The following is a 144,179-nucleotide window of genomic DNA, read 5'->3' on the forward strand; positions in this document are numbered from 1 at the left end:
TAGCAAGAGGATATGACCCTAATCTCCTAGCAAGGACACTAAAAGAAGTTGAGACCAGGCCTTTTAATAGCATTAAGAGTACAGTTGGTAAAAGTAAAGGGAGTTTTACTGAAGAATCTGTCATTTTTTCCACAGAATATTCATCCCAATATGAAAAAAAAAAATTTGTACGATCATTAAGAGGAATTTAATTTATCTTAAGAATGATGATATATTAGCAAATTATGTTGAACATGTGAAATTTGTATCCAAAAAGGCTCCAACCTTGGGCAATAAACTTGCCCCGAGTATGATAAACACAGCAGACAAAAAGAATTCCAGAACTTTGTTACATAAAAAGGGTACCTTTCGATGCCTGTCATTTAACTGTGGCACTTGTGAAATGATTTCCATGGGTGATACTTTTAGCAGTACACATTCAGGGAAAACATATAAAATTGATCACTATGCTAATTTTTCAACCACTTTTGTGGTATACTTGCTGGAATGCAATTTGTGTAAAATTCAATATGTAGGTCAAACTACACGACCGTTAAGAACAAGAGTTGGCGAGCATAAGAGGGATGTTAAAAATTATTCTAAGGATTCCCCAATAGCTAGACATTTTAACTGCTATCATCTTACCCATTTATCTAATTTTAATGTTAAGGTAATAGATATAGCAACTAGACCTATTCGGTGGGGCAACAAGAATAAAATTCTGAGTAAGAAAGAGTTATTTTGGATACTGACCCTTAGTACTAGGGAGCCCAGTGGCCTAAACAAGGAATGGGATATTAGTCTCTTTGTTGAATAAAGTATAAATGTGAGCTATACACTAATACGTTCCTAAATTAAAGAGATTTTTTAGTGCTTTTTGCAAAATTTGACTTTAATTGAACTAGTAAGGCCTGTATAATGACATTTATTGACAAAAACCACTTGGATTGTATACACTTTCTTTGATGTATAGTGCATATTAATAGCCAGTGATGTAATATAATACACCTATTATTATACCAAGAATGGTGTTTTTATATCTAAAATCTAATATTTTGATCTTATGTGACAACCTTAATTGGACCATTCCTTGTACATGTGCAAATACATGTGTGTAATACATCAGGCATATTGCACACTCATAGTCTTTGGTGTATTCATTAATATTAAATATTGAAGGAATCGGTTTAATATTGGTTCCTTCATGTTTAAATCTATTCTCCAGGATGACAATTTGAATCAAACAATTTTGTGCATGTATATATACATTGTGCGTGTGTGTCATTATTTTCACATATGTATATATATATGTACTTTTATCTCTTCACTGAATAAGTGTGCATCATTGGAATTAGGCATAGTGTTGATTGTAGACAATCACATTGTTTGCTCCTTTAGATGTTAACTATGCGAACCCTTGGATTTAGTAACATAAAGAATTTTCTGTTTTTTTTGCTTCTTTTCTTCTCTAATTTCCCGCTTAGAGAAATTTGTGTATTTGGCTGATATATATGTTTAAGTAAAAATTAAATCACCATATAAGTGATAACTTTCCCTTTTTTATGTTGACATAATATTTTTATGCATATTTATGTAATATAAGTATTTGCCGAATTTTTATTTTTTTCAATAATCTGTTCTGTATCCCCCTTTTTTTTTTTTCCTCTCACCTGTTTTCCTTAATTATTCTTTTTACTCTCATTGGTGGGCTGGGGTATAAACGTACCTGTTCTCTACTTACCTGTATCCTATGACTAAGTGCCGCATGGCACGAAACACGTAAGGACACGCCCCCTCTTCTCTGTTGCATGTTTGGTGTCCAAGTGTGTAGCGACTGTGAATCTGGAATAAACTTACCTTGTTTTCACAAGCCTGGAGTGCCGCCTCTTCCTTTCTTCTGCATCGTTGAGTGACTTCCATCTTTTGGTGTGCACCTCTTTAGTCCAAGCAGTTTTGGAGTTCTATTGTTTATCTGGGGTTATCTGTCGGCCCCTGGATGACGCCTATCTGAGCCGCGCTGACCACTTCCTGCTATTTCAAAGATGGGTGAAATATAGCCAGAAACACAATAAAGATAGTTCATTTATAGATATTATATGGATATTTATAGTAAGCCAACTGATAGAAACAATATGTTACATTATTTCAGTTTTCATAACCCTAAACTCATCAAATCATTACCACAGAGTCAACTTTTTACTGTAAGTGGGATTGTAAGCGATGACACTATTATATTAGACAGACTAAATATAATGGGGAAGAAATTTGTAGAAAGTGGGTATCCAAAAACTCTTATTGAAAGTGAAGTAAGCAGAATATACAGGGAAAGAAATCTTAAACCAGTTAATATGAGCCAATGATTGGACACTAAGAATAAGAAAGATAATTCTAACAAAATGGTATCTGTATCTCAATTTAACCCATATAGCAGAAAGATTGAGTTTATTATGAGAAAATATTGGCATATCTTACAACAGTGTAATTCACACATATCTGAGTTTCAAACTTTTCCAATAATGGCCTATAAAAGAGTGCTTAAACTCAGGGACAAATGAGTCAAAAACAGATATAGGGAGCACTAAAAAGGGACATACAAGGTTACATTGCATCAAAATATTATGGCTGTTACCCATGCCAGGATATACATATCAAATAAATAAGTAATTCCACTCATGTGGTTTATTTAATTAAATGTCTGTGTTCGAAAATATATATTGGAGAGACGACAAGGAAAATAAGTTACAAAATTAATGAACACAGATCAAATATTAGGTGTGTTAACAAAGATGCCCCTGTCTCATCACATTTTTTAGAAAAAGGCCTATTATGTTGGCAGGTTATAGATAGTGTCAAAAAACCTAGAAGAGGAGGTAACTTGGAAATTATGTTGAAACAAAGGGAATTGTTTTGAATTTGTAAACTTGATGCAATGATTTCCAATGGGTTAAATAGAGAAAAAGATTTTTCAGTTTTCTTATGAAGTGCCTTTTTTTTTGCTGATAAATAATTCTTACATTTCTTAGGTGTATTCCTAGAGAGTAGTGGTTTATCCATTTAAATTAGTATATACACATTTATAAAGTAAGAGCAGGATTTGATTGTAGCTAAAGCTTCTGTATAAATGTTGCTATGTATGTATATATTGCAACATTGTGTGTATATATTGTTACATTGGTTTTATATATATGCAGCCACTAGGTGCCATTGTGTAGAATAGAATAGGGTTTTCTATGTAGTATATGGTTTAGCACACATGGTTGTTGTTGGTAAATTGATGAGTATTTAAAAACAGGGATTGTGAACCATTGTTATAGCATGACTAAGGGTGAATAGACCCGAAACGTTGCTGTTTGTGATGAGTTAGATCCTGATGTTCCAATAAAGAAAGAGTTTGTTACCTTCCATATTGATGTGGGATCTTTTGGACTTGTGCTTACTGTGTGAGGGTGAATACAGCAACCCTATCCCTATCGTGCACATGTGAGGAAGAGTTGGTAAGGTGCTGTATATATCTATTGTAGGTGCTGTAACACCTCTATCATAACTGAAGAATCCCTCAAAGTCAGAGGTGTGATCACGTGACCAGAAACAACTTCATCCTGGAGCCGTAGAGCAGGAGATGATCAAAGGAAAGGAAAAGATAAGTGAATGCAGAAAATAAGGATAACTGGCTGTTTATGTTGTTATTTTACATAGGACTACTGGCTTTTTACTGCCCTCTGCATCCTGTATTACTGCCCACTTTATATATTTACTCACATGACTAGTTATGTAATGTCCTATGAATGTTGGATTACTTGTAATGTAAATTTACTATCTTTATTGTGTTTCTGGCTATATATCACCTATCTTTGAAATTACTGACTATGGGCTAGATTACCAGTGGAGCACTAATTTATTGCGTGCGCCCGCAAAAGGGAAAATTTGCCCGTTTACAGGTGCGCGATAAATAACCAGCCATTACAAGTGACTGGTTATTGCAACCATAAGCTCACGGTAGCAATTAGTGCTCAAAACATTAACCAGAGGGTTCATATACATAAATATTTCAATCTGCTGCCCATTGCTGCACAACTTACCTAGGTTCTAATGCCATGTCTGACGGCATGAGAGCAAGGCTCCCATTGGTGCCTATGGAAGCGTGCTCTCGTGAGCGCAAAGCTTCTGTGCAATGTGAAAGTGAGGTTGCATTTGCATTGCACCTAACTTGTAATACCAGTGCACATTTGCGTGTGCTGGTATTACTGAGTGGAGAAGAAATATCGCTTTTGTGAAAGCATAATTTTGCGCTCCACTTGTAATCTAGCCCTTTATATATAAACCTTTAAACACTGCATATTGCTAGACAAATATTTGCACAAAACAATGGTATAAATCCTGCTTAATGTATTCTCATCTGAGGTTTGTATGTATATATATATATATATATATATATATATATATATATATATATATATATATATATATATATATATATATATATATATATACACACATATACACAGGGAGTGCAGAATTATTAGGCAAATTTGTATTTTGACCACATCATCCTCTTTATGCATGTTGTCTTACTCCAAGCTTTATAGGCTCGAAAGCCTACTACCAATTAAGCATATTAGGTGATGTGCATCTCTGTAATGAGAAGGGGTGTGGTCTAATGACATCAACACCCTATATCAGGTGTGCATAATTATTAGGCAACTTCCTTTCCTTTGGCAAAATGGGTCAAAAGAAGGACTTGACAGGCTCAGAAAAGTAAAAAATAGTGAGATATCTTACAGAGGGATGCAGCACTCTTAAAATTGCAAAGCTTCTGAAGCGTGATCATCGAACAATCAAGCGTTTCATTCAAAATAGTCAACAGGGTCGCAAGAAGCGTGTGAAAAACCAAGGCGCAAAATAACTGCCCATGAACTGAGAAAAGTCAAGCGTGCAGCTGCCAAGATGCCACCAGTTTGGCCATATTTCAGAGCTGCAACATCACTGGAGTGCCCAAAAGCACAAGGTGTGCAATACTCAGAGACATGGCCAAGGTAAGAAAGGCTGAAAGACGACCACCACTGAACAAGACACACTAGCTGAAACGTCAAGACTGGGCCAAGAAATATCTCAAGACTGATTTTTCTAAGGTTTTATGGACTGATGAAATGAGAGTGAGTCTTGATGGGCCAGATGGATTGGCCCGTGGCTGGATTGGTAAAGGGCAGAGAGCTCCAGTCCGACTCAGACGCCAGCAAGGTGGAGGCGGAGTACTGGTTTGGGCTGGTATCATCAAAGATGAGCTTGTGGGGCCTTTTCGGGTTGAGGATGGAGTCAAGCTCAACTCCCAGTCCTACTGCCAAGTTTCTGGAAGACACCTTCTTCAAGCAGTGGTACAGGAAGAAGTCTGCATCCTTCAAGAAAAACATGATTTTCATGCAGGACAATGCTCCATCACACGCGCCCAAGTACTCCACAGCGTGGCTGGCAAGAAAGGGTATAAAAGAAGAAAATCGAATGACATGGCCTCCTTGTTCATCTGATCTGAACCCCATTGAGAACCTGTGGTCCATCATCAAATGTGAGATTTACAAGGAGGGAAAACAGTACACCTCTCTGAACAGTGTCTGGGAGGCTGTGGTTGCTGCTGCACGCAATGTTGATGGTGAACAGATCAAAACACTGACAGAATCCATGGATGGCAGGCTTTTGAGTGTCCTTGCAATGAAAGGTGGCTATATTGGTCACTGATTTGTTTTTGAATGTCAGAAATGTATATTTGTGAATGTTGAGATGTTATATTGGTTTCACTGGTAAAAAAATAATTGAAATGGGTATATATTTGTTTTTTGTTAAGTTGCCTAATAATTATGCACAGTAATAGTCACCTGCACACACACAGATATACCCCTAAAATAGCTATAACTAAAAACAAACTAAAAACTACTTCCAAAACTATTCAGCTTTGATATTAATGAGTTTTTTGGGTTCATTGAGAACATGGTTGTTGTTCAATAATAAAATTAATCCTCAAAAATACAACTTGCCTAATAATTCTGCACTCCCTGTATATATATATATATATATATATATATATATATATATATATATATATATATATATATATATATATATATACACACATATACACACACACAGCCATGGCCAAAAATATTGACACCCCTACATTTCTGTCAGATAATGCACCACTTTGTCCAGTCCATTTTTGGAGTTTTGCGTGGAATGTGTCAGATTTGGCTTTTTTTCTACACTTTTTGTGTTATACCAATACAAACAAAAGAAATAAACACGAGAAGGCCTAAACATTTGTAATTGCATCAAATTTCTGGGTAAAGTGGTGCATTATCTGACAAATGCAAGGGTGCCAATATTTTTGGCCATTACTGTGTATATGTATATATATATATATATATATATATATATATATATATATAATTTTATTGGGACTATTTTAGTTGTTCTTCCTATTTCTACCATTAATTGTTTACAATAATAATAATAATAATAATATTAGTAACATCTACAGATCCAGAATCCTGTTACATCCAAATTTATATTTATCACTTGAACATATATTATTGGTCATGTGGCAAAGCGCTATAAAATCACAAAAATATTTACATTGTTATAGAACTTTGCCCTTCATGACCTGAATATGTTTAAAAATAATTGCTTTTAACATGATTTTTTCTGTGGAAATTATACAGGTGCATTATTCTGTTAAAGGGCTATTAAAGTCATGATATGCATGATATTTATTAGCAATGAAGTACTGCACACAAAATGTATGTTTTAGAATTTTATACTAGGGGTGTGAGGTGCACTTGGTTTCTTATCTTTTTAACTTGGCTGTTAATTTAAATGTTTTAGAATATTTAAACTGTTAGTTTGTTAGCAAAATGTGCATTGTTTTGCAACTGTGTTACATACCCTTTGAACAGTCTTCTGTGTGTTATCTCCTATTCTGTTGCTGTTAGGAACAGATACACATTATTTTCTGCACTGAACAAGCAATAGAATGTGGAAGCAAACACCGTGTGAGATAAACTACAGGAAAAGCAAGCTAAATAAATCATAAAAATATGAATAAAGAAGTTTTTATTATGTATATTTAAACCTCTTGGACCAGATTACAAGTGGCGCTCTAACTAATTTTTTCACTCACTTGCTAACTGTGCTCAAAGTAAACTTTAGTTGCAGGCGGGTTAGTGCGCCTATTACAAGTTCAAAGTATAAAGTTAACATGAGAAAGAAACCTGACGTGCACTAACTTCAGGACTTCAGATATAAAAAATGCTTTAACTTCTCCCATAGACTTCAATAGAGTGCGCTGTTAAAACAATTATCGCTTGCGCTGTAAGCCAACACTGGGTTAGACCTACAGCACTAAACACGAAGGTAGTTATGAATATTTGAAAAAAGAAAAAACAGAGGCGCCGACATGGCCTAGTAATGCAAAGATAAGTGGCTCCAATAAACACAAATCCAGATGTATACTCACAAGAGCAGCGCACCCTGTGGTGCTATTGATGCAGGCCGGAGCCTCGCAGTGGTCCAGCTCACTGTGGGATTGAAGTGGATACCCAGAAGATGTCCCTGAGGGGATTGATAGTAGATATCCTATGTGGACACAAAGTATATGCACATAGCCCAGTGTTGTTAAGACAGAGAGACAAGTAAGTAAAGAATAAACTTACAAGATCCAATGCACCTCCAGGTGCATTAACAGCAGGCTGGGACCTAACAGTCGCCCAGCAGACTGGAAAACTCCCAGCAGGTCCTAGTCTTCCTCAAGTGGCTAATAGCAGCACAGCCCAATTATGTACTCACAAAAAATACACCAAAGGGCAAGCAAGTGTATTAAAATGTATAAAACTTTAATAAAAAGCGACGCTTTCTCAGCTGACTAAGAGCTGTTTCCTCAGGCTAAAAAATATATTTCATAATGAAAATACACTTTCTATTTAACAGGATATGCATAATGAGAACACAAGCTGATAGGTGCAACAATTAAGACAATTCATTAGTCACAACTGTGTATAATTAGTTGGTATGGTAACCTTTGTAAACAATCCATTCACTGCAGTCTTGAAAAACATATAAGCAGACAAAAGTTTTCCCATTTAAATGCACACAATTATTCAGAGATGACATAAATAAATAACATTTGGTAGTTGCGCAGAGCCCCACTACCAGTGCTATTCTGAGAGCAAATCAAACAAATATTTTTGTACATAATAAAGGTAAATATATACATAGGAGTGAATATATAAAAATAAATACAAGTATAAATACACAAGACCAAAGTGTGATGTAACATACCATCACTAGAAGCGCATAGTGTGCTTGATGTTAAAACAATGAATAAATACAATATATTTGAGGTGTGGTTTTTGCTGGGTTATACCACACTCTCAACATCAATAGTTATGAATATTTTACATTCCTATGTTCTTTTATTTTAAAATATCAATTTCTATATATATAAGATGATATTTTGTAAAATATATATCTATATATGTAATGAATAGCACAGTTGTAATATTGCAAATAGCGCTGTTTCCAAAAAATAATATTAATGTTCTGTCAGTAAACTGGCTACACATGAAAAGATATGGGAGGTAGTGTCTCTAACCGTTTTTAACCTGGTGCTTTTACATTTTTATGATGCATTACAACCAACCATCAAATATTTATCACTTTCAAAAGATGTCTTTGAATATATTTAAAAGTTGATATCGATACTTATAAAGCTGGTGCGTTCAAACTTCATCTACATCTTTATCACTTTTTTTTTGTTAGAAAGATGTTGAGCAAATTTTAGAAATATTACTAATGTAAACAAAAGATTGTATTGTACTTTAACTTAATCGCTGGTCTTTAGAATGTTAATATTTAATATTTGCCATTGTTTATAAGTGCCCATATATGCTGGTGGTACAGAGACCTACTTGTGCTATTGTACAGATCCAGACACACAAACAGAATCTCCCTCATCTTCTACTGGGTATTATCACCCTGTGCACACATCTGGTGCTGGAAGATAAATATTGCTATTGCAAGATCAAAGTACTGAAACATTCCTCCCTGGTTCAAACATACACAGTATTCCGTTTGTAGACGTGGCCAGATGAAGCGCTTTGGAGTGTCAGATTGTGACTGAAGACCTTGGGATGGACAAGCCTACTATATAACATTTAATGGCACCTTCCACTTTTGCCTTTTGATAAGAGGTTCTTTAGATCTAGTTGGTAGTATACCTGCCATAGAGTCTCAGCTTTTACTTAAAGGGACTCAAAACCCAAAATTAAAAAAAAAAAAGTTTGCAATTGACTTGTTTTAAAAATGTATAAATATTCCCTGTTAAAGAGAATACTTGGGTATGTAATGTGCATGTGCTCTGGAGATTTATGTAGCAGCAGTTTTGCAAGAATGTTTTTGAACACTAGATGGAAGCAGTGTTTTCACAATGTATAACGTTGTTAAAAGCATTCTTGCAAATCTGCTGCTCTAGACAAAAGCATGCACTTGAGCCTCCCCGACCTGCTTTTCAATAAAGGATACCAACAGTACAAAATGAATTGCAAATGTTGTTTGTTTTGTTACCTGTGTACTCTATTTGAATCATGAAAGAAAAATGTCTTTAAATATCCCTTTAATCAATGTCTGTTTTTAAATCTAACCTAACTTAAAGGGACAGTCTACACCAGAATTGTTATTGTTTTAAAAGATAGATAATCCCTTTATTACCCATTCCCCAGTTTTGCATAACCAACACATTTATAATAATATACTTTTAACCTCTGTGATTATCTTGTATCTAAGCCTCTGCAAACTGCCCCTTTTTCAGTTCGTTTGACAGACTTGCAGTGTAGCCAATCCGTGCCTGCTCCCAGATAACTTCTCGTGCACAAGCACAGTGTTATCTATATGAAATACGTGAACTAACACCCTCTAGTGGTGAAAAACTGTTTAAATGCAATCTGAAAGAGGTGGGCTTCAAGGTCTAAGAAATTAGCATATGAACCTCCTAGGTTAAGCTTTCAACTAAGAATACCAAGGGAACAAAGCAAAATTGGTGATAAAAGTAAATTGGAAAATTGTTTAAAATTGCATGCTCTATGGCCTAGACTGTCCCTTTAAAGTAGAGGTATTTTTAAAACCCTTATTTGTTTCACTTCTATCAGCTTTATGTGAACAATGTTTAAAGGGGCAGTCTAGTCAAAATTAAACTTTCATGATTCATATAGGGCATGCAATTTTAAAACAACTTTCCATCTTACTTTTATCATCAAATTTGCTTTGTTCTTTTGGTATTCTTTGTTGAAAGTTAAACCTAGGTTGGCTCATATGCTAATTTTTAAGCCTTTGAAGGCTGCCTCTTATCCCAGTGTATTTTGACAGTTTTCACAGCTAGACAGTGCTAGTTCATGTGTGCCATATAGATAACATTGTGCTCATTCTCGTGGAGTCAGCACTAATTGGCTAAAATGCTGTCAAAAGAACTGAAATAAGGGGGCAGTCTGCAGTGGCTTAGATACAAGATAATAACAGAGGTAAAAAGTATATTAATATAACTGTGTTTGTTATGCAAAACTGGGTAATAAAGGGATTATCTATCTTTTTAAACAATAACAATTCTGGAACAGGCTGTCCCTTTAAAGGACCATAATAGTTGAAAAGTTAATATTAATATTATCATTTTTTATTATTATTATAATTTTTTTGCATAGAGCTGCAAAATTATGTAGTGCTGTTTAACTAGTGCTGCTGATTGTATTAGAGGTGGTTTCCACTTTGAACCAAGAGAGTTCCTGCAGATCTTGAGCAGCACTTCTACTGTGTGTTTAATCCCTTTGCTAGGGTGCATAGTCTCAAAATTACAATTACATTCTCTAACAAAAAATTTTTTTTTATTATTATGGCCCTTTAAATCAGCAAACTATCTGATTACCAAGAGTAAAATATAAAAAAACTGTAAGTAAATCTGTCTGAATCAATGTAATTATGCCCTATAACATCATGTAAAATGTTATAGACACTGAAATATTGCCAATGGAAACATTGAGATGCATCTAACCTCAACATTATTCCTAGCTCCTAATCATATTGCTAACTCTGACTCCACTGCCTAACCTTATCTCTAACTCAAGCCTTATACCTGTTCCTAATTCCTAGGCATTATTGCTACCTGTATAATATTGGAGTCTCTAATATGACTTGGTTAACATAGTAATGTCCCTTTAAGGCAGAACTCTATGCATATTGCATACAGGGCATTTGCTTGGTAGGCTGGGGCCAGTTGTGGGACTGGGTCTGTTGTCTTTGACCACGCCCAGTCACCAGCAATATTACAGCCCTGCCATACACTGCTGTATCTGTGAGCCAGATTAGGGCTGGTCCCACTCTGATCAGGTGCCTGTTATTTTGAATAATTGTGACAGCACAAGTTGAGGAGTAATTCTTGATTTACATTTAAATGGGGCTTGGTTAGGAGTCTGAAAATAAGCACAATGTTATTAAAAAAAATAAGCAAAACTATACATTGTTACACAAAGATTCTCTGATGGGCTATATAAATGGATCATCTACAAAACATTTACGCAAAGAAAAATCTAGTGTATAATGTCCCTTTAAGTTTCACTTTTTACTATAATTACAACTAATTTAGAAAATGAAGTGACGAAGGATGCTGCAAACTTTAAATGTTGTTTTAAATCAAACTAGTATATCAAACGTGTCGGTTTTTAACAAAAGTTTGTACAAATTAACTGCGTGTCCTTAAAATTCCCAGGTCTATTTTTGGTCCCAGTCCCACCCTGTCTAGGCCTATTTAAAGGGACAGTCTACACCAGAATTTTTATTGTTTTAAAAGATAGATAATCTCTTTATTACCCATTCCCCAGTTTTGCATAACCAACAGTTATATTTATATACTTTTTACCTCTGTGATTATCTTGTATCTAAGCCTCTGCAAACTGCCCCTTTATTTTAGTTATTTTGACAGACTTGCCGTTTAGCCAATCAGTGCTGGCTCCCAGGTAACTTCACGTGCATTAGCATAGTGTTATCTATATGAAACACATGAACTAACACCACTAATGGTGAAAAACTGTTAAAATGCATTCTGAAAAGAGGTGGCCTTCAAGGTCTAATAAATTAGCATATGAACCTCCTAGGTTAAGCTTTCAACTAAGAATACCAAGAGAACAAAGCAAAATTGGTGATAAAAGGGAATTGGAAAATTGTTTAAAATTGTATGCCTTATCTGAATCATTAAAGTTTATTTTGGACTAGACTGTCCCTTTAAATATATATGGCAATAATACACAAACACACACATTAGTAACAGTACTAATTAGGATATAGTTAGTCAGCCTTTACAACAACAATTAATACATAACAATATGAGGACGCTTGCATTTGTAAAGCAGTATTTTAAAATGTATTCTAGTTTATGAGAAACAGATGTTCCTAAATTTGGAGGAAAACAATTATTTCATGTGCTGTCCACTAATAGAGATTAAGGAGTTGCCGTTATCAGCCAATGATAAGTCTACCCCTGAGTGTGGTGTTGTCCACAAACTAATTTCCTATTATTTTCAGTATCATTTTACCTTCACCTTTTTAATGTAAATATATATATATATATATATATATATATGTGTGTGTGTAGTTCCTGCACATTCTCATGCAAGACTGAGTTTTGTGTTTACTGTGCCTTTAAGGATCAGATTTAGCTTGATATATGACGGATATGTTTGCTTAAATATAGGTTACACATGCAGCTGAGGATTTCAGTTTCTTTCCTTGAAATACTTTAAATGAGAAGCATCTCTAATATGTTTGCACAATCCACTTGGTGTTAATAAAGAAAATGCCTTTGATGCTGGTCAGATATCTTTGATCTAGGGATTAGGGGGTTATTAGGAATCTGCAACATGCTGGCCGGGCTGCCAGGGTCATTTCCATAGCAACAACATCATTTTGCCTCATTTACTCCCTTTGCCTCCCAGGAAATATTTAGTTTATGAATAAAAAGTTCCACTTGGCATCCCTACTTGTGCTTCGCTTTATTGCATAAGTAGTCAGTCGAGTCTCTGCTCTTTCCAAATATTAATCCAAGTATAAAAAAGCAGTGTGCTCTTTCCAAGAACCAAGAGGATCAGCCTTGTTCATTTACATTAGTGCAGTTTGTATTTATGCATTAAACGTTGCTGAAGTGCTGCCGTACAACAACCACTTCAAGTAGGAAGGAGAAGACAGACACACTCTGCTTGTTTTACGTAAACAGGGATGGAATTATCCCTTTGGTGTCACTAGTCACATTTTTCAGCAGTGCTCTCTAATCTCTTCTTTTAGCGAAATGCACGCGAGTAAATCAGAAACAGAATGTTTTTCAAATCAAACCAAAACATAATTATTCATTGACAGATATAGAAATAGAGAAACATAGGTTTTGACAGCACATAGGAACCATAGGCCTATCAAGTTTGCCCATGTTTCCTGTAAAGTGTAAACTGAATTAGTTTGTAGGATAATCTTATGTGTATGCTCTAGAACTCACCAATAGTTTTTAACTTTACCACCTCTAATAGAAGTTTATTCCGTGAATCAACCACCTTTCATCAGGAGATCATGACCTATTCTTCTGGTGTTGCTCTTTTTGTGGAAAACCTTTAAGCTTCAGTTTTATTAAAGGGATATTAAACAGTAAATACATTCTAGAAATTATGATGTTGTCACAGCAAAATATTAGCCTAATATGTAGATCTATTTTTTATAATTATAATAGTTGTTTAGATATTAAAGATATATTTGTAATGGTTTAGTGTCTATTAAAGGGACATGACAACCACAATTTTTTTGTTACAGATAAAGCATAACATTTTGAACAACTTTCCAGTTTACATTTATTATCAAATTTGCTTCATTCACTTGGTATCCTTTGTTGAAGGAGCAGCAATGCACTGCTGGGAGATATCTGAACACAGGTGAACCAATGACAAGAGGCATATATGTGCAGCCACCAATCAGCAGCTAACTTCCAGTAGTGCATTGCTGTTCCTGAACGTGCCTAGATATACTTTTCAACAAAGGATATCAAGAGTATGAAGCAATTTAAATTATTAAAGTTAATGGGATCACTCTAGTCGAAATTAAACTTTCATGATTTAGATAGAGCAGCAATTTTAAACAACTTTCCAATTTACTTACATTAACAAAATGTGCTGTCTTTTTATATTTACACGTTTTGAGTCAACAGCTCATACTGAGCATGTGCAAGAATTCACAGAACAGGCGTATATTCATTTGTGATTGGCTGATGGCTGTCACATGATACAGGGGGAGTGGAAATAGACATAACTTTGAAATTTGTCAGAAAAAAATCTACTACTCATTTGAAGTTCAGACTAAGTGCTATTGCATTGTCTTGTTATCATGCATTTGTTGATTATGCAAATCTATTGTATTTAATGGTCCTTTAAGTACTTCAGTTTCCATAAATTAATGTATGTCACCATGTTTAAACTTACTTTCCCCCATTATCTATCTCTCTTGCTGAGTACAGTAAAGGACAGACACAAAACAGGCAATAAAGAGACTGTAAAAAAAGGCTTCCTCTAAGCTATATACAGGTGACCCTCGTTTTACAACGGTTCAATTTACACCGTTTCAGAATAACAACCTTTTTTTCCAGTCATGTGACTGCTATTGAAAAGCATTGAGAAGCAGTGCATTTATTAAAATAGCCAGTAGGTGGAGCTGTCCGCTTGTGTTGCAGCAAAGCCAAGCAAGCTGAAATTAATCAGTTTAACCAGACCTGAGCTATAGAGCAGATTTCAAAGGAACAAGATCTTCCTGTCTATAAATCAGTCCAGATTGGAATGCATAGAAAGAACTGTTTGCAGAAAAATGCAAGTGAAGTCTGTGTTGTGTGATTATTTTATTAGGTTTATAATGATGTTTAGCAAATGTTTTTGTTCATTTAACTTAATTTAATTATATATTCTGTGTTGTGTGGTTATTTTATTAGGTTTATAATGCTGTTTAGCATTTAAAGTCTTCATTTCAAAGCTTTAAAAATAATGTATTAGGTGTTACTTATGACAATTTTGAGAGGGGCCTGGAACCTATCTCCCTGACTTCCCATTGACTTACATTATAAACTGGGTTTCAATTTACGACGGTTTCGATTTACAACCATTCCTTCTGGAACCTAACCCCGGCGTAAACTGAGGGCTACCTGTATATATATTTAGGTTATTAAGTCTTTATGTAAGTTTTATTTTTTTAGAACATGTACCATTTTAGTAGCCCTCTTTTTAAACAGATACCAATTTATTTATTTTCTTTTTAGCAATAGGGAGTCCAAAATAGAATGCAATATTGAAGATGAGGCCTAACTAGTGTTCTGTAAAGTGACATAAGAACCTTACTTTTTATGCTGAAACTTCATTTTTCTATAGAACTAATCTGCTGCACTTCTACATATAATTTCAAAGTCCCCTTCTTTTGTAACAGTCACTAAATTTTCATTGAGTGTGTAATTGACCTTTGGATTATTTTGCACTTTGTGGTGTTGAACTTCACATCCCAGTCACTTATCTTCAATTTTTTATCTCACTTCTCATTTAATCCACCCTGAATAAAAATTATAAACTGACTGGTGTTGCCTGCAAACAGATTTAGGTTTCCCTGTAGCTGCCGATATCACTGATAACTGATAGCCTTACCTAGCAGCAATCAAAAATCTATCTGCTGATGATGAGTTCTAATAAGAATGAAACAGCTATTCAGTAGTGATTTTTATATTTGCTGCACTGACCCCATTAGAGGACTGCTGATACTATTGAGATGATTGCATGATACTATTGGGATGATGGGGTGCCATTGCACAAGCATTTCACTAGAAATGCTTGTGCAATGATAAATACCAACATTGTAGGATGTCGACATTTAGTGAGGTCAAGCGGACATGATTTGCTACATCGAATCATGTCTGCTCGACCAATGTTAAATCTACCCCAGTATCTGAAGCAAAAAGCCTGAGATATTGCATATCTAATTTGCATACATTACCCAGAATCCTCTGGTGCCTTGGTAACAATGTATATGGAGTTTTTTGGGTGAAGGCAAGCAGGGATATACTTGCCTAGATGTGCTAATTGTCTATGCAATAATTTCTATTGATTTACTTTTGCGATATGGAGGATTTTAATCTCATCTTTTATCTCCACCATAATTTTAATGAATTATATATGTATATATATATATATAGTATTTCGGCCAGGGACGTGCACTCATAAGAGGCAGGGGAGGCAATGCCTACCCTGCCATATGTGGCCAAAGCTTAATTACATTTAATTAAAAAAAAAAAAAAGTAAAAAAAAAAATATTTTCCCCCCATGTAATGCTATGGAGAGGCAGGTACAAGAATGCTTCTCTCCATTGCAGTACATGGGTCAAAGGAAAAGCTGTGCTGCAGCGCCACCTGTGTTCTGTCAATATATTAGCAGTAAAAATTGGGACCAATAGGAGGCACCCTCTTGATGCCTCCTAGCAATTGAAAGATATATAGATTAATCAGAAGGAGGATGCAGTGAGCAAGGTCATGTGACACAACTGGAAGCTGAGGTAACCTAAGAACAAATGACACCAAGCAGAAGAGTAAAGTAGTATTCTACATCTCTTGTGATTCACAAATTGTGTTCAGATACAGCTCATTAACAGGGGGGGACAGTAAGTGAGCATTACCCAATACTGACAGGAAGTCAAAGGGTCAATTCAAATTTAAATCCATAATTTAAAACCCAGATTTTGAAGTTAAGTGTGCAGTGTCCACATTATTTAAATTAAAGTTTTTGACATTGAATATTGCTAAGCCTCCCTTTTTCATGGTTATTTGATTTAATTAGGTACAAACTCCATATATCTTATGTCTGTTCAGTCAGAGGATGCAGAATCTATTTTTATTTTTCTCTGTGTCTCCATTTATTTAAAGACTGCTGTTAATTTGTAATTCACAAATCAATTGAAAGCTGTTGCATTGTGTTTTTAATATGTGCTGCTTTTATACAAGTTTATATTAATAAAAGGAGATAATGAGTCATTTAAAAAATATATGTAATTATTGCAGTTAAATGTTTTTAGAAATAATGCCACTGTAAAGTAACTGGTTAAACACATAGTCAAAGGGAGACATTTAAAATTAAACTTTCATGATTGAGGTAGAGCATGCTATTTTAATAGACTTTTCTAGTTATTTATTTTTTGAGAATTAGCATCAACTGTTACTGGCCCCATGTCAGCAAATCAAATTAGTTTTTGAAAGGAACATGAAAGTCATAATTACATTTCCATCATTCAGATAGAAATTGCACAAAAAAATAAATAAATAAACTTTATATTTTACTTTTATTATTATGTACTTCATTATTTTGGTATCCTTTGGTGTCCTTTGTTGAAGAGCATACCTAAGTGTGATGTGCATGTGCGTTTCTTGAACACCATATTGCAGCAGCAGCTGTGTTGGCAGTATTGATAACCTGTCCTTTGTGTAAAATTTGTATGGTAAATTATTACTATTTTTACAATAAAGTAGTGAGTAGAGAAGCGATTGTGAATCATTCTAATTGCTTAGTAACTGGCACTGTGCCACAGAATTGTGTGAGTGTGTATGTGAGTAGAGTGTGTGTGGGTGTCAGTGAGCAAAGTATGTGTGCTTTATTCTCCAGGTAATCAATACATTTCCGATGAGCTGGTGCTTTAGTGCAGTGTTTCTCAACAATGGTCCTCAAGTACCCCCAACAGACCAGGTTTTCATTATAGCTGAATCAGTGCACAGGTGAAGTAATCAGCTGATCAGTAACTCAGTGGTTAGTAACTTGCTCTCACCCATCACCTTATTATGTCACGTGTGCACTGGTTCAGCTATCATTTAAACCTGCCCTGTTGGGGGTACTTGCGGCCCTCTGTACATGTGTTTCTCGGTCGTATCATATCTAGTGCCTCACCAGCCTCTGACCTCACTGCACGTCACTGATTTCGGCGCTGGACCGTAAAAGGCGGGATCAGACTGATATACTACAGGAAACTTCTACTCTGTGAAAAGCATTACTGGGCTAAAAAGAAGCTGTACCCAGGTGGTACATTGCCATAGAACAGGCTAACAATGGTATTGAACTGGTTGTTTGTTCCTGTGAGTGCGCTTCTCTCTGTGTGTGCTACTCTCTGTGTGTATTTAGTCTCCCTAAGGGGCAACCAGAAGTGGACTCCCTGCTCAGTGTGCATAGAGGAATATGGCTACACCTCATTGACGAGGCCCAATGAAGTCCGAAACGATCGTCTGGAGTTGCTGTGTTCCTTGTGCATAGAGGAATTGGTATAAATATAGTAACAAGGGAGAGCACTCTCACTTAGTATATCAACTGACAGGGTGCTAGTGTAATTAAATATAGCTGAACACAAAACTGGCACTCTCTGGTCTTTCCAAAAAAATCTTTTACTGTGAAAGTAGTGACATTTTGAGGACAAAGTATCCCCTTCCTCAGACACTGTATACAAAGTGCAAACAATATATAACAAACATTGCACAAACCCCACCCCCCAATTAGGACCAAAAAAAACGGCAAAAGGTAGTCATGGTAACCACCCAATCACATAGTAAACAAATATAGTGTGTAGTTAATTACAGCAAAGCTAATGCACAAATCTGTCTGAGCTTAATAATAAGTGCATGTGAATGAGATATATGTGACATGTATCATGTAACTAGAACAATATGGTCTGCATGAGAGAACAGGAACAGCGTAGAGGAACAGGCAAACAATGAAATGCATGTTAGCATGTGTATCTTACTTTGACCGCAACTTAATCACTATACAACAAATTTCATATACTATACAGACAATGAGAGAAAACCTGTTATACATAAATGGGGCTCTGTAAAGCCGTTGTTACTTACGGAACCGTTACAGCCTGATCAGAAAACATAATCCAAGTACTTCCTGAAAGGACGCATGCCTACTAGGCTCAATCAGCAGCCAGCATCAGCGTTGCGATGGCATGCTCATAATAGTAAAGTGAAGAGTTGAAGACCCAATCGATACCACAGATCTAATGGGTGGTGCGTGGTCACAGCAAACCAAGGCCACTGCGCTGCAAAAAACATGTTAATGGCATTAATCTAATGAGCACATAATGAAATGGCTAAAACATTGGCTAACCCTAAGGATATATATCCCCATGTGTAGTATACATTAAAAAAACATATTACTAGATCCAATACAAAGTAATGTGTGTATAAAAATATAATCTGTGTATAGTACGGCTAAGAGCCTATGACAAGAGGAAACAATTAACAATTGTTAAGGGAGTTATCCTAAAACCAAAATATACTGCAAGTTCGATCACTTGAATGCCCTTGACAACCCAGTGAAGTTCAAACTGAGTTATGATGAAAGAGCAATTGAATTTCTAGATTTGAAGATTTTCAAAAAAGAACAAAACTTATTGGGTACTTCTCTTTACTGTAAACCCATGGATAGAAATTCACTGTTACATGCGACAAGTAATCATCCAACATCCCTACTGAACGCAATTCCTAAAGCTCAGATGATTAGGATAGCCAGAAATAACAGTAAACCATCGCTGAGACAGTCTCAACTGTCTGACATGGCTTGTAAATTTACCCAGCGAGGCTATAATCCAAGGCTCATTGACCAAAGTAAAAAAATGGTTGAAGGATCCGAACTCACAGCTACTGATCAAGTTAGGGATAATATACCACTCCTAACATTCACTACTACATATAGTTCTGCCACCAGTAATTTGGGCAAGAGTCTTAACCAGCATTGGAATATTGGTGATCCATCTCTACCATTTAATCAATGGCAACACCCTAGAGTGGGTTACAAAAGGAATAAAAATGTAAAGGACAATCTAATGATTACTGACCCTTCCCATTGCTATAGGAAAACTAATTGGCTCCAACGAAAAAAAAACAGGGCAGTTTCAGGTGTGCAGGGTGTGCGACCTGCAATGCTATGGTACATGGCTCTACTTTTGGACATCCACATACAAATAAGAGATTTTCTATCCGGCATTTCATTACCTGCACCACCACTTATGCGGTATATTTGTTGAATTGTAGTTGCGGGAGATTTTACATTGGTAAGACCTCAGATGATGCCAGGACACGGTTTGCCAACCACAGATCAGCCATCAGGACTGCCATAAAGAATAAGAAGAGTGAGCAGCCAGTGGCGAGGCATTACTTGGAGGCCGGCCATACGGTGAATGATCTTCGCTTTGTTTTGATAGATCATATCCCCCCTCTGTAACGTGGGGGTGACAGAAATAGAATACTCCTGCAAACAGAAGCGAGGTGGATCTATCACCTGAACACTGTGCAACCTAATGGACTCAATACTGTCATAGACTGGCACTGTTTTTTATGACTTTGGGACTATCTTGTCATCAATAATGAGGGTCCATGTCTGTTTTAAATCTAATGAGAGTCCTAGACCATTGGTATAAACTTTTGAGTTTAGGGTCCACTATATCCTCTTGTCATAGGCTCCATTTTATATTATACATAATAGGTCAGTATTAATCATGTACGAGATTTGGTACATTATCTATTTCCAATAGATGATTATCCCCTTGCAGTATATTTTGGTTTTAGGATAACTCCCTTAACAATTGTTAATTGTTTTCTCTTGTCATAGTCTCTTAGCCGTACTATACACAGATTATGTTTTTATACACACATTACTTTGTATTGGATCTAGTAATATGTTCTTAATGCATACTACACATGGGGATATATATCCTTAGGGTTAGCCAATGTTTTAGCCATTTCATTATGTGCTCATTAGATTAATGCCATTAACATGTTTTTTTGCAGCGCAGTGGCCTTGGTTTGCTGTGACCACGCACCGCCCATTAGATCTGTGGTATTGATTGAGTCTTCATTTTACTATTATGAGCACTTTGGCAGTGAACTGTGCATAATGGCAACGCTGATGCTGGCTGCTGATTGAGCCTAGTAGGCATGTGCCCTTTCAGGAAGTACTTGGATTATGTTTTCTGATCAGGCTGTAACGGTTCCGTAAGTAACAACGGTTTTACAGAGCCCCATTTATGTATAACAGGTTTTCTCTCATTGTCTGTATAGTATATGAAATTTGCTGTATAGTGATTAATTTGCGGTCAAAGTAAGATACACATGCTAACATGCTAATGTACATTTCATTGTTTGCCTGTTCCTCTATGTTGTGCCTGTTCTCTCATGCAGACCATATTGTTCCAGTTACATGATACATGTCACAGACATCTTATTCACATGCACTTATTATTAAGCTCAGACAGATTTGTGCATTAGCTTTGCTGATTGGTGTTTAAATGTAGCCAGCAATCATCAAGCGCTACCCAGGTTCTGAACCAAAAATAGGCCAGCTCCTAAGCTTCCATTTTTCCATTTTTCAAATAATTCTGGGCTAACGCCGGTTCATAAAGCTCTTAACTACTGTGCTCTAAAGTACACTAACACCCATAAACTACCTATGTACCCCTAAACCGAGGTCCCCCCACATCGCCGCCACTCTATTAATTTTTTTAACCCCTAATCTGCCGACCGCACACCGCCGCAACCTACATTATCCCTATGTACCCCTAATCTGCTGCCCCTAACAACGCCGCTACCTACCTACAATTATTAACCCCTAATCTGCTGACCGGACCTCACCGCTACTATAATAAATGTATTAAACCCTAATCCGCCTCACTCCCGCCTCAAAAACCCTATAATAAATTTTATTAAACCCTAATCTGCCCTCCCTAACATCGCCAACACCTAACTTCAAGTATTAACCCCTAATCTGCCGATCGGACCTCGACGCTACTCTAATAAATGTATTAACCCCTAAAGCTAAGTCTAACCCTAACACCCCCCTAAGTTAAATATAATTTAAATCTAACGAAACAAAATAAATCTTATTAAATAAATTAATCCTATTTAAATCTAAATACTTACCTGTAAAATAAACCCTAATATAGCTACAATATAAATAATAATTATATTGTAGCTATTTTAGGATTAATATTTATTTTACAGGCAACTTCGTATTTATTTTAACCAGGTACAATAGCTATTAAATAGTTAATAACTAGTTAATAGTTACCTAGTTAAAATAATTACAAAATTACCTGTAAAATAAATCCTAACCTAAGTTACAATTAAACCTAACACTACACTATCAATAAATTAATTAAATAAACTACCTACAATTATCTACAATTAAATCAACTAAACTAAATTACAAAAAACAAACAAACACTAAATTACAAAAAATAAAAAAAGATTACAAGAATTTTAAATTAATTACACCTACTCTAAGCCCCCTAAAAAAATAACAAAGCCCCCAAAATAAAAAAATGCCCTACCCTATTCTAAAATAAATATTTTACAGCTCTTTTACCTTGCCAGCCCTTAAAAGGGCCTTTTGCGGGGCATGCCCCAAAGAAAACAGCTCTTTTGCATTTAAATAAACATACAATACCCCCCCAACATTACAACCCACCACCCACATACCCCTAATCTAACTCAAACCCCCCTTAAAAAACCTAACACTAAGCCCCTGAAGATCTTCCTACCTTGTCTTCACCACGCCGGGTATCACCGATCCGTCCAGAAGAGGCTCCGAAGTCTTCATCCTATCCGGAAAGAAGAGGTCCAGAAGAGGGTTCCGAAGTCTTCATCCTATCCGGCAAGAAGAGGAGATCCGGACCAGCAAACATCTTCATCCAAGCGGCATCTTCTATCTTCTTCCATCCGGCGCGGAGCGGGACCATCTTGAAGCAGCCGACGCGGATCCATCCGAATGAAGGTTCCTTTAAATGACATCATCCAAGATGGCGTCCCTCGAATTCCGATTGGCTGATAGGATTCTATCAGCCAATCGGAATTAAGGTAGGAAAAATCTGATCGGCTGATTGAATCAGCCAATCAGATTCAAGTTCAATCCGATTGGCTGATCCAATCAGCCAATCAGATTGAGCTCGCATTTTATTGGCTGTTCCGAGTTGCATTGGCGGTAAATATGCCTGTACGCTCCCTTTTTGGAGCCTAACGCAGCCCTTCAGACAACTCTAAATACCAGCGTTGTTTAAAAGGTGCGGGGGGAAAAAAACACGCGTAGCTAGCGCACCCCTTTGGCCGCAAAACTCTAAATCTAGGCGTTAGGGTTTATTTTATAGGTAAGTATTTAGTTTTAAATAGGAATAATTTAGTTAATAATAGTAATTTTATCTAGATTTATTTAAATAATAATTAAGTTAGGGGGTGTTAGGGTTAGACTTAGGTTTAGGGGGTAATATATTTTATATAGGTGGCGGCGGTGTAGGGGGGTCAGCTTAGGGGTTAATATATTTAATATAGGTGGCGGCGGTGTAGGGGGGTCAGCTTAGGGGTTAATATATTTAATATAGGTGGCGGCGGTGTAGGGTGGTCAGCTTAGGGGTTAATATATTTAATATAGGTGGCGGCGGTGTAGGGGGGTCAGCTTAGGGGGTAATATATTTAATATAGGTGGCGGCGGTGTAGGGGGGTCAGATTAGGGGGTAATACATATAATATAGGTGGCGGCGGGGTCCGGGAGCGGCGGTTTAGGGGTTAATACATTTATTTTTAGGAGTGAGAGGGGGGATTGCGGATAGAGGGGTATACGTGTCGGGCTATTTTTGGGAGGCGTGTTAGACAGTTACGGGATATTTTATACGTTAGTTAGTTTTTTAGGCGCAGGCAGTTTCTAAAGTGCCGTAAGTCACTGGTGACTCCAGAAATTTGTACTTACGCTTATTTCTGGACATCGCTAGTTTGTCTGACTTACGGCACTTTAGCAACTGCCGGCGGGGTATATTGGATACCCCGATGTGCAAGGTGAAACTACAGGCGGCGCGGGTTCCCTCGCTTGCGCCGAAAAGTATGCCGTATATCGGATCGCGCCCCTGGTAATCTTTGTTGAAAGCTAAACCTAGGTAGGCTCATACTCTAATTTCTAAGCCCTTGAAGGCTGCCTCCTATATCAGTGCATTTTGACAGTTTTTAACTGCTAGACAGTGCTAGTTCATGTGTGCCATATAGATAACATTGTGCTCACTCTCGTGGAGTTATTGGCACTGATTGGCTAAAATGCAAGTCTGTTGAAAGAACTGAGATAAGGCTTAGATACAAGGTAATAACAGAGGTAAAAAAGTATATTCAATTAACTGTGTGTTAGTTATGCAAAACTGGGGAATGGGTAATAAATGGATTATGTATGGTTTCAAACAATAACAATTCTGGAGTAGACTGTCGTTGCTACATTGTGCTTCTAGTGCTGCTACTGACAGACTAAAACAATATTATAGTATCATTTACAAACATGCATTACAAATTCTTGACTTTGATGATACATGGATCAACATTTTTATAACAATCTATTATTTCCTAGCAATTAAGTAAAAAAAATCTATCTGCAATATGGGGGTGAATTCCAGTTGGTTCATATTTCCTATCTAATTATTTCCATATTATAGGTGCAGAGAAACTGATTGGTGGGTTTTCTTGACCAATTATAGATGGAGAGCTAGGTGAATCTTTGGGTTGTGACTTGAAAGGAATTTTTGCCCATTAGCTGTTGAGATAACCTTCTTTCTATTATGACACTGCTCAGGTAAAGGAGTTTTTGTTTATTTCTTTGCTATGTAACTTCCCTACTCAGTTGTACATCTTAGATACAGTAAAGTAAAAATTAAACTCTGATGGATCACAGAGAACAAGCAGTTTTAAACAACTTTCAAATTTACTTCTATTATCTAAATAGTTTCATTCTTTTGGTAACCTTTTTTGAAAAGCATATATGTAGATTCAGCAGAAGAAATGCACTACTAGGAGTTAGCTGCTAATTGGTGACTGCAGATGTATGCTCCTTGTCATTGGCTCACATGATGTGTTCAGCTAGCACCCAGTAGTGTATTGCTGCTTCTTCAACAAAGGATACCAAGAGAATGAAGCAAATGTAATAATAGAAGAAAATTGGAAGGTTGTTTAAAAGTGTTTGCTCTATCTGATTTATGAAAAAAATGTTTGGGCTTCATGTCCCTTACACACATGCACACACACATACGCATGCATGCACACACACATACACACGCATGCACACACACATACACACGCATGCACACACACATACGCACGCATGCACACACACATACACATGCATGCACACACACATACGCACGCATGCACACACACATACACACGCATGCACACACACACATACGCACGCATGCACACACACATACGCACGCATGCACACACACATACACACGCATGCACACACACATACACACGCATGCACACACACACATACGCACGCATGCACACACACATACGCACGCATGCACACACACACATACGCACGCATGCACACACACATACGCACGCATGCACACACACATACGCACGCATGCACACACACATGCGCACACATGCACACACACATACGCACGCATGCACACACACATGCGCACGCATGCACACACACATGCGCACGCATGCACACACAATTGCGCACGCATGCACACACACATGCGCACGCATGCACACACACATGCGCACGCATGCACACACACATACGCACGCATGCACACACACATACGCACGCATGCACACACACATACGCACGCATGCACACACACATACGCACGCATGCACACACACATACGCACGCATGCACACACACATACGCACGCATGCACACACACAACCAATTAACTTCCTATCCCTATACTCCTTTCTAAATACCACTACTTTTTTAACCCTTTGTTCTGCTTTTATTAAGCCTTAAGCCAACCCTATTTGCTTTATTTCTATCACATTTTCAGGTTCATTCAGGTGTGGTAGAAAGCACAATTTCAATTGTTTTCAAAAGTGTTAAAAAGACAGTGGTACTTCAGCCAGCATGCCCATGCTACACTTAACTGACGACTGTGGGTTAGATTATAAGTGGAGCGCAAAATATCGCTTTCACAAAAGCGATATTTGCGCTTCACTAGTAATACCAGTGCACGCAATTGTGTGCTGGTATTAGAGGTTTAGCGCAATGCGAACGCAAGCTCGTGTTCGCATTGCTAAAAATGGTAACAATGGGTTCCAATGGGAGCCTCGTTCTCATGCCGTGAACTAGCGCAGCAAAGGGGGTAAGTCGTGCAGCAATGGCAGAAAATGTTAAATATATATGTATATGAATATATACATGTATATGTATGTGTTAATATGTGTATATGCACATATTAACACATAAATATATATGTATATAAGCATATACATATATATTTACAGGGAACACACAGTTCCCATAGACTGCAATGTAAAGGCACTTTTCAGTGTCGTTTTTTTTTTTTTACCCTCCAGACTTGCCAATTTTAACCCCTAATAATATATATATAAATATATATATATATATATATAAAGATTATTCCTTATTTTGGGGCCAATTGGGGGATATTTTTGAAAATTAACCAGAGGTCTGACTTCTTGTTAAATTTCTGAGCACTAATGGCTGGTAATAGCTGGTTATTTATTGCGCGCCCGCAAATGGGCAAATTTGCCAGTTTGCGGGAGTGCGATAAATTAGCGCTCCACTTGTAATCTAGGGCTGAATGTTTTCTATGGAACATATAAGGCATGATGCAAATGTAGCAGGCAAGTAAAATGCTTTGGTAAAACTAGTTAACTAGCAACTTGTAATAGCGAAAAACACTTCTGATTGAGATAGGCCAAACTCAAAGTAACCCGCAACATGTAATCAGTAGCACTCACATTGTAATCTTAGCTATTATCAGTAATGCACAAATGACATGATCTAAGAATTTTTGCATTGGAATTGTTTTTTAATAGGTCCCCCCCCACACTCGCCTAATTTAAACCCCCCTCCCCAAAGTCAGCCTAGGAGCAACAAAGAGCTAAACACAAATAGTTATTAGTGATTAATAGACCCCCCCCCCCCAAGTGATTGGTCTGTGTTCATTTCAAGGCTGGTGCTGCATTACCTCTCCAAAGCTAACTTTAACTATGTGTTTAACTTTGCAGGATTAAAATGCATAGTTAGATCATTTTATTGTCACACAATTTCTTGCATATAACATGCTATAGCATTTTGTTATTTCACTTTTATATAATAGCAGGACCATTGCCATATTTCTCTGTAAAGGATGACTTTTGCTCCCATGGGGTGGAAGATATAGATAAAAACTGCACATGAAGGCAGCTTCAGTATAAAACAAAATCATTTTCAGATGTCTCCTTTTCATTCTATTGTCCTCATCAATTCTGATTTCTGCCACTCTCAATGTTTTTTTTATTATTCCCTTTTACCCCTATTACATAGAGAATAAATGAGTGTTTAAATGCATTTAGATTGTAATTGATTGTTTAACAGCAATATTTCACAGACCTATTCACTCATGTCTGGATTATGAGGCATTTACAAGTCATAATTTAGCTTCTTTTTTTTTACTATTTTTTTTTTGTGGTCTTTTTACACTGACTGAGCTGTCAAACACAGATTTATCCCTCCTGTTGCTGAAGCAGTCAGCTGGAAGGAGACTGTGCTGTTTTACTAGATCCCCCACACTCGCCTCAACTCATTCCCAGTCCCAAGTTTCAGTCTGTGAAAGATGAGAACATTTGGCTCCAATTAAGAGTATACTTGGCACCCGTAGTCTGAGTCTGGATTTTTTAAAGTAAAGTGAGAGAAAGAGAGGAGAGTCAGTGGGAGTAGGAGAGAGGAATGATGAAGAGGGAAAGACACAGAGAAAAGTAATGCTAAGCACTGTTTAGTCAGAGTGATGTGGGACTGCTCTATAAAACAGGTACTATTTTATTAGAGAAAAGGAGGTTCTATACAGAGGTAAAAGCTAATCAATTCCAATTTAGAATCAGGTAAAATATATTAAATAGAGCTGGGCATTTGCCACTAAGGAGAAAACTGCAACAGGAAGAAATTAGCAAAGTTATTATGCAGGTCTTTGTCTCAGAGATCAGCTTAGCAGGCTGCTGATTTATAGATAATTGTCTAAGTGCCTAGTATTTCCCCAGAGTTTTTATTCTTCTTGTGCTAAGAAATTCTTTCTAAGAAAATCAATATGGACATGCACACAGATAACCGTGACAGCTGGAAAGGCAGCAGTCGTTACTCATTGCTTCTTCTACCATTGATTCTTGGGGTGGCCCTGGTAGCTGGACTGCTATGTTCTTCAGCTTTAGTCCCTGGGAAGTCACAGCTAATAAGACAGGTAAGAATCAAGGCTAAGTTATGTTACCTGCTCAGTATTGTTTTACAGCATTTCTCACACACATTTTTTTCTTTTGGTTTTCTGTCCTGGTTGTCTATTCTTTAATTTACAAAATCATAGTGCATTGCTAAAAGTCCAGTCATGGTCCACTAAAGATCCTGCTAGTACTGTTGTATGATTTCACTACCAATGGGAATTCGTTGTGCCTTTGGTATATACTATTAAATTGATAATGCATTTTTTATGGTTAGAAAATAATATTCTTTATACATCTGTACTTTATTTTCTTGTTCAGTTTATGTTAGAAGAGATTTAACTGCTCTGTGTAGTATTTTTCTCAGACTGCAGTTATTTAGACACAGTGACTATTTTACAAATATTTGGATTCCTGGTGAATTCCAGATTAGATGTCAAGTCATAATATAGTATGTGTAATCATACAGATGTTACCAAATATGTTCACTTCATTCTAGACAAATTTAAAGTAAAAGAATGAGACCACCTCTTTTATATTTGTATGTTTGCTGCTTGACAGATCTATGGGACCTCTTGGTAATGAAAGAGTCAGATCATACAGACCCTAATAACACCAATTGCCTGTGTCTACTTCCTGCAAAAGCATTATGTAATATCCCTGTGAGGGAAGTTCAAGTCAGAAATGGACAAAGCCAGAGCAATTTAGAAGATGTTTATTCTATCAGTGCAATTTGTTCCAGGTTTCTGTTCAGTTCTTTTTTTTTTTCGTTTTTAAATAATAATACAAGTCGCTATATGACTTGTCCACTATGATCTTATGAGTTTGTATTATCTTGATAATAGGTTGTCATGTAGGACACATGAAACTAGGACAGGGATCAAATTCTCATCAAAGATAAGCAACTTCCTACAGGCATTTTAACTCAAAAAGACACAAATACATAGCTGATCTAGAAATGTAATTTTTCAATTAAAGGGACATTGCAGCCAAAATTGGAATCTACATGGATACATTTCATTTTTAAATAGAAGCATTTGTGTAATATACATGTATTATCAAAAATGCTTCTAATAAAAGCCTATAGCTGCTTAAAATTTGTATTCATGTATGCAACGTGCACCAGCATTTTAAACACAGCACTTGCTGAGAGTGCCTACGGTGCTTGTATCATCCGGCACTGACTCAATTTGTTAATTGCTGACATGATGCAACCCCCACTGACTATCTGTGCAACTGCAGTATTTAAAATGCTGGTGTACTGGGAGTATATGGCTATGCTTCACATGCACGTGCAGAAAAAAATGTTAACACTTAAACATTAATAACTTTTAGTAGAAGCATTTTTGACAATACATGTATATCGCAAATATGTTTCTATTCAAAGATGTAATTCATCTATGTGCATTTAAATTTTGACTGTAATGTCCCTTTAAGTTCTACAAACTGTTCAGTTCAGTTTGGACCTGCACTTAGGGCATAATGCCCTAACCTTATTCAGAGAGAATGTTTGCAGGGTAATATTAGGGTTGCCAGTTCAGTTGTCCTCAACAACAAAAAAGGGACAATCATGTGGCTTTCCAGGAAGAGTGTAGATAAGGTCACCGTCACACCAGAATAAACGCCATGGTTCTGATGTACCTGAAAGACCTACATTTCCTGTTGTCAAGTATTTATCTGCCTGTAAAATATCTGTTACAATGTACATTTAACTACTTCGATCTTATAAGAGCATATGACTGAATGCTGGTTTAACCCGATGGTCCATTGTGATCATACCACTGACAGGGATTTAAAGGAACACTAAAGCCAAACATTTTCTTCTGCAATCTAATTTGCTTCAACCTTTAGATATCATTTTTTTTAAGAAATAGCAATGCACACGAGGGAGCCAATTACACAGGGCATCTATAGGCAACCACCAATCAGCAGCTACTGAGCCTATCTAGATATGCTTTTCAGCAAAGGATATCAAGATAATGAAGCAAATTAGATAATAGAAGTAAATTAGAAAGTTGTTTAAAATCGCATGCTCTTTCTAAATCATGAAAAAAAAAAATTGGGTTTCATGTCCCTTTAAGACCTTGGGTCTGATCTGAGGTCCAACATGTACATGTAACTAACAAGAGCTTCCCAGTTTTTAGTCTTACCTGAGGAGTGATTTGGGTATATAACTATGATGGGCCCCAGGGACTTGGATCTGATTTGAGAACTGACTGACAGGGTCCTCGGAACTATGAGTCTGATCCAAGCTCTGATCATAACTCCACATACTACCTTCTTCTGATCCCCCACTGGTTGCCCAGTATTTTTTGTGGAGGACAGCCAGCAACCCTAATCAGACCTCATTCCCTGCATTATCTGTCAGTTATATGCTTAAATCAGACCTCAGACAAGTATATGGACTTAAAGTCTGTAACCACCATGTACCCACTTCAGACCTTGGATAAGATCCAATTGGTTGCATCCAAGTATTTTTACACATATTTTACAGTACAGGCAGTTAAAATACAGTACTGTTGGTTAAATACCATAACACCTAGCAGTCCTATCTAGTCATAGCATCAAATAATGCAAACAACATGGAATCACCAATGTAGCCTGTACTTAGGTTTATCAGAGATATGTATCTGGTCCTGATATTGATGGCTCCTTCTACAGCCCCATAGTGTTCTCTAAAGTAGAATCAGATGTCCAGTAGTTAGATCTTTAAAAACAGCATTTACCTCTAATCAAAAAAACAGCTACTTTCAACCTGTTTCTCATTGTTAACTTGACCTAATTCTCTTCTGCTTAAACATATTATACAGACAATTTTATTGTGTTTAACTGTATTTTACAAGCAATCTGATGTCTGTTATCATTTTAAAAGCTGATTAAATAAGCTTAAAATACATTCAAGGCTTTTCCAAGTTTAAAAAATTGATCAGTGATTTCGGATTAATCAAATGCTAGTATGATGTGATTTAAATGGCTTCAAGCCAAAAGGAAATTAATTATGGTAAATATATGACTACATCACTGTTATTCAATGTTTCAATTGTTTTAATCAAATTAAAGTCAGAAAACCAAAAAGGTCATCCCTACAATATTACAAAACAAAATGCTCTTTGTGATCAGTTCAGTTTCCTCTATTTTCAACATGCAATTTTTTTTTTTAAAGGGACAGTCTACTCCAGATTTGTTATTGTTTAAAAAGAAAGATAATCCCTTTATTACCCATTCCCCAGTTTTACATAACCAACACGGTTATATTAATATATGTTTTACCTCTGTGATTACCCTGTATCTAAGCCTCTGCAGACTGCCCCCTTATTTCAGTTCTTTTGACAGACTTGTATTTTAGTGCCCTCTCATAAGTAACTCCACGTGCGTGGGCATAATGTTATCTATACGGCACACATGACGTAACACCCTCTAGCTGTGAAAAACTGCCAAATGCATTAAGATAAGAGGTGGCCTTCAAGGATTTAGAAACTAGCATTTAAGTATACTTATGTTTAGTTTTCATCAAAATACCAAGAGAACAAAGCAAATCTAATGATATAAGTAAATTGGAAAGATGTTTAAAATTGCATGCCCTATCTGAATCCTAAATGCTCCAAGATAAATTCCAAGATAGTTTATCGCTTGGTTTAAGTACTTGTCCAGTTGGTAATATATTATTTTCATTTTATCACTGTATTTAACAGAATGAGTCAATGAATTTACTCTTATATCAGTCTTTAAATAATTACATTAAAGGGACAGTCTAGTCCAAAATAAACTTTCATGATCAGAGGCGTAACTAGAAACCACAGGGCCCAGGTGCAAGAATCTTAGAAGGGGCCCCCCACCGCCCCTCCCCCCTCCAAAAAAGGTGAATTTAATACATATATATATATTTTTTTTTTTTACATTTAACACAGAAAAAAAATGTGAATCAGATTACATGTCTGCAAAAGGAGGTACCCTGTGCCCACAGTCTGTGAGATTGTCTGGCCCCCTATTACTGTATATATATATATATATATAGTGACACTATTTAACCCCCCAGGACTGTATATAGTAAGTTAGTGACACAGTCTGTAATCTCCTGGTGAGATGGCTGTCCTGACCCTACCCGCCCAGTACTTTATAAAGTGACCACAGTAGTCAGGGGCATGGTCCACCCCCCCATACTGTATATAGTGATACTGTTTACCCCCTGCCCCCCCATGCTGTAGTAACAAGGTCTATAATTTGCTGGTTCCACAAACACACACAAACACACATACATGCATAAATACACACACAGTCACATACATACATACACACACACACATACATGCATAAATACACACACAGTCACATACATACATACATACACACACACACATAAACACCAATGGGTAAAACAGAAACACTAACCCCTGTAGTCATGTCACACTCACATGATATCAGTGCAGGCAGTGGTAGGTTAACGTTTTTTATTAAAAAAAAATTTTTTAGCTGGGCCCCCACCTCAGGGGCCCAGTCGCACCTGCGACCTCTGCACCCCCTGTAGTTTCGTCCCTGTTCATGATTCAGATAGAGAATGTAATTTTAAACAATTTTTCAATTTGCTTTTATCACCAATTTTGCTTAGTTCTCTTGGTATTCATAGTTGAAAGCTAAACCTAGGAGGTTCATATGTTATTTTTTAAGCCCTTGAAGGCTGCATCTTCTCTCAGGGCATTTTGACAGTTTTTCAATACTAGAGGGTGTTAGTTCATGTGTGTCATATGGATAACACTGTGCTGAGTTCAGGTGAGCCAGCTCTGCTTGGCTAAAATGGATGTCTGTCAAAAGAACTGAAATAAGGGGTCAGTTTGCAGAGGCTTAGATACAAGGTAATCACAGAGGTAAAAAGTGTATTTATATAACTGTGTTGGTTGTGCAAAACTAGGGAATGGGTAATAAAGGGATTATCTATCTTTTTAAACAATAACATTTCTGGTGTAGACTGTCCCTTTAATAGTAACTGTGTTTCTCCTATTTTGGCATGCCACCACTGACAGAATAATTATTTTCAGTAGTATACTCATGTAAATGCAAAAGACGCAGCAGGTACCTCTGCACAGTGGGCCAATTTGTGCATGTAGGGGCCGAGCAGCTAATACTACATGGACAGAGAAAAAGCAACTTACAGTATCTCACAAAAGGGAGTACACCCCTCACATTTGTGTAAATATTTTATTATATCTTTTCATGTGACAACACTGAAGAAATTACACTTTGATACAATGTAAAGTAGTGAGTGTACAGCCTGTATAACAGTGTAAATTTGCTGTCCCCTCAACACACAGCCATTAATGTCTAAACCGTTGGCAACAAAAGTGAGTACACCCGTAAGTGTAAATGTCCAAATTGGGCCCAATTAGCCATTTTCCCTCTCCGGTGTCATGTGACTCGTTAGTGTTACAAGGTTTCAGGTGTGAATTGGGAGCAGGTGTGTTAAATTTGGTGTTATCACTCTCACACTCTCTCATAGTGGTCACTGGAAGTTCAACATGGCACCTCATGGCAAAGAACTGAAAAAAAGAATTGTTGCTCTACATAAAGATGGCCTAGGCTATAAGAAGATTGCCAAGACCCTGAAACTGAGCTGCAGCATGGTGGGCAAGACCATACAGCGGTTTCACAGGACAGGTTCCACTCAGAACAGGCCTCGCCATGGTCAACCAAAGAAGTTGAGTGCACGTGCTCAGCGTCATATCCAGAGGTTGTCTTTGGGAAATAGACGTATGAGTGCTGCCAGTGTTGCTGCAGAGGTTGAAGGGGTGGGGGGAGTGAGCCTGTCAGTGCTCAGACCATACGCCGCACACTGCATAAAATTGGTCTGCATGGCTGACGTCCCAGAAGGAAGCCTCTTCTATAGATTTTGCACAAGAAAGCCCGCAAACAGTTTGCTTAAAGGGACAGTTTACTCAAAAATGTTCTTCACTTTAATTTGTTCCCAATGATCCACTTTACCTGCTGAAGTGTATTAAATTGTTTACAAGTATTTCCATTAACCTTATATTGGCATTTGAATTCATTTATTTAGCCTGTGGTATCCCCACCCATCCTGAAAGTTTTTGGCCACGAGGCCAAGCTGTATTAACACAGCCAGTAGAAGAAATTACACTCCCAGTGGGTTATAGATGAGATAAGGTAATAAAATGTTAATTTTACATTGTTCTTTCCAAGTATTGGTGATTGGTTTATGGACAGATATAAGATAAAAAAGCAGGTATATGTACACAATGTGATAAAGTAATGAGATCTGATTTTATCAGGTTGTGGCTTCAAAACACAAAATCAGCTAATTCATATACACAAATAAGCCTTAAAAAGCAAATCTCATTTTATACTCTGCAGCTGATAAAAAAAATAATTGGAAACACAATTGGAAACACAATTTTATAGTATACTGTCCCTTTAAGACAAGCAGACTAAGGACATGAATTACTGGAACCATGTCCTGTGGTCCGAAGAGATAAAGATAAACTTATTTGGTTCAGATGGTGTCATGCGTGTGTGGCGGCAACCAGGTAAGGAGTACAAAGACAAGTGTGTCTTGCCTACAGTCAAGCATGGTGGTGGGAATGTCATGGTCTGGGCCTGCATGAGTGCTGTCGGCACTGGGGAGCTACAGTTCATTGAGGGAACCATGAATGCCAACTGTGACAAACTGAAGCAGAGCATGATCCCCTCCATTCGGAGACTGGGCCGCAAGGCAGTATTCCAACATGATAACGACCACAAACACACCTCCAAGATGACCACTGCCTTGCTAAAAAAAGCTGAAGTTAAAGGTGATGGACTGGCCAAGAATGTCTCCAGACCTAAACCCTATTGAGCATCTGTGGGGCATCCTCAAACGGAAGGTGGGGGAGCGCAAGGTCTCTAACATCCACCAGCTCCATGATGTCATCATGGAGGAGTGGAAGAGGACTCCAGTGGCAACCTGTGAAGCTCTGGTGAACTCCATGCCCAAGAGGGTTAAGGCAGTGCTGGAAAATAATGGTGGCCACACAAAATATTGACACTTTGGGCCCAATTTGGACATTTCCACTTAGGGAGTACTCACTTTTGTTGCCAACGGTTTAGACATTAATGGCTGTGTGTTGAGTTATTTTGAGGGGACAGCAAATTTACACTGTTATACAGGCTGTACACTCACTACTTTACATTGTAGCAAAGTGTCATTTCTTCAGTGTTGTCACATGAAAAGTTATAATAAAATATTTACAAAAATGTGATGGGTGTACTCACTTTTGTGGGATACTATATACAATACACACAGCTGGAACTGTTGTGCAGAACTGTGAGATGCTGTTTTTGTGTATCTTCATGTCCAGGTAACAACATTATTGAGAATAATTAGTCTCTGAAATCTCAGCATGTCAAAATGCCAATATTAATTTAGGGAGATTTGTAATAATCTGTTTATGAGAGGATACCAAGTTAGGTTATGCTGAAAACAGCTTTGAGAACATTGATCATTTAAAAGGACTCTCAGGTGTAAAACATGATGCTCTAATTTGTTAGTGCATTTTATTGTTAAAGGGACAGTCAACACCAGAATGTTTGTTGTTTAAAAAGAAAGATAATCCCTTTATTACCCATTCCCCAGTTTTGCATAACCAACACAGTTATAGAAGTACACTTTTTACCTCTGTGATTACCTTGTATCTAAGCCTCTGCAAATTGCCCCCTTGTTTCAGTTGTTTTGACAGACTTGCATTTTAGCCAATCAGTGCTCACTCCAGGGTAACTTCACGTGCATGAGCTCAATGTTATCTATATGAAACACATGAACTAATGCCCTCTAGTGGTCAAAATGCATTCAGATTAGAGGCAGTCTTCAAGGTCTAAGGAATTAGCATATGTACCTCCTAGGTTTATCTTTCAACTAAGAATACCAAGAGAACAAAGCAAAATTGGTGATAAAAGTAAATTGGAAAGTTGTTTAAAATTACATTCCCTATTTAAATCATGAACATTTTTTTTTTGGACTTGACTGTCCCTTTAAGCAAATGCCCTTGTTTCACTATACTCAGATGCAATGCATTGATGCTCTTGAGACAGACTGGAGAGCTAACCTGGAACTGCAGATATATCATCAATTCCTGACCATATACTCCTCAGTGTGTAGAGTGGAGGACTTGAGTGCTTAGCAATACTCTAGAATGTCTCTTTAAAAATCCATGCATGAATAAGAACACAAAGGGGGGCAGCAGAGGAATCCAGAGACTCAATGACTTATGCATCCCACTGAAAAATAGAAAAATGTAATATTACAACTAAAAAGTAATATGCTGTAGTCATCATCAATCTCCATGGTTGAGATAACAGTGGATTACTTACTATACTTGTGCACAAATAACCTCAAGATTAGATATTTACTGACTCATCCAATGCTTTTCCTTCTATATTATGTCCACAGTTTAATGTTGTAGCCGCTGTGGTATTTTTCCTCTCTTTAAGGTAGACTCTTCGGTGGTTCTGAACCCAATTCTTAAGGTGCCCTATCACAGAAGAACCAAGAGATATACACTGACTCCTGGTCTACTTAAATGGGATCATTTTAACCTAACTTACAGGTAAGTGCACGGATATAAGAAAACAGAAGACTTGGAGATTACATCCATTCATTAGGTTCTATCCAAAGTTGTATATTATTTTTTTTATTTGCTTTGTGACTTTTAAAGGAATAAGTATTTTATAATTGCTTTATTTGTACCAGCAACACAATCAAATAATGAAATACCCAAGTGTTATACAATCTCAAGATAACCCGTTTTAATTTTCTTGGAATATTTCTGCTGGCTTATTATATATTTTTAACAAACTAGTCAAGACATTTTGAATGCTTTTGGGCATGTTTTACTGGCCAGGTGACATAAATTTGAGTTTAATTTCCAATGACTTTTCTTGATATACAACTGCAGTGTAGTTAATTCTGGTTATTTATAGCTTCAACTTGACAAAATGAATGTAAGATTATGATTTTTGGTCCACATTTGGCACCTGGCAAACTTGTGTCTTAGGGCTCTTAAAGGGATATGGAACCCGATTTTTTTATTTTATGATTCAGATGGAGCATGCAATTTTAAGCAACATTCTAATTTACTCCTATTATCGATTTTTCTCTTTGAATCTTTATTTGAAAAGCAGGATTGTAAACTTAGGAGCCGGGCTCATTCTTGGTTCAGCACCCTGGGTAGCGCTTGCTAAGTAGTTGCTACATACAACCACCAATCAGCAAGCACTACCCAGGTGCTGAGCCAAATATGGGCTGGCTTCTAAGCTTACATTCCTGCTTTTCAAATAAAGATCCCAAACGAATGAAGAAAAATTGGTAATAGGAGTAAATTAGAAAGTTGCTTAAAATTGCATGCTCTATCTGAATCATGAAATATATTTTTTTTTTGTTAATATATTTTTTTATCCACATTATGATGTGCAAATAATTGTACAAGTGTTATTGCCTGTTCTTAGGGGAGAAAATGTATCAAACAGGGGTGATGAACACAGTTATGTAATACATGCTGCAGCTGTTATGTAGAATGTGTTTCAATAGATTGCATTCTACTGTAAATGCAAGTATGAAGTCTGGTATTACTTGACCCTTGCTTCACTTTATTTTACTATAGCGGAATAATATATGATTTCATGTGAAATTAAAGGAACAGATGTGTATGTAGCTGAACAGCAAAAGGGGGTATTAAGGAAAATAATGTTCAAGTGTGCAGATGTTTATATGGCAAACAAAAAGCAAAACACATCTCTGTTCAATCCACCAATTGTATTTTCTTTCTACTTCAGTTGCAATGCAATAGCCCAGATTACATTTCTGTTCATGAACAGCATTAATTAATAGGTTTTTGGATAAATTTAAAAAAGCTTATAAAACATTTTTGCTTAAAGTCAGGGTTACAAGTTGATCTTGATAAAAAAAAACTGGGTAAAGTGGTAAATGTGGACCTAATCAGATATAACATCATATTGTATGACTGCTCCTGTCACTAAAATGCCCACATCTTACCTCAGATTAGAACCACATCACTCTTTGTATCAGACCACAGATAAGACCTACAGTATGTCACTAAAACCTCTGTCATTCATATGCCCATATCAGACCCCAGATTAGACACATGGGCCTCTAATTATGAAGCCGTCTACTTAGCTGCATTGCCGGCCCAATACACTCGCCTAAGCTCGCCTACCATCACCGCCGCGGACCTGAATACGTTCTCCAAAGTTATCAAAAAAGCTGTCAAGAAGCCGCGCACCAAGTACGGAGCGATGAGTAGCAGACTGTTGTTAACTGACAGTCATCGATCTCGCTGCTCATCGGCTTCTTCGCAGCTTTTTTGATAGACTGTCACTAAGCACCCACACTAAACTACACTGTTTTACCCCCTAAACCGCCGCTCCCGGAGCCCCCCGCAGCTAAATAAAGTTATTACCCCCTAAACCGCCGCTCCTGGACCCCGCCGCAACTATAATAAATGTATTAACCCCTAAACCGCCGCTCCCGCACCCCGCCGCCACCTATATTATACCTATTAACCCCTATCCTGCCCCCCACTACACCACCGCTACCTATATTAAAGCTATTAACCCCTATCCTGCAGATCCCAGACCCCGCCGCAAATAAATAATTGTTTAACCCCTAAACCACCGCATCCGGAGCCCACCGCCACCTATATTAAAGTTATTAACCCCTATCCTGCCCCCACTACACCGCCGCAATCTACATTAAACTCATTAACCCCTACACCGCCGCTCCCGGACCCCGCCGCAACTAAATTAAATGTTTAACCTCTAAACCGCCGCTCCCGGACCTCGCCGCCACCTATATTAAACTTATTAACCCCTAAACCTAACCCTAACGCCCCCTAACTTAAATATTATTTTAATAAATCTAAATAATATTACTATTATTAACTAAAGTATTCCTATTTAAAACTAAATACTTACCTGTAAAATAAACCCTAAGATAGCTACAATATAACTAATAATTATATTGTAGCTATTTTAGGATTTATATTTATTTTACAGGCAACTTTGTATTTATTTTAACTAGGTACAATAGCTATTAAATAGTTATTAACTATTTAATAGCTACCTAGTTAAAATAATTACAAAATTACCTGTAAAATAAATCCTAACCTAAGTTACAATTAAACCTAACACTACACTATCATTAAATTAATTAAATAAATTACCTACAATTACCTACAATTAAATTAAATAAACTAAACTATAGTACAAAAAAAACAAACACTAAATTACAGAAAATAAAAAAGAATTACAAGAAGTTTAAACTAATTACACCTAATCTAAGCCCCCTAATAAAATAATAAAGCCCCCCCAAAATAAAAAAAATGCCCTACCCTATTCTAAATTACCAAGTAACCAACTCTTTTACCAGCCCTTAAAAGGGCTTTTTGCGGGGCATTGCCCCAAAGTAATCAGCTCTTTTACCTGTAAAAAAATACAATACCCCCCCCCCAACATTACAAACCACCACCCACATACCCCTACTCTAACCCACCCAAACCCCCCTTAAAAAAAACTAACACTAACCCCCTGAAGATCTCCCTACCTTGAGTCGTCTTCACCCAGCCAGGCCGAAGTCTTCATCTGATGGGGCAGAAGAGGACATCCAGACCGGAAGAAGTCTTCATCCTATCCGGGCAGAAGAGGACATCTGGACCGGCAGTCATCTTTATCCAAGCGGCACCTTCTATCTTCATCCATCCGACGAGGAGCGGCTCCATCTTCAAGACCTCTGACGCGGAGCATCCTTCCTGGCTAACGGACTAACGACGAATGACGGTTCCTTTAAATTACATCATCCAAGATGGTGTCCCTCGAATTCCGATTGGCTGATAGGATTCTATCAGCCAATCGGAATTAAGGTAGGAAAAATCTGATTGGCTGATTCAATCAGCCAATCAGATTGAAGTTCAATCCGATTGGCTGATTGGATCAGCCAATCGGATTGAACTTCAATCTGATTGGCTGATTGAATCAGCCAATCAGATTTTTCCTACCATAATTCCGATTGGCTGATAGAATCCTATCAGCCAATCGGAATTCGAGGGACGCCATCTTGGATGACATCATTTAAAGGAACTCCTCATCGGATGGATGAAGATAGAAGATGCCGCTTGGATGAAGATGTTCACCAGTCCGGATGTCCTCTTCTGCCCGGATAGGATGCAGACTTCTGCCGGTCTGGATGTCCTCTTCTGCCCCATCGGATGAAGACTTCGGCCCGGCTGGGTGAAGATGACTCAAGGTAGGGAGATCTTCAGGGGGTTAGTGTTAGGTTTTTTAAGGGGGGTTTGGGTGGGTTAGAGTAGGGGTATGTGGCTGGTGGGTTGTAATGTTGGGGGGGTATTGTATTTTTTTTACAGGTAAAAGAGCTGATTACTTTGGGGCAATGCCCCGCAAAAAGCCCTTTTAAGGGCTGGTAAAAGAGTTGGTTACTTGGTAATTTAGAATAGGGTAGGGCATTTTTTTATTTTGGGGGGCTTTATTATTTTATTAGGGGGCTTAGATTAGGTGTAGTTAGTTTAAACTTCTTGTAATTCTTTTTTATTTTCTGTAATTTAGTTTGTTTTTTGTACTATAGTTTAGTTTATTTAATTTAATTGTAGGTAATTTATTTAATTAATTTAATGATAGTGTAGTGTTAGGTTTAATTGTAACTTAGGTTAGGATTTATTTTACAGGTAATTTTGTAAGTATTTTAACTAGGTAGCTATTAAATAGTCAATAACTATTTAATAACTATTGTACCTAGTTAAAATAAATACAAAGTTGCCTGTAAAATAAAAATAAATCCTAAAATAGCTACAATATAATTATTAGTTATATTGTACTTTGTAGCTATATTAGGTTTTATTTTATAGGTAAGTATTTAGTTTTAAATAGGAATAATTTAGTTAATAATAGTAATTTTTATTTCGATTTATTAAAATAATATTTAAGTTAGGGGGGGTTAGGGTTAGTGTTAGACTTAGGTTTAGGGGTTAATAATTTTAATATAGGTGGCGGCGGTTTAGGGGGGGCAGGATAGGGGTTTCTAAGTTTAATATAGGTGGCGGCGGGGTCCGGGAGCGGCGGTTTAGGGGTTAAACAATTTATTTATTTGCGGTGGGGTCCGGGATCTGCAGGATAGGGGTTAATTAGTTTATGTAGGTGGCGGCGCTATAGGGGGCGGCAGATTAGGTGTTAATATGTATAATGTAGGTGGCGACGAGGTCCGGGAGCGGCGGTTTAGGGGTTAACATGTTTAATATAGTTGCGGTGGGGTCCGGGAGCGGTGGTTTAGGGGGTAATAAATGTATTTAGTTGCGGCGGTGTAGGGGGGGGAAGATTAGGGGTGTTTAGACTCGGGGTACATGTTAGGGTGTTAGGTGCAGACGTTTCCCATAGGAATCAATGGGATATCGGGCAGCAGCAAACATGAGCTTTCGCTATGGTCAGACTCCCATTGATTCCTATGGGATCCGCCGCCTCCAGGGCGGCTGATTGAAATTCAGGTACGCTGGTCCGGAATAGTGGCGAGCGTACCTGCTAGTAGTTTAATAACTACCAAAAGTAGCCATATTGTGCCGAACTTGCGTTCGGAACATTTTTAGTGACATTAGAATCGATCTGTGTCGGACTGAGTCCGGCGGATCGAAGCTTATGTCACTAGATTCTACTTTTGCCTGGCAGTAGGGCTTGATAACTAAGGCGAATCAGCCTCACCACAAACATGCTGCGGAATTCCAGCGTATTAGCGGTTGACGGCTTGATAACTAGAGGCCATGGCCTTGAAACCCATGTCAGCTTTATATACACCTGTGGTACAGAATCCCGGTGAACCATATACTTAAATAAGACTCTCAGATCAGACATAATTATTTAAATGGATCTTAATAGTCTGTTTCATTGTTGTAATAAAAAAAATGCACTAAGCAGTGGGTTATACTTAATAGAAATCATTGCAATAATTATTATTCATCATTTAAAAATGATTTTGTTGATCCATAATAGTTCTGACTTCTGTATATTTACTTTGTACCCTGTAAATTTACTAAACTGATTGATAATCTCCAAGCTTGTTGGGATACTTAACCTAAAGTTGCTAAGAAAAAGAATAACATCATCTGCATATAATGAAATAACTACCTTGTGGTCTCCTAACTTGATACCCTCTAACCTCTCCCTGAAATAAATTGCCAGAGGCTCTAGAGCAATATTAAAAAGAAGTGGGGATAATGGGCATCCCTGTCTGGTTCCTTTTTGTAGGATAATATATGGTGTAAACCCCCCATTTACTAATACTTGTGATCTTGGTGATTTGTATATCAAGTTCACCAAATTTACCAATTTACCCGAAAACCCAAACTGTAATAGAGAAGTCGTCAAGTGTAAGGAGACTCCTCTAGGACCAGGACCCTCTTGTTCTCCTCTGCTTCAGGACTCTGGTATCTACCCTGCAAAGTGTTTTCAAGTACTTGGAGAGCCGTTCAGAGAACACACAAGAATATGTTTGTTGAACAGCTCTAATTTTATTGTTCAGGATAGCGAGCTTATATACCTTTCAGAATACATTGAAATCTGTAGTCATTAGCTCATTTCTAAGATGAGGAAAAACATCTGGCATCCTGTAAGTTGTACATCACATTTGTCAGATATCCTTGCAGACAAGAGTTACAGCATATAGGTTTAACAAGTGACATATTCATAATTACATCATTTCACATGGTATTTCTATAAGAACAAAGAAACTCATAGAAAATATAATTGGAATAAAAGGAGTGTTAGGGAGTCATTTCTACAGGAATACACAGTAACTGGGCCTCCTAGCCCAGCACAAATCACAGCCGTTTGACATCTTGTAGAGATAACAATGCACATCTTCAGGGTCATTCTCAGGGCTATTATATCTATGCAAGTCTCCCTAACATCAGCATATTTCTTACTACATAATAAACCACTATAATAAAAGTCTAATCATTACAAAATGGATGCTAATCATCACAAGATGGCTGCGGGGAACAAGATGGCTGCCGTCAGGTTCATATTACCCCTAACATACCATCCTTTTATTCTAACAGAATAACATAAAAATAGACTGACATAGAAAAGTAGTAAAGCCTTATATTATGATATACTTTTATAGGCTAATTGTCACTGCATATCGGTACAGTCCCTCCAATACCTTCCATCTATCTTCCAGCCTTCCCAAAACTACCGGTCCACCGGCACAGAGACCCAACCAGCCCCCCATCTACCCCCAAACAACTCTGCATCTTCTATCTCTCCACCTGCATTGCTAGCACCCCCAATATGTCCAACAGTTCCTTTTAAAGCATGACATAGCAACAGCACAACTGTCTCTAGGTGGCCTCTGATCACTTTGTCCATTTGAGAGCGCTGCACCTTGACACTTTGCTATAACACAGTTCTCCAACAGTTCATTTGCAATAGGGGCGCTTATCCACGGTTCTTCCGCAGGGAGATACTGGAAATCTGATGGTTTGTTCATGGGGTAGACAAGGCAACCAGTGGATACCCATGGCAAGCAAACACTCGAGTCACAGGGAGTCTAGGAAGCAAACAGAAACAGTACAGGATGAGTACACACCGCAATACAATCACAATTATGTCCAAATAAAACGTCACTTTCATCCTATGTCATTAAAAATCAAACAAAACATTGTTGATATACAATACAAACTAAATACATTGACATTTCTCAGAGAATAATTTACAACTTCTCTATACACTTTTAAATGATACTTCATGAATACTACGCAAGTGAAAAGATACCATACTAATTAATAAAAGGGAAAAATACATTTACTTTCATAAACTATAATTAGGCTATTCCCTGAAACAAACAGTTCTCTGTATATTTACTATAAACTTCTAGCTTAGACGTGTCCTCCTTATGTTCTAAAGGGTGAAGGGTCTAAGATATTATGATATATTGCAGCATTTTTCTGAAACATATTTTTATACTCAGTGGGCCATTCAATAGGGTACAATACTGCACAGTTCACAGTTACCTTTATCTAAAAATTACTATGTTAAGCACATAAACTACAATGTGCACTAATACCAATGAAGCATATGACCTCTTATACCTAATATGTTCAATAAAAATAAAACAACTACAAAAACAAACAGTATAAGGAATCAAGTTAAAACAATACTCCCCTAATTTAATTGGTTGACCCTGTAACAGCAGGACCTCCATATCGAGCGATAAGGCACAGTCCAGAGAAGGATAGTCTTTATGTCCTGAAGACACACATCAGAGGAGACAGTCATGGATTACCCAGAGTCCAGTTCTGGGGCTGGTACCAGCATGCAAAGCAAAGAATGGATCCAAAGATAGTTCAGTAACTTTTTTTTTTTTTTTTTTTTTTACTGCAGTATGGTGGTTAAAACAAGCTTGACAAAAGGTTTACTTGCTTTCAATCTTTAATCTTTTGAAGAGTGCACTTATGGACTTTTATCTGTACAGATTTTACCTAAATATGGAAAAAAACTCAAAAATAATTCCGTTAGTGTTGGTTAATTTCTGGATACAGCTGCATGATCTCATCCTGCAAATACAAATATAGTGTTAAGAACCAAATATAGAAAAATATAGGGCACAGCTGGTGGTTAGGCAATAACATTGTAAGAGAAGATTCAAAACGTTTTAGGTTCACCTTCTTACTTAAAAACAATCACCACTATCACATAAAGATACTCATCAATACTCATCAATACTTCCCCCTTGTTTGCGTGAAACATCCCATGTGGCATGCAAACACAACATAACAAAAAACAAAAAGACAAATTATCCACTCCACTCATGCATGCAGAATACAATTCTCAATAGCAAGCAAAATCAAATACACCTCCACATGCAATATTCCATTCATACAGCACCTTACCACACGCATTCACGAAAAATAAAAACACAACATTCTCTTAGAAAACATTTAAACCAATTGTCCATTTTACAAAACAAAACATGAACAGCCGACACAAACTTTTAACAACCAAAATTAACCTGAAATTCAAAACCAATTCTGCCATTCCCTGAAACGCAGCACTCGCAAAACACTACAAAATAATTAAAATCCTAAAACAACCATCTATGCCGTGGTTCTGCAAATTCTACCATGTACAATTCTATGATATCATACTAATGATGCAATCACTTCAGAAGATCAATAAACTCCAGTTGCATATTTACAAATAAAATCCCTAACCATAAATTTACAAAAGAACACACAAACACCTAAGTATCCAATTTTGGGAATAATTAGATAATAATGATACAGCCACTGTTCTATATAGCTCCTGCTCGCATGCACCATGCAAATCCACTGTTAAAGGGACATTTTAGTATAAATTAAACTTTCATTATTCAGATATGACTTTTAATTTTAATCAACTTTCCAATTTACTTTTATCATCAAATTTTTTCTTGGTGTTCTTAGTTTAAACTAAACATAGGTAGACTCATATGCTAATTTCTAAGCCTTTGAGGGCTGCCTCTTATAACAGGCTTTTTAAATCTCTTTCCAACACAGAGAGACAAAATACACGTGGGCCATATAGATAACACTGTGTTCAGGCACAGGGGGTCATTTAAGATTCAGCACAAAACAATGCTAAATTCAAGACAACAGACCATAAACAGTCACAGTCATGTGACCAGGAGCTGGAAGAATGCCCCTAGACACAAGGCAACTACAGAGGCAAAAAGCATACCAATACAACTGTGTTGGCCATGCAACACTGGGGAATGGGCAATAAAGGGACCATCCATCCTCAAAACAATAACAATTATATGGTAGACTGTCCCTTTAAGTAAATCAGATGTGGCACAAATAATTTGTGAAAAGCTGCTAGAATCCAGGCTATACTCCTACACAACCAAAATTTCAATAACAACTCTGTTTACAATTTGACATTCACCATTCTGCAGCTCTCTAGCCAAATGTAACAAATGTATATAACAAAAAATAAAATAAGCTTTCTACAAAAAAAAATAATAATAAAAATTTCCCCTTTAAATTATTCCCAATGAGTCATTGGCCTTACTTATAATAAACATGTATACTGACATTCATTAAATAGCCTAAGCAAGCATAACCAGCATAAAAACACACAGTGGGATGCAGGCTAGTTAAAGGGACATTTTACTCAAATTAAAAATGATCTTTAATTGAAACTGCTGACACAGTTAAATATACTAGTGTTAGGCTTACAGTAAACCTCATTGTCTTCTCTGTAAATATTTCCTTAAAATCTCAGATTTTATATCCCTTTAAATATTTTCACTCCTCTGTCTTTTTTTTTTTTTTTTTTAGTCTCACAGATCGTAACACTAAGATTGTAGACAACTTATCAATTAGTTTGCATTACAGAGAGAATTCAGTTACACTGCAAAAGAAATATCTACTAACTAAATGGCAGATTTAAAAAGAATACAAAGAAAGGTCCCAAAAAATATATATTTTGCAAACTACTAATACAGTGTTATTGCTGCTAATAAAATGACAATTTTCTAGTGCTCTGTCTACACACTGAGTTCTGATTTTACAGACAAACAATTCAACCCATTACAATTTACTTTATATATACACAAACTTGCAAATGCAACTTCTCCTACATTTGAAACTATTCAGCTTATATCACAAGTCATTACAAATACATTAATATAAAACAATTTTACAGTACACTGTCCCTTTAAGGACTAACCATTCATTACGTAAATTACATATGTATATTCTAACCATAATTTAGGCTGCTTGTATGATTTACCACACAAATTTCACCTCTGTATTTGTAGCATGCCCTGCAGATTAATTTACTTGCAACAAAAACGGACGCACTTTTAAATAAACTTTCAATTACAGCTTATAACTATATGTCATTGGGTGCACCAACTCTGTGCACAGACCTTACAAATACAACATACGTCAACCTATTAATCATTCCAGAAACAGTTTGATTTTTACCAGAGCGTGACAAAAAAATCACACACCATCGCACTTTCAAAGCCACTCTCAAAGCCATTACTTGCCACACAATTATCATTTAAAACTAAAACTGCACATGAATACCACATACTTAAAACATGCTGGTGACTTTAAAATACAGGTATATAAAATAACATTACAACATATTTTCTTGTACAGCTATACAGACAAGCTCATTTCATCTCGCATACCAGAGATTCACTCCCCCTCTCTTTGTGTTTTTTTTTTTTTTTTTCAGGAAAACATATATTTATTAATTTTCCTCCAATTTTAAAATGTATTTGTATATATCTGAGTCTGAAAAGATTGGCCATTTCCTCACAAATTCAGATAAATACATTTCAAATAATTAAATTTGTTACACTTAAATCTCCCTTTCATTACTGCACACACATACAACGGAACAGTTTTTTTAAATTTCTCTTCACTGACTCTACACAGCTGCTCACTGACAGATCTTTTTATGATCCCCCCTCCCTCTCTAGAGTGGGTGCTTTTCTGCCTGAAATAAACTTCTTCTTTAACAACACAAAAAGAGCAGCAGTAATAAAATGCACAGTCACTTAATATATATTTTAAGCACAAAACAGCACAGTAAGTATATAGCAAAAAAAGCAAACTTTAAAAGCAATTAGAAAATGCAAAGGCAATACAGCAATTTGAAATGTGCAAGCAGAAAAACAAATGCAATACAGCAACAGATTGCGCATAGACAAAGATAGCAAAACAATTTCCAGGCTGATACCAGAGTTTATGGATAAGATGCAATAAATTTTACGAATTATACCCCTTTATTTTACAACATATATACCGCATACAACACTATATACTTCAAATACCACATTAAATCCTTATATTCCAACAGAGACTCGAACTCCGTTTTAACCTTAAAAATACTATATTTTAACCAATAAAAACATATGTCTCTAGAGGACTCTAACCTCATCATATGTCACTGGAGGCCTCTAACCTCATCATATGTCACTGGAGGCCTCTAACCTCATCATATGTCACTGGAGGCCTCTAACCTCATCATATGTCACTGGAGGCCTCTAACCTCATCATATGTCACTGGAGGCCTCTAACCTCCGAAACCAATAAATATGTATCATTCAAAGGACTCTAACCTCAGATACCATATCTAATAAATAAAAACAATGAACATGTATAATTCAGAGGACTCTAACCTCAGGTACCATGTAATCATGTATCTCTTGGAGGCCTCTAACCTCAGATACTACTTTATAACCAAAAAACAATTCTTACCAAAAAATTTCCATAAAAAAAAACACCTTAAAAACACCTTAAATATACATATATACACAACATACACAGATATGCATAACATACATACACATTCCCCACTATATTTTTTTGTTATAGATAACCTGAGTGTATGGTCCTATAGGGTTCTAGTTTGACAATGGGTAAGCAAAAAACAGTGCAAAACAAGTGTTTTACTCACCCCTTGACAAGCTATCACTTCTAGACACCATTTGTAAGGAGACTCCTCTAGGACCAGGACCCTCTTGTTCTCCTCTGCTTCAGGACTCTGGTATCTACCCTGCAAAGTGTTTTCAAGTACTTGGAGAGCCGTTCAGAGAACACACAAGAATATGTTTGTTGAACAGCTCTAATTTTATTGTTCAGGATAGCGAGCTTATATACCTTTCAGAATACATTGAAATCTGTAGTCATTAGCTCATTTCTAAGATGAGGAAAAACATCTGGCATCCTGTAAGTTGTACATAACATTTGTCAGATATCCTTGCAGACAAGAGTTACAGCATATAGGTTTAACAAGTGACATATTCATAATTACATCATTTCACATGGTATTTCTATAAGAACAAAGAAACTCATAGAAAATATAATTGGAATAAAAGGAGTGTTAGGGAGTCATTTCTACAGGAATACACAGTAACTGGGCCTCCTAGCCCAGCACAAATCACAGCCGTTTGACATCTTGTAGAGATAACAATGCACATCTTCAGGGTCATTCTCAGGGCTATTATATCTATGCAAGTCTCCCTAACATCAGCATATTTCTTACTACATAATAAACCACTATAATAAAAGTCTAATCATTACAAAATGGATGCTAATCATCACAAGATGGCTGCGGGGAACAAGATGGCTGCCGTCAGGTTCATATTACCCCTAACATCAAGTGATCCCAGATTATTGAATCAAATGCCTTTTCCGCGTCTATTGTGATTAAGGCATGATCTACTTCATCATGCATCGCTGTTCTGTGTAATTTATTATAATAATGCTCAATTGTTAATAATACCCTGCGTATATTCCTTGCTACATTCCTCCCCGGCATAAAACCCGTCTGATCAGGGTGAATTATGTCTCCAATCACTTTTTTCAGCCTCTCAGCAATGATATTCAATCGTTGTTAAGTAGAGATATGGGTCTGTACGAACCCATATCCTCTGGTAGTTTACCCTTTTTATGAATCAGCGTAATTACTGAATCCGCAAAATATACAGATTTCATTCTATTTTGAACAAAGTATAGATTAAATAATTCGGTTAAAATATCAACTATATCTGTTTTCAATATTCTATACCACTCTGCCACCATGCCATCTGGACCTGGTGCTTTCCCGATCTTTATTCTATCAATAGCACCCTTGACTTCCTCAGTATAAATTGGTAGGTTTACTTGCGCCAATTTCTCACTATCGATCTTTGGTAGCTTAATCTTTTCATCTTTTGCATCTAAATCCCCTAAAGCATAGATATTCTGATAATATTTAAAAAAGGCCTCCCGAATTTCAAGCGATTTGGTGTATACTTTGTTATCATGCCTTATCGACATAATCATGTTTTATTTTTCCTAAAATTTCTAATTTTAGTCAAATTTTTAGCTGATATGCCCTGCGGGCCCTGCCAGTAATGCCTATTCTTAATATCCTCCATTGCCCATTTTTTATTCATAAAGAAGTCTCACTATTCTCTAGCACTTCTATATTTATCCCACGAAAACCAGTATCTGGCTTTAAAATATATTTTTGGTATGCGTTTTTTCAACTGATTTGCGAGTTGTAGTTCCCTACTAGCCATCTTTCTTTTCATTCTTACCATATATTGTTTAATTTCGCCTCTCATTTAAAAATTATTTTACCTTTTATTCCTTATTTTTAACTTCATGTTTCAGTAGGCATTTATTTTAAAATTACCATTTTGCTTTAGTGTCAAGGGATATTAACCACACACCCACATAAGAACTCTGGCTCTGCAGCCCTCTATCTAATCACCTTATGCACATTAGTCCTCAGATCAGACCCAAATTACACTGCAATCCCTCTAGAAAGCCTATACCCACATCTAATTGACCCAAATAACCATGCTGTCATATACACACATAGGGTTGCCCTCCCCGCCATGGCCGGTGTTTCTAAGTATCGGGTACATTCGTTTTTTTTACATGTGGCCTTTTTGATTTTGTTACTATATTCTATCTCTCCCTGTTCCACATCATTTTGATGTTTTATTTATTTGAATGTAAAAAAGGGATTAGGCTGTTGCTTTCCACTTTTTCAGAAACCGGTCTTGTAAACACCCTTTTGGTTACTTAGTAACTGGCTGGGGAGGGGTCTGTATGGTTTAAAAGTTTGTTTTCTCGCTATTAATACTGTTTGTCTGAGGAAGGGACATATGTCCCGAAATGTCACACTAAAATATACTACTGCTTGTCTTTGAAAATCCAGTGAGTGCGGATTTACTCTCTACTAAGTTTGTATATATATACAGTACTGTGCAAAAGTCTTAGGCCACCATTAGATTTGTTGTTTTAGCAATGGTATAATGACCATATGTAATTATTTCTCAGTCTCTTTATTAGAATACAACCAGAAAATACAGGATATTTATATGCAGTATTAAAAAACAGAAAAAAATCTGAAAAAAACAGCTTCTATAGACTAAAGTGGCAAGTATTTAGTGTGACCTCCCATTACACTTAAGCAATAGCAGGAACCTGGCTCTCGTCATTACTACATATGTATACATCTGTATTTGTCCTTATTTCATGTCAAAATGACTGCTGTGAAAATGGTCTATTACACCAGGTTTGAGACATGCTTGAGCATTACATACACATATAGTATGAGTTTAATTCATTGAAAGCTTGCTAATAAGACCAACTTTCAATTACATCATTCTATTTAAAATGTCAAAGGTCACAGAATTTGACAGATATAAAATCATAATTTTGCATCAGCAAGACTCTCAAAGGGAGATCAGCAAACAAACTGGATACTCAAGATGTGGTATTCAAGCTGTTATAAAGAAATTTAAAAAATCAGGACAGGTCAACGACAAAAAAAAAAAAAGGATTGGAAGGCCAAGAAAACTTTGAAAAACTGATGAAAAGATTCTTTTTTGAGAGACCGGAAGAGGTTCTTGCTCAGCATCTGGCAGTTTCATCAGGATGCCAAGTTGACCCTTCTACAGTCTGAAGAAACTTGATCAGGAATGGTCTTTGTGGAAGGGTAGTAGCCAAAAAAAACACTTTTCTGAAGGGGAACAGGGTGAAAAGGCTAAGATATGCTAAAGCTCACAAAGATTGGAATGAAGATTATTGGAAAAGAATATTATGAAGTGACAAATCCAAGTTTGAAATTTTTAAGTTCATCTCTCAATAATATGTGAGTAGAAAAGTTGGAGAGAGATGAAAGTATTAGTGCTTGCTACCTTTAGTGAAACATGGTGGAAGGTCTGTCCTGGTTTTAGGCTGCATTTCAGCCAGTGGTGTTGGCGATATTGTCCAAATTGATGGGATCATAAATGCTGAAAAGTACAGACAGGTTTTAATTCATCATACCATTCCTTCTGGAAAGCGCCTGATTGGGAATAGTTTTATTTTTCCGCATGATAACGATCCCAAGCACACTGCTAATGCAGTGAAATCATATTTGGAGAGAACAAAAAAACAGCTGATAAAACACTGACAGTCATGGACTGACCTCCACAAAGTCCAGACCTGGACAGAGAAGGAAAAAAAGACAACCTATGGGATGTGCTGAAAGAATCCTGGTATAATATACCAGAAGATTACTTCAGAAAACTTCAGGAAAGTCTCCCCAAAAGAGTTCAAGATGTGCTTAGTTCGAAGGGAGGTTACAATAAATACTGGCTTTTGCATGAAGAAGCCATTTCGTTCTAAAAATTGTTTTATATTTTGTCCACATATTTCCCGTATTCTCTGTTTGTATCTTAAAAAATGACCGAAACATAAATATGGATGTCAAACAACAAATTTAATGGTGGCCTAAGACTTTTGCACAGTACTGTGTGTGTGTGTGTGTATATATATATATATATTTATATATATACACACATATAAACACATATATACTGTATGTATATATATATATATATATATATATAAATATATATGTGTGTGTATGTGTTTATATGTATGTATGTATATATATATATATATATATATATATATATATATATATATATATATATATATATATATATATATTGAAGAAAAAATGAAGATTCCAGGCGTCCAGTAGTAGGTAAAAAATCCAAGCTTTAGTTATACATAGTTTAGGTTAAACAACATACAGTATATACACATACACTTTTATATAAAAAGTAAATCGGCACTCACTGTACTTTCAAAGACAAATAGTAGTTTATAGTGATGTCGCGAACATAAAAATTTGGGTTCGCGAACGGCAAACGCGAACTTCCACAACTGTTCTCGAACGGGCGAACCGCCATAGACTTCAATAGGCAGGCAAACTTTAAAACCCACAGGGACTCTTTCTGGCCACAATAGTGATGGAAAAGTTGTTTCAAGGGGACTAACACCTGTACTGTGGCATGCTGGAGGGGGATCCATGGAAAAACTCCCATGGAAAATTACATAGTTGATGCAGAGTCTGGTTTTAATCCATAAAGGGCATAAATCCCCTAACATTCCTAAATTGTTTGGAATAACGTGCTTTAAAACATCAGGTATGATGTTTTATCGATCAGGTAGTGTAAGGGTTACGCCCGCTTCACAGTGACAGACCAAACTCCCCATTTAACGCACCACAAACAGCCGCAAACAGTCCATTTGCACAAGGTTGAATAACAAGCTAGCCATGTCCCGTTCCTTGTCCTCACTGATGTCATTGAAGGTCTCTTCCTCCACCCAGCCACGTACAACACCAAGGGTCGCCGAAAGGTGACAACAAGCCCCCTGGGACGCCTGCTGTGTTTGGTCTTCCACCTCCTCAAAGCCACCTTCCTCCTCTGACTCTTCTTCTTCAGACTCCTCTCTCTGCGTTGCCTCTCTCTGCGTTATCATAAGGTGTGTTAAGTAGTACTATTCCTATCAGTTTAATCCCTGTTACGTCCCCTATCAGGGGACGTGTATATGGCATCAATTTTAGGAAACGGGAGATGGAAAAAGATGCTTGGTCGGTCCTCCTACATCAAATTTGGGGCACTGCGCGTGCAATCTAATGTGCCACCAGATAGGAGTGGTGTGTTAAGTAGTACTATTCTTATCAGTTTAATCCCTGTTACGTCCCCGTGTATATGGCATCGATTTTAGGAACCGGGAGATGGAAAAAGATGCTTGGTCGGTCCTCCTACTTCAAATTTGGGGCACTGCGCGTGCAATCTAATGTGCCACCAGATAGGAGTTGTGTGTTAAGTAGTACTATTCTTATCAGTTTATTTCCATATACACGTCCCCTATCAGGGGACGTGTATATGGCATCGATTTTAGGAACTGGGAGATGGAAAAAGATGCTTGGTCGGTCCTCCTACTTCAAATTTGGGGCACTGCGCATGCAATCTAATATGCCACCAGATAGGAGTGGTGTGTTAAGTAGTACTATTCTTATCAGTTTAATCCCTGTTCCGTCCCCTATCAGGGGACGTGTATATGGTATCGATTTTAGGAACCGGGAGATGGAAAAGATGCTTGGTCGGTCCTTGTACTTCAAATTTGGAGCACTGCGTGTGCAATCTAATGTGCCACCAGATAGGAGTGGTGTGTTAAGTAGTTCTATTCTTATCAGTTTAATCCCTGTTACGTCCATGTGTGTAATGCTACTGCAAATGGTGTGTGGAGATATTATATCTGACTCAACTATGCTGCCCCTAAATCTGATCTCTCCCAAAATCAGATGTGATTATGAAAACAAGCTACGTGGGGGGAGGGGAGCGCTCTGGTGTGAGCTGTGAGTAGGATTGTGGTTAGATGTGTGTCGTGTGAGCCAATCTTTGATTGGTATCAGTGGTGAATGAAATAAAATAAAATAAAAATAATATAGTGAATAACTAAATCAAAATGATATATAACCAATCTTTGATTGGGATATATTTCTAATATATCTAGTGAAGTGTGAGATAATTATCTCAAATAATATAGCTAATCTGTGATTGGGATATATTTTCTAAATATCTAATATATCTAGTGAAATATGAGATAGTTGTCTCAAATAATGTATGAGACTATTGTCTCGAGGGTTAACAATGAATGTCAGTCTAGACTATATGACTAGGTTTGGTAGGATAAATTCGATGCCCTTCTTTGGGGTATTTTAAAACCACATTGATATGAATTGAAAATAAGACAATATATTCAGATAAGTGTTAATATAATTTTACTAAGCAATATTTAAAAGATAATTTCTTTATACATCGATTTATTGATAACCCTATAAAAGTGTAATTATAAAATACAAAATTGCTAAATAGCAGTTACGTTATACTCGCCTAATATTTCTTATAGGTTAACGACTCTGAAGTACTGAGAATGACTTATCTCCTAAAACTCATTAATGTTAGCAATGGTGCAGGTGATTGTATTGTGTATACAATCGCTATAGATGTGCAGCTTGTAGGATAATACACATTAATTTCAATACAGAGACAATTCCTTAAAAGATATATACATATATTCCTTGACTGATATATGTGCAAAACAGATGTAAATGCATATCAGATGTTAATGTACATCAAATCCAGTTAGCGTTAATGGTAGCAGTGTTAATGATCCTGTTTAAAAACCTATAGTTAAATATGTATAGGTATACGTTGGTCGTCAAATGACAGTTCCGTGAATGATAAAATGTGTGAGTTGTGGCCACAACTATTTGTATTTATCCAAGGGTGTTTGTCCCTGTTAAAAATGCTCTCTGTTCAGAGCGTTTGTTTATAATGTAAAATGTCACTGTTAAAAATGGCTCAGAATCTGAGCCTGTGAGTCAAACGGCGTGAAGTAGTGCTCCCCCTTGCCGTACTACTGATTTACCTTACCTCCTCTTCAATATTGTCGGTGTTCCGGAAGGTTACCTGGCGGGTTTCTGCTGCGGGTTTGTTGATTCTTTTTCTTTTCGGCGTCTCGCCGTTTTGTATTTCCCGGCAGTCCCTTCTTACCCAGACGTATGTAGGCTTTACGTATGGTCCTCAGAGGTCCAATCAAGTAGTCGGGTCGTGGGGGGAGTGGTTCTTGGACGAATTCCTCGTATTTGTTAGAGCCTTTTCTTCCTTGTCACACTGGTTGGTCGGATCTACGCGTTTCAGCGCTATATCGCGCCTTTATCAAGACAGAATACTCCTGTGTGTTTGGATGGCTCTAATATAGTATGTTCTCTTAACTCCTCCTTGATTATTCAAATTTTTTTCAGCTGTTTTTGTTAAAAGTCCGTCTGTCTCTGTATTGATATATTCACATTAGATTTGCATATTGTAGAAAGTAATAATAAAACATCTTAAGTTTTGTGTCTAATTCTTCAGACTGAATGTATATACACATATGATGTATGATATAAGTTTGTCTATATCCGTTTTTTTACACCATTGTATATCGTATGTTCCTCCTAAATAAAGAGTAGGTATGTCTCTTACAGATACTATCATATATAAATATCATTAGCTACTTAGATAGTATGTAGGAATACTATGACATTATTACAGAAATGTTAAGAAGTTATGGAAAAAACATTACTGTTAAAAGAAGCAGAACTAATATTCAAATTCAACACACTATCTCCAAACGGATTAAATGCTGAACTGAATTTAAATCCATTCATTTAGGACAGATCCATATTACCATATACCTATATATAAATTCCTGTATACCTTCCCCACAAATAAAAGCCAAGCTTGTAAACATTTTATTGACACCTCAGCAAACACATATAAATATATAGAATAATATTTTTTCATTCATTTACTTTTCATTGATTTTCATTGGTTCTAATAATAAATTCTCTATTGGTTTTATAAGCCTTTTTTATGTTATATATAATCTATGCCATTAATTTGTAATAACTTCTTAACATTTCTGTAATAATGTCATAGTATTCCTACATACTATCTAAGTAGCTAATGATATTTATATATGATAGTATCTGAATTAGACACAAAACTTAAGATGTTTTATTATTACTTTCTACAATATGCAAATCTAATGTGAATATATCAATACAGAGACAGACGGACTTTTAACAAAAACAGCTGAAAAAAATTTGAATAATCAAGGAGGAGTTAAGAGAACATACTATATTAGAGCCATCCAAACACACAGGAGTATTCTGTCTTGATAAAGGCGCGATATAGCGCTGAAACGCGTAGATCCGACCAACCAGTGTGACAAGGAAGAAAAGGCTCTAACAAATACGAGGAATTCGTCCAAGAACCACTCCCCCCACGACCCGACTACTTGATTGGACCTCTGAGGACCATACGTAAAGCCTACATACGTCTGGGTAAGAAGGGACTGCCGGGAAATACAAAACGGCGAGACGCCGAAAAGAAAAAGAATCAACAAACCCGCAGCAGAAACCCGCCAGGTAACCTTCCGGAACACCGACAATATTGAAGAGGAGGTAAGGTAAATCAGTAGTACGGCAAGGGGGAGCACTACTTCACGCCGTTTGACTCACAGGCTCAGATTCTGAGCCATTTTTAACAGTGACATTTTACATTATAAACAAACGCTCTGAACAGAGAGCATTTTTAACAGGGACAAACACCCTTGGATAAATACAAATAGTTGTGGCCACAACTCACACATTTTATCATTCACGGAACTGTCATTTGACGACCAACGTATACCTATACATATTTAACTATAGGTTTTTAAACAGGATCATTAACACTGCTACCATTAACGCTAACTGGATTTGATGTACATTAACATCTGATATGCATTTACATCTGTTTTGCACATATATCAGTCAAGGAATATATGTATATATCTTTTAAGGAATTGTCTCTGTATTGAAATTAATGTGTATTATCCTACAAGCTGCACATCTATAGCGATTGTATACACAATACAATCACCTGCACCATTGCTAACATTAATGAGTTTTAGGAGATAAGTCATTCTCAGTACTTCAGAGTCGTTAACCTATAAGAAATATTAGGCGAGTATAACGTAACTGCTATTTAGCAATTTTGTATTTTATAATTACACTTTTATAGGGTTATCAATAAATCGATGTATAAAGAAATTATCTTTTAAATATTGCTTAGTAAAATTATATTAACACTTATCTGAATATATTGTCTTATTTTCAATTCATATCAATGTGGTTTTAAAATACCCCAAAGAAGGGCATCGAATTTATCCTACCAAACCTAGTCATATAGTCTAGACTGACATTCATTGTTAACCCTCGAGACAATAGTCTCATACATTATTTGAGACAACTATCTCATATTTCACTAGATATATTAGATATTTAGAAAATATATCCCAATCACAGATTAGCTATATTATTTGAGATAATTATCTCACACTTCACTAGATATATTAGAAATATATCCCAATCAAAGATTGGTTATATATCATTTTGATTTAGTTATTCACTATATTATTTTTATTTTATTTTATTTCATTCACCACTGATACCAATCAAAGATTGGCTCACACGACACACATCTAACCACAATCCTACTCACAGCTCACACCAGAGCGCTCCCCTCCCCCCACGTAGCATGTGTGTAATGCTGCCTGACTGAGACATATCCCTGTTATCTACATCCTCTGGCAATAATGGTTGCGCATCACTATCACTCATATCTTCCAACTGATGTGTAAATAACTCCTCTGACAGATCAAGTGAAGCAGCTGTGGTGCTAGTGTTGGTGGTGGCGGCAGGCGGGCGAGTAGTTACTTGAGAGGTGCCCGAAGCTAAGCTGGAGGAGGATGGTGCGTCAAGGTTCCGAGCGGAAGCTGTAGAAGATTGGGTGTCCTGTGTTAGCCAGTCAACTATGTCCTCAGAACTGTTCGAGTTCGGGGTACGTGGCCTCTGAACACTGGGCATTATTCTAGGGACAAAGGGAATCACAGCACCACGAACACGACGGCCCCTGCGGGGTGGCCTGCCTCTGCCTGTCATTTTTTTTTCGATTAGGGGTACTATGCGTGCAAGCTACTGTGACAACAGATATGAGTGGCACTGTGCACTGGCAGAAGTTGGCAGAGTAGACGCTGTAGGCCTGACACACACGCTTGCAGACAACTAACTGCTATTCAATCTATTACAGTCAAAATTGTATTTATTTTTTTTAAATGCACACTACTGTTACACCAGATATGAGTTGCACTGGGGTAACACTGTGCCCTGGCAGGCACTGAAACGCACACGTGTGAAGGAAACTGACTGCTATTATTTAACACAGTCAAAAAAGTGTTTTGTTTTTTTTTTAAATGTACACTACTGTTACACCAGATATGAGTTGCACTGGGGTGACACTGTGCCCTGGCAGGCACTGAAACGCACACGTGTGAAGGAAACTGACTGCTATTATTTAACACAGTCAAAAAAGTGTTGTTTTTTTAAATCTATACTACTGTTACACCAGATATGAGTGGTGGCACTGGGCAAGTGGGCACAGTATACGCTGTGAGCCTGACACTCACGCTGGCAGGCAGGCAACTGCAATTAGATTACACAGGAAAAAAAAAAAAAAAAGCAGACTGATGTTGTAGCCCTAAAAAGGGCTTTTTGGGGTGCTGTCCTTACAGCAGAGATCAGATGAGTCCTTCAGGACTGTAGTGGACACTGAATAAACTAGCCTAGCTATCAATTTCCCTATTAAATCAGCAGCAGCTACACTGTCCCTCCTCTCACTAAGAATGTAGCCTCCGAATGAATCTAAAATGGATGCTGTCCAGGAGGTAGGAGGGTCTGGGAGGGAGGGTCTGCTGCTGATTGGCTGGAATGTGCCTGCTGACTGTGAGGTACAGGGTTTTACTCAATGATGACGAATAGGGGGCGGATCAAACAGCCCATATGTTCGCCCACCGCGGCGAACGCGAACATGCTATGTTCGTCGGGAACTATTCCCCTGCGAACAATTCGCAACATCACTAGTAGTTTATTTTAATGTGACGTTTTGGGAAATATGTCCCTTCCTCAGACAAACAGTATCAATACCAGGTTTATGGTTTAAAAGTTTGTTTTCTTGCTATTAATACTGTTTGTCTGAGGAAGGGACATATGTCTCGAAACTTCACACTAAAATTAACTACTGTTTGTCTTTGAAAATCCAGTGAGTGCGGATTTACTCTCTACTAAGTATGTGTGTGTATATATACATGTGTATTTAATATTTTTAATGTTTTAACTGTAAATATTTTACATTTCAATATTTACTTAGAAGAAAGTGTTCTTTGTATTTCTAAATAGATCATTCTACATCTGTATATAGATATATTTATAGCTGTATATATTTATTTATATATAAAAGTATATATATATATTTAAAAATAAAAATAAAATTTTATTCTATGTGAAGAACATTGGAATGTAACATATGCATAACTACCTTTTGGTTTTAGAGTTGTATGTCTAATGTGGTGTCGGGTTAGCGAGTGAGCGAGAGGTGTTCGTTTTTTTTGTTTTTTTTTAACAGTGCGCTCCATTGAAGTCTATGGGTAGAAGAAGTTAACACGGTTGTGATATCTGAAATCCTGAAGTTAGCGCACATCAGGTTTTGCTGGCACACTAACATTTTACATTCAAACTGTAATGCGCGCTAACCCGCCTGTGTTAAAAGTTTACTTTGAACTGAGTTAGCGCGCAAGTGAAAAAATCCCTAAGCACGCCACTTGTAATCTGGCCCTATGTGTTTACCCGCTCGTGATAGTGAAATCCTATAGTGCATTATAACATTTTACTGTTGCACTATTATTTACCAAAGGTACATGACGAAGCATACGGCAGGCTTCTCCAGCCTAAATTTGCCATATAAATCCCTTATTTAAAATGTATCTTATCTTTTGTGCAGAAGCCAAACAATGAAGCTTTTAGTAACACAATGACAGTGACAAACCCTGTCTTCTCCAGACTTATATCCAGATTAACAACTCCAAATAAGGAAAGTGGTGAGTGGTGTTTTACCATTGAAAAACAAGAGCAAAAGAAAGGTGTTAATCATTTCTAATAATGCTCATACACTACTGGTATGTAAAATTTAATTACAATGGTGCGCTATCAAGATCGCTGGACCACTCCGCTCTATCATTAGCTTGCCATCTGGTATAACAAGTCTATGGTAAAACATAATTAAAAGAGAAAGTTTAGTGTGGCTGACATCAGCTGACTGCTGATTATTGGCAGCACATGTATGCCTCTTCTCATTGACTCACCCAATGTGTTCAGCTACCTACCAACCGTGGATTTATGCTTCTTCAACAAAGGATAGCAAGTGAATGAAGCAAAATTAATAATACAAGTCAATTGGAAAGTTGTTTAAAACTGTATGCTCTATCTGAAACATTAAAGAAAACATTTTAGAATTGTGTCCCTTTAATGGGTAAGCAGCAGTATTATTAATGTACAATAAGCACAATTTAGAACAGACTCACCAGCAAGGCATCTAGACATAGTAAATGTGGTTTTCAGAATCTCAGACACAATATGACAGACCAGCTTATATTAATTACAAGCGAATGTAATGCTTCACATTCTCCTATTTAAGCACTGCATTCTTATTGTAGATTTCTTTCCCATCATTCCCTGTTATGCATTTTTTTTCTACTTATCGAATATAAATTAACTGCATATCTTATTAAAAATGTTGCCCTTGTAATGTAATGTTGTTGGTTAAAATGCATGAGATTAAAGGGACATAAATGCGCAATAGGAAAATGTATACTGCATTATTGCTTGCATATAACTATGTGTTTACTCCCTGCAAAAGCGTGAGCTCTGCAACAATAATGCATTTCTGCTCCAGAGCTGAAAATGACTGGTGATTGGTGGCTATGCACATATGCTGCTTGTGATTGGCTCATTGTCTCTCATTATCATCAGTGCTTTGTTGATCTGATGCTAACTTTAACTATGGTGTCGATCACAATCTATCAGCGTTTTGCTCCTAAAATGTCTTTTTGCTTTTTAGCTGAATTGGTCGGCATGTTTTCCATGTGACCACAATGCAAAATCTGTGTGTTAACCCCTTCTGCCTATTGGACATAGCTACTACGTCACAGGGTACTTTGCCCAGCGTACTCTGTTGCCATAGTAGCTATATTCAACCTTCTGCTTCATGCTGTGGTCCCAGTAAACAGCTAAGAATACAGTTAGAGGAAGAAGGGATCTGTCTTCATATGGTAAGGAAGCGCTGATTGTGCTCCCATATGAAGGTAGATCGCAGATACAGACCGTGACACTCTGTTTTTACAACAGTGTTTCTCAACTACAGTACTGAAGAACCCCTGAAAGGCCAGATGTTTCTTCTTATACTGACTTATGATATCTTCATATAATGGATTGTAACAGTACTGAAGCTGTGAAGCGTGAAACTGTTCACTCACGACTTGATGTTCAAACAAGATTGCACCTTTGTGACTGGGTTTTTATAGGGGATGCACACTAAGACCAAACATGGTCACATTTTACAGTGCGTTTTACCGTACCTACACTAGTGAACTTCTTAATATTATTGTACCTTCGTGAACGGCAGTTCAATAATGTAGGCGCAAGCAAACACACTATCAACTGAACATCCTCTACAGTGTGAGTGTGACTTAGAATCAAACATTAGCAGAAGATAAAGTGTTGTTACAGGACATTTGTAGATGTTGAGGTCCTGGTCGCACTTTTCTGTATATTCCCTTAGCTGTACATGATATCCCATACTCAATACATATACATAAGTAAATTGGTGTCCTGCCCACTATAGACGATCTGTACAATTCAGATGAATAAAGCTTTACTGAATCAATACCACATATACAAATACACCTCTAAAATGTCTCCTGTAGCTATTTCAGAGTGTCTTGCACATGTGTAACATAATATGATTCCAACTGGTCGTTGAATATTTGCAAAGATGTTCAAAATGCCATTCTGGGGCTTTATCAAGTGCCCTGAGGTGTCAAATCTGAAAAGTCAAAACTGGTCTTGAAAAGGTTTTGAGAAGTCTCTTAAAATTAGAAAGGCCCTACCCCAAGGCCTTGGAAACAATTGTGTAAATTTGGGGGATATGTAACCTTATTGGTCATATAGGGTCAATCCCACAGAAATACAGAACCATGGCGTAGAACATTTACTATATCACTCCAGTAGCACTATGCTAAACTGATATGAGCAGCCTCACTAAAAGCTTGAAGTGAGTGAAGAGAAGGTGTTAGACCATTTTTGTCAACCCAAGGCATACGGGCCACAGTAAGGCCTCCAATGTCATTTTCATTCTATTTGTATGGATCTGTTGCATATATTTTGGGATCTGTGCCTATGTGTAGCTTATCTGATGGTTGTTTATGAAGATGAACATACTTTTTGTAACATAAATAAAATTTGTCCACCTGTCTTGCAAATGTAATGAGGTGTCTCATATTAAAAACATACTCACCCTTGGGTTAGATCTTTTACTTTAACACTAAAAAAACACTTTTCTGTTAAATTCTAACATGGGACTCAATTCTAATCAATTTTTTATTTGAGCAGAAAATCATCATATAGCAGTTTGGGAGGAGTTTTTTTCTAATTATTTTAAAGCAATTAAAATAAATCTGTAGTCAAGTTTATGTGAAAGGGTGGGAGAAGAAGGTAATGTCTTTTGAGATTAAGGGGTATCATCCCTGAGACTACCAATGCTTAAAGGGCCACTGTAAGTAAATATTTTCTATGCCTGTTACTAACTAACTACCCCAAATACACTTTTTATCAATAGCATTTCATTAACATATCTCTACCGTATATCAGAAATCTTGTCTGCAAATTTAATTGTTTTCCAAACCCACTCCGTGGGTATCCTTTGCTCTGTACCAATCCGTTTACAATACCTAGGTTCCAAAATGGCGCTTTAAACACAAAGTTATTGGTTAAAGTATTTTGAACATGCAGTGCTGAAAATAGTGGGCAGGATAACGTGACATCATCGGCGAATAAAAAATATAACTTTTAGAACGTTATTAAACTTCGTTTTGGAGAAAATATAGGTCAGTAGGTTTTAATTAATGTTTATTAACTTTAATATGTTAGTTGTTTAGCTTAAAAATTATAACATAAAGTAATCCTTTAAAGGGATACTAAACCCAATTTTTTTAAAAATAATTTGGCATTATTTGTTTGCTGAATAAATATTGAATTTTACCTTTGGTGCTAAGGAATTATTAATTGACATTTATATTAAAGGGTATGCAGTAACCCTATCTGTGTGCATCATAAGAGCATTCATAAGCTTTTTACACCCAGGATTTGTTGAAGCCAGGTATATTTTATTTGAAAAGCAGAAATGTAAAGCTTAGGAGCAGGCCCATTTTAGGTTAAGCACCCTGGATAGCACTTGCTTATTGGTGGCTACATATAGGTGTAGGGTACATCTGATACTTTGGGGCTTGGTTAGGAGTCTGAAAGTCAGCACAATGTTATTAAAACTATACATTGTTACAAAAAACACTCCCAGATGGGCTATATAAATGGATCATCTACAAAACATTTCTGCAAAGAAAAATCTAGTGAACCCATGTCCCTTTAACCGAATGCCGTCCCATCTGCAACAACAAAACAAAAGGGGAGGGTGGGAAGCTTCTTAAGTACAGAAGAAAAGAGGTGCCTGAACTTCTGACTTCTTCCTATAAAGTAAGAAACTCCACCTCCCCTACCTAGCAACACTGTTACAATACACACACACACTCAGCTCCTAAGGGCATTAACACTTAGGGGGTGATTTATCACGCTAAGGCGAACAGGGGCGCACATATGTGCCCCGATCCGCCGCAGCTCGCCTCTGGCAGCTGAATTCCCCTGGCAGAATTCAGCATTGCACACAAGCGCTATTTTGCGCTCACGTGCAATCCCGCCCCCTGCCCGCACACAGCCAATCACGCGCGTGCAGGAGCTGTCCCTCGGACTATACCGGGGAGATTAAAATTTGCCACTTTAGAAGTGGCGAAAAGGTTAGGAAAGCAGCGGTCTGATGACCACTGCTTGTTAAATACAGCGTGCAGGTTCTCTTGTGAGAACCTGCAGTCGTATGGGGTTGAAAGGCTTGGAAAGCCTTTGATAAATTGACCCCTTAGATATATTGCAGTCTAGGATACCCTACACTTCCTTTAAACACAAATTGTAAGCTGCATTAAAACATACCTTAAGTACCTTTATATCTGAGAAGTAGTTTGTAATGAATAATGCAGCTTTATTTTGTAAAATGAGCATATTGTTTTTCTCTTTTTACTGATTCCCCTCCCCCCAGAACAATAGAACCCTTGCTAACCAATCACAAACAAATACACAGATATAGCATGAAGTCTGTTTAAACAAGTGCAGGAATACAGATGTATTCCATGTATAAAATGTAGAATGTAGACAGTTTGTATACTACCTTGATTGGTATAAATTTAGTGTCAGTGTCAGCAAACTAGTTAGAACTGGGGGGTTGTCGCGAACATAAAAATGTGGGTTCGCGAACGGCGAACGCGAACTTCCGCAATTGTTCGCAAACCGGCGAACCGCCACAGACTTCAATAGGCAGGCGAATTTTAAAACCCACAGGGACTCTTTCTGGCCACAATAGTGATGGAAAAGTTGTTTCAAGGGGACTAACACCTGGACTGTGGCATGCCGGAGGGGGATCCATGGCAAAACTCCCATGGAAAATTACATAGTTGATGCAGAGTCTGGTTTTAATCCATAAAGGGCATAAATCACCTAACATTCCTAAATTGTTTGGAATAACGTGCTTTAAAACATCAGGTATGATGTATCGATCAGGTAGTGTAAGGGTTACGCCCGCTTCACAGTGCGCAGTGTAGGTGATATACCTGCCCTGACCATGCTTTGCAGACCAGGTATCAGTGGTCAGATGGACCCTTGCCCCAACACTGTGTGCCAGACATGCTATTATAGCAGATTTATATGGCTTTGGCGTTGCTTTTTGGTAATTAGAAGGCTGCTAAATGCCACTGCGCACCACACGTGTTTTATGCCCAGCAGTGAAGGGGTTAATTAGGGAGCTTGTAGAGTTAATTTTAGCTTAAGTGTAGTGTAGTAGACAACCCAAAGTATTGATCTAGGCCCATTTTGGTATATTTAATGCCACCATTTCACCGCCAAATGCGATCAAATAAAAAAAAAAAGTTCACTTTTTCACAAACTTTAGGTTTCTCACAGAAATTATTTACAAACAACTTATGCAATTATGGCTTAAATGGTTGTAAATGCTTCTCTGGGATCCCCTTTGTTCAGAAATAGCAGACATATATGGCTTTGGCGTTGCTTTTTGGTAATTAGAAGGCAACTAAATGCCACTGCGCACAACACGTGTTTTATGCCCAGCAGTGAAGGGGTTAATTAGGGAGCATGTAGGCAGCTTGTAGAGTTAATTTTAGCTTAAGTGTAGTGTAGTAGACAACCCAAAGTATTGATCTAGGCCCACTTTGGTATATTTAATGCCACCATTTCACCGCCAAATGCGATCAAATAAAAAAAAATTGTTCACTTTTTCACAAACTTTAGGTTTCTCACAGAAATTATTTACAAACAACTTATGCAATTATGGCATAAATGGTTGTAAATGCTTCTCTGGGATCCCCTTTGTTCAGAAATAGCAGACTTATATGGCTTTGGCATTGATTTTTGGTAATTAGAAGGCTGCTAAATGCCACTGCGCACCACACGTGTTTTATGCCCAGCAGTGAAGGGGTTAATTAGGGAGCATGTAGGCAGCTTGTAGAGTTAATTTTAGCTTAAGTGTAGCGTAGTAGACAACCCAAAGTATTGATCTAGGCCCATTTTGGTATATTTAATGCCACCATTTCACCGCCAAATGTGATCAAATAAAAAAAAGTTGTTCATTTTTTCACAAACTTTAGGTTTCTCACAGAAATTATTTACAAACAACTTATGCAATTATGGCATAAATGGTTGTAAATGCTTCTCTGGGATCCCCTTTGTTCAGAAATAGCAGACTTATATGGCTTTGGCGTTGCTTTTTGGTAATTAGAAGGCTGCTAAATGCCACTGCGCACCACACGTGTTTTATGCCCAGCAGTGAAGGGGTTAATTAGGGAGCATGTAGGCAGCTTGTAGAGTTAATTTTAGCTTAAGTGTAGTGTAGTAGACAACCCAAAGTATTGATCTAGGCCCATTTTGGTATATTTCATGCCACCATTTCACCGCCAAATGCGATCAAATAAAAAAAAAATGTTCACTTTTTCACAAACTTTAGGTTTCTCACAGAAATTATTTACAAACAACTTATGCAATTATGGCATAAATGGTTGTAAATGCTTCTCTGGGATCCCCTTTGTTCAGAAATAGCAGACATATATGGCTTTGGCGTTGCTTTTTGGTAATTAGAAGGCAACTAAATGCCACTGCGCACAACACGTGTTTTATGCCCAGCAGTGAAGGGGTTAATTAGGGAGCATGTAGGCAGCTTGTAGAGTTAATTTTAGCTTAAGTGTAGTGTAGTAGACAACCCAAAGTATTGATCTAGGCCCATTTTGGTATATTTAATGCCACCATTTCACCGCCAAATGTGATCAAATAAAAAAAAGTTGTTCATTTTTTCACAAACTTTAGGTTTCTCACAGAAATTATTTACAAACAACTTATGCAATTATGGCATAAATGGTTGTAAATGCTTCTCTGGGATCCCCTTTGTTCAGAAATAGCAGACTTATATGGCTTTGGCGTTGCTTTTTGGTAATTAGAAGGCTGCTAAATGCCACTGCGCACCACACGTGTTTTATGCCCAGCAGTGAAGGGGTTAATTAGGGAGCATGTAGGGAGCTTGTAGAGTTAATTTTAGCTTAAGTGTAGTGTAGTAGACAACCCAAAGTATTGATCTAGGCCCATTTTGGTATATTTCATGCCACCATTTCACCGCCAAATGCAATCAAATTTAAAAAAAACTTAAATTTTTTCGCAATTTTAGGTTTCTCACTGAAATTATTTACAAACAGCTTGTGCAATTATGGCACAAATGTTTGTAAATGCTTCTCTGGGATCCCCTTTGTTCAGAAATAGCAGACATATATGACTTTGGCGTTGCTTTCTGGTAATTAGAAGGCCGCTAAATGCTGCTGCGCATCACACGTGTATTATGGCTAGCAGTGAACGGGTTAATTAGGTAGTTTGTAGGGAGCTTGCAGAGTTAATTTTAGCTTTAGTGTAGAGATCAGCCTCCCAACTGACACATCTGTTACACCAGATATGAGTGGTGGCACTGGGCAAGTGGGCACAGTATACGCTGTGAGCCTGACACACACGCTGGCAGGCAACTGCAATTAGATTACACAGGGGAAAAAAAAAAGCAGACTGATGTTCTAGCCCTAAAAAGGGCTTTTTGGGGTGCTGTCCTTACAGCAGAGATCAGATGAGTCCTTCAGGACTGTAGTAGACACTGAATACACTACCCTAGCTATCGATTTCCCTATTAAATCAGCAGCAGCTACACTGTCCCTCCTCTCACTAAGAATGCAGCTTCCGAATGAATCTAAAATGGATGCTGTCCAGGAGGTGGGAGGGTCTGGGAGAGAGGGTCTGCTGCTGATTGGCTGGAATGTGTCTTCTGACTGTGAGGTACAGGGTAAAAGTTTACTCAATGATGAGGAATAGGGGTGGACTGAACATCGCATATGTTCGCCGTCCGCGGCGAACGCAAACATGCTATGTTCGCCGGGAACTATTCGCCGGCAAACTATTCACGACATCACTACAGTACATTCATATTAAGTGAGCATTGTAACTGTATTAGTGGGAGACAAGAACGTTAAAATAAAAAGGAAAGAGAGAAGAAGGAGATAAGAATAAAGGGAAAGAGTAATGGGCTAGGTAAGAACTCATTTACAATCACATGAGTTATATACATAGGGTAAAGACAATCTACTTGACATTGCTTATACAGTACAAAAATATGAGCTTAGTTAAATTTGATTGGTTGACACACCTGAGACAAATATTATTGCTAAACAAAATAATTGAGGTGCTTCCATCGCTTTACTTTCTTTTTGGGATGGAAAGTACAAAATTAAAATGTGCATGGTTGCATTTCAATTTTCAGTAGAAACATTTTTGCAAAAATGCTTCTAGTAAAAGTTACTACTGTTACAAGCAACATATGCACATATGCTGTGAGGGCCTGTGCACAGTACTCAAACACCGCACCTTCAGAGAGTCAGTAGTGAGTGACTTGTATGACACAAATTGAGTCTTCAAGGACACAATTCACACCACCATCAGCTCTCTAATACTGGTTCACAGGCCCTCACAGCATATGTGCGTATGCCGCTGAAAAACTGACTTTTACTAGAAACATTTTTGCTAATGGAAATATACGCAAAAAATTATTCTATTTAAAATTGAAATTGCTCCAGTGCACATTTAAATTTTACCTTTCTAAGACACTAAACACTTATCATGCACACCCCTCTAATCATGGGTGCTGCAATTATGGAGCCTAGATTACACTGCAGGTATCTGAAGGCACGTTACTGCACATATGCAAACAGGTCAGCACTGGAAACTAGTGACAGATTTCAATATGGTGGCACCCATGTCTAGAGGGAAGCGGCAAATAACATCAATACTATGCTTATAAAATGTATTTAGGGCTAGATTACAAGTGAAGCGGTATTTTGCGTTTTCGCTGTAGCGAAAACTCCACTAGGATTTTCATTTTTGTGCTAGTCGGATTGCACTGGTATTACAAGTTGAAAGTAAACAGTTTTTTCTCCAGCTGTAACCCGACTTGCGCAAAAAGTCAAATATCGTGTTCACGTTACCCCCATAGAAGTCAATAGAGAAAAAAACACCCCACTCTCGCGGAAACACCATAAAATATTCTCAATAGTGCTAACCTAACAAGAAATTATGAATATTTCATTTTCTAATGTTCTTTTCGTAACGGAATATGTTCATAAATAAATATTTCTGCATATAGCTGATGGTTTTTTAAACAAATATATATCAATACCTATATATATAGATAATTATATATAGGTATAGATATATACAGATATATATAGGAATATCTAGAAATACTTAAAACATATTCTGCTATGTACAGAACATTGTAATGTGAAATATTTACAGTAAATACATAGTTAAAATCTTTATTAAATATGAATATTGCATAAATATGTTTTTACAAGTTTTCATCTACTTAACGGCAAAAGGCTCTATAATATACTTCTATATCTGTTTATATACGTGTATATATATGTATTTATGTGTTTATATGTGTATATATGTCTGTAAATACATATAAACACATTAATATATGTAACAAATCTATAAAAAAAGAGAGTACAGTGGTATGCCTGTATAATGCAGCACTCTTGCAGAAAAATAATGCAACAAATTTAAAAAAATAAAAATTTATTAATAGAAAATATCGAGTCAGAACTCGCAACAGCAGCACTGATCAAAGGATCACTGAAAAAATATACATATAAACAAAATAACAACAATTAAACAGGACCGGTCAGGAATGACACAGCTGAGAAAGTGCCTTATAAAGCACAAGGAAAATTAGATACCCCGGCAGGAAAAAGAATATGAGTTGTACGAGTCTGAACAGACCAACTACACCCACTCAGGAATCAGAATCCCCCAAAGGACAGAGGAGGCAAGGTCTGAGCTGAGGAAATTATAAGGGATCTAAGTTGTGTGTACATAGCCACTCAATACGTTGAAGGGTAAATATACATACAACAACATATAGGATGTAATAGCAGGGGGCGTGGCCACGCTGTACTGGATAAAACAGAGCTCTATACAAAATCCCACATATACAAAGTATTTCAATACCACGGGTACCAAGATATAAAAGGGACAGATGTAGAGCAAAAATGTCCACAATCAGGGTTATTAGCTGTAATGAGCAAAGTCCCGGCCAGAGAACAGGTGTAACAGTCAGAGCCAGATTTTAAGTATCCAGATAGGGCAAACGGAGTTGGTTCTTACCCCAGTAGATTAGTAGCGTGATTAAAGAAGAGTGCCAGTTTGTAAGCATAAAGCAGGGTTAATATTGCCAAGCAAACATGCGATTAAGGCGATAAGCACAGCGGTCACATACCCTTCTGTCAGTCGCACCTGCATGTGTAGTTGCCTTCAAAATGTCGTACGGACTCAAAGAGCTCCTGCTGTAATTCTTTAAATGAAAGGATGCAAGCTTCACTGCTACATATCCAGATAACAGAATAGTTCCGCCGTCCAGCAAACTCGCCTGGACTCTGACGTCTGCCACAGCGTTCAAGACCAAACAACTCAGCGTGTCAATCACATGGATCGGCAAACACACGATAGGTCCGGCAGCCAAATGATAAACAGGTGCAAGCTAAAAGGAGCCACTGGCTAACTCCTTAATATCACAGTCCATTCAAGAAATAGCAGCACCTTAATTTATAACATAGCTTTTATTGCAGAGACAAAATTGCAACGTTTCGGGGGTCAGCCCCTTGATCATACATATGCATGATTAAGGGTCTGACCCCCCGAAACATTGCAATTTTGTCTCTGCAATAAAAGCTATGTTATAAATTATGGTGCTTCTTTTTCTTGAATGGACAGTCACATGGATCGGTCAGCCAATGCAGGCGCGCATTTCACCCCCTCGTCATCAGAGAGACAGGGCTTCCTCAGGTCTTGTTAGATTCAATACTTCTTGTGGGCTATTTAAAGCACTACTTACTCCACCCATATTGGAGGTGAAATATATCATTATCATTATCACCACCTCTACCATTAGTAATGCCTCTGTCTATCCAACAAATCTCATACAATCAGGATTACTGTTGTGAAGTGTCTTACTACAGTGCTGGTTTGGGATTTGAATTTTATATTGTCCCGATGCTCAAGGATCCTGTCTTCCAAGATCCTTTTGGTCTTACCAACATAGAAGCTGGGACAGGTACAAGGCAATATATAGACAACTCCTTCAGTGTTACAGTTTACAAAATGTCTTAATTTTGAACAGAGAAAACTTTAGTTTTTGCCATGAATTTACAGGCTACACATTTACCACAGGGAAAATTGCCCACTAGTTTGTGACTCATGAGACAGTTTTTTGTTTGTGGTTGGAAGCCAAATTTGCTCCATCCTAACTAACCTGCCCCTCAAACTTGGGGCTATTCTTGCTGTAAGACCCAGTAAGTCACCTACTTCTTTCGCTACGTTCTCATCACTGAGTAAGGTATCCCAGTTTTTTTGAAGTTTATTTCTTAAACTGTTCCAATGACAATTATATTTAGTTATGTCTTATATTACTAAATGTATCTGTCTCTTTGGCAAACAGAAGAAAGTCATGTTCTCACAGTCTTCCCTCCTTTTTAGCTTGTGATAGAATTCGTTTAGAGTATCCTCTAACTCGAAATCTACTCTCCATCTGTGCAGCATGTTTATCATATTTGCTTACTGATGAGCAGTTTCTGCGCAACCAAAGAAACTGCCTTTTTGGAATCCCTCTTTTTAGGTGGGCAGGATGGTGACTTTCAGCTGAGAGTATACTATTGGTGGCTGTTAATTTTCGATAGTTCTCTGTCACTAGAATGTCATTCTCGACTTTTATGCTAACATCCAAGAATGCTAGGTCAGTTTTGCTTTATTGTAGTGTTGAGCGCAATGTTTCTATAATTTTTATTGAGGTCTTGAACAAAGTCCTTAAGCGTGTCCACAGGGCCTTCCCAAATCAAAATTATGTCATCCACATACTGGAGCCATAAATAAATGTGTTCCTCAAAAGATTTTTTCTGATAAACCTCATCCATTTCCCAGGCCCCTAAATGTAGACACACGTAAGTGGGGGGCATATGTGGCCCCCATAGCAGTCCCTCTGAGCTGCTTGTACACTCTATTATCAAATGAAAAAACATTGTTCTCAAGTACAAAGCGAAGCAGTTTGATAACGAAGTCAGTATGGTCTTTATAGGCTGTTCCCCTTGTGTCTAAAAAATGTCTGCTGGCCTCTATTAACACTTCATAGGGGATGAACGAATAGAGGCCATCCAGTGACACAAGCAGGGCATCATGCGGTATGGATACACCATCTATCCTTCACAGGAGGTCTGCTGTGTCCAGGATATAGGAAGGCATAGTACTCAAAAATGGTTTTAGAAAATAGTCAACAAAATTGCCTAGATTTTCAGTTAAACTGCCTATCCCAGAAATTATGGGTCGGCCTGAGGGGTTCAGAATGCTCTTGTGGATTTTGGGTATGCAGTAGAAGACTGGCATGATAGGATAATCAGCAAACAAATATTTAAGTTCCGCAAGATCAATGATGCCATCCAATTTTGCATCATTGAGTATCCTGAACAAATTTGCCTGGAGAATAGGTATAGGATTAGCTGGGAGGCGTTGATATTGATTCTTATCTAAAAGTTGCATTTTTATTTCTAGGACATAGCTCGATTCTTCCCATAAGAGTACATTGCCGCCTTTGTCCGCAGATTTTATCACAACATTTTTAGCATGCATTAATTCATTTAGAGCCTTTCTCTCTGTCCGCCTAAGGTTATCGTCTGCAATGTCAGTCAACAAAAGTTTTGAATGTCCTTCTCAACTTGTTTTACAAGCATGTTAACTGCAGAGACTGTCAAGAGTTGGGGGCATGAATTTGGACTTAGGTTTAAAGTGAGATCTAACTTTTGTCTGAGCTAGTTCAATGTTGTCACTAGTCCCTGTTAAAACATCAAAGTCAGAGAGAAGGTCTTTCAGGTCTGTCAGAGCCAATCTATCATCTTTATTAAGTTGTACATCTTCAATCAGATTCTTATTTTTACCTTTAAACATTTGAGACAGGAATATTCATCTAGCAAAGCAGTGTAAATCTTTTCTGAATTCAAATTTATCAAGACTATTTGTAGGGCAAAATGAAAGGCCCTTTTTTAGGACATTTATATGTGCAAAAAACTGTCTCACAATTTTCCCTGTAGTAAATGTGTAGCCTGTAAATTCATGGCAAAAACTAATGTTTTCTCTGTTCAAAATGAGAAGGTGTATAATTTAAGACATTTTGTAAACTGTAACACTGAAGGAGTTGTCTATATATTGTCTTGTTGTCTTGTACCTGTCCCAGCTTCTATGTTGGGACGATATAAAATTCAAATCCCAAACCAGCAGTGTAGCGAGACACTTTGAAGCATTTCACAACAGTAATCCTGATTGTATTAGCTTTGTTGGCATAGGCAGAGGCATTACTAATGATAGAGGTGGTGATAATGGTTCTCTTTCAAAAGGAGTGCAGATGTATATATAACCTCTCTACCATTAGTCCTAATAGCATGAACGAAAAATTAGATATGGCCAGTTTTCTAGAATAGATTCCTAAACTTAATAAAATCTATACTGTTTTAGCCTAATCACTGAAATAAGTCTAAATATGTATGTGTTAGTATATAGTTAACTTGTTTTTAGAATCTCTGAATATAAAATGTAAATAGGTATAAGTTTTAAACTGTGTATATTATTTTTGAGCCGAACACTGTATTGGTTCCTTTAAGCTGTCTATATTTCACCTCCAATATGGGCGGAGTAAGTAGTGCTTTAAATAGCCCACAAGAAGTATTGATTCTAACAAGACCTGAGGAAGCCCCATCTCTCTGATGACGAGGGTGTGAAACATGCGTCGGCATTGACTGACTGATCCACACTGCGACTGACAGAAGGGTATGTGACTGCTATGTTTATCGCCTTCATCGCATATTTGCTTGGCAATATTATCCTTGCTTTATGCTTACAAACTGGCACTCTTCTTTAATCACGCTACTAATCTACTGGGGTAAGAACCAACTCCGTTTGCCCTATCCGGATACTTAAAATCTGGCTCTGACTGTTACACCTGTTCTCTGGTTGTGACTTTGTTCATTACAGCTAATAACCTTGAATGTGGACATTTTTGCTCTACATCTGTCCTATTAATATCTTGGTACATGTGGTATTGAAATACTTTGTATATGTGGGTTTTTGTATAGAGCTCTGTTTTATCCTGTACAGCGTGGCCACGCCCCCTTCTATTACATCCTATATATGTTGTATGTATGTTTACCCTTCCACGTGTTGAGTGGCTATGTACAGACAACTTAGATCCCTTATAATTTCCTCAGCTCAAACCTTGCCTCCTCTGTCCTTTGGGGGTTCTGATTCCTGAGTGGGTGTAGTTGGTCTGTTCAGACTCGTACAACTCATATTCTTATACCTGCAGGGGTATCTAATTTTCCTTGTGCTCTATAAGGCTCATTCTCAGCTGTGTCATTCCTGGATCGGTCCTGTTTAATTGTTGTTATTTTGTTTATATGTATATTTTTTTCAGTGATCAGTGCTGCTGTTGCGAGTTCTGACTCGATATTTTGTATTAATAAAATTGTGTTTTTTTAAATTTGTTGCATTATTTTTCTTCAAGAGTGCTGTATTCCTTGTCTTTTAAACAGTGTTACTACTGTATACCACTGTACTTCTCTCTTTTTTTTTTTTTATAAATTTGTTATTTCTATTATAAGGGTCTGCACCATTTGCCTATTAAGGGGATACTATAAGGGCCATATGCTAATACTAGCCTATAATTCATTTTTTGCAACATTTTTCTTACTAGATTGTTTCCATCCACTACACAAAATTTATAACATTAATATATATGTGCAACTTTTTAATTTTGCAAAACAGTTAACCACAGCTCCGAGATAACAGTAATGATTCTAGCGTAAATTAAGATTTCGCTCAACTTGAAATTTCAGCGCAATTAAAAAGCAGTGCAAACGATAGTAAAAAACTAATCTAAAACTGTAATCTAGCCCTTAGTGTTTAATATCCCTTAAGTTTCTTACAAATGTGTACACTGTTCATAAGTGATTCATGTTTGTTTTCCTTATGCCTTAAAAAAGATATTAAGGGATACCAAATGTGTCTACCTTGGGGTCGTTTCATGACAAGGTTTTTTTAAATAGTTTTGGGAAAAGTCCTTTTTTATTCATAGAATGCTACTTATGCTTGAAGGGACAGAAATGTGATATGGATACAACATACAATTTTAATCAACTTTCTAATTTACTACTATTATCACATTTGCTTTATTCTCTTGTTATCCTTTGCAGAATGAACATTGGCAGCTAGCTGAACACATCTAGTTAGCCAATCAGAAGAGACAAATGTGTGCAGGCACCAATCAGCAGCTAGCTCCCACTAATGTAGGATATGTGGGTATTATTTTTCAACAAGTGATACCTAGAGAACAAAGCACATTTGAAAATAGAAGTAAACTTAACAGGGTCTTAAAATATTATGCTCTATCTGAATCATGCAATTTTAATTTTGACGTTCCTATTCCTTTAAGTGGTGTAATTCAGAGCATATAAAATATGCTTCAATTTCTTGTATCCTTTGTTGAAGGAGGCAATGACAAGAGGCTTATATGTGCAGCCACCAATTAGCAGCCATCTCCTAGTAGTGCATTGCTGCTCCTGAGCCTTGATATGCTAATGATTATGTTTTGGAGAATAGCCCATGACCTAAAATGTATACAGTTATGTTATCCTGTTTTATTTAATCTATAAATATATTAACCAGTATTTGTTGTGATTTGCCATATTACTAAACCCAAATGTTTTCTTTAAAGATAGCACATGCAATTTTAAGCAATTTTCTAATTTACTCCTATTTTTCTTTGTTCTCTTGGTATCTTTATTTGAAAAAGCAAGAATGTAAGCTTACAAGCAGGCTCATCTTTGGTTCAGCAACTGAGTAGCGCTTGATAATTGGTGGCTAAATGCAGCCACCAATCAGCAAGTGCTATTCAGGGTGCTAAACCAAAAATGGGCCGGCTCGTAAGCTTACATGCCTGCTTTTTCAAATAAAGATACAAAGAGAATGAAGAAAAATTGATAATAGGAGTAAATTAGAAAGTTGTTTAAAAGTGCATGCTCTAGCTGAATCATGAAATAAAAAATGTGGGTTTAGTGTCCCTTTAAGTATTACATTGAAACAGCATTATATTTTCCTGTGCATTGTACAATGGCAACACAGGCTTAAAGTGAAAGTAAGTCCTAGCATTTTACAACGCTAGGATTTACTATTGAAACAAATAAAGGGCACTTTCATTCATGAAGTATCAGATACTTCATGTAGAAAGCTCCTTTATTTGATTCAACCGATCGCCACTCTTAGCTCCTACAGCAGCGCATGGCTAAAAATGTTTTGGCTAAGAGGTGACGTTTTCACCTCTTAGCCAATAGCCGTGCGGTAAATCCGGCTCCCATGGGCGCCAAGCCGGATTTACCGCACGGCTTTTGGCTAAGAGGTGAAAATGTCACCTCTTAGCGAAAACATTTTTTAGCCGTGGGCTGCTGTAGGAGCTAAGAGCAGCGATCGGTTGAATCAAATAAAGGAGCTTTCTACCTGAAGTATCTTATACTTCATGAATGAAAGTGCCCTTTATTTGTTTCAATAGTAAATCCTATGTTTTGTAAAACGCTAGGATTTACTTTCACTTTAACTTCAACAAATAAATTAGCAATTGATTTGGTTTCTTTCAGAATTGTCTCCTTTCCAAGAAATTTGATCAATGAAAGTGACACAAGAAAGGGAATCGCTTCTGCTTTCCGAATGTGGAGTGATGTGACACCTTTTCACTTTAAGGAAGTTCCTGCAGACCAGGAGAGTGACCTGAAGATTGGTAGGTAAACTCATGGGAATATAATAAACTTTCAATATACTGTGTAGAAATGTTGTGTTATTCCAGGATATCTAGGGGAAAAAAAACACAGCCAAAACTACATAAGTTACCTTCTAAGGTGTGCAGGGCTATACACCAGTGTTTCTTAACCTTGGTCCTGAAGTATCCCTAACAGGCCAGGTTTTTATTATAACTGAACTAGAGCACAGGGGAAATAATCAGCTGATGGGTATGAGCAGGTTAGTTACCATGGTTACTGATCAGCGGATTATTTCACTTGTCCTCAAGTTCAGCTATAATAAAAACCTGGCCTGTTAGGGGTACTTGGGGACCGTGGTTGAGAACACTGTTATACACAACCTCTGGACCTGTAATTTAAGTACAATCACAGATCTGGTCCACTGTGATGTGTCATGTTATATGTTTCTGGTGAAGCCAGATGATGAGTGCAGAGTGTGAGTAACCAAGCCATACACCCATAAAGTGCAGAACCTTGAGAAAAACATGGCAACAAAAGTGAAAGCGAAAATCATAATGTGTAAAAATACAGCGTAGAGTGAATGCTATATTATTTCACTGTATATTTTGTCTTGTGTAAACACATCATTATTTGTTGTGTCTCTATAAAGTCTTGAGTGAAAGGAATGTAATCTGATTTCAAGACTATGCATACTACAGAATAATTTATTATTTGAGTACCTTTACATCTTAATTAAAGTGTAATGTGGAACGCTGATAATTCACATATAATTCTATTAAATCCATACGCTTGCTCATAAGCCAAGTCATCTCTCACAACTGCAAACTGGCCAGCCGCTCTGAAAAGGGCCCCCTCCGCTCAGATTCATCTCTCCGCACTTGACCAGCATCTGACACAGAGTGAACTCTCCCTCTCAGTGGTCCAGCTTTAATAAGAGGTTGCCCCTCTCACTTTGGTCCTGCAAGGTTATCTATTATAGCAGAATACGTTTTGTTTTTGTGCTGTCCTAGGCACTGGGAAATCGGATACCCCTAAAATGTCTAGCCCATATTTGCTCCCTATTTCTCACAGCCATAGTGCAATGATGCATGGACGGCCATGCTCCTCTAATAAAGGAATTATTGTTTTGTAATAAAATGAATTACTAAAACATTTGGAGAACATGGCAGTGGGGGGCTTTCTGACATAGAAATACCCCTGAAAGTATGCTACCCCCCTGTAAATCCTGCTGCCCTAGACATGTCTAGCTGGCCTAAACCAAAATATGCCCCTGGTATAGATCAATGCATTACATATTAGCACCCATTTTCTAACATTTTATATAAATATTTGCAAAATGTATCTTTACTGTAGTGAATATGTTGCCAGGATTGCTATATTAAAAGTATTTTTATATATTTTTAGAGATGTTTTATTGATAAATTTGAAAGCAGGAAGTGTTTCTTTTTGGTTAAACATTAACTGAACATTCAGAACTAAGAATGTGTGGTTATTCAGAGAAGCAAAAATATGCTAGCTTTTTTTATTTAATTATTATTATTTTTATTGTTTTTTAGAGAGAAATGAGCATATGTGAAAATGTTAACATTGAAAAAAGATACCCATAAAGCCATAATGTGCTGTGAAAATGATGTCATGAAGATTTTACATAGGCCAGTGCTATAGAAATAGAAACGTCCTGTGCAAAATTGTTTAAAGGGATATAAAACCTAATTTTTTTCTTTCTTTCCTGATTTAGAAAGAGCATGCAATTTAAAACAACTTTCCAATTTACTTCTATTTTCTAATTTGCTTCATTCTCTTGATATGCTTTGTGGAAAAGCATATCTAAATAGGCTCAGTAGATGCTGATTGGTGGCTGCACATGGATGCCTCGTGTGATTGGCTCACTCATGTGCATTGCTATTTCTTCAACAAAGGATATCTGAAGAATTAAGCAAATTAAATAATAGAAGTAAATTGGAATGTTGTTTAAAATTGTATTCTCTATCTGAATCACAAAATAAATCTTTGGGGGTTCATGTCCCTTTATATTTGATTCATTGAAATAGTGATGATGAATTGTATCTATACAAAATATTTTTTTTCTTCATTTACTTATAATTAAAATGTTTCGAGTTTGCTAGTACATACTGGTGTGTTTGATCTCTGTTTTGTCTTCTATTCCTAGGATTTTATGGTATAAACCATACAGACTGCTTGGAGTCGCGCATCCATTATTGCTTTGACGGAACAACGGGAGAACTGGCTCATGCCTACTTCCCACAAACAGGAGAGATACATTTTGATGACAGTGAATACTGGTTTTTGGGTAACACGAGATTCAGCTGGAAGAAAGGTAATTTAGCTTAATCCCTGACTGCAATTTACAATTACTGACGTCGTAGGACAATAAACACTATTTTAATAATACTTTAAACTGGCATTAAAGTTAGCGCATGCAATTTTAATATACTATTTTATTTCTGTTATAAAATGTTCATTGTTCTGCTGGTGTCCTTAGCTGAAAAGCATACCTAGGTAGGCTCAGAAACAGCAAGGTACTATTGGGTTATAGGTAGTGATTGGTGGCTATGCACATATGCTACTTGTTATTGTCTCATCGGATGTGTTTAGCTAGCTCACATTAGTGCACTGCTTTCTCTGGAGCTGACTTTAACTATGTGCTTAACAAACCTTTAGAAAAGTGTAATTTTTTTTTCCTACTGAAGTTACCATTGTAGCCTAATGGTGTAAATCATTTGATAAGCTTTTCTAAAGGATTATGATTGACCCTATAGTTTATATGTAAGCAATAGTACTGTAGAACGTGCTCTAACACATTAGTGCATTTTATTTTTGCAGTTTTATGTCCCTTTAAAAGGACACTGAACCCAATTTTTTTCTTTCATGATTCAGATAGAGCATGGAATTTTAAGCAACTTTCTAATTTACTCCTATTATCAATTTTTCTTCATTCTCTTGCTATCTTTATTTTAAAAGCAAGAATGTAAGTTTAGAAGCCGGCCCATTTTTTGTTCACAACCTGGGTTGTGCTTGCTGATAGATGGCTAAATGCAATAAAACAATAAACAAGTGCTGTCCAATGTGCTGAACCGAAAATTGGCTGGCTCCTTAGCTTAGATGCCTTCTTTTTCAAAAAAAGATAGCAAGAGAACAAAGAAAAATTGATAATAAGAGTAAATTAGAAAGTTGCTTAAAATTGCATGCTCTATCTGAATCATGAAAGAAAAAAATTGGGTTCAGTGTCCATTTAATCTTATCATTTATTTAATATAACGTCTGTTAAAGGGACATTAAAACCATTTGTTTGATGCACCTTAAAAAAAGGGCATTTTAATATGTGTTGCAATTTTTTTTTTTTGCTTTAGCGAAACCTATTTTATGTAAAGATACATTTTGACATGTTAAAATAGTGAAAGTTATTTTTTATATGTATGATAGAAGTGTGTCTATTTCACATAGATTTCCTAAAGTATGTTCATGATCATTTCAGTTTAAAACATGGTGCAATATGCATCCCATATTTCATACTGTATTTTCCATATATATTATTATATAACAAACTTTTTGTCCTGTGCCTTATAAGCTAAACCATCATGTTTCACCAAAACATCTTACCAATCTCCCTCACCTGTATACAATTTTCTTATCCTTTCATACATTTTTGGCATTCCTAGTCCTACATATAACAGTGATTGCCAACTTCCTAACACATGAGGGCAGCAGGTCAATATTTTATAATGTTTAAAGGGACATTATACACTAGATTCTTCTTTGCATAAATGTTTTGTAGATGATCCATGGATGGATAGTTTTGCTTATTTTTAAATAACATTGCTTTGATTTTCAGGCTCCTAACCAAGCCCCAAAGTTTTAGGAGAATACTGACGTATACCTACTCCAGCTTGCTTCTGTTTGTGTAAAGTGTCTTTTCATATGCAGAGTAAGGGGGAGGGGGTGTCTGCTTTTTCCCAATTGCAGTGGGTGTTCCAGTAACCTTTTAAACAGAGCTAAACTGGAAGCTTCTAAGTAAGTTTTTAAATGGTTTTATACTGGATTTTTATATCAGTATCTGTGCATATTATTCTTTATAGTAGTGTCTATTACATGCAGTTATATGAAAATTGGTGTATACTGTCCTTTGAGGAAAGGTTTGAAAATCAGTGCTTTAAGAGATGTACAGTATCTCACAAAAGTGAGTACACCCCTCACATTTTTGTAAATATTTTATTATATATTTTCATGTGACAACACTGAAGAAATGACACTTTGCTACAATGTAAAGTAGTGAGTGCACAGCCTGTATAACAGTGAACATTTGCTGTCCCTTCAAAATAACTCAACACACAGCCATTCATGTCTAAACTGTTGGTAAAAAAGTGAGTACACCCCTAAGTGGAAATGTCAAAATTGGGCCCAAAGTGTCAATATTTGGTGTGGCCACCATTATTTTCCAGCACTGTCTTAACCCTCTTGGGCATGGAGTTCACCAGAACTTCACAGGTTGTCACTGGAGTCCTCTTCCACTCCTCCATGACAACATCACAGAGCTGGTGGATGTTAGAGACCTTGCGCTCCCCCACATTCCGTTTGAGGATGCCCCACAGATGCTCAATAGGGTTTAGGTCTGGAGACATGCTTGGCCAGTCCATCACCTTTACCCTCAGCTTCTTTAGCAAGGCAGTGGTCATCTTGGAGGTGTGTTTGGGGTTGTTATCATGTTGGAATACTGCCCTGCGGCCTAGTCTCTGAAGGGAGGGATCATGCTCTGCTTCAGTATGTCACAGTACATGTTGGCATTCATGGTTCCCTCAATGAACTGTAGCTCCCCAGTGCCGGCAGCACTCCTGCAGGCCCAGACCATGACACTCCCACCACCATGCTTGACTGTAGGCAAGACACACTTGTCTTTATACTCCTCACCTGGTTGCCAACACGCACGCTTGACACCATCTGAACCAAATAAGTTTATCTTGTCCTCATTGGACCACAGGACATGGTTCCAGTAATCCATGTCCTTAGTCTGCTTGTCTTAAGCAAACTGTTTGCAGGCTTGCTTATGCATCATCTTTAGAAGAGGCTTCCCTCTGGGACGACAGCCATGCCGGCCATTTTGATGCAGTGTGCGGCGTATTGTCTGAGCACTGACAGGCTGACCCCCACCCCTTCAACTTCTGCAGCAATGCTGGCAGCACTCATACGTCTATTTCCCAAAGACAACCTCTGGATATGACGCTGAGCATGTGCGCTCAACTTCTTTGGTCGACCATGGCTAGGCCTGTTCTGAGTGGAACATGTCCTGTGAAACTGCTGTATGGTCTTGCCCACCATGCTGCAGCTCAGTTTCAGGGTCTTGGCAATCTTCTTATAGCCTATGCCATCTTTATGTAGAGCAATAATTATTTTTTCAGATCCTCAGAGAGTTCTTTGCCATGAGGTGCCATGTTGAACTTCCAGTGACCAGTATGAGCAAGTGTGAGAGCGATAACACCGAATTTAACACACCTGCTCCCCATTCACACCTGAGACCTTGTAACACTAACAAGTCACATGACACCAGGGAGGGAAAATAGCTAATTGGGCCCAATTTGGACATTTCCACTTAGGGGTGTACTCACTTTTGTTGCCAACGGTTTAGACATTAATGACTGTGTGTTGAGTTATTTTGAGGGGACAGCAAATTTACACTGTTATACAGGCTGTACACTCACTACTTTACATTGTAGCAAAGTGTCATTCCTTCAGTGTTGTCACATGAAAAGTTATAATAAAATATTTACAAAAATGTGAGGGGTGCCATTTTTTTCTCTAACAGCTGAGATCTTATATATTTGAGCCCTTATAACTTTTGTGTGAAATGTTTTTGAATAATTTTTATTAGATGGTGTTATTATGAATTTACCTGTACTTTGAAATGCATTTTTGATATGTTTTGAGACACTTTTCAGTTTCGCGAAACAGTTAACCACAGCTCTGTAAGTGTAACGACCTGAACCTTAAAAATACCGACCATGAAATTAAAATACAGGCTAGGTGGCATCCCTAATTTATATTTTTTACAAATCCAGATAAATGCATTGGAAAAATTAGTGTTTGATTAGAAGTAAAGACAATGCTTTAAGAAATGCACTCCCTCTTCTTTTTTTTATTTAAAACCACGTGTAAATAAAATGAAGGTCCAATGCAGAGAGAACATCTAAATGATAGGAAACTTTATGAAAACATAACCTTGATCATATTATGTAATATTAATGTTTCCTGCGGCTGTAAGTAATTAGTTTAATATGTGGTAAATTATACTTCTATGCTTGCTCTCTGTTTCTGGGTCCCTTTAATAAGTATGCACCAAGAAAGTTGGTGACGTTGACTAATTTCCCTCAATGATATCACAATGTAGCTTAATGTGGTTTTAAAGTGCATTCACATTTTGGAATATTACTGTGGGCTTAGAAGTAATGCAAAAGTTTGCCCAAAAGGCAGCGGTGAAAGGGAACATAACTTTAAGTCATCATATAAACATGCTCAAATTTCAGTGTATTTTCTGCAGTAGTAGAAGAGTTAACAAACTAATCTTTCACAGCTGTATATTTGTCAATGTATATAGCTGCACTCTTTCATATCCTGCTCTCCTTTATAGGTGTGTGGCTCACAGACTTGGTTCATGTGGCAGCTCATGAGATTGGTCATTCCCTAGGACTTATGCATTCGCTCAACGGTGAAGCCATTATGCACATCAATGCCACACTGACAGGGAAAAAGATCATCTCACAGGATGATATGTGGGGAATCTATAGTCTTTACGGTAGGTGAAGAGTATACTTTATACCCTTAAGTAACAATGTATATTATTAGTACTATTGTAGTGTCCTGGAAATAGTTGAACTGTTCCTATGTGCGGTAAAAGTCCTCAGTCTAAAATTTACGTGGTTGTGCAGGGCACAGTGTTTACATATCCAACTGTTTCTAGTTTCCAAGAATTCTTAAGCATTTTCCTTCCAATGAATGTGGAGTGTAGAGCATTCAGTTACTGTGTAGTACTCTGCAGTTGGCTACAGTTGCATAAGTAAGCATTAAGACTTCACAATGTAAGGAGGATCATTGCTATGAATTTATTTGAAGTATATATGATGTTTTGAAGGCTCAACTCCCAGATATACCATCAACATTTGGCCTGGTTTTCGGTTTGGTCTACAGTAGAGTTGTCCAAAACCTTCAAGACGTGACGATAGACCAGATATTTAGTCCATCCTAATAAAATTTAGTCTGTCCTAATAAAATAATCAAAGTGCTTGAGCCACTTATTGACTTCCATGTGCTCATACAGGTATATCTTTATAATTTTGTTTGTCTATAACCATTGAAGATTAATGTTGCCCAACCCTGGTCTAGGGGCCTCCCAGCATAATCACACTATCCAGTTCATGATTTTTGCATTCTGTGGTCTAGTTTCCAGACTTCACGCTAACTACGCAATTAACCATTTTTGCCACTTTTAAGTTTAAATTACATTATGAGAAAATATTAGATACTGATCATTGGATCCTGGAAAATAACCTAATCTAACTCACTCAAAAACACTCAATAGATGTTTTTCATGCTTATTATTATTAACCATAATTTTTTCCATCAATACACCGAACCACTTGAAAACTGTTTTTTCACTATTAATATATTGCTCCACATGGCTTATAATACATCCAAGGCAACCCAATAATCATTTACTCTCCTTCATTCTGATTGGTTTCTTACATTTGGTTTCTGTACATTTTCACAAACTGTCATTTGCAGCTGAGGGACACTGGTTGGAAAAAAATATGAGGATTAAGGTTTTTGTGGGGGTAAAGATGTGGAGTCATGTCTTCAAGCAAGACAAACTGGAACAAGTATTAAGAACAGAATTTTGTGTTAGAAGTTCTAAGGGTTTTGAGCAGGTTGGGTTCATGACAGGGCTGCTCTGAGATACAGGTGGTACTAGTGGGAAACCACATCTACTACCTATTCCCAGTGTTAGTTTTTGAAATCCTCCTTCTTCCTCATTTAATTGTCTCTGTGCTCTGGGTAGATCTCTGGATGTGTAAAAAAAAAAAGCCAACATCATACAAATTTAGGGCAGCTGGCCTTTGATATGACACTTCTGACATGTAAGCTTAATTAAATCTCAGAGTAGCCTTATGCATATCCCCCTGGTATTGAATCTCCTTACAATAGTTGCTCTTACTATTTTAATTGCAGCAATGAGTCAAACACCTTTTTAGTTAAAAAAAAAAGTGCCTTTGCAATTTACTCCAAGATCTCCATCTTTATTATATTCCTTAATACTCTTCGTATCACGTATACCAAATTACTGTATAGTTAAAGGGATATTAAAGTTAAAATTAAAGTTTCATGAGTTAGCTAGAGCATGCAGTTTTAAACTTTCTAATTTACTTTCATTATCAATTTGTGCTCAGTCATTATAAGCAGTGTACACGTATATAAGTCTGTAATTGGCTGATGGATGTCACATTGTACGGTAGGCAGGGAAATGGAAACAATCTTTGAAATTTCTCGTAACAAATCTACTGATAATTTGAAATTAAGAGTAAGTGATGCTGCTTTGTCTTTTTATTGTACATTTGTGGATTAATCAGAGTAATCAACTTGCTTAGTCTGACAGTATTTTTATAAAGAAAAATTAGTGCTATCTTTTACCTCTAGTTGTTTACCTTTACATAAGATACAATTATTTCCTGTAAAATAGTTTCAATCAATTCTCCAAAAGTCAAACTCACAAGCCTGTAGTTACCAGAGCCTTCACTGCTGTTGTTTTTATGAACAAGTATTATGCTATCAATCCTCCATTTGACAGTGATGGACTAAACAGTTTAGGTAACGGGGGCAGCTAGTATAAAATCTATCAGGTATGGTTTGTACCAGTCACGAGAATCATTGTAGAATGACTGCAACTAATTATTATTGAAGCTCAGGATATTTATTTACAAAGCTGCAGACATTAGTCATTGTTTTCAGTATATTTTTTTTATATTGCTTATGAGTCTATGATTTTGGTGCTCATTAGTGGTGTGTGTCGTAGGAACAAGATGGAAGGATATGGAAAATGGTGACATATATAACTAAATTATGTTAGATAATGATGAATATAATAATAAAATTAAACTAACATTAGAAACTCAAGTATGTTTAAAATTGTTATAATCCTGTGTTCCTATTGTGTTTCAGGTTGCAGAGATAGATATTTAGTGTGTGCATCATGGGCTCTGAAAGGTTACTGTGACTCCCGGAGAAGTACTATGAAGAAGTACTGTCCGTACAGCTGTGATTTCTGCTATGGTAAAGTATTTATTGTGCTTACCCATTGGCTTGTTTGTCAGGAAAATATTGCACAGTATAATTACATAAGAGTTGTTGGTCTGTTCAATAGATTTTCCATTTCCAACCAAAATGCCCACACCAGCACCACCAAGAACTAAAATCCGAATGGTTCCTGAGGGCAGAAATGTTACCTTCAGATGTGGCAAAAAAATTATACACAAAAAAGGCAAAGTTTAGTAAGTAAATTTCCAGTCTATTTGTTTTTATTGTGCTGTTTTTAAACTTGTAAAATTTCATACACATATATATATATATCCTGAGATACTGAGGGAATCCAGCACCTGTGTTTCTTTTAGATGGTGTGCCTGCAACTCAGGCCTTGCGTTTTGGGGGCTGAATACTCTTCATTATTTTCTGTTGACATCTGTTGATTAAATTAATTTGTTCCACACCAAGAAGTCTACATATATAACAAATACAATTCAAAATATGTTTAGCAATATTATATATGATTATGATTTCTGGCCTAGATTCCAATCTTGTTTTAGAAATCCAATCTTGTGTGTTTGTTCATTTCAATTCAACATTAAGAGGCATACTTGCAAAGGTGAACTGACTTCCCGTGGGGCCCCTGGAAGCAAAATATTATGGATCACCTTTACCCCTCCACCAGAACTGCCCCAGTTATGCTCCACCTAAAAGTGTCCCCTTCAATGGTAGCCGAAGTCAGTATACTTTGCCAGTGCCTTAACACTCAATAGCAGCGTATCAGCATTGACATCTGACATATTATGTTTAAGTGGTCACTGTCAGATTGATGTGAAAAAGAATCTTGCATTTCTATTTCACACCAAGGTTTTGAATAGGCCGGGCCCGTGTGCTCCCCCCAACCATGGACCTTTCAATGGTGACCGATTGTCCAGTAGATCAACCAAGCATATTAAAATGTGCTGCTCCTTTAATGCTGTTAATATACAATCTTTCTTGCCCTCTTAACTAAAAGTTTTAAACTAGGGTTATCAACGTTTGTGTTTTTGTGCAAATTACCGTTTGTAAGATGTAATCAATAAAAAATAAATTACCAGGACAATCACTAATTACATAAACACATTGGGGCCTATTTATTAAAGGTCTTGCGGACCTGATCCGACAGTGCGGATCAGGTCTGCAAGACCTCGCTGAATGCGGAGAGCAATACGCTCTCCGCATTTAACATTGCACCTGCAGCTCACAAGACCTGCTGGTGCAACGCCGCCCCAGGCTCCGTTCAGAGCTTGATAAATGGGCCCCATTAAGTGAAAAGTGTGTGAAATAATATCAGGATACTTTTGATTTACTAAAATTTCTAATGTAATAAAAGTCTCGTTTGATGTCTTTGTTCTGGGGAAAACACGTTTATTGCAACTTCCATGATTCAGATACAGAATGCAATTATAAGTAACTTTCCAATTTACTTCTATTATATAATTTGCTTTGGACTACTTCTGGGAGCTACATGTATAAGCCTCTTGTCATTGGCTCACTCAATGTGTTCAGCTAAGCTCCAGTAGTGCATTGATGCTCCTTTAACAAAGGATACCAAGAGAATGAAACCAATTTGATAATAAAAGTACATTGGAAAGTTGTTTAAAATTGTATGTTCAATCTGAGTCGTGAACGTAAAACACTGTGTTTTATGTCCCTTAAAAGGTTTTTTGCTAATTTATATCAATACTTAAATATGTGTTACTTGAAAGCTTTGCATGTATTTTAAACAATGAAAACACTATTGTTCCACAGCCTCTGATTAGGGAGGTCACCTTAGTCATGTTTTCCTGGACACTTATGAGTTACACATGCTGAGGGTGTGCAGGAAGGAACATGAATAGTGCTGTTCATCAGCACTTTTCATGTGATGTCCAGAGGCACAATACATGTTCCGCCCTGCTTAAGCGTCCAGGAAAACATGGCTGAGGTGGCAACCCTACCTCCGAGTCAATCACGAATGGCTTTTCTGCGTTAGCACTGTGAAATCTGTTGGCAATCTACAAAAAAATAATGATAATATTAATAATTGCTGCTAAGTTCACCTGAGGATCAGCAGTGTATTTTGCCTTCAGTCGGGGGTTAAACAAATAGTTCAGTTCTGATGGCACATTAGGTATATCCACGTATAAGCTGCTGATTATTTCTTGTTTGTTTTTCTCCTAGCTGGTACAAAGATAATGAGCTCCTGGAATACTCATACCCTGGATATCTCTCGCTTGATAATGACCACATGAGTATAATTGCCAATGCCATTAATGAAGGCCTCTACACCTGCATAGTTAAGAAGAGGGAGAGAGTGCTCACAACATACTCATGGAATATAAGAGTAAAACTCTGAGAACTGAATATAACGTCAACCACAACCAATACTAAATTGTGGTATTGGTGTTTGTTATACACCTATGATTAGTAAATATCATCTGTGTATGGACATTGTCAATCCTGTCCTGCATTTGGTAACTTAATAGCAACAACCTGTTTCCAACACTTCCCATGATGGTTACTATTAAACCCAAAGTATGCTTACTGAAGGTAATTCTTCATATCTTGCAGATAAAATGGTCAAGGAGGGACAATACCCAAACCAAGAGGGTGGCATTTGTAGATAATTATTTGTAGTTTTACTCAGGAGTACAGGTCTTCTATATTGATACAGGAAGTATAATTAACTTCATGGTGCTAATGGTCACGATCTTGACTAGTTCTGCAGGCAACAGCATGACGCATGTATTTTTTATTTTTTGAACTACCATTAGATGCAATAAGAATTAGGTGTCTTTTGACACAATCTCTTTCAGCATTAAAATACATAACACAAAATTCCAAACTTTCAATATTTAGGGGCTGAATTATCAATGTGCGGACGGATGTGATCCGCTGTAGTGATCATGTCCGCCACACATCGATATATGCCGACATACGCTGTTGGTAATTATCATTGCGCAAGGATTTCACAAGAAATGCTTGTGCAATACCGCCCCCTGCAGATTAGCAGGGGGTGTCAGTCAACCTGATCGGGCTGATTGCTGTCCACCGCCTCAGAGGTAACGGACGAGTTAAGGAGCAGCGGTCTTAAGACCGCTGCTTCTCAACTCCTGTTTCCGGCGAGCCTGAAAGCTTGCGTGGAAACAGAGGCATTAGGGCCCATACGGGGCTTGATAAATCGGTCCCTTAGTCATCTGTACATATAAATCTGAAAATGAAAAATAAACTACGGCTGATATATACCTTTAACCTAGAACCAACTCATTTCAAAGTAGTTATTCCGGGAAACCTCTGTACTTTTTACACAAATATTTCCATGAATGTAGCAGTACAGTACACATGCGCATACACGTGTCTATGCGTATGCACACAAGTCCTTGAGTGGTTTGAGTTAAGTGAAAAATACACTCGTTGGGAGAGATTTGTTGTTACAATATAAACATTATTACAATATTACATAACTTGGCAATTCCTTAAACATGTGGAACAGTAGAATTTTATTGTTTTCTGAGAATGTTTTCAAACTGTCAGATTTTAATAAACAATTAGTTTTACTTTTTTTTGTCTCCTGGTGTTTATAAATGTATTGGTTTTCTAAAAAGTAAAAATAAAATTCAAATGTTAACCCTTTTTCTGCAGACGACAGACTTCTATGAATCTTACTAAAAGGTCCATATCTTGGTTCTGTGCTGTAAATATCACTCATAGTAAAGAGATGTTACTGTTAAAGGGACAGTCTAGTCAACATTAAACTTTCATGCTTCAGATAGGGCATGCAATTTTAAACAACTTTCCAATTTACTTTTATCATCAAATGTGCTTTGTTCTCTTGGTATTCTTTATTGAAGGTTAAACCTAAGTAGGCTCATAGGGGCCTATTTATCAAACCTCTGTCGGACATGATCCGATCAGTGGATCATGTCCCACAGACATTGCTGAATGCAGAGAGCAATACGCTCTCTGCATTCAGCATTGCACTAGCAGCTCTTGTGAACTGCTGGTGCAACTATGCCCCCTGCAGATTTGCAGCCAATCGGCCGCTAGCAAGAGGTGTCAATCAACCCAATCGTATTTGATCGGGTTGATTTCCTGCAATGTCTGTCCGCTTCCTCAGAGCAGGCGGACAGGTTATGGAGCAGCGGTCTTTAGACCACTGCTTCATAACTGGTGTTTCTGGCTCGCCAGAAACACGGCCTTCAAGCTCCATACAAAGCTTTATAGATAGGCCCCATAAACTAATTTTTAAGTCCTTGAATACCATCTTTTTTCTCAGTGCATTTTGCTAGTTTTTCATAGCTAGACAGCGCTAGTACATATGTGTTCTATATATAACATTGGGCTTACTCCCATGGAGTCATTTATGAGTCAGCACTGATTGGGGAAAATTCAAGTCTGTCAAAAGAACTAAAATAAGAAGTCAGTCTGCAGAGGCTTAGATACAAGGTAATCACAGAGGTAAAAAGTATATTAATATAACCGTGTAGGCTATGCAAATCTGGGGAATGGGCAATAAAGCGATTACCTATCTTTTTAAACAATAAAAATTCTGGAGTAGACTGTCCCTTTAAAGAGGAGGCAGAATAAAAACCCAAACCCAGAGTCTTTCATGTGGTTTCTATTTCCTACAGATACCATTCTTACATACTTCTTGAAGGTTCTGCTTATCATGGCTCATCAAGTTATATACTGAAGCAAACAAAGCTTGGTAAGAAAAAGAAAAAAACTATGAGATTGAGCCAATATGCTGGAACAATAGGTTTTATTTGAAAGCAAAAACAGAATGCTGAACCTGAAAATGTGGCCCATGCCTCAGAAAGTTAGGAGGTGAACTCTAGAAAGTAGCCTTACAAATGTCTTTAGAAGAAATATCAGTATGCAAGTATACCCTAACTGCTTCATTTGGTGTCAGGCCAAACTTCCTCTGCTTCCACTCTTGTTTACAAATGTTTTCTTAGGCTGCACTAGGAATGACTTATTTCCCTCTGTCAGCATTGCCACAGGGTTTCACATTTTCAAGTTGTTCATTTAGGTGAAGAGACACCTGGAGCCAAAGATGTCAACCTCCAGTCTTCAATTGCAGCAAAAATTATAGTATTTTAGTATCTTACTGCTTGAGTACAGGTCAATCAGTGAGGTTAGGGAAATGTCAATATAATCAAAGAGATTGTTAAATCCTGGCATTATGTCTGTCCTCCACTATTCACCTCTGCTCTCTATCTATGAGTAAGCCCTCCTCTTCTGTAGAACATGTGTGAATGTTGCTACTTGCTAATAATGCTCTAACGTTAGTGAAATCGGATGTACATTTCTGTCTGTTATATACTTGTGCTCTTGCAGAATGTTAGACAACTTGAGCTTTATAAAGGTAGCTCACTAAGGGCCGGATGATCTAAATCTCTCCACTCTGGTGAGATGATCTAAAACACCATGTCAGTAAAGTGAGGTCCCTCAAAGAATTTTAGCAAGGAAAATGGTAGCTTGAGGGCTGTTTATTTCTCTATGCAGGATTCTGAACACGAAGGAGAGACACCTACATTGCAACATAATGCTCAAAAAGTCCCCAAAGAATTTGCAATATTTCTCTCCATGCCGGAGATCATCAGGCTCTGAGGGTGAAGTATTTGGAACTTTGTCTGCTAATGACAGCGGGGAAAAGAAACTACTGTTATCAGTTGTAAAACTTTTATATGAATTATTGAGAAAGGCCCCGCTGCAGGGCCGAAACGCGTAGAGATTTGTGAGGCTTCATCAGTACCAGGACATTTGGCTTTTGGGGTAAGTTTGATTACCATTAGACTTTATCCTATAGGCCTTTTATGTGAGGATCTTTTCTGTTTTTGTTTTCAGGTCCTTTTTGTTTTCAGGTCCTTTATGTTTTCAGGTCCATGTTGTAAAGACTAGGATTCTGGATCAGGACAGCCTTTGAGGATATTGTTTTATTCTCTCCCAATAGTTTTCCACAGTTTGGATTATTCCCAATTGGACTAATCACTTGGACATTTTATAGAATCTGTATTTTAATTTTTTTAATATTTTTGTATTTTGTGATAATTTATTGATATATCTGTGATTATTATCAAGTTTTTGCCAACAACATTGCAATCCGTTTAGCCTTATATTGGTAACGAGAATATTGTTACTATATTGTTTTCAATTAGTTTTTTGGGCCAATATCATTGTATATTCTATGAGACTCTTTTCCTAACAGGAGTCTGTATTAGGGTTGTTTGTAGAATTCACTATCACTATTGCGACATAATTATTATTTTTTAAGCACACACACATATTTTTAATTCACTTTTTTGACAAACTGGTTTTGTCTTTAATTTTTTCATTTTTTGATTTTTGATTTTTTAATTATTTGAATTTCTTAGGACTTTTCTACCACCTTTTTGTTTGGTACAACATTTTTTGACCACATTTTTCCACATTAGCTTTTTAAACCACAGATTTCCACTACCTTGTCATAATTATATGTACTATATGTTGTGTACCTAAGCTTAGTTAACTTACTATTGTGATAAAGCATAGTATCTGTTTTAATTTTTTATTGTGATAAAGCACAGTACCTGTTTTAATTTTTATATCTGTTGCAAACAGAAGAGAAACTGATCCAATTAAACTTAGATCCTCTAACAAGGGTCCAAATAACTTGTTCAAATTAATGGTCGTACTTATTTTAATATTTCTGTTTTTTATTGAGATGGTGTAATAAATTATAAATGTATTTTTAATCATAGTGTGATTCCTGGTTATACCTAAGCCCTAGGCGCTCCTATTTATCCTTCACTGCTATTATTTCTAGACCTAATAGGGGGTCTTCTTAATAGTGTAGCCGGTATTTAGTCTTAGGCGCTGTCTGCCCTCCCATCCATATCTAAGTAAAGTGAGGTCCCTCAAAGAATTTTAGCAAGGAAAATGGTAGCTTGAGGGCTGTTTATGTCTCTATGCAGGATTCTGAACACGAAGGAGAGACACCTACATTGCAACATAATGCTCAAAAAGTCCCCAAAGAATTTGCAATATTTCTCTCCATGCCGGAGATCATCAGGCTCTGAGGGTGAAGTATTTGGGACTTTGTCTGCTAATGACAGCTGGGAAAAGAAACTACTGTTATCAGTTGTAAAACTTTTATATGAATTATTGGTGCAATTAAATGTATTTCCTTTGTGCCAATAACACATGGATTAGTTAATTATTGCTAATTGTGTCAATAACCCACAGCTATTGTTTCACCAATTTGTGCAGTAATTCTCAGAGCCATAGGTTAACACCTGATCTGATGGTTACTAGAACCACAGCTATGTGTATTACTGGAATAATAAAGGGTTTAATTTAAACTATTGTTCTGTGTGTTTTTTTTTAGTATAAAATTTTTATTGAGATTGATAATTTTTGAACACCACACAGGGTGTGCAACAAAAAAAAAGAAAATAAATAACAACAACATCTCATACAATTTTAGATGTAGACTTAGAATACAATATCTTTAGCACATTAAGGCGAGCAACAAGCGTAAATAATAGTTCAGAGTAGCCTATGACAAAAAATATAAAATCCGATTTAACAAAAATATATTAATCTCAGGATCTCTATAGTCCATTACCTGGGCTTTTTATTTCTTTTATATTCTAAAAGAGGCTACGTTATATTGCGTGAATATTCAATTGACTGGTCGAATGAGATCCCAGCCGACCAGAACAAAATCAAGATTGATTCAACACGAAACAAAACTGGGCCAGGCAGGGTAAAATACAACAAAAAATAAGATGAAAAGAAAGAAAAAGAAAAAAAAAGGAAAGAGAGGGAAAAAAAAACAAAAAAACCCTGAGACTTCCCCCTCCCAAACCTTTCCTCTCGTCACCAGAACAGTGTATAACCTCAATTGGGCAATTCTCCTCTAAGACAGGCTTCCAGAACAGAAACCGAGTTTCGAAACGGAAATATATATTGTTTCTGCATTTCTATAGGTAGACTTTGTAGAAAGTTAATCCATTTATTAAGAAATCTTTTAATTTCCTGTTCTGAGTCGATCGATGTATCGTATTGTTCAATAGTTAATTTTAAATGCATATTATTTATAAATTGCGAGAAACTTGGAGTTCTCTTGGATTTCCAAGAAGAAAAAATAATGTTCCTGGCACATAAGATTGTAAAATTTATAAACATTATATTCAGATTGGGCATTGAAGGCATCCTTTCATATAACAGAATGATATCATCTATTTTAAGGTGCAGCTGTTGTCTAAGTATTTTTGAGAGCCAAAATGATATTTTGGCCCAGAAGGATGCGACCTTTGGACAGTTCCAAATACAATGAATCAAATTTGCGTTTGGGAAATTACATCTCAAGCAGACATAACATTGATTTTTATTCCAAAGACTAAGTGCGTAGGGCGTTACATATGTGCGATTAATCAATTTTAGTTGCGACTCTCTCCAAGCTAATAACGGAGTAGCTTGCCAGGCCCTCAAAAAGCTTTTGCTTAACGCTTCGTTGTCAATCCCTGGCATATCAATTGTCCATCTTTTGTGTTCAAATAATGCCTAACTTGTAAATATCCAAAAAAGTCTTTGTTGTCTATTCTATACTTACTTTTAATGCTTTCAAATGAGTGAACATTTCTGGTCTCCCAGTTGATACATTGGTCAAAATAGACCAGGCCGCTAACCTGCCAATTTTTAAAGATCTTATTGTTTATTCCTTCTGTAAATTCAGGATTACCTATAATGGGTAAATATTTGGAGTAGCTGTGGTTAACTTTTATAAACTTACATATCTTGTGCCATGCAATAATAGGGTTTCTAAGAGTACACATCCTTTTCAACAGCATGGGTAATTTAGATATGTTTAGGTGAATGAGAGCTTTAAGCGAAAGAGGCAAGAAAAGGTCCTGTTCTAACTCCTTTATTTGAAAATGTCCCACATCTAATAGCCAATCTGGGATGATTTTTATTAGACAAGCCCAATTATATTTTTGAAGACATGGAAAACCAAATCCCGCCGAGTCTCTCTCGAGAGCAAGATTGTTTAGGGACAATTTAACTTTCTCTTTTCCCCATAAAAAAATCCTAAAGATTTTATTCAGTCTTCTTAGATCGAAAGGTTTTAAAAATAGAGGCATATTCTGCATAATATATAGGAATTTGGGGAGAATTATCATTTTGACTAGATTTATTTTGCCTGCTAGAGTGAGAGGGAAATTTGCCCATCTTAACAAATCATTTTCCACTTTATTAATTAGCCCTACGAAATTTTCCTCGTACCATTTTTCTGGAGAGATATTAACATTAATCCCCAAGTACCTCAAACTTTCAACTTCTTTAAAAGGACAGTCACTTTTGTAGTTTCCTGACTTTTGAAGCCATAGTATTTCAGATTTATGAGAGTTTACCTTATACCCAGAAAAAGTACTAAAACTATCAAGGATTTCCATAAGTTTTGGAATGTTTTCACCTGCATTACTAATAAACACCAGTAGATCGTCAGCATAGAGAGATATTCTAAATTCTTTAGGGCCAACTCTAATACCATGTATCTTATTCCTCAGTACTATTGCTAATGGTTCTATACTTAAATTAAAAAGCAGGGGTGATAACGGACATCCTTGCCTAGTCCCTTTATTCAGTTGAAAACTCTCAGAAAGTAAACCATTTACCACAAGAGTTGATAATGGGTTATCGTATAATTTGTAAATAAATTTAAGAAAGTTGCCTTTAAGACTAAAACGTGTTAAAGAATTAAAAAGGTGCTGCCACTCTATCGCATCAAAAGCTTTTTCAGCATCTATGGCAATTACTGCCTTATCATTGCCTAAATGTGGGTTTTCCTTAACCTGAACATTATAATATTCCACTGTTAAAAGCAATTTCCTTAAGTTGTTAAAGGATGACCTACCTTTCATAAAACCTGTTTGGTCACTGTGTATTAAATTTGGTAACAACTTCTGAAGTCTCGCTGCTATTATTGCTGTTAGTATCTTGTAGTCAGAATTAAGCAATGATATTGGACGATAAGCCTCTAGAGATTCAGGGTCCTTACCTTTTTTGGGGATTAAAATAATTGTTGACTTAGTAAATTCTTTAGAAAAACTTGCACCTTCGATATAAAAATAATTAAATAAATCAACCAGATTTTTAACTATATTATCTTGCTAAATTTTATAATATTCATTTGGGAGCGCGTCAGGCCCTGCAGCTTTATTACAAGCTAAATGTCTGATTACTTTCTCAACTTCATCCTGCGTGATTGGACTGTTTAGATCTTTTAAATCTTCCTCTAGAAGATATGGTAAATTACATGATTCCCAGAACATTCTCTTATTATCCTCATTACTTACAGAAGATGAAAAAATTTGTTTGTAATATTTTAAGAATTCAGCGCTAATATCATTAAGTTGAGTTAGTCTTTTCTTGTCACTCTATCGCCAAGATAGATCTTGCGCCCTTAGTTGCTTTAACCAGGTTAGAGAGGCATTTGCCCATTTTCCCCCCGTGTCTATAATACTTTGCATTTGATTTTAAAACTTCTGTAGCCGCGTTCTGATGTAAAAAGATTTCCCTTTCCCTCTTCGCACGCTGGTATGCACTCCATCTCCCACTTGATATTTCCCTTAAATAGGCGTTATAAGCATTAACTAGTTGATTGGAGAGTTGTGTACTACGCTCACTATTCTTTTTTTTAAGATGGCACAGGTATGCTTTTACTTCTCCTCGCAAAACAGCTTTAGAAGCTTGCCACACTATTTCAGGGTTTTGGACCGAGTTTTGGTTGATAAGAATATATTCTTTCCATTTTTCATTTAGCCATTTTTTAAATTTAGAATTGTTGATAAGATATTTTGGGAAACTAAACGAAAAGTACGATCTTTTTATCAAATCAGTTTGCAGGTGCAACGTGATAGGAGCGTGGTCTGACAAAATAATTGCAGAAATATCTGCCCTTGGTGCCCTACCTGCTATTTTTTTGTCTATTAAAAAGTAATCAATACGTGAAAAAGTTTTATGAGTTTTAGATTTGCATGTATATTCTTTTAGATCAGGGTTTTGCAATCTCCAGATGTCGACCAGATTTAATGTTTTTTTTAAATTTTTTAGGAGGTTTGTCTCAGCCTTATAGCTTTTATTTTTTCTTTGATTCTTATTTTTAACTCTGTGTAAGTGATCCAGAGGGTATTGTGTAATTAAATTTAAGTCACCCGCAATAATCAGACCATCGTCTAAGTAATTTGTTAGTTTCCTAGTTAAATTCTTCCAAAACTCTTTATCACCATTATTTGGTGCATAGATATTACATAGCGTATATTTATAGTTACCTGTACTACAATGAATCTGCCGTCTTCGTCAATATATTTATGTCTAATTTTATAATCTAAATTTCTGTGGAACAAAATTGCTACGCCCCTCTTCCTTTTTGTGCCCGAGGTGGCCACCACTTCTCCAACCCAGCCTGATTTAAGTTTAAGAGCTTCATTGGCTACTAAATAGGTTTCTTGTAAGAAGGCAATTTGAGCATTACACACCTTTAAATGTTTCAGAATGGCCTTTCGCTTAATGGGAGTTGTTATTCCATGGACATTCCATGAAACCAAATTAATAACCTTGTCGCTCATATTCTATTTATATACCACATTGAGATTGGCCACCAACCTTACATATAATACATAAGAGGAAAGGCCAGGGGGGAGGAGAGAGAGGAGAAAAAAAAAAAAAAAAAAAGGGAAAAAGAGGGGCAAACCCCCCTTTAAAATAAAAAGTCTCTTGTGTCCCTTTCATTAAGACTTTTTAGCATTACTATTTCCTGCATCAGAGGTTTTACCTAGGAGCAGATATAATTAAATATTAATCAGTTACTGCTAGTCAATCCTGGATATTATCCAGAAAAGAGTTTGCTTCTGATTTGTTAGACAGAACATGCCACACTCCAGACTTTAATACTTTAATCTTAGCTGGATATAATAAAAAAGCATTAAATCCTTTCTCTATTAATTTAGAACAAAAAGGAGCCATTTCTTTTCTGCGATTGGAGGTCTCGGATGAATAATCTTGAAATAAAAATATTTTTTTGTCATTTACCTGAACTGTGGCTTTCTTTTTCCTATAGTAACTCATAATAGCTACTTTATCTTGAAAATGCGAAAATTTGACAATTATGGGTCTATTCATTATTGAGCCATCGGGTCTATTTTTCTCAGGTCCTATTCTATGTATTCTTTCAATCATTATTTTAGTTCGGGTGTTAGGCATCTCTAATAAATTTTGTAAAATTTCGTCAATGAACTTATTGAGATCAGCAAATTCTTGGGTTTCAGGGACGCCCACTATTCTCAAGTTGTTGCGTCTAGATCAATCTTCTAGATCGTCCAGTCTATCCTGTAATTTTTTAATTGTAGAATCGTAATGTTTAGAATCTTGCTCACGTGAATTCAATCTATCTTCGATTTCGGAAATTCTAACCTCTGCTTCATCTAATTTATTATTGAACTGCCTTACTTCCAGTGACAAGGCTGCGACATCTTGTCTAATCAGCTCTAAGTGAGGTAACATTGATAGTGAGAACTGCTCTACCAACTGTTGAACATCAAGATTTGTCTGGGGTATAGAGGGTTCTTCTGTTATACTATCTTGAGATAGAGAGATATGATTTTTGACTTTGTGTTTGTCTTTTTTAGGTGGCATAGTGGGTGATTTGTTTTTAGCTATATGTACGAATTTCTCCATATAAAGTGAAGGAGAGAGTGACAGCAAAAAAAGAAAAAAAAAGAGAGGTGAAGTGCCAAAAAAAATTGTGAGTGAGATGTGTCTTACCTTAGGATTTAATTAGTGTAGTGAAAAAGAAAAAAACAAAAAAAAAAAAATATATAAATAGGGGTGTGAGTAGAAAAAAAAAGCGAAGATCCTCAATTGGGAATTGGTGTGATGTGATGTTTAATTGTGAATACAGATGTGAGATGGTCTCTATAAGTTGGTGCAAACAGGGGGAGTTCTACCTTTAATTTGCCCACTCCTATTCTCTCCCTGACCTCAGTATTTTGTAATTTAGTCAAATGTTTTGTTGCAAAAGATTAATTTTACAGAAATTCACTGTGGTTCACTACCAGTGCAGGCCCTAGCGAGATAACTAGTCTGTTTGATACGGAAAATTCTTAATTATTAGTACAGTCGCCCAGCTGGAAACCCAGAAAAAAAGGAAACAGTTTCCGTAGGCCAACTAGTTGCGCTCCCAATAACAGTAAAACACTTTTACTATCTAAAGAGGTTGAGACATAGTATTTGTAATCGTTAAGCAACCTTTTGTAACAATTTAGTAAGGGATATTTTACATATGCATATGTTCCCAAAGCATAGAAACAGTACCTCAGGCTTAAATTGCCACTTAGGATGAGCCACTTGTTAATGCAGAAAGCAGACCAACTAGTCGGTCTCCTTAACTTTAAATCTTTAACACTCCATCAGACTTATTATTGATAATACCTCAGAATATTATTCTAGAAAAAGCACAAGTTAGTGCCACAACTCTAAGTGGTCTTATACATACAGATCTAATACTCCCCAAACTGGTAAATAAATCTATATCTGCCTTTGAACATATGATTATATTTCATCAACCCTGAGAATGCTCTTAAATACACAAGATAGGATAAGTGGCATATATCTATCTTTAAATATCCAATTGCAGCAATTTCTGTATAGCTGTGGACCCTTGTTTCGAAAAGACACTTTCTAAATATAATAGACAGATAGTGTATAAAACAATGCAGTTATGAAAACATTCAGCTTCAGATATCAATTACTGCCTTTTGTTCAATTCAGCAACATAAAAATAAAAAAAAGGTGGACAAGTCACTGTTCTGAGCAACCATCAAACCAATACAAATTCCTTCCTTCCCCCTTTTCTCTTTTTGGATCAAAAGCCAATCTTCTGGTTTTGGGCTAGCTTCACTGGGGTGACATTCTCCCTGAGGGGGGACTTAAGTCCATGAGTTCACACCACTTCCTGTCTTTCTGAGCCAAATCACCGGGTTCTGATATGCAGGTGAACTGCGTATGAATGGATGGTATATAATTTCACCCACCCTCTCTAGGGCCCAGACTAGATTTGCCTCTTATACCAAGAGAAGAAAAGTCATAAATACACAAGTTCTGCTTGACAATGTGCCAGTTAGGGGGAGGAATGTAAACTTTGTTCAAATTGCTGATAAGAAAACACAAACCAACAGATCCCTGGCTATCTTTACTGGGTTATGTAAGCTTTGGAGGGAGGATTTAGTAATAGTACAATTTAGCTGGTCCCAGATTATATGTCTGCCATACTGCAGATTTTTTCCTTCCCTTTTTCCTCTCAAGATGTTTTTACAAAAGTTATGCACAGACTTCACCTACCCTCTCAAGCACCCAGACTTTTAACACAGGGGAACACAATTTTAGGTTTTATATTTTATGTGTTCTTTACTAATTTTTAGAAGTTGCTCCAAAAAAACCTTTAGCCAGTATAGGCAAAACTTCAGCAGTAATTTTCCACCCTTCCTTGCCCAACTCCTAGGCTATAACACATCAGGCAACGCCTGCTACAGAATGGCAATGTTATTTCTTGAAGGCAAGAGTCTTGCAACACATAGTAAGTAAAAATATACAGTCTGTCCTTGGCCAGGGGACTTATTCAAGGCCAATTCAGGATTACCGGACCAAGCACACGGCAGTATGCTTTAGACGACTCCCTGCCGCTTCTCCACTCCTTTCCACAGCGGTCTGTCTCAGGCGGAACCAGGCCGACACGAGCTGCGTCGTCCTCGCAGAACTGAGGTGCAGGGGTGAGCCGGACAGAGATGCTTGAATGGTGACAGCGTTGAAAACTTCCGCCCTGCTGGGCGCTCCTCCTGCCGTATAAAAGTTAGCCCAGCGGGCTGCTGGCAGCAACAAGCTACGCTGCATTTGGTCTCCCGGAGGCTCGTGTGCCTACACTCCGTGCTGACTGTTCACGCACATCAGGCGCGTACGTCAGGGCTGCTGACGTCAGATCCCGTAATCATTGTTCTGTGTGTTACTGGCAAAATCATTGCTTTGTGTATCATGGTATAAAGAGGATTAAACCACAGATTTATTTGCCACTGATAGAGGGCATGAAAACACAGTTCTGGCACAAATGGGTTAAATCATTTCTAATTGTTACTGACAGAAATGTGTTAAAATGGGGCAAACATAATTGTTCAGTGTGTATTATTAGTAGCCAAGCGTGGTCAAACCATTGTTTAATTGTGGTTATGGTAGGGCATAGTGTGCAGTTTTTGGGAGAGGCAATTAAATGAAGCAATTTAGCAACACCCATGCTTTATATTGTTCATGTTTTCATAACATCCTGCTAGATCCTTAAAGGGACACTGAACACAAATTTTTTTATTTTATGATTCAGATAGAGCATGCAATTTTAAGCAACTTTCTAATTTACTCCTATTATCAAATTGTCTTCATTCTCTTGGTATCTTTATTTGAAATTAAAAAAATCTAAGTTTAGATGCCGGCCCATTTTTGGGGAACAACCTGGGTTGTTCTTGCTGATTGGTGGATAAATTTATCCACCAATGAACAAGTGCTTTCCATGGTACTGAACCAAACAAATAGCTTAGATGCCTTCTTTTTCAAATAAAGATAGCAAGAGAACGAAGAAAACATGATAATAGGAGTAAATTAGAAAGTTGCTTAAAATTGCATGCTCTATCTGAATCATGAAATAAACAATTTGGGTTCAGTTTCCCTTTAAATGAACATAAAAGCCATTTTGTTTCTCATGATTCAGATAGAACATGTAATTTTAAACAACTTCAATTTACTTCTATTATCTAATTTGTCTAATTTAAAGGGACAGTCTGCTCCAGAAATGTTATTGTTTAAAACGATAGATAATCTTTTTATTACCTATTCCCCAGTTTTGCATAACCAACAGTTATATTAATAAACTTTTTACCTCTGTGATTACCTTGTACCTAAGCCTCTGCATACTGCCCCCTTATTTCAGTTCTTTTGACAGACATGCATTTTAGCCAATCGGTGCTGACTCCACAGGAGTTATCTATATGGCACACATGAGCTAGAGCTGTCTAGCTCTAAAAGAACTGTCGAAATGCACTGAGATAAGAGGCGGCCTTCAAGGGCTTAGAAATTAGCATATGAGCATTCTTAGGTTTAGCTTTCAACAAAGAATACCAAGACAACAGAGCAAATTTGATGATAAAAGTGAACTGGAAAGATGCTTAAAATTACATGCCCTATCTGTACCATGAAAGTTAATTTTGACTAGACTGTCCCTTTAAAGTGACAGTCTAGGCCAAAATTAACTTTCATGATTCAGATAGAGCATGTAATTTTAAACAATTTTCCAATTTACTTTTATCACCAATTTTGCTTTGTTCTCTTGGTATTCTTAGTTGAAAGCTTAACCTAGGAGGTTCATATGCTAATTTCTTAGACCTTGAAGCCCACCTCTTTCAGATTGCATTTTAACAGTTTTTCACCACTAGAGGGTGTTAGTTCACATATTTCATATAGACAACACTGTGCTCGTGCACGTGAAGTAATCTGGGAGCAGGCACTGATTGGCTAGACTGCAAGTCTGTCAAAAGAACTGAAAAAAGGGGCAGTTTGCAGAGGCTTAGATACAAGATAATCACAGAGGTTAAAAGTATATTATTATAATGGTGTTGGTTATGCAAAACTGGGGAATGGGTAATAAAGGGATTATCTATCTTTTAAAACAATAAAAATTCTGGTGTAGACTGTCCCTTTAAGATTGAAATCTCAAAATCACAGAGCAGCATGTCATCCATGGATGTAACTCTTTATGTATTGGGAACATTTTACAGTGACAGGAAATCATTTCCTATATGCAGCAAATAGTGAGACAATACTTATTTCTCCTCGCTCACTTATTGTTTTTTACATAATACACATTTTACTCCTCCTCCTGGCTTTGTATGTTTATTAGGATCCCTCCTATGGCTGTTTTTTTCCCTTCATCTTGCAGTTGATCTATAGGAATCTCCCTGTGTGCTTAAACAGGATGGAGGATCCCTGGATCAGATAGAAGCCTGTTGTGAAGAGATTTTGGACAAGGTCACAATAGCAATGCAACGAAACCTGACGTATCAGATTTTACACAGAGGTGAGCTATAGAAATGTAGCCCTAATCTATATCATGCACCTTTAATATCTAAGGGAAAATGCAATATTAATAAATGCATGTTATTACAAAATAATACATCAATTTATAGATTTGTTGATAATACACATGGTCAGTGCTGATTAATAAGGTAGGGTCAGATTACACTGAAGTCAGTAAAATAATGATGTAGCCATGGTAACAGGGGAAGACAGCAATGGGTAAAACTACACCCTGTTCCAAATTATTATGCCAATGATATCTTTCTCATTTACCTAAATAATTGATGTAAACAACAGTCAGCATAATTCTCATGTTATCAACTATAAAGATTACAATTCAAATTTTATTGAACAAACCTCCTAATGATAACAGTATTTTTTTTTTTTTAAATAAAAAACTTACAATGCACTGTTCCAAATTATTATGCACAGTAAGTTTAAAAACACTTTATAGGTTGTAATGAACTGAAAATGGTCATTGGTTGTGTTTGCAGCATATTTACTGAAATCAAAAGCTATTTCAATCAAACTTTGAACAACATTTGAACTTTTTAAACATTTTAACAGGTCACGTTACATTTTAACATAGGACCCCTTATTTGATAGCAGCTTCACAAGTCTTGCATCCATTGAACTTGTGAGTTTTCGGACAGTTTCTGCTTGAATTTGTTTGCAAGATGTCTGAATAACCTCCCAGAGCTGCTGTTTGGATGTAAACTGCCTCCCACCATCATAGATATTTTGCTTGAGGATGCTCCAAAGGTTCTCAATAGGATTGAGGTCAGGGGAGGATGGAGGCCACACCATGACTTTCTCTCCTTTTATCCCCATAGCAGCCATTGATGCAGAGGTATTCTTTGCCGCATGAGATGGTGCATTGTCATGCATGAAGATGATTTTATTACAGAAAGCATAGTTCTTCCTTCTGTACCAGGGAAGGAAGTGGTCAGTCAGGAACTCCACATACTTTGCAGAGGTCATCTTTACACCTTCGGGGACCTTAAAGGCATTGAACTATTTCACTCTTTTTGGCAGCAGACAGATACTTTTTCTTCCCCATATTGCTTGAAAATGATGCTCTGCTTAATAATGTGGAACACCCTCCTTTAGTAGTTTTCCCTTTAATTGGGCTCACCTGGCAATCTAATTATCACAGGTGTCCGAGATTGTTTTCAGTGATCAAAAGAGCCCTGAGGCACAATGCCTTCCATGAGTTAAACTGAAGAAAAAAAAAATTAATCTTTGTGACACTGAAATAGAATTTGCATAATAATTTGGAACAGGGTGTATATATAAACTATATGTATGGCATAACGCTTCACACACCACACCTGCTTAGATACGTGAGGGGAAACTGGGGTAACTATTCTATTCTGATACAGCAATAGCATATGCAAAGTAACTACGTTTTATGCAAATGTTTCTGTGTTTATCCAATTGTGAGTGAGGGGACAGGAGAATTGCATTTCACCATATTCACTATACAGAAACAAAATGCTCAGTCACTGCAAAATGCCCTGTCCCAACCCATCTGTATCTAACACAACCTAAACAATGGCTTGACCACACACTGATCAATTATTTTTTTGCCTCTTGACTACGAATTATTGTGCGTATATGTATAGGTATAAATATATATATATATAGCCAAAAGGTAGATCCAAACACTCTCTGTTAAATGTATTGCAAGGATGCTCTCTTTATGCGTTAATTGATAATTTCTTGAAATGAAGAGGCACTCTCAGGACTTGATTTTTCAAAATCTTTAGCTTTTTATTTATTTTCTGGTCAACGTTTTGGTCCATACAAGGACTTTTCTCAAGACCAATTTTTATCTTAAATAGACATCTTGACATGCAATAGAGCTAAGATGTCTATTTAAGATAAAAACAAAAGTTATGATGGAGAGTCCACAAATCCATTCCAATTACTAGTGGGAATTCAACTCCTGGCCAGCAGGAGGAGGCAAAGAACACCCCAGCAGAGCTGTTAAGTGTCATGGTTTATACAAAAAAACTGCCATATAAAATCAAATTAAGTGCGGGTCGTGGACTCTCCATGCCAGGAAAGAAATACATTTATCAGGTAAGCATACATTTTGTTTTCTTTCCAATGGCATGGAGAGTCCACGAATCCATTCCAATTACTAGTGGTAACCAAACTCAAGCTAGAGGACACCTTCTAAAGAGAAGGCACCACCGCTTGAAGAACTTTTCTCCCAAAGGAAGCCTCAGCTGAGGTAAAAGAATCAAATTTGTATAATGAGGACCAAAATGCTGCCTTGTAGATTTGCTCCACAGAAGCTTCATTTTGGAAAGCCCAGGAAGAAGAGACAACCCTAGTGGAATGAGCCGTAATTCTCTCAGGAGGCTCTTGTCCAGCTGTCTCATAGGCTAACTGGATAATACTTCTCAACCAGAGATAAAGAGAAGTAGAAGTGGCCTTCTGACCCCTACGCTTACCAGAGTAAATGAGGAACAGGGCAGTAGGTGGCCCGAAAATCTTTAGTTGCTTGTAGATGAAATTTTAATGCACGCACAACATCCATGTTGTGCAACAGACATTCCTTCTGAGAAGAAGGATTCGGAAAAAAGGAAAGAACAACAATTTTGTGATTGATGTTGCAATCCGATACTACTTTGGAGAAAAATCCCAACCTAGTACGAAGGACCACTTTATCCGCATGAAAAATAAGGGGAGTCACACTTCAGAGCCAAAAGCTCAGAAACTCTGCGAGCAGAAAAAATAGCAAGCAGAAACAAAACTTTCCAAGCTAACAACTTAATATCAACTGCATGCATAGAGGCCTATTTATGAAAGGTCTTGCGGACCTGATCTGACACTGCACTGCAATACGCTCTCCATATTCAGCATTGCACCAGCAGCTCACAAGAGATGCTGGTGCCACGCCGCCCCCTGCTGACTCGCGGCCAATCGACCACCAGCAGGGAGGTGTCAATCAACCCGATCGTATTTGATCGGGTTAAATTCCGGCGATTCCTGTCCGCCTCATCAGAGCAGACAGACAGGGTTATGGAGCAGCAGTCTTTAGACCGCTGCTTCCTAACTGGTGTTTCTGGTGAGTCTGAAGACTCACCAGAAACACGGCCCTTCAAGCTCCATACGGAGCTTGATAAATGGGCCTCATAGGCTCAAACGGAGCCTGTTGCAAAACTTTAAGAACAAGGTTGAGGCAACAGGTTTAAACACAGGCCTGATTCTGACCAAGGCCTGAACAAAAGATTGAACATCTGGTAGATCTGCCAGACGTTTGTGCAAACAAATAGTCAGTGCAGAAATCTGACTCTTCAGAGTTCTGACCAACAAAACCTTTCTCCAGGCCATCCTGAAGAAAAGACCGAATGTGGGGAACCCTCATCTGACTACAAGAGAAACACTTTGATTTGCACCAATAAAGGCATTTACGCCATACCTTATGGTAAATCCTGTGAGTAACATGTTTACAAGCCTGAAGCATTGTATCAATAACCCTTTTCAGAAAAACCACGTCTAGCCAAGACTAGGTATTCAATCTTCAAGCAGTCAGCTTCAGAGAATCTAGATTTGGATGGAGGAAGGGACCCTGAAGTAGAAGGTCCATCCTCAGATGCAACCCCCAAGGGGGAAGGGATGACATCTTCACCAGATCCGCAAACTGAATCCTGCGAGGCCAGGCAGAAGCTAATAGAACCACCGACACCCTCTCCTGCTTTATACAAGCAATGACTTGAGGAAGGAGAGCAAACGGAGGGAACAAGTATGCAAGACCAAAGTTCCACAGAACTGCCAGAGCGTTGATCAGAGCTGCTTATGGATCTCTTGATCTTGACCCGTACCTTGGAAGCTCAGCGTTTAGATGAGACGCCATCAGATCCAACTCCGGAACCCCCCACATGAGGTTTATCATTGAGAATACTTCTGGATGTACACTTAAAGGTTGCGCTGCATGAACATTACTGTATTCTGTCCCTTTAAGGCTCTGTGCGCAGGTGCTGAGGTGCCATTTAAGGTTGCACTGCATGAACATTACTGTCATCTGTCCCTTAAGGGCTCTGTGCGCAAGTGCTGAGGTGTCCTTTAAGGTTGCGCTGCCTGAACATTACTGTGATCTGTCCCTTTAATGCTATGTGCCTGTGGTGCAAGTTATCCCTTTAAAGGCTGTGAGTGCTCTGTGTATTTGTGTGTGTGCATGTGCCACTGTCCTGTTAAGACAGAGCGTCCCTTTAAGGCTACGTGCATCACGTGTGGATACATACTATCGCTCCCTTTAAAACTGTGCTTGTTTGCCCACTAAAGGTTGTGTGTGCCTGCCCCTTTACGACTATGTGAACAGGTGCCGAGCTGCCCTTTAAAGTTGTTCTGCATGAACATTACTGTGATCTGTCAATTTAAGAATGTGTGGGCAGTTGTCCAGCTGCCCTTTAAGGTTGCGCTGTGTGAACATTACTGCGATCTGTCCTTTTAAGACAGTGTGCGTGTGGTGCTAGTTGACCCTTTGAAGGCTGTGTGGGTTTTTGCCTGTCCCTTTAAGACTGTGTGACCAGGTGTTATACTGCCCTTTAATGCTGTGATGTCTGAGCATTATTTTCTCAGCAGTTTGTACAGTTGGTACTGACAGAGCTGCTTTAAAGTGATGGTAAACTTAGCTTCTATTCGATCGAGTATTTTGTTTTTTGGCCACAATCAAAAGGAGTTTAATTAATCAATTTCTTTCAATTTTATTTTAAGCAAAGTGGCGCTTTATAAATTCGACATGTTTTTTTTATTTTTTTTTATTCTTGACCATGTTTTTATTTTCTCCAATTGAAAATCTGGCCGTTAGGTGGCCGTCACCCAACGTCATCCGCCTCCTTGGACGGCCCGATTTTCAGTTGGACAAGCTAAAAACGTCATTGAGACTGGAAAAAAATTAGGAATTAAAGGGACATTAAACCCAAAAATGTTCTTTCATGATTTAGACAGAGAATACAATTTTAAACAACATTCAAATTTGCTTCTATTAGCTCATTTGCTTCATTCTTTAGATATCCTATGTTGAAGGACTAGCAATGCACATGGGTCAGCCAATCACACGAGGCATCTATGTGCAGCCACCAATCAGAAGCTACTGAGCCTATCTAGAATATCAGCAGAATGAAGCAAATTAGATAATACAAGTAAATTAGAAAGCTGTTTAAAATTGTATTCTCTATCTGAATCATGAAAGAAAATTTTGGGGTTTAATGTCCCTTTAAACTCCTATTGATTGGGGCCAAAAAATCTAATACTAGATCGAATAGAAGGTAAGTTTACCTTCACTTTAAGTGTCTGTGTACAGTAAACAGTTACAAATGTATAAAAGCTGTAGGCTGAGGGTTTGATACAATGTATCCATGTAGGTGAGCAGGGCTGGCTGTGGAAAGTCTATGGGGAAAACAGGAACTTTACACCCCAAATATAGCTCCCCTTTTTGTTCCTGGAGACACAAACACTGCAGCATTGTTGGTAGCCCTCATCTGAACCCCAACGCAAATTTTTTAAGTAAAATAATGCGATATGGGCTGGCTGAGAAAATAATTTAGAACGCTAAACTCAGATTTTACCTGAAGGCTGATAAGGCTCCATAAACCGCAATAGTTACTTGCGCAGTTACATCTCCTAGTAAATAGACCCCCCCAGGAATGTGTTGAGAGGAACCGCAGGGCACTGCATGAGAAACTGTTGAAGCTTGGGACGTTTGAGGGGAAAGCTGAGGCATGTCTGTTATCCTGATAGACAGATGGCTCTGAGAGGGAATGTTTATTTTTAGACAAAAGCATATTGTTTAAACATGAGGAGCATAACTGCACAGGAGCAATAATTTGAGCCTCCAAGCAATATAGACACTTGTCAAAAGACATTTAAATTTGCTTCAGGGTCCATAACAATAGGTATTGATTCCAAAAATAAATAACTTAGATTAAGTAAGTTATAAAAGATTTCTTAGAAAACCCTTTAGTAGAATAAAAGACACTTTGAAATACTTCTATTAAAGGGACACTGAACCCAAATTTTTTCTTTTGTAATTCAGAAGGAGCATGCAATTTTAAGCAACTTTCTAATTTACTCCTATTATCAATTTTTCTTCGTTCTCTTGCTATCATTATTTGAAAAAGAAGGCATCTAAGCTTTTTTTTGGTTTCAGTACTCCGGACAGCACTTTTTTATTGGTGGATGATTTTATCCACCAATCAGCAAGGACAACCCAGGTTGTTCACCAAAAATGGGCCGGCATCTAAACTTACATTCTTGCATTTCAAATAAAGATACCAAGAGAATCAAGAAAATTTGATAATAGGAGTAAATTAGAAAGTTGCTTAAAATTTCATGCTCAATCTGAATCACGAAAGAAATGTTTTGGGTACAGTATCCCTTTAAATATTGGACAAAATAAATTGAACCTCCCCCAAGGGAGAGAAATGATAATAAACACTGGCACTTCTATACCTCACCATTCCGGTGTCCAGGAGAGAATGTCCCACAAGTTACTGCAGAAATCAAAGACTCTCTAACGGGTTGCCACCTGCCCTGGTATCTCCAGGACAGCCCCAGAATGAGGAGGAATGTCCCTTGTCCCGGGTCATCCTCTGAATGTCCCGGACTCCTCCTACATGTAGTGTATTTTAAATACCAATATAATAATACGCAGCAATTTGAATTAAACCCAAACAAATAGCCAGTCAGAGATTCGTAAACTTGGTCAGGAAGTGATGACATTCTGTTAATACTGGTTGGTTAGTGGGATTTGCGTCACTGCATTCACTGACAAATAGATTTCACCTTGTTTTCTAGCCGGAAATGCAAATTTAAACCTGCTTCACCTGCATCATGGAGGAGTATGTCGCTCTAGTCTGGAAGTTTCCAGCCCACATAGTCTGTAGGAGGGGCCACTGAAGCATCTTGCTTTGCTTTTACTTGTTTGCAAGTGAAACCTAAGGCAGAGACTGTCAGGAGGAGGAGCTGAGCTCATGACAGCGTGAGGTACAAACTTTGCACAGCTCTGTGTGTTACTCAGGGACCGAGCTAGAGCCTGGTGTGTATGCACGAGAGGCGAGCCGTGGTAAGGATTAATGTTGGTTTAAATCGTCGCCTCTTGTGCAGCTCAGAAAACAACGCTCAGTATGTCTGAGAGGAGGTCGGCATTTCAGTGTGTGGGGAAAAAAGTGTAAAATGATGTTGTTATTTGGTACCCTCGACAGATGTCTCATTGAATAAGGGGTCAAGTTTTACTGAACCATTTCATCAGTCACATACTATTGGGAATGGATATATATATATACATACACAGAGAGAAGCATACTCGCAGGAACGAACAACTGGCTCAATAATATTGTTAGCCTGTTCTATGGCGATTTACCACCTGGGTGCAACTTCTTTTAGCCCAGTAATGCTTTTCACAGAGTAGAACTTTGCTGTAGTATATCAGTCTGATCCCACCTATTACGGTCAGTCCAGCGCCGAAATACCAGGCAATTCCTCTCTGAACAAGGAACACAGCAACCCCAGACGATCGTTTTGGCCCTCATTGGGCCTCGTCAGTGAGGTGTAGACATATCGTCTGGGGTTGCTGTGTTCCTTGTTCAGAGTGGAATTGCCTGGTATTTCGGCGCTGGACTGACCATAATAGGCGGGATCAGACTGATATACTACAGGAAAGTTCTACTCTGTGAAAAGCATTACTGGGCTAAAAGAAGTTGCACCCAGGTGGTAAATCGCCATAGAACAGGCTAAAAATGGTATTGAGCTGGTTGTTTCATTCCTGTGAGTGCACTTCTCTCTCTGTGTATATATATATATATATATATATATATATATATATATATATATATATAGAAAAGACCTTAATCATGTATATTATTCTTGAGTAGTTACATAGTTTTCTGTTTCAGGCACTGTGATCAGAACTGTTCGGTTAGGACACCACAAGTTAATTTTACTGTATTTTTCAAACGTGCTTCAAACAAATAACACTGTGTAAAATATTCTTTAATAATGGCAGAACAAAAACTGTAAATATATTTTATATGGCCATGTGAAGCCACACCCCACATGCAAAGTGTCCAGGAATTGGCTGGGCAAAAGGTGGCAAGTGCAACCCTATGTAACATGCCCTGATACACAGATTGAAAATGATGGTCATCTTCTGATAGATCAATAAAGCCTACTAGCCCACTTTTTGAAGTTTTTTAGGAAACACACAGAGGCGCTGGGGCACACACAAACATAGCCGGGGTTGGGCCCTTGAAGAATATACAGTCACAAAAGGCAGGACAAACCCATACACAGACAAGAGCAGACACACATATAGGCAGGGAAGCTATATGCATATGCCTCAGCATTCGCTCACCAGATGTGTATGGTATGTTGTATATTTTAGTATTTTAGAATACAATATTAATTATGATTATCTCCGCGATAACCTTCATGTGTTATATATTTTTATTAGGTTAAAGATATAGATTAAATCTATCTCAGCGGTAACCTCCAATATATTTGTATTATTATTTTTTTAGTAGTTCTAATCAGGTTATATCTTTTTAAACATGGCAAATTATATCTGTGGAGTAAAGAGGATTCAGTTTGGAAAAATATATACAGATTTCTTAAACATTAACCAAGCTACTAATAAGCGATATACCATTTAATTATACACAAAACAAATTCTCTGATACAATATGAAATAAAATCTACTATTTTGCTAAGTTTTTAACCCTATGGGTACAAATCTAACAGTGAAATCTATTACAATGTAAAATAAACCAGCATGGACCAATTATTCAGTATGTGTTACTAACAACAGTTATTTAATACAATCTTAGCCAATATTATCATTAAAATTAGGTTTTGGTAACTTAAAAATACAATTCAATCAGTCAGATTCAGAATGTATATCTACAGCTGAAGGAACGCATAAGAACCTCTCTAATGCCTCAAACAAGTCTCAACCTTAGAAAATACAATACCACTAAAATATCTTAAATTATAATACCCGGAGATTTCCTTATCATAAGCTGAATTAAATTAACACTATCTATAACAAAATTTCTTGTATTGATAGGTGAATTAGATTCCTAGACAAGATAAATTAGACTATAGGGATAAGTACATATAAAAATTAGGCCTATAATCATCTAATACAAATCTTAATAAGGACCTTAAATGCAACAACTGCTTATATATAATTAAAGACTTTTTATATTTCCCCAAATGTTTGCTCCTCCAAGCCCTGGGTTATCACTAGTCAAGCTCTGTGTTTCATCTGCATTCAGTCCCACAAAATCTCTTAATCCACAGGAAAAATAGGCAAAAAGTTTCCAAGGATATCAAAAATATAGAATGGGTACAACCAGGATTCAAAATTCTATTTCAGAGGAAAATTGGACAGCGTATCCACCCTTCTTTCATTCAACTCAGAGTGTCTGTGAATGCTCAGTGACCCAATTTATCCTGAACTATAACTCCGCCCTAATCTCTAACAGCCATTCACAGATGTGTGAGGATCTGTAGTGCTGTTATTGGAGGGATGCTAATTAACTTTTGGGAATAATTAATTCAATGTTAAGTAGAGCTGGTTGTACTTTTACTAATTCACCACAAGATGGTGATGGGGAGTTGTGCTATAAAAGTGAACTAATTCTTACATTTATTCTTCTTAGAATTCATTTTCCATATATTATACACACACACATATATACACTGGGTCAAAAAAGTATTTAGTCAGCCACCAATTGTGCAAGTTTTCCCACTTAAGAAGATGAGAGAGGCCTGTAATTTTCATCATAGGTATACCTCAACTATGAGAGACAAAATGTGGAAACAAATCCAGACAATCACATTGTCTGATTTGGAAAGAATTTATTTGCATATTATAGTGAAAAATAAGTATTTAGTCACCTACAAACAAGCAAGATTTCTGTCTCTCACAGACCTGTATCTTCTTCTTTAAGAGGCTCCTCTGTCCTCCACTCATTACCTGTATTAATGGCACCTGTTTGAGTTTGTTATCAGTATAAAAGACACCTGTCCACAACCTCAAACAGTCACACTCTAAATTCCACTATGGTGAAGACCAAAGAGCTGTCGAAGGACACCAGAAACAAAATTGTAGACCTGCACCAGGCTGGGAAGACTGAATCTGCAATAGGCAAGCAGCTTGGTGTGAAGAAATCAACTGTGGGAGCAATAATTAGAAAATGGAAGACATACAAGACCACTGATAATCTCCTTCGATCTGGGGCTCCACGCAAGATCTCACCCCGTGGGGTCAAAATGATCACAAGAACAGTGAGCAAACATCCCAGAACCACATGGGGGGGGGGGGGCCTAGTGAATGACCTGCAGAGAACTGGGACCAACGTAACAAAGGCTACTATCAGTAACACACTACACCGCAAGGGACTCAGATCCTGCAGTGCCAGACGTGTCCCCCTGCTTAAGCCAGTACATGTCCGGGCCCGTCTGAAGTATGCTAGAGAGCATTTGGATGATCTAGAAGAGGATTGGGAGAATGTCATATGGTCAGATGAAACCAAAGTAGAACTGTTTGGTAGAAACACAATTCGTTGTGTTTGGAGGAGAGAGAATGCTGAGTTGCAACCAAAGACCACCATACCTACTGTGAAGCATTGGGGTGGCAACATCATGCTTTGGGGCTGTTTCTCTGCAAAGGGAACAGGACGACTGATCCGTGTACATGAAAGAATGAATGGGGCCATGTATCGTGAGATTTTGAGTGCAAACCTTCTTCCATCAGCAAGGGCATTGAAGATGAAACGTGGCTGGGTCTTTCAGCATGACAATGATCTCAAACACACCACCTGGTCAACGAAGGAGTGGCTTTGTAAGAAGCATTTCAAGGTCCTGGAATGGACTAGCCAGTCTCCAGATCTCAACCCCATAGAAAACCTTTGGAGGGAGTTGAAAGTTTGTGTTGTCCAGCGACAGCCCCAAAACATCACTGTTCTAGAGGAGATTTGCATGCAGGAATGGGCCAACATACCAGCAACAGTGTGACAACCTTGTGAAGACTTACAGAAAACGTTTGACCTCTGTCATTGCCAACAAAGGATATATAACAAAGTATTGAGATGAACTTTTGATATTGACCAAATACTTATTTTCCACCATAATTTGCAAATGAATTCTTTCCAAATCAGACAATGTGATTGTCTGGATTTGTTTCCACATTTTGTCTCTCATAGTTGAGGTATACCTATGATGAAAATTACAGGCCTCTCTCATCTCAAGTGGGAACTTGCACAATTGGTGGCTGACTAAATACTTTTTTGCCCCACTGTACATATACATATATATATATATATATATATATATATATATATATATATATATATATATATATATATACATACATACATACATATGCATACATACATCCATGTCTACTTACATGCATGCAAATATATTTAATTTAATATTTTTGTTTAACTAAAATGTACCAGTTTAAAATTAAATCCTTATGACTTAGATAGGAACTTATTTATACATAAGGCATATACATAAATATAATCTCCCTGTGTGGGCATCTCATATATAAGTGTAAGTTACAGATTAGGCATAATGAATTATATAGTATTTTACAATAGTTTCTCATTTTATGTTTTTTTGTCATGACTCCTCAGTATATATATATATATATATATATATATATATATACAATACATAAATGTACAAGTCATATACATTGATATGTATATATAGATACACAGGCATATATATATATATATATATATTCATATCATACTGGTTATTTCTTTCCTATACTTAATCCCATATTTAACTTATTTTAAAAACATATGATCCTTATACACACATAATGCAATACTGGTCATTTTTACATGTCCTTCCCCAACAATTGTACTATCTTGTGTTAGGGAGTGTCTGAGTAAGCCAGCAGGTATCCCATAAACATATGAGTGATGGTCCATTTGTTTTTAATTCCATCCACCAAAGTTCCTAGATTATGGGACTCCACCTTTTGAGTTGGGACAACAGTCCTCTCTGTTCTGTTGATAAAGCCCCCCTCCCCCCAGGTGATATCCTGTTCAAGTAACTCCTGGACATATGCTCTTTGTTATCTGATTTTTTTGGTCTCTTGTTGTGTTTACAAACAGCAGGGGTTCTTCCTGGCCAACTGGTGTAGTTTGATTAAATCTGGAGACTGAAAACTACCCTATTTTTTTCTGCATCTATGACTCAACAGGTATATCCAAAAAATGTTTTGCTTGCTTCTTTAAAGGGTCATGAAACCCCACATGTTTCTATTGTGATTTAAATGGATCATACAATTTTAACCTCTACCCGACGTTAGGACATTCCATGCCGTCCTAAATGTGCTGGGCTTAAGTGCTGTTAGGACGGCATGGAACTACCTAGCCGTTTGGCTGTATAGCAGCTTCCTAACTGGAATCGTGTGCTGGGCGGTGTGCCTAGCATCATAGGTTCTCCTCCTGACCTGATCCCAGACATCCCAACTCTCCCTGATTGTAATAGCGACTCACTGATGCCAGCAAATGGAATGCAATCTCCCTGAAACTCCAAGTACCATGATCCAATGTGGCCCAAATATGAAAAAGTGTTTCTTTAAGGAATGCTTTTAGTTGCTGGGACGTTATAGAACCCTCAAAGCATGCATCAGTAACCAAAAAGCCCCCACTGATTTTAATAAAATAAAAACACAAATACTACCTTATTTCCTGCATGTAATTAAACTTCGTATTCTAAAATATTTAAGCATTCAACAAGCATACAATCTCTGGAAAATATGTTTATTGTATGTGGTAGTGCAATAAAGCTACTTTTTTATGTGACTTTAGTGGGAAGCTACTTCAATGATAAGTCTCTACCTTATTTAGGGTTTCAAGGTGTCCAATATATAACTGGGAGGGGGTGGCGGCGCAGAAGCGGGAGAAGCCACCTCCCTGAAATGGGTTTTTGCAGGTTGGGATGTCTGTGATACCATCAGTGAAATCAAGCATGAACGATAGCGTGATTTAAATTTTTACAAATAAGAACAGTCAGGAAAGGGTTAAAGGACCATTAAATATAGTAGACCTGTATGCTCAAACATATGCATAATAAAAAGACATTGCAATAACACATTCTGATTTTTTCCCCTGACAAATTGTATAGTTTCTTAACATTTCTCTGCCCTCTGTATCATATTATAGACAGACAATAACAATAACAAACACATATGTATATACTATGAACTCTTGCACATGCTCAGTAGTAGCTGGTGCCTCAAAAGTGTGCATATAATACACAATTTGGTAACGGAAATAAATTGGAATGTTTTGTTTTTTTAAATTGCATGCTCTATCTGAATCATGAAAGTTTCCAATTTACTTCTATTAATTTACTTTGTTCTCATCGTATTGTTTGTCGAAGAGAATAATTAGTTGTCATGCATGTGTCTAGAGAAGTACGTGGCAGCAGGTTTGCAAGAATGCTTTTGACCACTAAAAAGAAGCAGTGTTTCCACAATCTATGAAACTGTTAAAAGCATTCTTCTTAAACTGCTCTAATATAGTGCTCCAAATATTTGCATGCTCCTAAGCCTACTTACCTACTCTTCAACAAAGGATATCAAAGGAACAACGTAAATTTGATAATTAGATTGGAAAGTATTTGTAGACTTTTGGTACCCAATTGAAGCCAAAACTTTAAAAGTTTTCAAATGATATATTGTATGTGCTGCATATACCAGACAAACTTTACAGTTTTATTTTAATATTCTCTGTACATAAATCATTCCTTCACCTGTAAGTTATTAAACACAGGGGCATTTTAAAAACAAGACCATGATGTCTCAATATAAAGTTTTTATCAGATGAAGATGCGATCAAACAAAACATGCATCACCCCAGATCTTAAAAATCTTATATCCTAATTTACTGTAACAATCTATTCAAACAGCATGAAAGCTCTATGAAATTATTAGTGTGCACAGACTAATCACAGCAGAAATAGTCTGTACCAAGGTAACCACTACTATATATGTAAAGAACACTAAAAAAAAGCTTAGAATGCAGGTGGAGAACATATAGCTATAAAAAACAAAATGTATGCTTACCTGATAAATTATTTTCTTTCCTTAGCATGGAGAGTCCACAAATGTATTCTAATTACTAGTGGGAATTCAACTCCTGGCCACCAGGTGGCGGCAAAGAACACCCCAGCAGAGCTGTTAGGTGTCTCTCCCATTATCCATAATCCCCAGTAACTCTGCTGAAAGAAAGTGGAAAAAGAAAATGACACAAGGGTATAGAGGTGCCTGAGGTTTACACAAAAAAAAGCCGTCCTAACTCAAATTAAGGGCGGGTAGTGGACTCTCCATGCCAAGGAAAGAAAATAATTTATCAGATAAGCATAAATGTTGTTTTCTTTCACATTGGCACGGAGAGTCCACAAATCCATTCTAATTACTAGTGGGAACCAATACCCAAGCTAGAGGACACAGAATGGAAGGGAGGGATAACAAGATAGGCAGACCTAAAGAGAAGGCACCACCGCTTGAAGAAACTTACTCCCAAAGGAAATCTCAGCCGAGGCAAAAGTATCAAATTTGTATAATTTGGAAAAGGTATGCAATGAGGACCAAAATGCTGCCTTGTAGATTTGCTTCACAGAAGCTTCATTTTGGAAAGCCCAGGAAGAAGAAACAGCCCTAGTGGAATGAGCCGTAATTATCTCAGGAAGCTGTTGTCCAGCTGTCTCATAAGCTAAATGGACAACACTTCTCAAACAGAGAGAAAGAGTTGAAGAAGTGGCCATATGACCCTTACTTTTAACAGATAACGAAAAGAGCAGTAGACTGCCAGAAAATCTCTAGTTGCCTGAAGAAAAAACTTCATAGCATGCACAATATCCAGGTTATGCAACAGACGTTCCTTCAGAGTAGAAGGATTATGTCAAAAAGAAGAAAAAGCAATATCCTGATTGATGATTTGAACTGACCCCACCTTAGGAAGAAAACCTAACTGAAAATGAAGGACTACCTTATCTGCATGAAAAATAAGGTAAGGGAATCACACTGCATTGTCAAAAGATCAGAAAATCTGCGAGCAGAAAAAATAGCAAGGAGAAATACAACCTTCCAAGATAACAATATCAATAGAGTACATAGGCTCACATGAAGCCTATCACAGAACTTTAAGTAAAATATTAAGGCTCCATGGAAGAGCAACAGGTTTAAACACAGACTTGAATCTGACCCAGGCCTGAACAAGGATTGAAAATCTGCCAGGTCCGCTAGATACTATGCAAACAAATTTACAGCGTAAAAATCTGACCCTTCATAACCAACCCTTCTCCAGATCTTCCTGGAGAAAGACAGAATAAGGGTAATAATACTTACACCAAAAAAAAACCCAGAGACGCACTAGAAAAAATACATGTGCCAAATCTTATGAAATATTATGCAAAATATCAGCCTACAAGCTTAGATCAGGGAGACAATCCCAATCAGAAAGACCTTGTCTTGCTAAAAAGAAGCAATCAACCACCCCGCAGGTGGTATCAGAGAACCTAGATATGAAAAAAGAAAAAGACCCTGAAGTAGAAGGTCTTCCTCAGTGGAACTTCCCCGGAGGAGAAATAGACGTCTCCATCAGGTCCACTAACCAAATCCTGCAAGATCAAGCTGAAGCAATTTGAAAACCAAAATCTGCTCTTAATTGATGTGGGATATCCCCCTGAACAAGACAGGCAGATAGAGGGGATAAAGGAAGGTAAGACAGAAATTCTACGAAAAACTCCAGGGCGTTTAGCAAAAAAAAAAAAATATCTTACTAGTGGGAACCAATACCCAAGCTAGAGGACACAGAATGGAAGGGAGGGATAACAAGACAGGCAGACCTAAAGAGAAGGCACCACCGCTTGAAGAAACTTACTCCCAAAGGAAATCTCAGCCGAGGCAAAAGTATCAAATTTGTATAATTTGGAAAAGGTATGCAATGAGGACCAAAATGCTGCCTTGTAGATTTGCTTCACAGAAGCTTCATTTTGGAAAGCCCAGGAAGAAGAAATAGCCCTAGTGGAATGAGCCGTAATTATCTCAGGAAGCTGTTGTCCAGCTTTCTCATAAGCTAACTGGACAACACTTCTCAACCAGAGAGAAAGAGTTGAAGAAGTGGCCATATGACCCTTACTTTTAACAGATAACGAAAAGAGCAGTAGACTGCCAAAAAATCTCTAGTTGCCTGAAGAAAGAACTTCATAGCATGCACAATATCCAGGTTATGCAACAGACGTTCCTTCAGAGTAGAAGGATTACGTCAAAAAGAAGAAAAAGCAATATCCTGATTGATGATTTGAACCGACCCCACCTTAGGAAGAAAATCTAACTGAAAATGAAGGACTACCTTATCTGCATGAAAAATAAGGTAAGGGAATCACACTGCATTGTCAAAAGATCAGAAAATCTGCAAGCAGAAAAAATAGCAAGGAGAAATACAACCTTCCAAGATAACAATATCAATAGAGTACATAGGCTCACATGAAGCCTATCACAGAACTTTAAGTAAAATATTAAGGCTCCATGGAAGAGCAACAGGTTTAAACACAGACTTGAATCTGACCCAGGCCTGAATAAAGATTGAAAATCTGCCAGGTCCGCTAGATACTATGCAAACAAATTTACAGTGTAAAAATCTGACCCTTCATAACCAACCCTTCTCCAGATCTTCCTGGAGAAAGACAGAATAAGGGTAATAATACTTACACCAAAAAAAACCCCAGAGAGACGCACTAGAAAAAATACATGTGCCAAATCTTATGAAATATTATGCAAAATATCAGCCTACAAGCTTAGATCAGGGAGACAATCCCAATCAGAAAGACCTTGTCTTGCTAAAAAGAAGCAATCAACCACCCCGCAGGTGGTATCAGAGAACCTAGATATGAAAAAAGAAAAAGACCCTGAAGTAGAAGGTCTTCCTCAGTGGAACTTCCCCGGAGGAGAAATAGACACCTCCATCAGGTCCACTAACCAAATCCTGCAAGATCAAGCTGAAGCAATTTGAAAACCAAAATCTGCTCTTAATTGATGTGGGATATCCCCCCGAACAAGACAGGCAGATAGAGGGGATAAAGGAAGGTAAGACAGAAATTCTACGAAAAACTCCAGGGCGTTTACCAAAAAAAAAAAATATCTTACTAGTGGGAACCAATACCCAAGCTAGAGGACACAGAATGGAAGGGAGGGATAACAAGACAGGCAGACCTAAAGAGAAGGCACCACCGCTTCTTCCTCAGTGGAACTTCCCCGGAGGAGAAATAGACGTCTCCATCAGGTCCACTAACCAAATCCTGCAAGATCAAGCTGAAGCAATTTGAAAACAAAATCTGCTCTTAATTGATGTGGATTATCCCCCCGAACAAGACAGGCAGATAGAGGGGATAAAGGAAGGTAAGACAGAAATTCTACGAAAAACTCCAGGGCTTTTACCAAAAAAAATAAAAATCTTACTAGTGGGAACCAATACCCAAGCTAGAGGACACAGAATGGAAGGGAGGGATAACAAGACAGGCAGACCGAAAGAGAAGGCACCACCGCTTGAAGAAACTTACTCCCAAAGGAAATCTCAGCCGAGGCAAAAGTATCAAATTTGTATAATTTGGAAAAGGTATGCAATGAGGACCAAAATGCTGCCTTGTAGATTTGCTTCACAGAAGCTTCATTTTGGAAATCCCAGGAAGAAGAAACAGCCCTAGTGGAATGAGCCGTAATTATCTCAGGAAGCTGTTGTCCAGCTGTCTCATAAGCTAACTGGACAACACTTCTCAACCAGAGAGAAAGAGTTGAAGAAGTGGCCATATGACCCTTACTCTTAACAGATAATGAAAAGAGCAGTAGACTGCCAAAAAATCTCTAGTTGCCTGAAGAAAGAACTTCATAGCATGCACAATATCCAGGTTATGCAACAGACGTTCCTTCAGAGTAGAAGGATTACGTCAAAAAGAAGAAAAAGCAATATCCTGATTGATGATTTGAACCGACCCCACCTTAGGAAGAAAACCTAACTGAAAATGAAGGACTACCTTATCTGCATGAAAAATAAGGTAAGGGAATCACACTGCATTGTCAAAATATCAGAAAATCTGCGAGCAGAAAAAATAGCAAGGAGAAATACAACCTTCCAAGATAACAATATCAATAGAGTACATAGGCTCACATGAAGCCTATCACAGAACTTTAAGTAAAATATTAAGGCTCCATGGAAGAGCAACAGGTTTAAACACAGACTTGAACCTGACCCAGGCCTGAACAAGGATTGAAAATCTGCCAGGTCCGCTAGATGCTATGCAAACAAATTTACAGCATAAAAATCTGACCCTTCATAACCAACCCTTCTCCAGATCTTCCTGGAGAAAGACAGAATAAGGGTAATAATACTTACACCAAAAAAAACCCCCAGAGAGACGCACTAGAAAAAATACATGTGCCAAATCTTATGAAATATTATACAAAATATCAGCGTACAAGCTTAGATCAGGGAGACAATCCCAATCAGAAAGACCTCGTCTTGCTAAAAAGAAGCAATCAACCACCCCGCAGGTGGTATCAGAGAACCTAGATATGAAAAAAGAAAAAGACCCTGAAGTAGAAGGTTTTCCTCAGTGGAACTTCCCCGGAGGAGAAATAGACGTCTCCATCAGGTCCACTAACCAAATCCTGCGAGATCAAGCTGAAGCAATTTGAAAACCAAAATCTGCTCTTAATTGATGTGGGATATCCCCCCGAACAAGACAGGCAGATAGAGGGGATAAAGGAAGGTAAGACAGAAATTCTACGAAAAACTCCAGGGTGTTTAACAAAAAAAAAAATATCTGCGGATCCCTTGAATTGGATCCTAATCTGGAAGCTTGGAGATTATATGACAATATGCAAAACAGAATGAGAAGCAGTCTGCCAGGAACTCTGTGAAAAGCACAATTGGGCAGAAAGAAGCTACTGCCAGGTGGCAACCGGGCCATAGAACAAGCTATTGATGCTGCTGTTCGTTCCTGGCAGACTGCTTCTCATTCTGTTTTGCATATGTAAATATGACCCTGGGATAGTCTCCCTAAGGGTGATGGGGGAAACCAGACGTGGACTCCTTGCCCAATGTGCTTAGAGGGATATGGCTGCACCTCACTGACGAGGCCCAAAGGAGGCCGAAACGATCGTCTGGGGTTGTCATGTTCCTTGTTCAGAGGAGAATTGCCTGGTATTTCGGGGCTGGACTGACCATGTCGGCGGGATCAGACTGATATACTACAGGAAAGTTTTCCTCTGTGAAAAGCACAATTGGGCAGAAAGAAGCTACTGCCAGGTGGCAACTGGGCCATAGAACAAGCTATTGATGCTGTTTGTTCCTGGCAGACTGCTTCTCATTCTGTTTTGCATATGTAAATATGACCCTGGGGATAGTCTCCCTAAGGGTGATGGGGGAAACCAGACGTGGACTCCTTGCCCAATGTGCTTAGAGGGATATGGCTGCACCTCACTGACGAGGCCGAAACGATCGTCTGGGGTTGTCATGTTCCTTGTTCAGAGGAGAATTGCCTGGTATTTCGGGGCTGGACTGACCATGTCGGCGGGATCAGACTGATATACTACAGGAAAGTTTTCCTCTGTGAAAAGCACAATTGGTCAGAAAGAAGCTACTGCCAGGTGGCAACCGGGCCATAGAACAAGCTATTGATGCTGCTGTTCGTTCCTGGCAGACTGCTTCTCATTCTGTTTTGCAGATTATATGACAAGCCTTAACGGCCAATTCAGAAAAATTCAGATGAATATCCCAGTTCCCTGGGAGAAAAGTCTGCCTGTTAGGAAAATCTGCTTCCCAGAAGTTTATCCTGGGAAAAGAAGGCAGAAAAGAGGCCAAAGAGAGACTCCATCCACCGAAGAATCTGAGACACCCCTGTTATCGCCAAGAAACTACTTAAAGGGACACTGAACCCAAATTTTGTCTTTCCTGATTCAGATAGAGCATGCAATTTTAAGAAACGTTCTAATGTACTCCTGTTATCAATTTTTCTTCACTCTCTTGCTATCTTTATTTGAAAAAGAAGACATCTAAGCTTTTTGTTTGGTTCAGACCTCTGGACAGCACTTTTTTATTCAGCAAGAACAACCCAGGTTGTTCACCAAAAATGGGCTGGCATCTAAACTTAAATTCTTGCATTTCAAATAAAGATAGCAAGAGAATGAAGAACATTTGATAATAGGAGTAAATTAGAAAGCTGCTTAAAATTTCCTGCTCTATCTGAATCACGAAAGAAAAAAAATTGGGTTCAGTGTCCCTTTAAACCCTGAAGGGTGAAAGAAAACACAGAAGGAAGTAGACCAATTTAAAACTTATTAGGTTAGGCTCATCTGGGAAATAAACCTGGAACCTCTCGCACCTAAGTGAGAAATATATCCCTAGGCAAAAGAGCCTTTGAACTTAGACGGAGAAAAGCTAAGTGTCATGCCCCCACCGGGTCTAGAAATCATGTCACTCAGGTAGTATCCTAGTGACTTTCCACTGAGTCACCATAGGGCTCTTCAAAACCTTGGAGAGTGCTCACCTCTCCAAGATATACAGGTATATAAAAAGGACAGGCTCTGACGCAGATACTCTGATCTCTAAGGAATGACAACTATTCCCCAGTCGGAAAAGCTGACATCTATAGTCACAACCCCCCATGATGGTCTAAAGAAGAACATGCTTTGGGACTAATGGGCCTGAGATAGACACTGAGACAGATGATCTCTGCTCCATTGCCTTCTGCTTGCTAGGCAGCTAAGCTAATTATCATATTTCAAGAGGAATGATAAAAACAGAGCAAAGTAGTAGAGAGAATAATCTACTACAGGTAGCCCTCAGTTTACGCCGGGGTTAGGTTTCAGAAGGAATGGTTGTAAATCGAAACCGGTGTAAATTGAAACCCAGTTTATAATGTAAGTCAATGGGAAGTGGGGGAGTTAGGTCCCAGACCCCTCTCAAAATTGTCATAAGTAACACCTAATACATTATTTTTAAAGCTTTGAAATGAAGACTTTAAATGCGAAACAGCATTATAAACCTAATAATATAGATTGTATCATCATCAAACTAAGTTTAATAAACAAAAACATTTGCTAAACCGCACCTAATAAAATAATCACACAACAGACTGTATCATCATCATGCTAAGTTTAATGAACAAAAACACAATAATCACACAACAGACTGTATCATCATCAAACTAAGTTTAATGAAGAAAAACGTTTTTTTACTTGCATTTTTCTGCAGCTAAGGGAAGTGGCTGCTAGATCTTGTTCCTTTAAAAACGGCTCCATTGCTCAGGTCTGGTTATACACTGATTTCAGCCTGCCTGTGTTTAATCACACAACAGACTATCATCATCATCAAACTAAGTTTAATGAACAAAAACATTTTTTACTTGCCTTTTTCTGCAAACAGTTCTCTGCATTGAGTCTGCAGCTAAGGGAAGTGGCTGCTAGATCTTGTTCCTTTGAAAGCTGATCCATTGATCACGTCTGGCTTGCTTTTCTTTGCATGTGTTTGCTGCAACACAAGCGGACAGCTCCACCTACTGGCTATTTTAATGTATGCATGTGCTAACGCTTTCAATAGCAGTCAATGCTTTTCAATAGCAAAAAAGGGTGTTATTCTGAAACGGCGCAAATTGAACCGTCGTGAACCGGGGGCCACCTGTATATATATTAGCCTAAAAATGAACCTATATAAAACAGTATTCCTCCTAAGAAATACATGCAGCAATAGGTCTTAGAAGATAATTCTTTCATAAAAGAGATCTCTCAATGAATAAAAAAAAGAAGATATGTATTTTAAATAAATACAAGCTGCAACAAACCAAAAAAATCTCCTTTCCAGAGGAGATTCCGAAATTGCATTGATGCTGGTGTAGATAATTTGAGTACCTTAGAAAGAAAATCACTTAAGAAGTTAACTGATAATAAAGAGATTGTTTTTAGGGGGGCAGACAAAGGTGGCGGTATCGTCATCCAGAATAAGAAGGATTATCTGCAAGAGGCTCATCGTTTCTTGAATGATTCTTCAACTTACCTTATATTGGATACCGATCCCACCATTGGGTTTGTAAGAGATCTTAAATGTTTGCTACTAAAAGCCAAAGATAAACTTATAATATCAAATGATGAATACCATTTTCCTTTTGAAAATAATGCAAAAATTTCGGTTTTCTACCACTTACCTAAAGTCCATAAGGTCCCACTAGTTCCAATTATTAATTAATTAATTAACTAATGAGCGCAGGGTGAGAAACACCAAACTCCTGAAAATACCTATGTGTTCCCAAAAATAGGTAATATGAAAATCAGAAAAGGAGAGTATATCAGGAGCGCTATAGCTAAAGGTGCTAGGAGGTAAGACTATATAAATGAAATAGGCATAGACATTTAGCGTATCTTAAAAAATAGCATCAATTTAATGCACAGCAAATAATACACAATAGTAAATAAAAACGGACGTCTCCGTGAGTAAAAATCCTTAAGTTGCCGCCATATGATAATTATAATAGCAGAGAGAGTTCGTAGTACAAATAAATGACAGTCTGGTGTACACTTACAGTATCCTTAATGTATGTTGGTTTGCTAGCAAACAGGGGCTTACCCCAAACTTTCCACTCGATATCCTCCATGAGTTGGTTACAGCCGTTAGCGTGATGACATCGCTAATGTGGGCGCTGTCTCAGATCGGCTCTTCTGATTGGTTCAAACTCGGACCTGGTCAGCAGCAGACAGGGGCTTGCCCCAAACTTTCCCCTCGGTGTCCTCCGTGAGTTGGTTAAGAGCCTTTAGCGTGATGACAACGCTAATGTGGGCGCTGCCTCAGATTGGCTTTTCTTATTGGTCCAAACCCGGACCCGGTCAGCAGCGGTAGTGGTGACTATTAAAGTGTAGCAATTGTCCGATGAATAATACCTGCTCTTAGTGCTAACAAGCACGCAGGTACAGAATTAAAGATGAAAACAAGCTTGGTTATCCGATGAAAAGTTCAGAGAGTAGTTGCAAGTCTTTCAAATCACTAGTTATTATAGCGATATTGCACAATTCTCAATGAACACTGTGGTAGCTTCAGCTTCAAATAGTAATCTCAGTAGTAGTTGCAGCACATCGACGCGTTTCCCCATCTACATCTTGAGAAAGCCCTGTAGAGGGGGAAACACGTCGATGTGCTGCAACTACTACTGAGATTACTATTTGAAGCTGAAGCTACCACAGTGTTCATTGAGAATTGTGCAATATCGCTATAATAACTAGTGATTTGAAAGACTTGCAACTACTCTCTGAACTTTTCATCGGATAACCAAGCTTGTTTTCATCTTTAATTCTGTACCTGCGTGCTTGTTAGCACTAAGAGCAGGTATTATTCATCGGACAATTGCTACACTTTAATAGTCACCACTACCGCTGCTGACTGGGTCCGGGTTTGGACCAATAAGAAAAGCCAATCTGAGGCAGCGCCCACATTAGCGTTGTCATCACGCTAAAGGCTCTTAACCAACTCACGGAGGACACCGAGGGGAAAGTTTGGGGCAAGCCCCTGTCTGCTGCTGACCAGGTCCGAGTTTGAACCAATCAGAAGAGCAGATCTGAGACAGCGCCCACATTAGCGATGTCATCACGCTAACGGCTGTAACCAACTCACGGAGGATATCGAGTGGAAAGTTTGGGGTAAGCCCCTGTTTGCTAGCAAACCAACATACATTAAGGATACTGTAAGTGTACACCAGACTGTCATTTATTTGTACTACGAACTCTCTCTGCTATTATAATTATCATATGGCGGCAACTTAAGGATTTTTACTCACGGAGACGTCCGTTTTTATTTACTATTGTGTATTATTTGCTGTGCATTAAATTGATGCTATTTTTTAAGATACGCTAAATGTCTATGCCTATTTCATTTATATAGTCTTACCTCCTAGCACCTTTAGCTATAGCGCTCCTGATATACTCTCCTTTTCTGACCCACTAGTTCCCCCAGGTAGGCCCATAGTCTCTGGCATTGATTCTTTGTGTGATCATTTGTCACAATATGTTGATTTCTATCTGCAACCTGTTGTCAAGAGAACTAGGGCCTACCTGATAGTACACAGGTGATCACTAATTTTGAAGGTACCCAATGGAATCCTGAATTTTGGTGGATCACCTGTGACGTAATGTCTTTATATACTTGTATCCCCCATAATAGAGGTAGTGAGGCGGTTAGAAGTGAACTATTGAGATGGAACATTCCAATTGTTCATGTTGATTTTATTGTAGAATCTATATTGTTCATACTTGAGCACAATTATTTTTGGTTTGAAAAAAGATTCTACAGACAAATCAAAGGAACTGCGATGGGGACTACCTTCGCTCCATCTTATGCAAACTTGTATGTTAATGATTTTGAGATGAAGTATATTTGGTTTAACAACCCCTTCCATGAAAATATTATAAAATTCAATCGGTATATTGATGATGTAATCATTCTGTGGAGAGGTAATGAAGAGAGCATTAACTCATTTATGAACTATATTAATAATAATGATTATAATTTAAAGTTTACACATAGTTATTCAAAAACTAAAATAGAATTTTTGAATTTAACTCTTTATGTAGATCATGATAACAAAGTGGCAGTTACGAATTATAGAAAAATCACTGAAAGGAACAGCTATATAGAGGCATCCAGTGGGCACAAGCGTAGTTGGATAGAGAATATACCATATGGTCAATACCTCCATATGAGACGTAATTGTACTCATATGTCAAAATTCCATGAAGAATAAGCTGTTTTGGATATTAAATTTATGGAAAAAGGGTACAAGAAGGATCTATTAGATAGAGCAAAGGATAAAGCTTGTAAGGCAAATAGGGAGAGTATTCTAACTAATGTTAAGGCAGAACCTCAAAATAAGTTTAAAAATAGAAGTATTACCCCCCGTTTTATTACGACTTACAATGAGGGTGCAACCACTATCAAAAAGATCTTAAAAAGACATTAGAATATTCTAAAAAACAGATCCCATATTAGGGTCCCAATTAACAGAGAATCCCCTGGTTACATTTAAAAGAGGAAAAAAAAACTTAAAAAATATGCTAGCACCTAGCAAATTAAGAAATGACATAAATTTAAGTGTGGGATCAAACTGGTTGACTACATTTAAAGGGACTTACGCCTGCAATAAAGCAAGGTGTAATATGTGTGTGAACATGTAGATAAGCATCTGACATTTTCTAATTATAATGGTACAATGGAATTTGATATCAAATGCAAAGCCACTTGTGATTCTACATTTGTAGTTTACTTACCTGTGGGTGTGGCCTATTTTATGTAGGGCGTACCAAGAGGAAAATCAAAACAAGAGTTAATGAACACCTCTATAATATTAAAATAGCCAAAGAAAAATCCATCAAACATATTGTTCCCAATCACTTTAAAGAGGTACATAACTGCAATCTACTTTCTTTAACAGTCAAGGTGATAGATTGGGTAGCCCCTAATGTACATAATAGACTATTAGCGCTCAGACAACAAGAAACATATTGGATATATAAGATAGGAAGTTTACAACCAAATGGGTTAAATGTAGATTTAGATCTAGCAGCTTATATGTAATTGTCTAGTTTTAACAATTTCAAAATCTTTATTTTTATTTATACATCAATTTTTTATCTGAAATTTATATATGTTTTTAAGATGTAGGTATTTATTGATAAAACTGTATTTATTGCTTTTGGATTTTTTAAGAAATGTTAGAATTTAAATGTATATTAATTTATTAGGTATAATATGGTATGAATTAATTTTGTATAAACTGTTTTTATTATTATATATCTTATGCAGTATATTTGTAGGTAGCTTTGTATTTGTATTCAGTTTAGTTCCCTAAGGGTTAACTATTAGGGAGCGCTATTTGTATAAATTTCACGCACATACTATGGCAGCAATCAGCTGCTCACTTGATCCGGAAATTCCCCTTGAGAAAGGATGGCCGGGTTCTAGACGAAACGCGTAGGGTAGCTTGTGAAAAGAGAATTGGAGGCGGGTATCCGATCTGACTGTGGGGCTGCTGCAAGCTGGAGGACGCTCCAGTTTCCTCTTTGACAGTGACGTCAGACGCCGAACTTGTGGACGGTCTCATAACATCTTTCCACTGATCAGAGGGGCCGGAACATAGCCCTTGAGGGATTACAGTGTTTTCAGCTGTTTGAATTGGATAACATTTTTTTAAATATAAGTTCTTATGTGTCACATTGTTTCAATACCTTGAATAAAATTGTTAACCTGCTGTGCGCCTTTCTTAAAAGTCTTTGAACTAGCCCTTTGTCTGTTGCGGTGACCTGGAAATACTGCTGAAAGGAGGCAGCACCAGCTTTTCAACAAACTTTTAACCCCTGCTGGATTGTGTTTCATTGTTTCGATTTGGACTCCACAAGGATTTTTTACTTTATGGGGGTAACATTACTTTAGTATTTTTCTTTATTGTTGTTGTTCTGTATTTCTGTGTTTGCTTACACTGCACAAGTTTTTTGATAATTTCCAGAGAGTTTATATTTCAGTCCATATCCTGTTAGTTTTCTAACGTTGTTAGAAAAAAAATGTAGAATTTTTTTTTAACTATTTTTATTTTCAATCTAATTTTTAAAGGTATAGTAGCGCTGATTTATATAATTTGTGTACTGATCTAAATATGACACAGATAACTGTGTTAAATTGGAATACACAAGAACAACAAAGTAGCTTTGCTGTACTCCCTTCAAAACCTAAGCATGAAAATGACAGATGCTAATAATGACACCTGCAGGAAAAAAGAGCTGATAATTATTTCCTAAAAGGAAGAATCAGCCATAAAAATATATGTACAATATAAAAAACAAAAACATGCCCTCTCTCTGAGAGAATAAGGAATCTGCTCCCAATAAGAGAGATTAAATCATCCCTCCTATATAAATAAAATACATAAGGAGAAAATACATATTAGTGTCCAAAGAAACCCTTTTTACATTTGAATTGTACATAATACAATAAAACATAATTTATGTAAGAACTTACCTGATAAATTCATTTCTTTCATATTAGCAAGAGTCCATGAGCTAGTGACGTATGGGATATACATTCCTACCAGGAGGGGCAAAGTTTCCCAAACCTTAAAATGCCTATAAATACACCCCTCACCACACCCACAATTCAGTTTAACGAATAGCCAAGAAGTGGGGTGATAAGAAAAGAGCGAAAGCATCAAAAAAATAAGGAATTGGAATAATTGTGCTTTATACAAAAAAATCATAACCACCACAAAAAAGGGTGGGCCTCATGGACTCTTGCTAATATGAAAGAAATGAATTTATCAGGTAAGTTCTTACATAAATTATGTTTTCTTTCATGTAATTAGCAAGAGTCCATGAGCTAGTGACGTATGGGATATAAATACCCAAGATGTGGAACTTCCACGCAAGAGTCACTAGAGAGGGAGGGAAAAAATAAAGACAGCCAATTCCGCTGAAAAATTAATCCACTACCCAAATCAAAAGTTTCAATTTTAATAATGAAAAAAACTGAAATTATAAGCAGAAGAATCAAACTGAAACAGCTGCCTGAAGTACTATTCTACCAAAAACTGCTTCTAAAGAAGAGAAAACATCAAAATGGTAGAATTTAGTAAAAGTATGCAAAGAAGACCAAGTCATTGCTTTGCAAATTTGATCAACAGAAGCTTCATTCTTAAAAAGCCCAGGAAGTAGAAACTGACCTAGTAGAATGAGCCGTAATCCTCTGAGACGGGGAATAATCCGACTCCAAATAAGCATGATGAATCAAAAGCTTAACCAAGATGCCAAAGAAATGGCAGAAGCCTTCTGACCTTCCTAAAACCAGAAAAGATAACAAATAGACTAGAAGTCTGACTGAAATCTGAGTAGCTTCAACATAATATTTCAAAACTCTTACCACATCCTAAAGAATGTAAGAATCTTACCAAAGAATTCTTAGGATTAGGACACAAGGAAAAGACAATAATTCGTCCACTAATGTTGTTAGAATTCACAACTTAGGTGAAAATTGAAATGAGGACAGCAAAAAAACACCTTATCCTGATGAAAAATCAGAACAAGGAGATTCACAAGAAAGAACAGATAATTCAAAAACTGTTCTAGCTGAAGAGATGTCCAAAAAGAACAATACTTTCCATGAAAGTAATGAATGTCCAGAGCAAGCATATGCTCAAATAGAAGAGCCTGAAAAAACCTTCAGAACCCAATTAAGACTCCAAGGAGGAGAAATTGGCTTAATGACAGGTTTGATACGAATCAAAACCTGAACAAAATGATGAATATCAGGAAGTAACACTGCCTTATCCTGATGAAAAATCAGAAAAGGATATTCACAAAAAAGAACAGATAACTCAAAAACTCTTCTAGTAGAAGAAATAACCAAAAGGAACAATACTTTCCCAAGAAAGTAATTTAACGTTCAGAAAATGCATAGTTTCAAATGGAGGAGCCTGTAAAGCCCTCAGCACCAAATTGAGACTCCAAAGAGGAGAGATTGAATTAATGACAGGCTTGATATGGACCAAAACCTGTACAACACATTGAATATCAGGATGATTAGCAATCTTTCTGTGAAAAAAGAACAGAAAGAGTAGAGATTTGTCCTAACAAAGAATTGAAGACAAAACCTTATCCAAACCAACCTGAAAAAATAATAAAATTCTATGAATTTTAAAAGAATGCCAAGAAAAGTAGGTCTTCCAGACTCAATATAAATCTTTCCAGAGACAGATTTATGAGCCTGAAACATAGTATTAATCAATGAGTCAGAAAAACCTCTATGACTAAAAACCAAGCGTTCAATCTCCATCCCTTCAAATGTAATGATTTGAGATCCTGATGGAAAAAATGGCCTTGAGAAAGAAAAGGTCTGGTTTAAACGGAGGTGTCCAACGTTGGCAACTGGCCATCCGAATGAGATTCGTATACCAAAACCTGAGAGGCCATGCTGGAGCTACCAGCATAACAAACAAATACTCCATAAGAATTTTGGAAGAAGAACTAGAGGCGGAAAGAAATAGGCAAAAAGATAATTCCAAAGAAATGTCAATGCATACACTACTTCCGCCTGAAGATTCCCGGACCTTAATAGGCCCCTGGGAAGTTCTTTATTCAGATGAAATGAAAAACATATCTGGGTAAGAGAGACCATTCTCCTGGAAGAAAAGCTTGATTAACAGAGATAATCCGCTTCCCAAATATCTATACCTGGGAAAAAAAACACAGAATTTAGATAGGAGCTGGATTTAGGTGACCCTTGTGTGAGGAATCAAGAGCTTTTGAAAAAAAGATCCTCTAACTATGTCCTGAAGAGCAAAGTGAATCATATGAGATTCTGCATCCTCAGAAAATAATCTGAATGAAAACAGAAAAATGAAAATATGCATTTATTGTATCTAATGAAAACAAATAATGCTATCACTGACCAAAAAAAGGCAGAATAGTTTGAATAAAAAAACTCCAAAACCCAGTTCCTAAAAATGGAACTGGAAGAAATACCCCAGAAGATTCCAGGTCTGAGCAGCGCTTGAACCCCATGGGTGCCCAGCCATGCTTCAACAGTACCCAAAATATATAGGACCGAAACACACTTAAAGAAAGTGTTAGCCTAGAAATTTGGACCGAATAGAAATAAATTTCAAAGAAGTCTTAACCTGCCCCTTGCCAGCCAAGCTGGAATACGGCACGTACATCGCAATATTAGGGAGCTGATTTCGAACTGAAAAATTTCCAATTTAAAAACATGTTACTTGGGAAAGAATTCAGGAATTCGTTCCTTTGTAAGAACAACCAAACTAGTATAAGCTTAAAGTTTTAGTCTTAGAACTCAATCTTGAAGCCCAGAGTAACAGTTAAGAATTTAATCCAGTTATAAAACAAATAATTGATTATCTTAGAACAAAAGAAATATGGATTATTTTTTTTAAAAAAATCACAAAATTCTTCTAGCTAAAAATAGCTAAAGACATAGATTAACCCTCATTTGCGAAAATATTCAATAAAATGAAGACACAAATGAAATTATTAGCATGATAGTCCAGTAAAAGGACCAGTCAATACAGTGGACTTGCATAATCAAAAAATGCAAAACAACAAGACAAATGCAACAGCACCTAGTCTAGTAAATGTTGTCCCTTAACAATGCTAAAATAAATCATAATCTGATACTTGATCTTAAAGTAAACAGAACAAAATGAAGCAATTGCAACATCCAAATAAATCACAGGACCAAGAAAAGTACCTGAAACTAAATAATTTTCCATAAATAAGATACAACCATCTAAAGGAAAATAAATACTATTTTGCTATAGAAACAATAGCATAATTAGTAGGAGTAGAGATAGCCCCAATAAATTGGAGAACCCTCCAAATTGAATTAAACTGCCGGCAAAGAATATAGTTTAAAACCTTTGAAGAAGGAATAAAAGAAAAATCTCAGCCTATTCCATTCCCTAGTATGAGGAATTGGAAAGAAAACCTCTGAAAACACAGAAGAATAAATAAGCAGAAATAGTGTTCGCTAGTCTTGAAAAAGAACTAGTTACCTTAATATCCAAAATAAACAACACCTTTTCAACAAAGAACAAATGTACTTTAGTAAAAAAATAATAAAAAAGTAGATTTGTTAGTGTCAATATCTGATGAAGAAAATTCTGAATGAAAAAAAACATCTTCAGAGAAGGATAAAACAGTATGTTGTTGGTCATTTGAAACTTCAATAATTAAAAAAGAAGTGAAAAAGACCTAAAAATTTTTATTAGAAGGCACGATGTCAGACAAAGCCTTTAAAATAGAATCAGAAAAATATTTCTTATAAATCTTCTAAATATTTCTTGTACATAAGATGTAAAAAGAATGGCAATATATAAAGCATAAATACTAATGGATTCTGCATGTAAAAGTTTATCATAATAACTTATTACAAACCATAGCTAAAGATAAACATTCATAACATTTAAAATAAGTGAACTTAGCTTTGGTAGAACTGAACTCAGTCAAGCTTTTTTCCAGAAGTAGCTTTTGATCCAGGGTCAATCTGAGACATCTTGCAATATGTAATAGAAAAAACAACATATAAAGCAAAATCTATCAAAATTCCTTAAATGACAGTTTCAGGAATGGGAAAAAAATGCCAATGAACAAGCTTCTAGCAACCAGAAGCAAATAAACAATGAGACTTAAATAATGTGGAGACAATAGTGACGCCCATATTTTTTAGCGCCAAAAAAGACGCCCACACTATTTGGCGCCTAAATGCTTTGGCGCCAAAAATGACGCCACATCCGGAACGCCGACATCTTTGGTGCAAAAAAACATCAAAAAAATGACGCACATACAAACAACTTCCGGTGACAAGTATGACGCCGGAAATGACTACGAATTTTTTTGCGCCAAAAAAGTCCGTGCCAAGAATGACGCAATAAAATGAAGCATTTTCAGCCCCCGCGAGCCTAACAGCCCACAGGAAAAAAAGTCAAATTTTAAAGGTAAGAAAAATTGAATATTCAAATGCATTATCCCAAATAATGAAACTGACTGTCTGAAATAAGGAATATTGAACATCCTGAATCAAGGCAAATAAATGTTTAAACACATATATTTAGAACTTTATATAAAAGTGCCCAACCATAGCTTAGAGTGTCACAGAAAATAAGACTTACTTACCCCAGGACACTCATCTACATATAGTAGAAAGCCAAACCAGTACTGAAACGAGAATCAGTAGAGGTAATGGTATATATAAGAGTAAATCGTCGATCTGAAAAGGGAGGTAAGAGATGAATCTCTACGACCGATAACAGAGAACCTATGAAACAGACCCCGTAGAAGGAGATCATTGAATTCAAATAGGCAATACTCTCTTCACATCCCTCTGACATTCACTGCACACTGAGAGGAAAACCGGGCTCCAGCCTGCTGCGAAGCGCATATCAACGAAGAATCTAGCACAAACTTACTTCACCACCTCCATGGGAGGCAAAGTTTGTAAAACTGAATTGTGGGTGTGGTGAGGGGTGTATTTATAGGCATTTTAAGGTTTGGGAAACTTTGCCCCTCCTGGTAGGAATGTATATCCCATACGTCACTAGCTCATGGACTCTTGCTAATTACATGAAAGAAATGTTGATTCCAAACAGGGAACAAACTTTCTATGAAAGACATTATATTATTACTCCTACATACTTAAAGGGACACTGTAACCAAAAATTTTCTTTCGTGATTCAGATTGAGCATGAAATTTTAAGCAACTTTCTAATTTACTCCTATTTTCAATTTTTCTTAGTTCTCTTGCTATCATTATTTGAAAAAGAAGGCATCTAAGCTTTTTTTTGGTTTTAGTACTCTGGACAGCACTTTTTATTGGTGGATGAATTTATCCACCAATCAGCAAGGACAACCCAGGTTGTTCACCAAAAATGGGCCGGCATCTAAACTTACATTCTTGCATTTCAAATAAAGATACCAAGAGAATGAAGAAAATTTGATAATAGGAGTGAATTAGAAAGTTGCTTAAAATTTCATGCTCAATCTGAATCACGAAAGAAAAATTTTGGTTACAGTTTCCCTTTAAGTCATAAAGAGAAAAACAATCATATTAGTGACCAAAAAGACACTAATATAAAGAACAAAAATATGCTGTCTTAGCCAGAGCTGAATATCTATTCAGTAAGAGATAGATATATTCTCAATGAATAAGAGGGAAATATCCCTAAATATGAAATAAATCATATTAATGAGCTAAGAAACATTAATAAAAGGTACCACAACAATCAGAGAGTAAACTCCTCAGTGAGTCTAGTACCACTATATGTAAAAAACCGTGATAGGATCAAACATATGAAAATCCTAAGGACCCTCTTAATTAATAAAAATAGATGCAAATCTAAAAATCTCCATTAAGAGAGAGTATGACTAAAAACATATTAATTGTCATAATTAGAAATATGTATCTTACAAAAGATATATATAGGCTGAAAAAGACAGAGCTCAAAATCTCACTATGAGGGCGATTGAATATCATACCCATAGACATCAAAAATGAGAATTAAATATTATCATCACTAAGGTAATAAATTACTATAAAAAAAGAAGGGAAACTCAATCTCTTAAAACAGCCCACACATCCCACTGACACACAATATTAATAAATATTTGTTGCCAAAAAAGGAAATCCTTAATTGCCACAAGATGGCAGTAAATACCAGGAAATTTCAGAGAGAAATCTCGATCTGATTGAATACAGAATTAAATAAAAGAAATGAGGATACATATGTAAAATCTGTAGCTTGAAATACCTAACAAGCACTAAAACAGCTCTGTCCTCAAAGAACATATTAAAGTTTGAGAGGACAGTACAAAATTAGTCTGTGTGAGAAGGTGTTTGGAATTGTTTTAGTTAGACCAATAAAGCCCCACAAAGCTGCCCAGAAACCGGTATTTCTCCCAATAATGGTAAAATTGTATAAATAATGCTGAAAAAAGTGGGAAGCGCTAAAAAAGCTATGGGGATGGATACCTGATTTGTCTATGATATGATGTCTCACCAGGTTTTCAGAATATTGCAATTTCTATTCGGTTAAAAAATCCTCTTACTAATAACCATATGTATATAACCATATGTATATGTCAAGTACATATATGCTCTATTAGAACTGATTACAGACATCTACATATGGTTATAAGTATAATGTATAAAATGTCTATTTTTATCTTCTCTATGTTACATGAATATGTTATTGGACTAAAACAAAAGACAGTACATAGCCCTTTAACAATATCTAAAGGAAAAAATGGGAGGAGTTTTCCTATTGAAGATCTACAAAAAGAGAGCCACGAATCCAGTGAATCAAAAGTCTTGACAAAGGCACAGGGTAGCGCCGAAACGCGTAGACTGACAATTCACTGAGGATATCACTGGCTCTTGGAACACAAAACATTGAGAGGAACTTTCCCCTTTTGTCCGGTTTCCCGATTGGCCCTCCGTAGTCACGTGGGACTGGCAGTACACGTGACCGGGTAGAAGGAAGTTGCCAGGAACTCTAAACGCAAAGACGCCGAAAGAGAAGACAGGTATCGTACCAGTCTGATAATTCCAGCGACACGACATCGCAACCCTTCCATAACCCAGGGAGAGGAGGTAACAAGCTACCGGAGGTCCGGTAAGGGGTACACACATTGCAATATAAACAAGGGAACATTTGCAGATACGAGTTAAAAACTGCATAGGTATTCTGCATCGTTATTCTGCAACAGTGTATAAAGAAACAACAACACTGACTTACATTGTAATATAAATCTTTTAAAAAACGGAATAATAGTGGGACATTTTAACTACAATACTGAAGGAGGATTATTTAACCATTTTATTTTGGAACTCTAAAACGCCTTCATTTGGAGGTATAGTTGTGGCCACAACTTTTAGATAATTTTATGAACATAGGGACAGTTTATGTATAACATTGTATCAGTAAAGATTGTTAAATAATTTTGTATTTGGTATTCATTGATATGCGCTACAGTTAAAGGTACATACAGTAGATTTGTCTGAGACATATGTTTACGAGTAAGAGGATTTTTTTAACACAATACTAAAATCTCAGCGCTCCCTGGAATATTACTTTGCAATAAAAGTAAAAAAATTAGAATTTAAATAAAACGTCAAAATTTAACTTTTCTGCTGTTTCGTATAAAATCCCACTTAGAATTACTTATTTCTTGTATTATATATACATATATGGATCAATCTGTCTCTAAAAATATATAGAGATCCTTATATCTCTATTTCAAAAATGATTTAAACAGTTAAAATCTCCTTTCCAAATCGGTCTAGACAAATGTTATAATTGTAACACTGCAAACATATATAGTTAGTTACCCATAGAATGTTCTTTGATCAAATGTCCAGACCTGTTGTGTTTTATTCCTTTTAAACTGTTAAATCTTGAGAAGACGATACAGCTCCTTTGTGGTTACCCAAATCTGATCGGTTGCTGCCTGGTGTGTAATCCGGATGTCTTTATTCCGGCAAAAGTGAAACAGCTGAAATGAAATAGAGAACACACAGCGCCCACCGAATCAAGGTAGCTTTTTTACAACAATTTATTGTGCGCAAAAAGTAAAAGTATACACTTACAAGATAGTAGTGTTACAAGTGCCTTTAAAAAGTGATTGTCTTCAGCAAGTGTCCGTTTAACCACTGACAGCGTGTAAGTTCAGAGTTCCGTGTTGAAATGCTGCTCACACAGTCTTGCCGCCTCAGCTGTTCTCTCCTAACAGCGTATGATTTTCTTCAACGAGAGCGGCTTAGGTACTCTTTCTTTGCTCGTCGCTGTGGTACGGTGCTTCAGGACCTGTCAAAGGTTTGTCCTGTTTTTAACCCAACGCGTTTCTTTTGCAAGCGTGCAAACTTCATCAGGGGTATTTCTCTCCTTTGCTTGACTGTCAATGTGGTCTGAATTTCCGTCTTTTAAACTCTTAAACCAGATGTTACCTGACCATAGATCTGATACCGGTACAGGTATAAGATTCTACTGGGTCCTAATGCCCCCTTTGTTTCATCCTATCTTTTTTACATTAAATCAAATAGTTAAAAATAGTTAAAAATAGTAAAAGAACAATTAATAAAAAACTTCAAATACATATATATATACTCAAGAGCATGTTTGACATGTATATACCTCTGAAACAGATGCCTATATTTTAATATAAAACTATTATATATATAAAAAGAAACCCTTCAATTGATTTATCAGATTATAAAAAATAAATTTTAATGATGAACTTATTATTGCGGATACAATTATTGCCTTCTTGATTAATCACCTGTTTCTCTAGATCTTTTGTTTTTTATTTTTTATTTTATTAATAAAGTATGCGCTTATTATTTTTCTTGGAAGATTTTTCTGTAAAGACCTTACCTTTATTGTTCATGTAAAGGCTGCTAAATCTAAATCAATATTTAGACCCATTGGATGGAGACTTTTTAGCTCCGTAATCCAAAAAGTCTCTCTCCTTCTTAATTTGGTAAGGCGATTAATTCCTTCTACCTTGTGAGGTACCCAGTCAATGACTGTAATTCTTAATTCTTCAGGATTACTTGAATGAAATTCTCTAAAATGGTCTACTACACTGAGTTTGACTACTCCCTTTAAGATATTATTTTTATGTTCCCAAAATCTAGTTTTTATTTTCCTTTTAGTTCTACCCAAATAGATTTTATTACATGGACAGACTAATTGGTACACCACATAAGTGGATTCACATGTGCACCTATATTTCATTTCATAACTGATATCCCCTTTTGCATTAAAAAAGGATTTAGATTGTAATACATGTGGGCACATGCTACAGTCTCTTTTCCTGCATTTAAACATACCCTGTTTGGGAATCATCCAATTAGGATTCGGAGTTGTTCTCTGAATTTCCTTTAATCTTGAGGGTGCTAAAAACTGTTTTAAATCCCTATTTTTTCTGAATACCAGTTTGGGCTTTTCCCCTAATATAGGGAATAGTATTGGATCTTGTTTTAAAATGTTCCAATTTTTATTTAGAATCTTTCGAATTTGGTTAGACCCCTCAGAATAAGTTGTTATAAATAAAGGTTCCTCTTCAAAGTTATTTTTTTTGATGTTATTATTATTTTTTGGAATTAATAACTGTTCCCGAGATATTAGATCAGTTTTCCTCATGGCCTCTGTCAGCCATTCTTCTTTGTAGCCCTTATCCCTAAACTTCTTTGTTAGGATATCTGCTTCCCTAACAAAATCAGATTGTTCAGTACAATTTCTTTTAAGGCGTTGATATTGGCCTAACGGTACATTTTGGATCCACCTCATTAGATGGCCACTATTTGCACTAAGAAAGTTGTTCCTATCTGTTTCTTTTCTGTAGTTCTTTACACAGATTCTGTTTGAATTCCCAATATATAAAGTTAGATCTAAGAAGTTTATACTATTTTCTGATATCACTTTGGTAAATTTGAGATTGAATGCACATGGCTCCCTCATATGCAAACATCTACATGGGGGAGTATGAAGAACAATATATATGGACAAATAATCCTTATCTAGATAATATAAAGAAATATTATAGGTTTATAGATGACCTGTTATTCATTTGGGAAGGTGACTTTGAGGAGGCAGAGAAATTTGTTGAACATTTAAATCGTAATACATTCAATCTCAAATTTACCAAAGTGAAATTTGAAGTCACTACAACGGACATTAACTCAAAACGGACACTTTTGGCTCAGAAACTTTCATGTTCATTTGCAAAGATTTATGTTTTAACTGCCATGGAGATCATATGTTATTTTAACAAACCGCCTGAATAAATTACAATTTTGTAAGTACAATTCAGAGAGTGGGGTGTGTTTGTTGTATCTACCTACACTTGAGTCTGTTTGCGCTTATCTGTTTCAGAGATTTGGGATTCTACTTTACTTCAGGAGGCACGCAGGACACCTTCGGTCATTTTTGCAGCAACAGGTCTCGTATATAATAATCATTACACAGTTGTACTTATTTGCACCTATTGTGTTTTTTGCTCCTTGTCTGATCTTTAGGAATTTGTATAATAATAATTAGTGATTCCAAACTAACACACGTTAATCTATATTTTTTTATATTATATTTATTTATTGCTTTCATTAAGTATTAATTTTTATTCTAATTCTTATTGTTATTTATCCTTTTGGTGTTTATATTGTTACATCATAGCAATTTTGAATCACCCCTGGCAGCTAGCGCTGTTTAATTATTGTGCTTTGTAGGAAAAGAGACTGTAGCATGTGCCCACATGTATTACAATCTAAATCCTTTTTTAATGCAAAAGGGGATATCAGTTATGAAATGAAATGAAATATAGGTGCACATGTGAATCCACTTATGTGGTGTACCAATTAGTCTGTCCATGTAATAAAATCTATTTGGGTAGAACTAAAAGGAAAATAAAAACTAGATTTTGGGAACATAAAAATAATATCTTAAAGGGAGTAGTCAAACACAGTGTAGTAGACCATTTTAGAGAATTTCATTCAAGTAATCCTGAAGAATTAAGAATTACAGTCATTGACTGGGTACCTCACAAGGTAGAAGGAATTAATCGCCTTACCAAATTAAGAAGGAGAGAGACTTTTTGGATTACGGAGCTAAAAAGTCTCCATCCAATGGGTCTAAATATTGATTTAGATTTAGCAGCCTTTACATGAACAATAAAGGTAAGGTCTTTACAGAAAAATCTTCCAAGAAAAATAATAAGCGCATACTTTATTAATAAAATAAAAAATAAAAAACAAAAGATCTAGAGAAACAGGTGATTAATCAAGAAGGCAATAATTGTATCCGCAATAATAAGTTCATCATTAAAATTTATTTTTTATAATCTGATAAATCAATTGAAGGGTTTCTTTTTATATATATAATAGTTTTATATTAAAATATAGGCATCTGTTTCAGAGGTATATACATGTCAAACATGCTCTTGAGTATATATATATGTATTTGAAGTTTTTTATTAATTGTTCTTTTACTATTTTTAACTATTTTTAACTATTTGATTTAATGTAAAAAAGATAGGATGAAACAAAGGGGGCATTAGGACCCAGTAGAATCTTATACCTGTACCGGTATCAGATCTATGGTCAGGTAACATCTGGTTTAGGAGTTTAAAAGTCGGAAATTCAGACCACATTGACAGTCAAGCAAAGGAGAGAAATACCCCTGATGAAGTTTGCACGCTTGCAAAAGAAACGCGTTGGGTTAAAAACAGGACAAACCTTTGACAGGTCCTGAAGCACCGTACCACAGCGATGAGCAAAGAAAGAGTACCTAAGCCGCTCTCGTTGAAGAAAATCATACGCTGTTAGGAGAGAACAGCTGAGGCGGCAAGACTGTGTGAGCAGCATTTCAACACGGAACTCTGAACTTACACGCTGTCAGTGGTTAAACTGACACTTGCTGAAGACAATCACTTTTTAAAGGCACTTGTAACACTACTATCTTGTAAGTGTATACTTTTACTTTTTGCGCACAATAAATTGTTGTAAAAAAGCTACCTTGATTCGGTGGGCGCTGTGTGTTCTCTATTTCATTTCAAGAGGATTTTTTTAACCGCATAGAAATTGCAATATTCTGAAAACCTGGTGAGACATCATAGACAAATCAGGTATTCATCCCCATAGCTTTTTTAGCACTTCCCACTTTTTTCAGCATTACAAAAATAGTCAACAACGCTCCTCCAGTTAAATATACAGTGGGGCAAAAAAGTATTTAGTCAGCCACCAATTGTGCAAGTTCTCCCACTTAAGAAGATAAGAGAGGCCTGTAATTTTCATCATAGGTATACCTCAACTATGAGAGACAATATGTGGAAACAAATCCAGACAATCACATTGTCTGATTTGGAAAGAATTTATTTGCCAATTATGGTTGAAAATAAGTATTTGGTCAATATCAAAAGTTCACCTCAATACTTTGTTATATATCCTTTGTTGGCAATGACAGAGGTCAAACGTTTTCTGTAAGTCTTCACAAGGTTGTCACACACTGTTGCTGGGATGTTGGCCCATTCCATCTCCTCTAGAGCAGTGATGTTTTGGGGATGTCGCTGGGCATAACGGAGTTTCAACTCCCTCCAAAGATTTTCTATGGGGTTGAGATCTGGAGACTGGCTAGGCCACTCCAGGACCTTAAAATGCTTCTTACGAAGCCACTCCTTCGTTGCCTGGGTGGTGTGTTTGGGATCCCAAAGACCAAGCCACGTTTCATCTTCAATGCCCTTGCTGATGGAAGGAGGTTTGCACTCAAAATCTCACGATACATGGCCCCATTCATTCTTTCATGTACACGGATCAGTCGTCCTGTTCCCTTTGCAGAGAAACAGCCCCAAAGCATGATTTTGCCACCCCCATGCTTCGCAGTAGGTATGGTGTTCTTTGGTTGCAACTCAGCATTCTCTCTCCTCCAAACACGACGAGTTGTGTTTCTACCAAACAGTTCTAGTTTGGTTTCATCTGACCATATGACATTCTCCCAATCCACTTCTGGATCATCCAAATGCTCTCTAGCATACTTCAGATGGACCCGGACATGTACTGGCTTAAGCAGGGGGACACGTCTGGCACTGCAGAATCTGAGTCTCTGGCGGCGTAGTGTGTTACTGATGGTAGCCTCTG

General features: G+C 37.1%; 1 protein-coding gene across 2 annotated transcripts; it reads left to right on the forward strand.

Moving 5' to 3' along the window:
* The first annotated feature begins 27,810 nt into the window (after positions 1 to 27,810).
* On the forward strand, positions 27,811 to 90,319 carry MMP23B (matrix metallopeptidase 23B). 2 transcript variants are annotated; one of them, XM_053690545.1, is made up of 8 exons: positions 27,811 to 28,323; positions 36,770 to 36,885; positions 77,314 to 77,453; positions 79,604 to 79,771; positions 84,074 to 84,238; positions 86,656 to 86,766; positions 86,858 to 86,984; positions 88,939 to 90,319. In XM_053690545.1, exons 1-8 carry the CDS (start codon positions 28,174 to 28,176, stop codon positions 89,111 to 89,113), a joined length of 1,152 nt encoding a protein of 383 aa, XP_053546520.1. In that variant the 5' UTR covers positions 27,811 to 28,173; the 3' UTR covers positions 89,114 to 90,319. The 2 variants fall into 2 exon arrangements, with proteins under 2 accessions (XP_053546520.1, XP_053546521.1); XM_053690546.1 differs by having other exon boundaries at positions 36,774 to 36,885.
* The last annotated feature ends 53,860 nt before the right edge of the window (positions 90,320 to 144,179 follow it).

The sequence above is a fragment of the Bombina bombina genome, chromosome 8 (genome assembly GCF_027579735.1).
Source record: "Bombina bombina isolate aBomBom1 chromosome 8, aBomBom1.pri, whole genome shotgun sequence".
Lineage (NCBI taxonomy): Eukaryota > Metazoa > Chordata > Amphibia > Anura > Bombinatoridae > Bombina > Bombina bombina.

Bases quoted from the DNA above. Each gene is read 5' to 3' on its own strand.
- MMP23B (XM_053690545.1), top strand. From the start codon at position 28,174: ATGGACATGCACACAGATAACCGTGACAGCTGGAAAGGCAGCAGTCGT. The intron at 28,324-36,769 runs GTAAGAATCAAG...CCTCTCTTTAAG, and splicing joins AGTCACAGCTAATAAGACAG to GTAGACTCTTCGGTGGTTCT. The intron at 79,772-84,073 runs GTAATTTAGCTT...TCTCCTTTATAG, and splicing joins GAGATTCAGCTGGAAGAAAG to GTGTGTGGCTCACAGACTTG.